General features: G+C 41.1%; 2 protein-coding genes across 7 annotated transcripts in view; one reads left to right on the forward strand and one right to left on the reverse strand.

The window, feature by feature from the left end:
* The window catches only part of AGBL4 (AGBL carboxypeptidase 4), a 922,470-nt gene extending 913,994 nt beyond the window's left edge, over positions 1–8,476 (reverse strand). Inside the window, exon 1 of the mRNA XM_065655883.1 lies at positions 8,441–8,476. Within this exon, the coding sequence (XP_065511955.1) occupies positions 8,441–8,471 (31 nt within the window). The 5' untranslated portion in view covers positions 8,472–8,476. The remainder of the gene's footprint in view (positions 1–8,440) is intronic.
* Positions 8,477–45,336: 36,860 nt separating this feature from the next.
* On the forward strand, positions 45,337–107,190 carry ELAVL4 (ELAV like RNA binding protein 4). Of its 6 annotated transcripts, none has more exons than XM_065655976.1 (7): positions 45,337–45,453; positions 67,188–67,428; positions 89,692–89,795; positions 100,353–100,506; positions 100,885–101,110; positions 102,499–102,537; positions 106,842–107,190. In XM_065655976.1, exons 1-7 carry the CDS (start codon positions 45,337–45,339, stop codon positions 107,188–107,190), a joined length of 1,230 nt encoding a protein of 409 aa, XP_065512048.1. The 6 variants fall into 6 exon arrangements, with proteins under 6 accessions (XP_065512048.1, XP_065512049.1, XP_065512053.1 ...); XM_065655977.1 differs by having other exon boundaries at positions 106,863–107,190; XM_065655978.1 differs by lacking the exon at positions 45,337–45,453 and adding an exon at positions 104,242–104,244 and having other exon boundaries at positions 67,182–67,428; positions 106,863–107,190.
* Positions 107,191–144,179: the final 36,989 nt, after the last annotated feature.

Raw genomic sequence — 144,179 nt, forward strand, 5'->3', positions numbered from 1 at the left:
TAAAATCTTCTTAACGGCTATATATTTAAAATAATTTGGGGATTTTAGTACTACTTCTGGAATAATTTGTTCCCCAGGGTTGCTGAAATCAATTACGCTATTAATTACTGCCATAATTATAATTACTCGTTGAAACAACTCCTTTGACTTCTTCATTGAGAATAGCATCTTTCCCCCTACTTTCCAAAACAGTCCTTTCAAAAAGAAATATTTTAAGTCACAGAGAATTTCTTCCACCCAAGCATTGCCTACTCACATGGCTGAATTTACTCTTACGAAACATCATTAGCATAACCTAGTATTTCATGTCAAATGATTAGATCATTGCAGTGTTTTATTTTATTAACAAAGTATAAGTACTATACAGTAAAACATTCAAACATTGTTTCAGAATTCCTATTTTCTAACTCAAAAACGTTAGCAAACTAAACTTGATCTATTAACTCTCTTGCATCAGCAACATAGCAACAGGAATTTAACTACAGAGAACAGTACTAACTAATACACCATATTCAGCAGTTTTTTTAACTAAGCAAACGTTAAGTTGATACAATATTTATAGGAATATGAAATGCATATAAAGTATTTCAAATATTCAGAACACCAGCCAAATTTCTACCTACAAGAGGGCTTACACACAGAAAGCTCTGAGATCAAGTTACTGATTATTCGTACTGCTTAGAAATAAAATAACCAGCAGATATACTGGTATTCTGTGTAGTTACAAAACATCTGTTATTCTGCAGCACTACAGACCTCAGGTCTAGGTGAGTAGCACAGAGGCAAGTTTATCTCGCAATCCTATTTTACATGGACACTTCCCCTGAAATAATGTCACTGCATTTGGATTTGTATAGGTTATTTGAGGAAATTTTCATTAATCAAGTGCAACGTACTCTCGCATCTGCATTACATATGCATGAAAACGTGATAGTCACTTGATAGGTGTTACCCAGCTCCAAAATTCACTGTAATCGCACAGTAACTCTGCTGCTTATTGCAAATGAAAACACATCAGTAGAACTGTAATGAACCCAGCTGGGCTTTCTTTGGAATGGATTCCTGCCGCTCTGCTCTGGTGATTCACGGGAACTGATGTTCCACTTGCTTTTGCGGAGATTGAAATGCAGCACATTTTTCAAGGTGGTTATGAAATAATACGCAAAAGCAAAATCTCGCCATTTTTCACTTGTAATTGGGAGATCCACTGCTAAGTACATACCTCTATGAATTAGTATGTAAATTAAATACAGTTAGATAGCTTATTTATTTAATAATAATTTAAAGCAACTACTTTCTTCTCCTGTCTCCTTTTCTACGCCTTATTTTTGCCACAATGAATCTACAAAATCAGCCAGTTAATCATACTGAGAGAACAGGGACACGTATGTATATTAGAAGGCATATGTAACAGACTATACATTCTAGTCTCTAAACTTAATACATTACTTATACTAAAATAGAACCAATAATGAAAACACTTTACTATACATATATATACATTGAACTCACTGCCAAACATCAGGGCCATGGATGTAATATTAAAGCCCACATCTCTGAATTTGCATAGCCTGTCACAAAATTAAATTGAAATCATCATTACTATTTTGGTAGAGCAGAGTTTTCCAAAGCATTCTGACATACAAATAGTAAAATTACTACCAAATACATCTATACATATCTAAGGCTTAAAAACATAGCACTTCTTAAACGACAGGCTTGGCTTCTGTGGCAATGCAAAGAAAATGATGAGTTGTGGGGACGATGTGACAGGGAAGCTGGGATATGGGACATAGATGTGTACCCATAACCAGTGCCTGATTACTTGTAAATTGGTTTACCTTTATTGCAGATTAATCGCAGACATGGCTTGAGCAACAATGCAATCTAAACATGGCAATTCTGCGTCAAGGCTCTGCATGCCAACTATTTTTGGGGCTTACTTGAGAAATCTGAGCTGGTTTCTATAGAATCATATAGTTCTGGAAAATGGCAGCACAATCAATCCTCCAGAAAGAGGAGTGATGTGGCAGGATTCATGCAGCCAGGAGGGTCCACTGGAGCCAGCCTGCATCCCGCAGCTGAGACTTTCACAGCAAATATCTGCACCAAACTCTTCTTCATGTCCTGTAGCACCTCATTTATTCAGGGTTTGGTGCTTTTTGTGATCATGGTATCCTAACCCTTTATTAAAAAAAAAAAAAGTTTAAAACATGAAAATGACTATACAGTCATTTCACTCTATTGCTTTTGTCCCTAAACAGATGTTGCTGGAGGAAAGGGGAATAGGAGGAAGGAAAATCTGTGAGTGTAGACAAATTGTCCATTTCTTCTGTGAAAGACAAGAGCTATTGCTATTAGGTGTCCCATTTGGAAAGCAGGTTTATGCTGCACATCTAAGTTAGTGGCCCCATGTGGAGAGCAAGCCAGTTACATTTTAACACAGGAATCTGACTTAAAACGCTATTTTAATGAGCATTATATCTATAAAGCTCAACTTCAAAAAATAGAAATGCTATGTAGGCCACATAAATGCATACCGGGGTTGATCTGTTTTTTTGCATGAGACTTCTGCCTACTAAATACAGTGACTGCAACACTAAAGAAACTTGCAGAAACTTGTTTTACAAATTTCAGTATAAAACCTATTAAAATTCTCCATATGTCTCATTTTACTTTTTACAAATTCAAAAAACTCCTCTCACAAGTGCTAATAATTAATAGGGTGCTTTGAACTTCACTGAAAGAAAAAAACGTTCGGAGGCTTGAGGTAAGTAACTTTCAAAAGCTTTGATTATTTGTCAAAGAAAAAACTGTTTGAAATACGGCTAGGAAATGGTAAACCATTAAGAAGTGGCAACTGGAATACCCAACACACTCCTGTTTCTTTCTTTTTCTGAAATTGTATCTTCTGGCTATATAAAGCCTTCATTAGTATTTCTCAGGTCTCCTTATATGGCAAATTATGTAATAGAAATATGATCAAAGCTCTAAGTACCAAAAATATATTAGCAGCTCTTCTTTGGTGAATTCTTCTAGTGGGGATTGTTTCCACTAGATAACTGAAGAAGATGGAAATTAGTTGAGTATCAGTCTACTGGCAACAATATAATGATAATTACAATATTTTTCTGTAGCAACTGTAGCTAATTTCTATATATCACTTCCATGAGTATTTCAACTCAAGCAGTAAAAACTGACATAGTTAATGGTCTTACAGAGTGCTTCAAATTTACCAACAAACCTTGCTCTAATATGCCCTGGACTTCAAACTGCTTAAGCTAAAACACAGCGATGCTGTCAGTAAGTTCTGGCAAATGTGTTTGTTGAACAAAACACATTTTAGATTTGTTTACAAATACATCCTGCAGCATTTGATAAACAACTGTAAATAGCTCTTTATGGTGTGTGAACATCTGCAAGTCTGGGCCCCGTACTCTCACAGTTTTCCACTGACTTTTGAAACCTCTTCATGTTGACAGGAGGATATAGTGGGCAGATCACTTTCCACATGAAGCCTAAATGCCTTTTCCCAAAGCCTGGAATTCAGCTATGTTTACAGGCTAGTAGTGTATACTAGGAAATAAGCTATATTGTTTATATACACTTGAACATTCAGAAATCTTTTACGAAAGGACAACTCGGTTGAAGAAATTATATTTGCCTGGAAGACCAGAAGTACTACCGATGAACAGTGTTATTTTGAAGACAAAGATTAAATAGTATTATTAAAGTAATTAGCTGATTTCTCCTGCTTTAAATTTCTTCATGATAATGAAGAAGTGAATGAGAAGTTCCAGTCATCAAAAAGGAAAAATCAAAAAAATTTAAAGACGAATAATTTAGGTTGTCTGATCAAGTTTGGCTTTTTATTGAATAATTAAGGCCACCTAAAAGAAAGTAGAATGCTTCTGATACTACAATGGCCATACGTGATTAAATATTTTTAAAAGAATAACTATTCTTTTCTGAAAGAATAATCAAAAGCTATATTTCAAAACAGTCCAGCTCAGCACTGCCATATTAAAATCAATCAGAAAACACTGCAGAATTTACACAGCTATTCTATCAGGCCCTCCACATGCAGGTCTCTGAAATAATGATCTCAAAACTATCTATTTCAGAAATGTTAATTACTACCCAGACTCTGAGTGGGGTTTGGCACTCAGCAGCAGTTTGAATTTCTCCTCCAGGTCAGCCAGGCCAGCCCGGCTGTGAATGTTTTTGAAAATTCAAGCCATCCTTAATATGAAATGTAACATAATATCACTCTGCAAGGTATCTGTCGTGACATGTAAATAAACATGAAAAACTACACATTCGGCTGGGAAATCTGTTTGTTCCGACAACAAGAACCTTTGGCAGACGTATTTATATCCTGTCCAGTACTGCGAGTAAAGGCCTTTTTTTTTTGCTTCCACTACGATTTCAGTGACGATGACTCAATGAAATAGCAGAAATACTAATATCCACAAAATGACTGGAAACTGTGGAATAACACATATTAGAACTGTCAATCCAGGCTAATATGCAGCTGCCTCAGATAGAAAACTATTACGGAACTCAGAGATAACCTGTACCCTTTGATCATTGAGGCCTCTGGAAGCAAGTCTTCTGAAGGTAATATAGATCCCTAGAAAAATCAGAGTAACCTCGGGAGAATGAGATAACAAGTGAAATTTTAGCTGGATCCACGTCTGAACATTAAATACTTTCATCTGGTCCATGGGTCAAAAAATTAGCAAACACAGGCATTCTGTACTCACTTTGACCTACTCCTAAACCTTCCTTAGAGAAGTTAATAAGGTTCTCTTCGCTATAGAATTGGAAAAATAACACTGATCTGGTTTTGAATAAACTTAACTGAACTGGCAGTCTTGCTGTATCCTGTATCTTCCAAAGGTTTGAGCAGAACAACTGGAAGTCAAACCAAAAGCTCCTGAAAGTAACTAACTAGTCTTAATCACTGACATTCTCCTGCAGGCTTCATTTACGAAGATTTTATTTGGTTTTAAATTGGATTCCTGGCTTGAGACATAAAGGCTTTCAGCCTGGAAACCCAAACAGGGAAGCATCCAAACTTTGGGTTTATTGCTGAAAGCTGATTTGAGCAGTTCCAAGAAATCACCCAGGACTAAAGAGCCAATTGCAATGGGAAAATGATTGGTTAATCCAGGGTAAAGCAAGCTGATTTGCAGCAGTCTGACCAAACATCAGAACACGGAAACACTTTCAATGGATTAGACCAGATGTCTGCCTAGTCCAGAGAGGATAACACCAGAATATAAACTCCGTAGTAGACAGATGTGAGATAATCTGCCTTCCATATTAAGTCTCAATCTCATTTGAAACACTTAGATTGGCTTAAATCATGATATAGAAAATAATGCTGAGCATAACAGTATCATAAGAGCTGATGGTAGTCCCTCTTCTGAAGTACACCGTGCAATTCAGAGTGTCCTAATCCCCCTCCTTGATTAAAAAAGAAAGAAAAAAAGAACAAAAAAAGTTTAAAAATTTGCAAAAACTACTACAAAACCAAAAATCTTCTACATGAAAAAGGAATGGAAATATGAAAATATTTGTATATATGGAAACAATAATTATGATTACCAGTATAAGACTAACAGACTTACTTTCCTCCCACAGAATAAGGAGATACTAATAAAACTGAAAGAAAAATTCTTAAACTGTGAAAAGGTATGTTTTCCATAAAGTATAACTAAGATATAAAACCTCTTGACACAGTATCTTCTCAAAGCTAAGAGTTTAGAGGGGTTGTACGCATCTTAGATGTATACAATTCGATACCAGATAATATTTAGGAAAAAACTTAAGTTTTAAAATCACCTTTCTGTAAGTGCACCTTATAATCTTCTGACATCTTTCCCTGACACTGACTCTTGTCAAACACAGGTCAATGTATTAAACCAGTAAAGCATGGTCCGTAACAGTAACCCATGATGCTATAAAGCATGGATAAGTTACCTTTAATTGCTCTGCAACTCAGTTTTCTCATTTGAAAATTACAAATAACAATAAATATTTCAAGATGGGAGGATAAGACTTAGTTATTGTGTTTTCTGATCCAGGAATAAAAACATAACATTGCTGTAAAAACCAACCAGCAAGTATAATATAGTCATACCGGCTAAATCAATTTATGTGGTTTGGACGATGTTCAGTCCTTCTGTAACAGCTTTATTCTCCTTGCATCCATATATAAAATTTTAATGCAGGTTCCAGAACTGGATTCCTGGTTCTCCTAAAGTCTGCTCCAGATCCGACATATTGTGAAGATATACTAAGCAGCCAGGATGCACCAAGAACGTTTCCCAGTTCCCGACAGTGCCAGTGTCATCTGGCCCTAAAGGCACAGACAGGCCAAGGATCCCTACAAGAACCTGTCTGTTCCCTTAGTGTCAGTGATGCTCAGAAACGAAAGTTTAGGGGCAAAAAGGCAAAACCAAACCACCCTACCTCTTTCTTTCCCACAGCCTACTTTCCATGTCCATCCTTAAAAATGGGCCAAGATCACAAGTTTGCTTTCCAAGCCCTATAGATCTCTGAAAGTTTTGGGTCTGTTTCCTATTTTTGTGGTTATTTGCATTTTTAATTCCTCATCTGGTTTGTCCAAAAAGGAAGGACCAGCCAATTAAAACCAGCAAAATGGCCAGACAGGTATTGCAAAACTTAAGCAGACATATCAGGAACATGCAACAAAACATGATTTCAGCACAAGCTGAAACACACTATTTATGAGAAAATCACTGATTAGTTAGCTGCAATGATTAGATGTGCAGAGGATTCTGGACAAGGTTAAAAATAAAAGGCAAATGCTGTAAGGCTGCAGATTTAAATAATATAGCAGAGAACACAATATAACAGTAAATTTATGCCCCGATCTGGAAATAGTAGGAAAGTTACATTATTTGCTAAAGAAAGTTACTGATGACACAGGCACAGGTAGATGAAATAAGCAGGAAAGGTGACGAAATCAAACAGCCCCTGGAGATTTGCTTCCTCTTTCACAGCGCAGTCAGAGCTGATCGGCTGGGTTTAGTAATGCTGCACAACACAGTGGGTGAAAATAATCATGGAAAAGTTTAATGTATAATGAACTTTACAATGTGGTTTCAGGGGTTTATAAACAGTATGGCTGAACACAGGGAATTCAAGAACTTTATGGCAAACACATTTGGATGCAGCCTTTGTAGTAAGGTTTCCAGGCCATGAGAGCATTTCACACATTTATCACTTTTTTTCACCTTAAGGGGCCCCAAAATCTAAAATCAGTTCCGTGGATAACGTATCTTCATTTGGAGCCACTTCTGAGGCTGAAAAGCACATGCACAGCAGCTAACACAGCAGGCTAGGAACATGAACTTTTGGTCCAGGAACACGAACTTTTGGTCCAGGAACACAGATAATTTATGTACAATGCTGTGGGATATTATTCAGAAAAATTGTCATCATCTTTGTTTCATCCTCCAAATGTTAGTATATGTAATTCTGAAAATTGCGGGGGGAGGGGGCTTTTGTTTTCATATGGGTTGGAAAAGACCTTAACTGTGTATTATTACCGTAGGAAAGAACCCCATACTTAGAGGATCCTTGTAATTCATGACAAAACACAAACCTTCACTTTCACTGACAAACATCTTCATATACACAGAGCCATTGTTAACATATCCTGCATAGGAAGAATAACATTTGGCACCTTCCTTAAAGCCAACCTCACAGAATAATGTATGTGACCTGACCTAAGGTGTACGGCGTGCTGCCCCTCCGCAGCCTCTGGGCTCTTCGCGCCTCCCAGGACAGGCCAAGCAGCACCTGCAGCTCACCCCCCAAGCTCTCAGCTTTGCGATGCAGTTTCAATGCCAGCCCCGTGTCTTCACGTATTTAGTTTTTCCCATTCTAAATCAAGCAGGTCGCGGTTTCTCGTGTGAGGGGAACTGCCGTGCACCAGCATTTCGCCCTGCTCTTCACCACCTCCACCTTTGCCCCCAGCGCAGGGGCCGGCGCAGTGAAGGCCGCCCCAGCATCGGCTGCCCCCCCCGCACAGCCCGGGCTCTCCCCACACTGGGGGTGCTGGGTGAGCCGGGCCCTGCCCCCACACCGGGGCAATCCCCCCCCGGACCGGGCCGGGGTGCCTGGGGGGGCTCTACCCCCTCTCCCTGCACCACCACCTCTCCCCTGGAAGCCGCTCCTCATCCCCCAAGGGAAGGTGCCTCGCCCTCCTCCACAGCTCCCCGGGCAGCCTGGGCACCGGCCTCTGCCCCGGCCCCGTCTCCACCTCAGTGCCCTCGGCGCTTCCCTCCCTCTCCCCTGAGAGAAGGGCTCGGGCCCCTGCACTCCCCTTCGACTGCCAGAAGCCCCTGGAGCAGGGGGGCTCTTCCCCTCTCCCCCCGCCCAGGCGACTGCAGCTGGCACTGACCCGTCTCTGCCGTCCTGCTCCTCTCCGCCATATTTGTTGTCATCCCCCCCACTCCCCACCCCCGCGAGCGAGACGCTGCCTGGGCGTCGCCATGGCAACACACGTCACGGCCAGGGGAGTCCCGCGCCCCCCCCACCTCCCCGCGCGCCCGCCCGCCCGCCGCCATGGCGGCGCGGGGAGGGGGAGCGGCGGGAGCGGTGACCGCGGAAAGCGTTTCCCGGCGCTCCGGGGAGCCCGGCCGGGCCCGGGATGGGGCAGGGCGGCGCGGAGCGCCCGCTCCGCCGTGGCCCAGGCCGGCGGTGCTGGCGGGCGGGGCGGCGCTCCGTGTGAGGAGCCGGCGCTGCGTGAGGGGCGGGGCGGCCGTGCGTGAGGGAGCCGCCCCGGCCGCCCCCCCGAGCCGCTGGCTGCGGGTGTTGACGAGCAGCGCTGGGCCGGGCAAGGGCGGGCTCGTTATCTCCTGCCTGGGGACTCTTTACCGCGGCAATTACAGCAACGGTGCCCCCGAGGAGGGGGCAGTAGCCGGGTACCTGAGCCCCCGCCCAGGAGTCGGGTCTGGCCCCGTGGCAGTCGCAGGGCCCCGTGGCAGTCGCAGGGCCCCGAGGAGCGGAGGCTCGTTACGGGGGTGGCGTTTTCCCCTCCGCCCGGGTCAGGGAGCAACTACAGCCCCGGACCCGGCGGGAAGCGGGGGGGTTAAGGGGCCTGTTTGGCTTAGGGGTTTCTGTCTCCCCAGGGGGAAGGGAGGGTGTCCCTCCTGCCCCAAAACCCAGCCTCATGCAGCACAGACATTATGAGGACGCACCCTTTGGGCAGAGATGGCAAATTCATGTGTACGTCACTAGTCACTGCCCCGCCCTGCCCCAAAACCCAGCAGGTGAGTCTGATCATGTGGCAGTTATGTCAACTTTCAACTTTTTTTTTTTATTATTATTATTATTATTATTTCTCAAGGCAGCCCAGTGGGGAGCTTCATTATGTGTGAGTGTTGCCCGTCTGTCTCCTTCTCCCAGCCCTAGCAGGTGAGCATGACCATATGGCAAATATAGTGATGCTTCCCGGGGACGGGAGGGTTTCTGTGCGCACGTGTTCGCAGGCCCGCTGGGTGACACTCACCATGTGGCAAATACAGCAACGAAGGCTTCGGTGCAAAGGGGCTAATTATGTGTGTGTTTCCCAAGAGACCCAGCAGGTTGGGTCTGATCATGCCTGTCTCACTAATGCGAGGCGGTGACAGAAGCTTCGTTGTATGTTCTCAACACAAACTCCATTGAAATGGTTAAACACAGAGCGCACATGCAATGCTAAGCAATGGGCAGGACTGTGTTTATGGCTATGTACACACTAATGTGTTTGCTTCCTTGTAGCTAGTAAATAAATGTAACCACTTCCTAGTGACCAACGACTAGTCAGTGAAACACTCCAAGCTTAAAAATGAAGGCGGGTGAAACTGTATCTTTCTCCATTTAAAGTTCTGGTTTTTAAACATCACTTTACCTCTTTATCTTCTTACCTGGTATGTGCCTTTTCTGCTCCAGTTCCACTCCTCACTCTGCTCCAGTTCCACAAGACTCACGTGGATAATACCTGCAGGTTCTATACGCCTAGATTTTTCTGTAGGGTCAGTTGCTTGCTTTCTCCCTGGCTTTTGCAGCCTTGTCCATTCTTCTTTCAGTTCGTAGTTCCCTAGTTATTTTTGCAGCATCTATTTTTGTAGTTTCTCATCGTTTTGCCATTTTCTTTCTTTTTCAGGGGCACTGTGGCCTCTCTCCTTCATCTACTCTTCACTCTCGGTATATTTCTTCAGTATTATATAAGCTAATTTACTATTACTTTAGCCACATTCCTGTGCCAGTGACTTGATGAAATACCTGTCTAAAGTGGTGCACCAAGGGGGCTTTGTGATGGGGTTAGAAAATGGACCCTTGCACAGAAGATTGCTGGAGAATGGATGCTGTTTGCTCAATGAGGGCCATCTAGATCTGAGGTCTGGAAAATATTTTCTAGACTATTCCCTCTGCCGTCTTCCTAAGCTGTAGGTGGTCACTAACACACTACAAAGGCTGATTTGTTTCGCTGCTGACAGTGAACTACAATAAGTACACACACACATACCCCTGCCCATCCTTTCCCTTATACTCTCTCTCCAGGCTCGCGTATCACTCAGGCCCTGTCCTCTTCCTTGTTTGTTGCTCGGCAAATGATCCTGGGACATCCCTCTTCAGAATATGCTGTATGTACTCTGATCTTTTTCTTCCATCCATTCAGATCTCATGGCCAATTGGTTATATTAATTGCTCTTGCACATCCATTGAGAAACATCCGCAGCACCAATTCAGGCTTGACATAGACAAAAACATTCTCTCCCAGAATCTCTCCACATATGTGCACTACAGTACTGCCTACCTGCCTGTCTGTCACAAAAACTAACGCGATTGTTCCTTTTCCTCTTTTACTTGTCTACCCTGTAACGAAGTCTGCCTTTCTCTTTCTCTATGAAAAGATGACCATATCTGTATCAGTAGCTAGGACACTTTTTTTGCTTCTGGCCATGTTTTGTCCCAACCTAGACCTCCTTCAAATAATTTCTCGTAATATTTACCTCTTCATTCCTCTATCTAAACTTTCCTTTTTTGTTGTTCTCTTTTTTAATAGGTCTTAGACAGTTTTGTCGAAGTCTGCATCTCTAGTCTGGTTTCTTATCATGTCCCCAAGTCCCCTTATTCCCTTTGTTCTACTTGCTATTCCAGCTTTAGAGTCCCCTCATCCATATTTCATTCCTATCTATTAATACTCATATAGCATTTTTCATCTGTAAATTTCTAAGAATTAAGTGCCTGTGGAGAAACCTTCCATATCAGTTCTTCAGATGACCTCTTTATTCACATTTCTTTGAGAGACTCATTCCTATGATGACCACAAATAGCAATCCAAAGGCCTTTTGCATCTAACTGCCATGCTATTAACTCAGATACCTGCAAGAAGGTCTATTGAAATCCAAGACATCTGGGGGAAAGCGCTTTTTCCAGTCAAATTAGCTCTTCTGAATTAACACACTTGAAAAACCTAGAAATGCCACACTTTTTTTTTTTTTTTAGGTCTGAGTTTAATGCTACGTTGTAGTCACCTCACGAAGCTGAAATGGTGTTAAATATAGATGATATGCAGTCTTTCCAAAAACAGTACAATAATTTGACAGGGGAGAACTGGAAAGTTCATACAGCAAGTTCTTTTGAAAACAGAAAGATAACTGAATGGTGTAACTTGAAGAATAAGGTCTGAGGAATGAGGGAAATAGTATTCAGGAGCAGTAGTGGCTCATTTTTATTTATGCATTTTTAGAGCACTTGAAAATATGTTAGGGTGCTCATTAGTACGAAGGCATCTTTGGCCCCTGCCTTTCCAAAGCTGATAATCTAATTTTGGACATCACAAGACAAGAAAGAATAACAGAACACCATTGTAAAGCATTGCTGCCCTGGTTCTCTTCACAGTCACTGTTTCAGCCCTATTCCTTGTTTCAGTGTATTCCTCCTTCCTTCACCATCTTAGCAAGCAAAACCTACTTCACTTTTGTGGCTCTTTACAGCTTATTCCCACCCGATCATCTTTTAATATCCTATAGAGAAATCAACAGCTTCCCCCCACACATTTCATTCAGTAATAACTCTCTACTTGTTACATTTTCAAACCAGCACCTTCGTGCTTTCCCTCGCTGCTGCTTCTCACTCCCACTCACCTCATTTTCTTCCTTCAAATCCCTCCCCAAAAAATCTCCTGTGCTGTGATGTCTACTGAAGGAATGAGAAAGAGTAGTCAGCTGGGTGTTAAGATTACTGTCTGTCATGGTGACTGGTGTTGGCTTATTCGGATCTGTCTCTTGTATCCACCTCTTGTGTCGGACTGAAGGTGCGTTGAAGCAGCCCCCTCTTTTTGCTGTATTAGTTATGGGTTCTGGACTGGGCTCTTAAAATCCATTACATAAACAAACAAAAATAAATTGAGGCAATTGAAATAAAAATGGAAATGTCGGCTAAAACCAGGAAGATTAGGCAATAATTCAGTTATGATTCATTGGCTTAGGTAAATTTACATAAAAATTAATGTGATAGACAACTCCCTTCATTAAAAATATTGAGAAAGAAATTATTTTTCTAAATATGGAATTGTGCCATTTTTCTATTTATAATCTATAAGGACTTGAGGAGTATGTTTTACTTTTTTATCTGTGCTTGTATTTGAAACATTAGATATTCCATTTTTTTGTTTGTTTATCTTTCGTTTGCAGCCCACGAGACTGTGTGGTGACTAAAGAACATGGGAAAACATAATACCACAAGAGCAAAGGCTGAAAGGAAAAAAGACTTCTGATCACTTTTTTTTTTTTTAACATGAGTATAATTCAAATATGTTGAAGATAGAATGATTTGCATTACACACTCAATACTTTTGATTCAACTAGAGGTGGCTGCTGTCAATACATATCTGTTGAAACCCCAAAGATCTTCTGAGAAAATCAATAAGAATCCAATTTTACAATCCTGATATTTTCAGAGAGTTTAAAAAATTGGCAAAGAACACCCTTTTTTATATATCACAAAAAAGCCAGTAAGGTGCATTATTGATTTTTCACAAATCATTTTTAAGTTATTATTAAGGCTGGATAAGAATGAGAAAATAGAGTATTAACACAAGTTTTGCATGTGTTTCATACACCACATACACGGTGAAGTGTATGGTATGGTTCTCCAAAGCGGGGATTTAAAAATCCAGATGTAATTGTGTAGAAATCCTATAATTACTTTTTTGTATCACTTTCCCTCTGTAGAATAAAGTAGTGCATGCATTCAAGTATACGTTCTACCGGTATTTCAACTACTGTCAGAGACAAGGCCAGGATGACATTTCTGCTACAAACAGGTCATCGGTGTTGGCTCTGCAAGCAGAGTAGGTACAATCTAAATTAAAAATAATAATAAAAAAGTCTGGTCAAAGTGTTTAGCCAGGATGTTATGGTCTGATAAAGAAAAAAAAAAAAGAGAACCAAAAGGAAAAAACAAAGCCTAGACTGAGGTAGCCAAATTGAAGTGAATTTTAAAACATGCATACATAGTGGAGGAATGCTATAATCTTATTATTGTAACCTTCATCCACTCTTTCTCCCAGCATTTATTGCTCTCATTAGTTATGTAATATCTAAAAGCACATTGTAAATTTCTTGTGTCAGGACAGTATCTTTAATGTATTCTGAACATGCCTAGTATAACTTTAGATGTTCTATACAAAAATAACATTACCTCTTGGTTTTTTCTGTATTATTTCTAAGCACAGGAAAAACTAAAATGCAGCAAGTCTGGAAAGGTCAAACTGTGTCTCCCCTCGTTCTGTGCATGACTTCAGAAATAATCAAAAAGTTAGACTGAAATAACTGATACGAAACCTGAGACACCGTAATCACAAAACTTGGATCAATTTGTGCCTATGCAGGCGAAGCGTCATCTCATTTCTCTCCTGAAAATGTGTGCTGCTTTTTTTTTTTTTAATTTTAGGTTTTATGGATATTTTGAACTGTTTGTTCCTAACGATTGTCCTCATGGATGTGCATCAATATTGTGTAATTGCACAGAGAAACTGTCAGCCTGAAGGAACCCAACCTGTATATTACCGCCATACTGAGTACGGAAGGTGAGTGATTTGTGATTCCAGGATTTTGAACGCTACCTTGCTTCTTCACTCTCCCACAAGCACTTTTGAGCTTGTAAAAGCAGGGCACTGCCAACGTGCTGGATTTTTGCAGACACATCTCCTTCCCCTTGCACTATTCCTCTAAGTACGGCAGGGCTTTGATGAGGACTTGGTTGCCAGTGTGCGCTTATACCCTGTGTTTGACTAGGAAAGGAAGTCCATAATGAATCTCGGAAGCATTTAAATTCCGCACTTTCAAAATTTTTTTTTTTTTTTTAGTTACAATTTCTCAAGGTTCCAGCAGCACAGATAAAGGAGCAGAAAATCACAGAGAGACAATCACTACATGTAGCAGCTGGGAGAGAGGAGGTAAACTGAAACTGAATGAATTTACTTTAGACTGCAATAAGCTTATGTTAGTGAACACATGGCAACTAATATACAATAAAATCCCGGTGCAGAAAGGCCTTTTTTAGTTTTCGCTTTTGTTAGCAGATCATGGTAAACAATTGGCTCACCCTAATATGCACTTGTCTTCCCTATGATTTTTTTCACATGTTAAGTGGCAAGACACCGTCTTTTTCTGCTATCATACCCAAGGCCTGTGAGTGCTCAGACAGGAATGAAATAGCTCCATGCCAATGTAAGCCACGCGGATGAACAATGTGCTTTTTATTTTTTGTTCCTGTTAAAAGAATCCAAGGAATGAATTCAGAGGCTGCACGTAGATTGCCTTTGGTACTTAAGCTCACCTGTGGGCTTGGAGTTCAATGCACTAGATGGCTGGAGACTGTCGGTCATCAAGGTCTTCATTCATCTTATGCCTTTTTTTTTCGCATTGTACTTGTGCAGGAACACTGTTGGCTTCCCAGTTATTCCACAAGCCATACAGTGCCGCAAAAAGAAGTCCTTGTAGTAAAAAATATTATCTATATCGGCCTTTAATAATAGTAAAATAAGGAAAGCTCAAGCCCATAGCAGCACTCCAAAGAGCTTAGAAAAGGGACAATAGCAAGTCAGAGCCATTCTCTGTGGAAACCTGAGTAAAGAATAAAGTACAGTATGGGACCTACCAAGGCCAACCATCTTCTCTCAAGAGTGCAGGAAATAGCGTTGTTTGGTGAATCTGGTCCTAAATACTGTCTGCTATGGCAAAATAATGTGAACTCAAGTCAAACATGTCATTATGCATCTAAGGACAACATTGTAGCTGATGAGGGTTACCGAGATGATCGGGGATTAGTGCTGCCCATTCAAACTCCAGCGTGACCATCTTTGACCATCCTGAGACAGATAGAGATCTGCCTTTAGTGTCATTAGAGAATCGTTACACCAAGACCACATTCATAATAACATTTTAAAATCACTATTTTATGTGTTTGAAGACATAAATCACACAGAATCTTTTCTTCAATTTCTCTGTATTTTGTCCAAGTAATATGAAATCCTAGGTATCCCTGAACACTTTGATTACCAAAGTTGTTTCCCTTGTTATAACTAGCAATGCTGAGAGTGGATATTCAGTAAGACATAATCACACCCAACCATCTGCCCCAAATCTTGAATATAGAGTCTGTAGAAAAAAATACATGAACTTTTTAAAGTTTGCATCTATAACATCTTCTGCATTCCACAGCTTCAAGGACCTTCAGAGCATGCAAACTTTCTAGCCCTCCCTGCAAGAGTTAGTGGTCCTACAGAAGAAAAAAAATTATTTAAATTAAGACCTTAATTAAATGAAGAGGTATATATGTGTTTGATCAGAAACTGCAGAAATCATGTAACAAAATTACTACCTAATCCATCTTGTAATCAAGGATAATTTCAACATTAAGACATTAATATGAAATTAGAATGACTCGAAGTTTGGATGAAGCAAGTACACAGCAAAAAATGTAGTTACCATGTTTATCTTCTAAACGAAGATATTTGGTGAAGCACAGATGGGCTACTGTATTTCTTAATCCTCTGACCCATAAGGATTGGCAGGGAGACAGTGTTCCCATAAATACATCTCTCCTACTTTTTTACATGGCATTGAAATATTACATTTGAGAACTCATTGACTCATTTGGGATGGCGGCTGCTGTACCAGAGAAAGGAAACTGATTTCCTTTTCATATTTTGAGCACACACAAAAGTGGTGGCAACTTAGGAACCAGCTCTTAGAAACACCACCTGGAATGCAAAAGCTCTTAAAATCTTACCTGCCAGAACGTAATATTCCATTACAGAGGAGAAAAGAAGTTCAAGTACACTGAGGGTCTGATTAAGGAATGGGCACAGCACTGTTTAGGACAGCGAACCCTGACCATTCCTGAAACTGTGCCAAAATTAGAATTGGTGGCAGAGATGCTCACAAACCAGACACAGTATCTGCAACTTCGCAATGTCTATAGAGGAGGCTTTCAAGTAAATTCCAGCTTTGCTTAAAATTCTGTAATGGGAACTGCAGGATTGGACACTACAGTGGTAACCCCATCAGCCACCTGAAGTTATACCATCCTGATGGGGTCATACATGACTTAGCATCACTTGAGGAGCCCACTGTAGAACAAGGAACTGACCTGGTTTCCCAAGTCTCAAGCTTATCCACCAGGAGCTTCTAAAGGGAGCAGCTGCCACCAGCCAGTGAACCAGAAAGTGACAGAAATGTTGGTAAAGTGTCCCAGTATAGTGCTGCACTCTCACAGAGATTTACACAATAGGCAGGATTTAAAGCAAACACAAGAATAGATGCTATTTAATTAGGACCTTCACAGAAAAAAACCATCTGGTATAATTGGTTAAGGGGAAGTCTTTACTCAGGCAACATTTATTGGGATATAAACAATGTCCAATTCTAAAAGCTAATTAAACAGCGGGGCTAAGGTAACATAGAGTTTTGCCTGCGTGATTAGGATATAAGGTTTATAATCCGTGCTGTTATGGGACAACAACAGCAAAAACAAATAATTGTGTATCCAAAAAGTCAATTATGCCCTTCTTTTAGTAATAACATGCTCCAGAGGTCAGAGAATACTTTTTTCTTTAAGTAACGTAGCCAGTCTTCTATAGAGATTGAAGCTTGATTACTGTTCAGCATGTGTTAGGAAACTGAAAGCAGCCAAACTAGCCTGATGGATATTCCACCTATTCGGTGGTACATTATTAGCCCATCACTGTGAAGGTCTAAGCACCTTCATGCCCTTTGCTTTCACGGAGCAAATTCTCTGATTTTGAGCCATCTGGCCTGTAACAGTTTCCAAGGAACTCGTCTCCTTGACCATGTATTATTTTGAAGATCCTTTTAAAGAAAGTTCATTTACAAGTAATAGGGATATTTAGAGATATATATATATATATATTGTTGAACAACTGGAAATTAAATGGCAGGTATACACACACCCATGTAGCTACAAATTCAGTGACAAATGCATCTTGTAGGGCTTCTTCAGATGTTTTGCAATGGATAGCAGCCTGGGTTTATCTACCCCTCCAGGTTGCCTCTACATCATTCATAGGAAAGTCTCAAGCTTCTGCAGCATCTCCGGCGTTCTTTCTGCTTGGCAGCACCGTACCTGCCATTACAATCCATTCAAATGCGATCTCCATAATAAAATTCTGCTTTATTGACTTTCTTCTTACTTCTTTGTACTGGTGCAATGACATATCTCTGCAAATCGCAGGGAAAATAAGAGGTTTAGAGGCCAGGTGTATGCAACGTCTTCTATGAAGAGGGATATTTTCCCTTGAATGTCGCTGTATGGACTGATATCCTCCATGGGGATTGAGAAGCACCATTTGTCATGTAATATGAACAATAATAAAGAATTTCCCAAGAAGTCCTCTTCCAAACCAATGGTGTCCATGAGAGCTTTACTGTCTTTCATGTGAATATTATTAAGACATCTTTTTTTTTTTTAATAGTTATTTTGACACAGTGTAGGCTAATGTGCGTTTGCTGTACTTTACAACTATGGCCATCCAACAACTTGAATTCCGCGAGAAGGCTGCATACATAGCAGTGGTACACAATCCTAGTTAAGAGACTTTTAAAGCGCACTTAATTTTCTCACAAACCAAATATCTGTAGCAATCCAAGTGGAAAAACTAACTTTAACAAGTTTTAATGTGTTTTAAATTCATAGCCTCTAGCAATATATTATAATGAACAGTAGGCATAAAACTATACTTGAAACCTTAAATGTTTTCACAATAATTTTTACTTTTAATAATTTAATTTACTGCATTTTAGATTCAAAAGTAGCAAGGACAATTTCAAATGAAAACTTCAAAACCAAGATACAACCAAAGACTTTTTCAGGATGAAAGAACACATATAAGGAGGATCAAGACCCTACAGTGAGATCAGCTATTAGCTAATTAAATATGTGACTAAAATTCATCATTTTAAATAGCAGCTGTATTGATGGTGAGCAATCTGGTAAGCAAACAAATGACAGTGGATTTTTTTTTCATATCTTCAGAGAGAAACATTTATCTTAATAAGATTCACTATGCCATAATACACGTGGAATAAGTCAATGTCTACTAATTAAAGGACACTGTCAACCTGATTTTCTAAACAGCTAATTAAAATATGTAGCATCTAATACAGCACTTCTTGCAAAGTATGCTCTGTTTCAAAAATACATCCCTGGAAAAGTTACTTGTTTTTCTATTCCCTTGTGTTTTCTTTTTTAATTGGTTTTTCAACAAAGGAGGATCTGCTGAACTAAGGTTCTATTTCTGTATCAAGTTCCATTAATGCACACCCCTGTACTTACGCAGAAGCCCAATGATTTGTAGGTCTAAAAGGCTATACAAGAAAACAATGACACTAATCCTAAGGGTTTGCTGTTGTTGCTTTTGCAAGGATGACAAGATTTTCTCTCTGGTTTTGGGGGGATTTTAGATAATCTGGGTGTTACTTGAAACTGTAAAATTTTCAAAAAGAAATGTGATTTTCATATTGATGAGGAGTCTTTAACCTTCCATTTTATAGATTACATTAGTTTCTCAGAATAAGCAGCCTTCTCTATTTCTTATTCTGATTTTGTATGTAGCTTTTTCAAGAGAAAGAAGTTGTTGTAGATCTGTCAGCAAGGCTCTGGGAGTAGGAGGATGTTTGGATTTCCGGCATATTGCAACGCAGTTCTTGGCCACCAGCAAAGCTATGCGTGTGAATCTCATTTTATATCTGTTGTTTGCAATACCACATATTTTAAGAGACATTCAAAATAGTCTCTGTACTCCTAATCCTAGATAAGTAATCACAAATCATTCCCTAAAAGAGGCTGAGGAGGCAAAATACTTACCTTTATGTAACTCATGTCATGAGGGACTGTGGATAAAATGATGCTGTCATAAAAATACAATAAAACCTGTTGTATCCTGAACAATTTAAGTTTGTATTCAAAGTTCTTAGTTCAAATCAGCATATTGTTTGCTATGTTTTTTCTTTCCCGATTCAGATTTAATATTATTTTCTGTGACATACTTTTTGCATTAAAACATTATTAGCCAGCTAATCTTATTAGTCAACTTTAAAATCTTTTTTAGATGCATGTTTTTGCAGTTCAGAAATCTGATACAGTAAATTTTGAACTCTGTGACTGCTAATTAGCTTTGCACCTCAAGTATATGGAGCTCATCTTCAATTCATATTTGCATTATTTTTTTTTCTCTAAAGATCACCTGAGTCACTACTCCCACTGTTTCCCCTTCTTTTCTATCCCTGACCAATACATAGAAAACATCATTTTTCCAGCCAAGGCATATGCGACACCCTTCAGAACGCATCAGAACAGATAATGCATCAGCTGGAGGAATCATTGTGTTAATAACATGAGGCCCTTCCTGCCCTGGGCAACATAAAAACAAGCTTGGGATTTCCAAACATTTTGTCTTCTCCAGCAAAGAGATAATTCTGGGATGTGTTTACTAACACATTATAAACACACCTTTTCCTTTTACATACCCGTGCCCTTTTGTAGGTAACCACCCAGCTCCTCATGAATCATAATGGAAGTTCAGTGGCTGACCAGAGGCTTTGACAATCTCTGCATAGGACAATGACTTGAAACCAATTCTCTCCCTTCTAAATAATTCCAGAATTTTTTTAAAAAATAAAAGAGTTGTGTTGACAATGACTTGTGAGGGCAAAATACTTCTTACTCTTCTATAACTGTCTGCATCCTGCAGTCTTAAGAGGAGTTAAAACTTGCTTTAGTCATTAAAGTAATCAGGTATGAATCAAAGAAACCTCGAGAGATGATGTTGTTGAGAAAGCAGATATTATTTTCACACAAACAAGCATTTTTCTCATCCTACCTTCATCTTAATGGGTATATATCTTTAATAAACAAAACCATTATTTTGAATTGTGTCAGGAAATTTCCATCTTTAATATCGTTCAAAAAAAAAGATACTAAAATGCTAAAAGCATTTTGGGGTTTTTTTATACACAAATCTAGCATTTTCATTGCCATAATGCAACACTGTAAATGCCAAAAAAGTGAAGCAGTGATCTATAATTTTTAAATGCCAGTGATTTCCCAGCTGTCACTGATCTTGGAAAATTTCCCCAGTAGCATGTGGAGATCAATAACTGTTTATAGACTATTTAGTCCCAGTTTATAGAGAGCGCATAACTACGGACTATGTCAAATCTCTTAACAGTGAAGCGAAAGACTGATTTCACACTTAAATCTACCCCAAAGCCCGTAATGCTAAACAAAGGCAAGAAGGATGATCCAGAGAACTACAAGCCAGTCAGCGTCGGCTTGTTCTCTGGGACAATAATGATGCAAGTCTGCAGGAGCCATTTCTGAAGAAGAAAGAAAGGTGATTAGAAACAGTAAGTAGCACAGATTTACCACGGTTTGCTGTGCTTGACCAAGCCTAATTACCTTCTGTGACGAAATGGCAAGATGCGCAGAGAGCAGGTGATGTTGGCTACCTTGAATTCAGCCAAGTCTTTCAGCACATCGGCCCACAGCACCCTGGTATTCAAGTTGGAACGTTATAGTGTGGATGGGTAGCCTGCTACCCTGTTTCCCCCAAAATAAGACCTACCCCAAAAATAAGCCCTAGCATGATTTTTCAGGATTTTTGAGGATGCTTGAAATATAAGCCCTACTCCAAAAATAAGCCCTGGTTACAGTTCATTAAAAAAAAGTCAATTTAAATAGTGTCCAGGCAGCTTTACATGTAATGAAGTAAGCATCTTTTGAGGCAAAAATTAATATAAGACCCTGCCTTATTTTCAGGGAAACAGGGTAGATGGGTGAAAATCTACCTTGACAGAGCACAACTTCGTCAGGGTTGCAGAAGGCACCAAACTAGGGGATGCCGTTAGCATTCTCAAGATCAGAATTGTCACTTAGAGGGACGTACACAGGCTGGAGGAACGGACTGACCGAAACCTCATGAAAGTCAAAAAGGACACGTGAAAAGCCTTGCACTTGGGACAGACATACCCCCTGCAACCCCCTGCTGAGGAGCAGCCAAGAAAGTTGAGCAGACAAGCACCAATGCGCTGGAACACTTGCTCTTTGAGAAAAGCCTGAGAGAAGAGGGCATGGAGAAGAGACAACTTCCAAACCACCTAAAAGCAACCTGCCCATACTTAAGAAAAGGTTACCAAAAAAGATGGAGCTAGGCTCTTTACTGAAGTGCAATGGGATATAAGGAAAAGAATAATTAAATACAAGGATATTTAAGCACTGGAACGGGTTGCCCAGATTGGCTGGGGAACCTCCATTCTTGCAGGTTTTCAAAACTTAATTGCACCAAGTCATGAACAAACTGATGTGATTTCACCCTGATCTGAGCAGGAGTTTGCACTAGAAAGTCTCCTAAGTTCCCTTCCAACTGAATGACTCGATGATTCTGAGTACATGGAAGAGTCTTTTCAAAGTTAGACTTTGCCAGCCCTCCTGTCCTTATGGCTGTCCTTTTACATGTGTAATTCTGGGCTGATGTCAAAAGGAAGTAAATTAACATGTCCTCCTCATCCCTCTACCTCAGAAGCAGGTTTTACATCAATATCCTGTGCAAGCTGATCCTAGATTCCACTGCAACATTCATGTATCCCATTATCAGAAAATACCTTCTATTCACTACTTTTCCTTCCTTGCACACTTACCTATGTGAAAGTGGGTAAAGAATTTCACTGTGTGATGGAACCTTTCTCTTCTGGGAATCCAGGTGGTTTTCTATTCTGTATTTTACAGAACAGGTACTGAAAAATAATTTTATCTTTGATTATGTCTCTTTACAGCATATTCATCAATGTTTTTAGTTATGCTCGATCAATTCCATTCTATGCTCATTCATTTCTCAGTCTTCTGTTCTAATTTTTTCATCAGCTGGATGTTTTCCTTGCGTAACTGAAATATGAGCTACAGTTTCACACGCATTGCTGCGTCCGTAAGTCCATGGTTCCTGAACGTTAGTTGGATAAGAAACAAAAAATTGGTAACAAAGCATGCTATATCTCAGCACTGTAAAGAAATGTGAATTTTGAAATGTTCTCATGAAAACCAAAATTTAATTACATTTCTCCATTTAGTGAAGGCAGACATACTGGAACTAGCGTCCTCTGATAACCTTAGGTTTCATCTCTTTATATTTACATTCATACTGTAAACTCCCTGGTTAGCACGTAAGACGTTGCAGGCAAACTTCACAAGGAACAATAAGACTACAGTATAGTCATTTGTTACATGATTGCACATTCTAAATGTATTTAGCAAGTAACAGAAATGTATACTGGAAATGAACCACATATTTTCTTCCTAATTCCTACAGTATGAGTGTGTAAACATATTAAATTGTGCAGTTTCATATCCGAGGTCTTATTTCCAGTATTATGAAAGATTGCCTCCAAGTATTTAAACCTTCTTTGTATTGGATCGTCATGAAGGAAAAACCCAAGTTGTAAAGAAAACTTACAAACACACAAAATTAAAGTAGCCAGTGGAATTCTTTATCTTTTGTGCAATCAAAGTGGCATAAAATGTGATTTCTAAGGTATGATAAATATACAAAATTATTAAGCATGAAAATGACTAGGAGCCCATTTTGGGGCAACTATAGCACACATGGGTGGCTTTGCCACAAGCTAAAGCCAAACACCAACTTCTTTTAATCACATGAGAAATCCAATGCTCTTCCTGAGGTGCAGTACCCTGGATATCTATACACGAAGCAGTTTAAACCTATTCAAACAAGAAAAAAAAAAATCTTAAAAGTCCAGAAAGGTAACAAACAAACAATGTGTCCTTGTTCTTTATCCTTTTCCCACTACTGGCTGTGCAAATCAGAAAAAGTAGAAAGTCGGGGTAGCAGTGAAAGACTCACCAAAACACCTTTCAAAAGGAAGGGAAGATATTTAAATTGTGTAAAAAACCCAACATTATACTGACTGTTGAAGGCGGAGTGAATATCATGTGGCTCTGAAGCCTGATCTTTTAAGCTGCTCCTAATTAAATGCAGCTTTGTTCCTACTGGATGCTAAGAGCTTTCCAGGTTACTGCCCGTATTAAATGAAAATTAGATACTTATCTGTATGAATATTGCAAAGCCGATTGAAAAAAGATAACGTGTGAAGTCTGTGTCAAAAAATAATATTGCTGATTCATTCTAATGTGCTTAGACATTCCTGAACTCCGATGGTTCGTCAGTACCTCATAGTACAGGTCATAATCCTTAGCAGATAAATGCCTAATCCAAGATAAATCGTAATAAATCCAAATGAGATTAGACCTTTACTGAAACATTCGATGAGTGGCGTAAAAACATGTTTGAATGACTATGATACATCAGTGGGAGTCACTGACTAAATTACAGACAGAACTTCGGAGAAGGTGCAATAATAGTCAAAAGAAAAGCAGAAATTTAGTGATAAGTGCCACTTGGGGGGCTGGTGGTGAGTGTTCCTTTGAACAGTGTTCTTCTGATCAGCTAAAAGACTGCCAAGAGCCGAGTGTTCATGGTTTAAATCAGTGCTCTGTCAAAGTTACCTACTTTCTGAAACAAATGTTTTATTTATCTCCTCCTCCCCACTCCTACTACTCTGAATCTGAATAAAACCTGCAGGAGCCTTAAGGCTACATCATTCAGTGGGATCCGCTGGCATTTCCATCCCCTCTGTATTTGGTAGTTTATGATATCTGGATGACTTGCTCAGTATTTATAGCAAAGCATATCTTTGCATAGTATTTTTTAAAAAAATCAAAAAGCCATATTAACTAAAATTAATAGTGCTCTGATTGAGTAAATGCATTATGGTTAGAGCTGAACCAAAAGATAAGAAAAAAACCTGCTGCTAAAATCTGAGATTGCTATGAAAGTCTAGAATTTTTACCTGGAAGAAATTTTGGCCATCTTTCCTTGTGACACAAGTATAACCTCTTAACCTGCCAACTGTAAACAAAAAGCTGCTGTCTTGATGCAGAAGGATTTCAGCTACATTTTTGAAAAGTTTCTCATTCTGTAATAATAAAACCTCCAAGAAATCCCATTCTAAAAAAACTGTGTTGCCTTACACTCAGCAATTTTTTTAAAAATCACTACCGGAAATCACTACTTAATAAATTGCAACATGAATTAAATGGAAATTCCGAATGAAGCTGCTGATGTAAGCCTGAGTTCCATCAGTATTACGGAGCATACTCAGAGCTGTGATCCTGGAACTCTGGCTTCATGGGGGTTTTGACTGTGTGAAGAATTAAAAGTTCCTATCTGATGTCCTCAAAGCCTTGGATGTGTTTACAGCTTTTACAGGTCAGTTGCAAAGATAAGCTTTGTAATGGCTTTCTACACTTACTTTCAAAAAGCACTTACACTCTCTTTTCATTGCTTAAAATACATAAACATTTACTTCTGGCAGCATTTGCTATTTATTTCAAAAACAGTGGTATGCATTAACAAGATATTGATTCAGAACGCTAGACTCTGAATACACAATTTTCTCATTGTGCTCTTAGAGCACAGTAAAGTTACCAGATTTTGTCACCATCTGACTTTAGCCAGTCCTGCTGTTCATCATACAGTACCACAAGCAGAATTCTGCATTAGGTGCTATAACCCTGAACTAGAGAAGTCACTTCTCACCGGCAAATCACGCCCCCTCAGTCCAGGTTTCTAAACTTCTGTAGATCCCGTTGCTGGTTGCTTGGATTAGACAAAGAAACGGGGCGGATTGTGGGAGGAGTAACAGGAATTAGATGCTCAGGTGGAGACAGATGCACATAGAGACAAAGCAACCCAGGTGCTTTTCTAATCCACATGTAGAATGAGCGCTCACGGCCTCTGAGGTGAGACTGCACATCACTTTCATTGCCTACAACACACGACTCGTTTTTCTGAAGGAGAAACGTAAGTTCTTATTTTAGAAGGTGTTCTTGTTGGTGGTTTTGTCATGTAACTGAGATATGAAGTAACGTGAAATGAACTAAACCTTTTACTTTGCGTAGTGTGTATCTAAATCATGCATTAGCAGGATTCAGTTGTAAGAAACACTCGCATTTTATCATATTTGAGCACATCTACCTAGAATTCTCTTTTCAGAATAACAATATCAGGCTTTAGACTTCTCCGGAGTACAGAAGACTTTCCTATGACTATTTGCTGTCATATTTTTAAACAGCAGTTAGGAACATCATCTGAATCTAAACTTGTATCATCAAGCAAACGCCACATAATGATCATTAGTTGTACAACAATGTACACCTTGTGCTACACCTGTGGAGAAATATTTGCACTGTAACCAGATCCAGCAGGAACTATACAATGGTAGATACAAGTTTTTGGAGCATTAAGTACAATTTTTTTTTCCAGAGACTTAAAAAAACTAGGCAAATAACTTAAGTACCAGGCAGTGCAGACTCAGTATACTGAAAAAAAAAAAAAAAAAAAAAAAAAAGTGTAAGAGATGTAATTTTCTTTAGGTTTCCAGGGCTTCAAAGTGAACCACTTTTAGAAAAGCTGTTGTCTAATAGGGCGATACCTTATCATTTAATGGATTGATGCCCTTTTCTTGACTGTTGTTTGGAGCTAGACTTCTCAATTTTAAAGAATATCAATACCTCTTCAAAGGAAAGTTGTAGAGGCTGTAAGTCGGGAAGGATTTCCATAATTCTGTGAAAATATACAGAAAGAAAAGATACAGGGCACCTACAAATACGGCAACGCTACTTTGGTTCGGAGAGAAGTATTTCAATATCAGTATACCTTTTAAGGATAGATGGTTTTTAATGTAAGATAAAGCACACTGAGAAAATCAAACTTGTTTTCAGGAAAAAAAAATTAACTTTGGATTTTTCACAATCGCATTTCATATTTCCACTTATTAGAATAACAATGTATTTTAGGGGATGCCTGCAAAGAGTATATCACAGGTCCTTTCTGCATGTGATAGTGTGTCTCTAAAACAAGAGAATTTTGACCAAACTAATAGACAGATGAAGCCAAACAAACAAATTGCTGCTATGCCAATTTCTGAAACAGATGGCTGTGCTCCAGTATTTGCTAGCAAATGTAATTCATTGTCAGCCTAACACAGAATCATGTATATCTTTCTGTATGTATAGCATATACGGAGAAATCTGGCTGAGGATCCTCCACCCACAGCTAAATTTATACACAAAGAACTGAAAATCAAAGTGCATAAACAAGTACAATTCTGCCGTACTTATTGGAAGTGGAGATTAGACCATTGTTTTTGAAGTTTCTGGTACAGATCTTCAAAGGACCTGCGATGCTAGGGCTATAGTCTTTTCCTCACCCTGTGGTAGAAATACCCTTGAAATTAACGCAAGTTGTACGTATGGCTTGAAGCACAAGAGTATACCAAGCAAACCACCCTACAAGCTTTTAATTTGCTAGACATATTTAAATGGCTGAGATTTTGTTAGCTTTAACCAAGCTCCCTGAAAAAACCAAAAAGACAATAAAAATGTAAACAGTTTTGCATCCAGGCTCCTGAGCAGCCCAAGCAGCTGAGACTGGGTCTAATTCAGCTTTCTGAGCCAGTCTGTCTTTGCTGTTCGTGTGTCTTCAGCTAAATTTAGCCTAATGTTAAGAATGACCTACACAGCAAGGAAATAAACCGTTTGAAAGAATATAGGACAAAGCTTGTGTTTAAGGGAAAGCTTCCCACAATGTTCTATTTGTGGCACACGATCATACATTTGTGTCACATCATCTTCTCCTTTCCTTGAGCACCGACTGAAAAAGAGGCTTTTTAACCCGCTCAAAACTCTTCTTCATACATCTTCATCGGCGAGGGTCCCAGACCTGCTGAAACACGGGGGACGCACCTCCAAAGAGGGGATCAGAACAAACCCCACCCTGCCTGCTGCACTTTTATTCTTTCACTTCCAAACCGTGAGGCACCGGGATGCGGAGCAGCCCCCCGAGGAGCGCTCCCTCCCCCGCGGGGCTCACCGACCCGCGGGGGTGCCCCCTCACCCACCCCGGCTGCCCCACGAGCTCCCCCAGCTGCCGCCCGTTTCGCAACGCGCCCGTTCGACATAAAACCCCCTTCCCCGCCAGGCTCTCTCCCCTTCCACCCGGGCGCTGCCGCCGCCAAGATGGCGCCGCCGCCTCACGCCGCTCCGTAGCGCCGCGCGCCCGCCCCCCGCCCGCCTGCGCGGGAGACCCCGTAGCCGCCACCGCCACGTGCTGCCGTCGCGCGCTGCCCGGCCGCGCGCGTCTCGTGCCTCCCCGCGCGGCGGAAGATGCGCGTCCAAGGCGCGGTGAGAAAACGTCCCCGCCCGTGTCCCCGGCCCGTCCCGCGAAGCGCTGCCGGGGGGGGGTGGCGCGGCTCACGGGAGCGAGGTCCCCGCTGCACCAGCAGCTTCGGAAAACAGGGGGGGAAACGCGATTGCGCGCCGTGGAGGGGGCGCGGGTGTCCTTGTCTCTGTGTCCCCCCCGCTCTGTACGTGTTGCCGGAGGGCGGAGGGGCGGCCGGGCGCGGCCCCCCCCCCCCCGCCGCCGGGCGGTGAACCCTCGCTCAGGGCGTCGAGTGGCGCCGGCCCCGGGGCCGGGCGCGGCGGCAGGTCGTGTATGCGCCGGGACCCGGGCGGTGTTGAGTGGTGCTGCCCGGCCGGGCTCGATAATTTTGCATGGTGTTTTTCCTAAACTCGCGGTTTTGGGAAGGAAAAGATATTCACGGGACCTTTTTACTGCTCCGAGCTCGGTAGCCTGCCCTGGCTGCTTTGCTTTTGCAAGGGCGTGCTGCGGGCAGGGGCGCAGGGGGTGCGGGCAGCAGCCCGGGGTGCAGGCAGGGGGTGCGGGCAGGGGCGCAGGGGGTGCAGGCAGGGGCGCAGAGGATGCAGGCAGCAGCCCGGGGTGCAGGCAGGGGATGCAGGCAGGGGCGCAGAGGATGCAGGCAGCAGCCCGGGGTGCAGGCAGGGGCGCAGGGGATGCAGGCAGCAGCCCGGGGTGCGGGCAGGGGCGCAGGGGATGCAGGCAGCAGCCCGGGGTGCAGGCAGGGGGTGCAGGCAGGGGCGCAGAGGATGCAGGCAGCAGCCCGGGGTGCAGGCAGGGGATGCAGGCAGGGGCGCAGAGGATGCAGGCAGCAGCCCGGGGTGCAGGCAGGGGCGCAGGGGATGCAGGCAGCAGCCCGGGGTGCGGGCAGGGGCGCAGGGGATGCAGGCAGCAGCCCGGGGTGCAGGCAGGGGCACAGGGGGTGCAGGCAGCAGCCCGGGGTGCAGGCAGGGGCGCAGGGGATGCAGGCAGCAGCCCGGGGTGCAGGCAGGGGCACAGGGGGTGCAGGCAGCAGCCCGGGGTGCAGGCAGGGGCGCAGGGGATGCAGGCAGCAGCCCGGGGCGCAGGCAGGGGCGCAGGGGATGCAGGCAGCAGCCCGGGGTGCAGGCAGGGGCGCAGGGGATGCAGGCAGCAGCCCGGGGCGCAGGCAGCAGCCCGGGGTGCAGGCAGGGGCGCAGGGGATGCAGGCAGCAGCCCGGGGCGCAGGCAGGGGCGCAGGGGATGCAGGCAGCAGCCTGGGGTGCAGGCAGCATCACGGGGGCAGCTGCACGGCGTGACGCTGCCTTTGCAGCTTAACGACCTTTAATGACTGAGTAGGTTTAGAGGCTTGATTGCATCGAATGTGTAAGAACCCGAAAGAAAAGGTTAAATTCACCGGTGTAATGAGTCTGCGCGAATGGTTTCTCTTTATTGCAGTGCGTATGTACGTGGTGGCGAATTTTAAGTGTTTCAGGCTCAATCTAGTTTACTGTGATTAGCACAATTAAGATGTTTTTAATTAAAATTTTTAGCCATGATAGTATAGTTCTATTTGCCTAATACTTGAGGTGGAAGTTAGCACGGTTTTGTGCCGGTAGCATTTTTTCCTGCAGTGGACTGAGAATATTAAGTATTCCAAGCTATTAAAAGGGTAACTCTGATATATTTGAAACTTTTGTTTGCTTGTTATTCCATGTAATATAAACATGATATTGCTTGAGTAAATGTTAGCAATGAACACGTGTTAGAACAACATATTACTCTAAATATTTTCTTTGAGAATAGGAGGTTTAGACTCATGCTGGCGCTGGAAACTTGGAAGGTGGGGCTGCCTACGGTGATAAATCATCTTTTAAATTTCACCAAAGTGGGAGTGGGATAATTCACATTGCGTTGCTCGTTCAGTTTGTTTATCGGTTCTTAAGCAGGTCTCCCACTGCCTTCCTCGGAAGGTCATTGTGCACAATGGCACCCTCAGCACCATTTAAGGCTTCTATTGTCTCTTTATACTGGTAGAAGGCCACAGAATACTATTTAACAGGTACACTGGAGGGTTAGTTTTGTGCCAACGCTTGGCCTTTTCCTGTAAAAAAGGCCAGGGAGAACAGTTGAGAGGTTTTTTAAAATAAAATTAAAGCAGTTCCCATTTATTTTTATTTAGAATCTCTGGAACAATATTGGAAACATTAAACAGGAGCCCTGTTCTAGTGGTTGAGAAGCAACATATTCGAAGTGAAAATGAAATTGATAGTCTAATTTTACTATCTGCACTGAGTGACATACAAAATAGTAAGGAAGCCTAAATGATGAAAAGTAAATTAGATTTTTAAATTAGGTAATGTTTGAAGATGTTAGAGTATTATTACATTTATTTAGTTGTTAATATTCTGAGATGTTTTAGGAAAAAGGAAAGATAAATCATACCAAAATAATTTAAATGACATTTTAAAAAAAATCAATTACAATGAAAGGCTTATTGCTATGCAGAGGAAGAAGCCTTTGCACAGAAATAAGCCTTTTCCTTTGCTCCACCTATTGAACAGAAAAATGTAGACTGGAGAAAAAGTGCATGTTTGGCTTTGGCAGTGGGGAAGCCTGGGGATGGTCTGAGGAAATGGAGACTCCTGCACCATTCCCTGCTGCTGGTGAGATGCACAGCACAGGCATGCATGTTATCTGGATTTTAAAGGGGTTTTGAAACACAGGTGACATGTTTAGCTATATACACGAAGGACTTTTAATCTATTTTTTATCTATTTTTTTAAATCTTTTTTTCCTAGAAGTTTAGAATGACTTTAAGATGTGTGCTATGGCAGTGGTTAAGGCTGCTTTATAGATTGAGGAAATCCTGGATTTGTGGAGGAAAAAAGGTGACATCTTCTAGTCGTCCTGTTCTGAAAGCTACAGGCAGGATGGCAATCCAGCGGTGGCCCCGCAGTCTTGAACTTCAAAAACGTGCATGGCAAAAACATTGCTTTGGGCAGCAATTTCTTCCTGGGTAGTTGAAGTGTTATGTTGGGCTAATATGTAGTGATATACCACAACAGAGCATCTTTTTAAAGGCCTGTCAGTTTCCATTAAATAAAGAGCGTTTTTTAAAAAAAGTAGGTTTGATTCCACGTAGCTCGAATTTCTATTAAATGTAAGAGCTTTTTTTTTAAAAAAAAAAAAATAGAACTTTGGTTCTCCATACCTGCAGAAATAACTTTCCAAAAGATGGTTTTTGTTAAGATTTTGGTAAGGAGAAGCAGTTGGTGTGTATCTCAATAGGGCATTTGTTTTCATGCCAACACTGTTTTGGGGAGAGGTGGAAATTGTTAATGGCAGATCATTTTGCTGTTTGCATTCTGGGATTGTGGGTAGCAATTCATTTTTTACCTAGTTTTTATTTTGCCTAGGTATACCTGGGGGTTATTACAGCTGAGAGTCAGCAACTTCTTATTAATTCTGTAGAAAGAGATGTGTAGCAAATAAGTTATTAAATAACTTCAGGTTGTGTCAGCATTTTTCGTTGCTTGTTTCTATCAGCATTAACTAACTGTTACTGTTCAAATCAGCACGGTAATGGTTTTGAAGAATGGCAAAAGTAATGAGAATGGATGTGTTTTCATGGAAGGGTAGTATATAAGAGGAAAAAAAGTAAAGCCTTAATATTGTCCGTTAGATTCCTATTATCTGCAACTGCTTTTTGGCCTTAAGGGAAGTTCACACCTAACAGAGAAATCTGTGTGAAATAGCAGCATATTTTTATACTGGTCTAGATGCCTGGATAAAAGAAAAAAAAGTGGAGTATAGAATTACTGATGTAGCAGTGTATCAGGATCAATTTGTACTAACTTTGGATTTGTTCAGGATGAGTAGAGGGAGTGTGTAATTATAATTCTGGCCCTATAAAAATAATACTGTCCTAGGCAGAATGGAGTGTCTCAAAACTAATGACAGAATATGCCTGTCATACGGAGTTAAATCTCTGTGGTATTTTCTTCAGTTTTGCTCAGTTTTGGAAGAATTTGGGTGGGAGAATCCCACATCCAAACAATAAATGAGTGCAGGCAAGCTGTAGGATTAAAGAGCAAGTTGAAAAATCACAACTAAACTCAGTAACAGTGACAAAATAATTGTGGTCACTTCCTATTAGCCAGTTTACCTCACAGTACCAATTCAGGCTTTTCTAATCAAGTATATAGGCTGATGGTTTTTGTAATTAGCTGTCCTTGATTTTTCTTACATATCTTAATTAAAAGGTTGGTTGTAGTTGTTAATTATAATGTACTTGTTTAGCCTTTTGTTTAGTCTTTGTTCTGTTTGTGAATGCTGCACTCGAACAGCATTGCTCTTACTCAAACATCTTGCATGGTAGTTTTCCTTGGGGGTTACGAAATGATAATCAGCCTTATGCTTGCTCTGTTTCCAGGTGCCAGTAAGAGAGAGTCTTTGGAAACGATAGCTCAACAAACAGACATTTTGTGCTCTAGCCTGACCTAGTCCAGTTTGCCAAAGATTGAATTTTAAAGCATTAAATTGCTGATCACCAGCCTGACCTGCTGGTGAGATTTTCATGTTTCCCCTCCGATTGAACTACAGAGTTCTGGTTTCAGTGGGTTTTTTGGTGTGGAAAGAGGGTTACAGTGGGGAATCTAAATGTGTGTTATGCTTCTTGCAGCCTTTTATATTTTGTCAGTTTGTTTTTTCTCCCCAGCTGTTTGCAGCCAAGTATAGCATAGAAGCACAGAAAACTCTTAACCTCTCACAAAAAGAAATAACGTCAAATACTACAGTATATTACTGGATTCAAAAAGCAATTGAGTTGTGAACCAGGCTTGGTGAACCATTTTATTCACAATGTCTTTTCATTACTTATTCAGATAATTGATGCAGTGTTTGAAGTCCTGAAGTGCACAGAAGCATCTGCAATTTCATTGACATAGTAAACTATTTTTTTAAAAAGTAACGTACTTCTTTATCTTCACAATAGAGAAAATATGCAGCCTTTGTTTCCAAAATGATTTGACGTTAATGCATGTGAGATTGGGTTTGGGATTTCCATAAGTTAAGGATTTTTCCCACCTTTCAACAGTTGGGTTTTAGTACTGAAAAACAAATGTAGTTTATATGTGGCTTTTGTACAACTTGAAGTAAAAATAAGAGTTCTGGTCCCTCCTCTGATTATAAAAAGTAATAATAATAAAAAATGGTATTATTTGTAAAATTGCACGTATTTCTCCAGTTAATACATTGAACAGATGCCTCCTACTGCTGTCCACTTCAGTATGTTTACTGGTGCTTCATACAGCCTGGGTCATATTCTTGTTTTCGTGTTTCTAAGTGCTCCTGTAGCCTCTTCCTTCTGAATGCAGTCAGCTGCTCCCTGATTTGGTTGACATGCTCTTAGTGTCTCCCTCGGGTTCTCTCCATTCACCCGTCTTTCACAACAGTCTCTGCAAGCTTTGTTAATCAGCTCATCCATTTACATTAGAAGGTTTTTTCCAGTGTAAGAAAAATGGTTTGCACCCCTCGCTGCTTGCTGTCGGTCCTTAGTTTGGAGCAAATCTGGCCCTGCTTCCTAGTTTATTATCAAATTTATCACTTGCTGTACTTCCTAGATAAAGCTACACTTTTCTGTGGGGTTTTTTTGCATGTGTGTCCATCTATGTTATCTGGCCTCTTGCCTGCTTTTATATAAAAAAAAAGCTTACTTTTTCTTCTTGATTGAGTTCTTCCACTTGGCTCCTTTCATTTTCTTCACCGACTAGTATTTTTGTCACTTCTGGGATTTCATGCACTATTTCCAACACAGTTGACTTTATTTGAACTAGTCCTCCATGCTTCCACGCAATCTATAGCTGAAGAGTCTTTGCATCCTGTTGTTTGAGTTTGCCTGCTCTTGTTTTGTTGTTACTCTTGTTCAGTCAGGAACACCGGTTTGCTATAAGATAAGCATCTATGTGCTGATGCTTGCTTATGGGTAGTACATAAACAGTGGATTTCCTAACCTTCCCAAGAAGCGTGTTTGCTGTATATCCTTTTGTATACTTTTTCTTACAAATGCATAATTTCAGATTTCTTGTAGTTAAGTGGTTTTACACCCCAATTCATGCATTTTGGCATCCTCGCCAGTTTCTTTACTTGCAGTAACCTGTATGAAGTTACCTTTGGCTAAGCTGTTGCTCATTGCTTATGCAGAACCCCAGGTTCTCTAAGGTACATAAAAATGGTTATTGTTTAATAGAGCTCCTCTCCTGCTTGTCTGTTGGTCATGTGTTCCCTGTTTAATAGCTTTCTAACCCACTGGCAAGTCTTGAATGGGCGGCAGAAGGTGGGAATTTCAAAGATGCTCAACTACGAAAAGCTTTGCAGAATCAAATTTCCAGGAAAGGCCTGAATTTGAGCTCATCTCTTTGGATAGAAAATTGCACAGCAGCAAAACTGAATGCTGAAACCTTAGAGAAGTGTTGTTTCCATGGGACGAGGTTCCCGCTAGCAGCCTTGATATGTGGGAGATTATTTCTCTCATACCCTGAGAAGAGATAAAGCACTTTGTATATACTTATTGACATCCTAGGTAGCATCTCATAATCCAGATAATTTACTTTTTGGTTTAAGTCGAGGTACTTGTTGTCTGGTGTTTGCAATACTAGCCTTTCTGTTAATGTACTCATTGCTGAATTTAAATGCTTTCGGGAAAGCATCAGCTTTAATTATGCCTTAAAGAGTCATTTGGATCCCTCTCGTGCGTCTCCTCTCGCTCAGTGCTGCTTGCTGTGGTTTGTACCTGGCTCCCTGCGGCTCTTTTCGGGCTCTCACATACACCAAGAGCTCACGGCAGCACCAGGACTGCTCTCTGCATCTGTACTTACATGTGGCAGCAGCCAGATGCAGTTGATAAATACAATAGATGGAAGTGGTCAAGGTGTCAAAGATGGAGAGATGGGTAGAGAGAAAAAGATAAAATGGCGTTCGCTGAAGCTAGGACATCAAGCAGATTGGTTTGGATAGTGTGTGTTGCTTTTTTTCCGTTCTTGGGAGTGAGCATGGTATTTGTTGACCAGAAAAAGCAGATTCTGGTGCCTTGAAAAAGAGAATAAACCCGAACTTGCAGAAAGGTGTCTTGGATGTGACTGCATGTTTCACTCGGTGCTGGGATGTATCCTCACTGTCTTGCAGTCTTTCTGGCCTCCATAAATCTGCTCTGTAGGTTGTTCCTGCAGTAGTCAGCTGAGGGGTCTCCTGAGTCCTGAGTAGGACCGATTTTTATGTAGGAAGAACCTGCAGGAATGCCCACCAGGCAGTGTAGAGTAGCTTGTCTTAGCACATGTGTGACACAGGAAGGAGCAAGAAGATCAAAAGCAACAAATACTGTATATTTGCAATGCAATACCATGTCATGCTGGGCATTTTCCAGTCCATCAAGTAACTTACACTGGCTGTGAATAATGTCAGGAGGTTTTATTCTTTCACATGATTTGTGAAGCTTCTCTTCTCCTTCCCAGTAAGTCGGAGTCCTTTGACATCTTAATGCTAACAGGGCAGCCAAATCTCCCACTTCACCGGTGGGACCTTAGGAGGAAGAGAAAAGTTGCCATTCCACATTTTCCAAAGCTAGTAATGTGACTGGAGGGGCGAGAAACTTGCTTTCCAGCCCAGATATCTTCCTCTGGCAGCAGAAAAGAAAGAAACTGATGCCAGACTTTCCTTGTCCTCTGCTGGTTTGTGGAGGAAGATGTTAAGGTCAGCCCCAGGCTCCGTGTGCTGTGACAGCGTAGGTTGTTCCCTTCACACAGATGGTCTAGCTAATGAGAGTACATTGCTGAACAGAGTTCTGAATCAGGGTTATTAACACCCAGAACTAACTACCCTTTATGGAGCCACATGGTTAAAAGAAATCCTCTGTAATAGTAGGTTGCTGCGTGTCGTACAGACATTTTTTGGATCTGTGTGCCTGTCAGTGCATCTAATGAGTCTTAGAACCATAGGATGTCCTGAGTTGGAAGGGACCCACAAGGCCCATCGAGTCAAACTCCTGCATTATCCTACAGATGTTTCTGAAGATGTCAAAAATCCCAAGCCCATACTCAAGAGGTGCATAGTCTGAGATGACAGCTGGAGGTATGCAGGCTGTTGTCCTCATTCAGTCCACTTTCTCAAGGATAAAGTAGTCTCCTTACGCAGTGAAAGGCTGGGTTGTTTTTCCCCCGGTGTGCCCTGGCACATGGACCAGGGGTGGTGGAGGCTGCAGATGGGACAGACGAGGGTGCTCAGAGCCAGGAGCACACCTGGCAGTGCCAGGGCCCCAGGTGTTCCTCCTTGCTCCTCTCCCCCAGTCTGATACTGCTCTCTGCAGATCATTCTCCTGAAAACCTGCTTGAAGTTTTACCAGCTTATGTTGCTTATGTAGCATTGAACAGTGCATTTGGGATCCTTTCGTGGTATGGGACTGTCGTGGGCCGATGTGCTGCTTTGCCTCCCTTGTGTTAACCCAGCTCTGATGCTCAGCCGTCAGGCTTTAACAAAATGGTTAGGCTGAGCTTGTGGACAGGATAGGAAGTGCTGATGGGCTAATCGGGTATGCCAGAGCATCTGGTCTGTCCATTTTAATCTGAACTTTACACGTAGTCTCTTGTGTGGAAATGGCGAAGCTGCTTCTGTTTTCTTAAACAGCTGAATAAAGTAAAGCCTTCTTTAAGCCTGATTGCAGTGGTTTTAACATGATTTCTCTCAGGGTCCTGTGGAAGCATTTAGAGCAAGATATTACTGTGTACATTTAACATTTTTTCCCAACGTTCATTTTAGGATCTGATCTTATTTTGGTTTGTGTAGATGATGTGACTGTCTGAGATGTGGGTTTTTTCCTTTCATTCATTACTTAAAAGCTTATGAAATATGCAATATGTCTAGTTTTGACAGATTTTTTTTAATAAATTGCTGTTATGATCTTATGATACAGAAGGAAAGGTTGTCCCTGCTTTCCAGCAAGTGATGAGATTCAGAGAGTCCATTACTTGAGGGAATTTTGCAGCTGTCGGCAACATGTGCAGAGCTGTGGTCTTCACCATGGAAGTCGTCATAGTCTGTGGTGTCCATGGCACAGGCCATGCAGGTGGAGGCTCTTGATGATGAAGGCTGGAGTCCTGAACTTCTTAAGGCCTGACTGATGCCAGTGGGAAGAGCAAAAGAAAAGGTTTGGTGTGCGTAATGTAATCTGGATTGATGAGGAACATTCTGTGCTAGTAGGAGTTTCCTAAGCATCAGCGTCTTGGTGCCCTAGCATGTGGCAGCTGAGAAGTGACAGAGGCAGGAGCAGATAAAGCCATGTCATTATCCACCAGCCTGGGATAGTCTCTTAACCGGCTGAAGAGAGTGGCTTCCCAGACAGATGATGGCTCCTAAATAATTGGCCTAATTCTCGGTGTTGGCCATCTTCCAGTTACCAGTGAGCTTAGTGGGAGTAATTGGTTAATAGTTTTGTTGTGTCTTAAATTTGAATAGTGCTGTTAACCTAAAAGGTCGTGAGCTGAAATTTCTGCTACAAAGCCACATCATTCTGTGATGTGCACCTATACTAGCTGATATTTTGACGGAAAGCAAAAGATCAGACAATAGAAACTGAAGGAAATAATCTGGGGAAAGAGGCAATACAAACATGCCATAGGGATTTTGCCAGTTGTTGCCAGCAGTTGAAATTTTCTTTAAATGTTCCACAGCATCACTGGTTTTCTTTTACCCAGAAGCAGGACCTCTGCCACAGCAGAATAAAATTTAATCTTGTATTTGGCACGGTTTTTAAAAGTAAATATATTCTTTGCTTGCTAGGTGTATGTTGGTCATCTATGCTCTCTGAAAACATTTTTTAAAGCTAATTTTTTTACTTCATACATGTTCATGTAGGCACTGGAGCTATGGAAAAAATGTTTAAAATAGGCCCATTTCATTTATTAGGTGAGTTTAAAGTTCCTTCATTGTTCAGTGTCAGAAGAACAATTAAGTTTTATCTGAGCAGAGCAGGGTGTCCCTAGATGCAGGTTACAACGCATCCGGTGATACTATTAAAATATCGTTTGTTGTCGCATTGGGGAATCCTTATAAAACATCAGGAAAACTGCCTGGAAGAATATAAATGTCTTCAAGCAATGGAGTGAAATACTCTTAAACTGCAGGGTGATGGCCTGTAGCAGGATAGGTTTTCAGAGCAGCTGTTTTGATGTGATTGTTGCTTTTTCTCAACAGTTATAAATTAGATGTACTGGAATGCTTTTTTTTTTTTTCTTGGGGCCTCTACTGATTGGAGTTATGGTCCAGAATCAGATAGTAATAATAAACAATAATTTGTCTAGATCCCTCTGCAGGGCCTCTCTGCCCTTGAGAGTGTCAACAGCACCTCCTGGTTCTGTGTCATTGGTGAACTTACTTTGTGTTCCCTCAAGGCCTGTGCCCAAGTCGTTTATGAAGACATTGAAGAGTGCTGGCCCTAAGATGGATCCTGTGTAACCCCACTAGTGACTGGTCACCAGCCCAACATAACCCCATTTACTATTATTATTTATTATATTACTATTATTAATATAACCTTTTGAGCCTGGCCCGACAGCCAGTTGCTCACCCACTGCATTATGTGTTTACCCAGCTGTATGCTGGACATTTTGGCCAGGAGGATACTGTGATAGACAGCACTGAAGGCTTTACTGAAATCCAAAAATACCACTTGGTCAACCATCTGAGTAGCCTTGTCACATAAAGAAATTAAGTTTGTTAAGCAGGACTTTGCCTTCGTGAGCACGTGCTGGCTGAGACCAGTGACTGTATTGTCATTCAGGTGTTTTTCAGTAACTTCCAGAATAATCTTTTCCGTGATTTTGCCAGGCACAGAAGTGAGGCCTGTAGTTGAGAGCAGGAGTAAACCCACTCTGGGGTGACAACCTGTCAACTTCTCTAGCTTAGCTGTACAGACCCCCCAAAACCCAAGTGCCAAATATGTATTGCTTGGTAATTGTAGCCAAGCTTATTTATTGGCAAGTTTAGCCTTCGAACAATTTTTATAGCTACTAACATATTTTGAATGGGTTTCTGTTTAAGAAAAGTGCTAAAAATACCCATTGTTCTTCATCTGCCTTAGTTTGTAGGGAGCTAAAAATCATCTGTTAAGAGATGTGTGATGTTTTGCAAAGAGGAGTTTAAAGAAAACCATAAATGCACATGGAAATCTGTGAAATTGGGTAGGAAAACTTCAGGGCTTTCTGACTGGAGTTGTCCAGATCCCAAGACATTAGTTCTGTGAACCACAGAGGGCAAGAAGAGGAGCTACAGATGACTTTTAGTTGCCTTTCCTTGGTTCCTTTCCTGCTTGTGTGCCAGTTTGGAGAGGTCAGAGTTAGCATTAGTCCTTTCTTAAGTATTGTGTCTGCTCTGTTTTTTCTACTTCTTACCCTTTCTGTGTATTATCTTCTTTGTTCTCCTTACCGTTAGAAAATTGCTATTTCTGTAATTAAAATTACACACTGAAGAGTTGTATGAGCTGTGTTCATGAGGTAGCTGTTTATCTGTGAGTTTTGGGGTACCCTTCAGCAGGAGTAGAGCAAAAGATGCACGTAGGAAGCTTCTCACAAGTCTTGAGACTTGCAAATGTGAGTGTAAGCTTTGGAACATGAGGCAAATTTGATTTATTTAAGCTATTTTAAATTTTCTCTTGTCCTTTTAAGGACCCTGGGTTTTGGGTTAGGTTGCATGATAGGGTTGATGCAGATGTGATTGTGAGTTGGTTTTTTTCCTGTATGAAATTGTAATACTTATTTATGTTCTGCCTACTGTTATTAAAATACTCTGTAAGAGCTAGCTGTTCTAACAAGAAGTAATTGGGACAATTAATAGCTCTTGACACTTTTTATTGTCTTTATTCTCTTCTATATCTTCCCTGGTTCTGCATCCTTTCCATGTAATTGCATGTTGCAGGAGACTACCCCAAATGCTGCTTGTTGGTCTCATTTGATTCCTGCTGTACCTCTTTTCTGATCCAGCCACTTCACCCTCTTCCCCAGACCTTTTTCTGATTGCTGTCTCAAAGCTTGGAAACATCAGCACATTAATCCCCCTTTCAGGCTTCTATCTTTATTCTTGTTATTGATATTATTTGGCCTGAGTGCACAGAGTATAACACACTGCATTACAGATCGGTTTAAACTGAATCCATCAACTTTTCTAAAATTAGGCAATGCTGGTTGAAAGACCTTGTTCACATTTTTTGAGGGGTTTTGTGCTCATACATAGGCACATTAAAAATGGCTGAACTCAGGTAAATCTCCCTGGTAAGTCTAGACTTCCTCAGTGTCTGGGCCCTTTCATTATTTACAAGTAAATACATTTCAAAAATGCAGTCATAAATCTTTGAAAACTTCTTCATTTGTGCTCAGCTGAAACTTTGCTAACTGTGTTATACAAAATCGACAGCAGTGTAGAAATGTTTTAACTCTGTCTGTAGGTAGGGTTGAATCCTGCTGGTAGTGATTAGGAAAGCAAGCTGTAGAATTTAGGATGTCTGGTCTTGAATGCCAGTGTTAATATCTGTACATTTTAAAGGAAGAAAACAAAATCAGAGGCCTGAAGGCGTTGAAATGTATATTCCTGAGCCAAAATTAAAATAACTGGGAAAGGGGAAAATAATTGCCGGTATCTTATTGCTGTATTAACACATTCACCTAGCATATAGTGCTGCAAGACTGAAAAGCAAAAGGCAGCATGACTGTGGGTTCTTTAAAATGTATTGAAAATCAGCCAGGCAAGACGTACTGTGTGACCGAGTGGATGCGGTTTTGCAAAGCGTTAGTTAGGAGCCGGGAGAGGAGCGTGCAGCCAAGGTGCCAAGGACATCGCTGGCCTTCGGACGCGCTGGGAACATGCTGAATCATCTTCTCCGAACCCTTCTTGCGTTGTAGCAGAGATGCTGGCCCACCTCACCATTGGCCTGTATTCTGACACTCACAGGAAACCTTTGAGGTTATTCACTGATGTACATGAGTGCCTGAATCTGTGTGGATGCCCAGCTTTCGGTTTTGAAAATGGGGATGTCGTTCCTGTCGCTAAGACTTCTCTCCCCATCAGAGCTATTCACATCTATTCATTTCGTTACCTCTGTGCTCTGCTCTGCCCTGGAGAGTTTTGTTCCAGTCTCCCAGCGTTCAAACATAAGTATCCACAGTGGGATATGCAAATACACAGGTCTTTGGAAAACTGGTGTGTGATACTTAAAGCAGCTATGCAGCATCCAAATTACACATCTCGTAAGGCACGAAAAAGAAAGTGGGCAAGACACATTAAATAGCATATTTGTGCAAAAGCAGCTGAAGTGTGATTTCTGTGGGAACTGTGACTACTTGCCTAAACTTAATATATCTAAATTCCTCGTTTAGGGTTGTAAGTATGTAGGAGGGCTTTTTGTCTAGGTTTACATCTAGTGTCTTTTCGTTCCGGACCTCTTTAAGGAGCTACATCTCTAACTACTCTTTGATTTATTTTTTTTCTTTCAGGGCACAGATCAAAAAGGTGATAATTTTTTCAGGTAGATCCATGGCATATTTAATCTCCCCAGCATTGGGAGGAATCTCGGTGCACCAGATAGTACATTGCATCAGCAACAGAGCTTGTAGAGCTTGTTGGTGGGGTCTAGAGCAGGGGCAGAGAGGAGGCAGGGACGGGTTCCCGTGATCCCAAGGGGATCATCAACTAGAATAAACTAATAAAAGCTCCAAACCATGTCAGTTGTCTTTTTCACCTACGATTTCCTCAAAAACTGCATGGCATTTCAGCCTTTGTGGGTAGTGTTTGAGTATCATGACTGTTATGTATTTTGTAGTGAAACCTTAAATTTGCCTCTTCCTTAACTAGATGAATTCAATAACCTTAAAGAGCAGTTGCCTGAAGAACATTTTCAGTGTCATGCAATGTCACAGTCTTGATCACCCACTCCTGCTGGATTTCCACAGGGCAGTTGGTAGGGTGTTTTATTTTGCTGGTTGTTTTTTAAACTATTCAGTAGCTAAACAAAGTGTGGTGGTGTTTATGTATACACTTGCTTGTAAGCTGTTTAAATAACAGTGGGAAGAAACCTTACCATATAGGTAAACAACCTGTTGAGGTTGTTTTTTTTTCCCCTCTATCCCCCAGTCCATCCCATCTCCTGCACACATGTACAGAGAAGGGCAGTTTGTTTAACTCGAATGGTGTGGGGGTTTTTTGGTTTGTTTCTGGTCTGTTTCCTGAAGTCTGATTTTTTTGGTTAGGTGCTGTGGACAGTTTGGCCTGAGATGACTTTCAGCATCACTGAATTGCATGTTTAGCTTTTCACATTTTCTTGTCATTTCGTGGATGGTTTTAAGAGTTCATTTTTGCTCTCTGTGTACATTTGTGAGGGATTTGCACCCCTTTGTGTTCCCTTTTTCTTCTATTGCCCTTTTTTTAATTAGTCATGCGGTAAATTTGCCAGTGGTATAAGTGGTGGAGGATATCTTAAATTATTATGAGATTTGCTGCTGAAAAGGCTATGTGTGAGCTCAGTGTTGTTGAAGATAGCGTTGATGTGATATGTTGAACTGGAGATTGTTTCTGCAGAGGTTCTTCCTTTACTGTGTAGGGCAAACTCTAGTGCTGGTGTTGTGTAATGTCCTTTCCCAGCCCATTGTCTTCTATTAAATCATTCTGTAGTTCAAATCTGTCTCTTAACTATTGCGTGCATCTCCTTTGTTCCTCATCCACCTGCACCCTCCCATCTGTCAAACAGAATACTCTTTGATCAGAATTAAATATTAACTTTATGATAGGAATGTCTTGGAAAAGAATAACACAGTTCTAGGTGTAAATGTTTAGCCCTCTGGAAGGGTGGAAAATGAGGTGATGGAAAATGCCAGGTTGCAGTTTGCAGGCAGCAGCATTTAAATGGTTTGCTCTAATCATATTAGGATAGAATTAAACTGAATTCTTTATTTTGTACTGCAGTGAGATAGGGCTGTTACTGACCACTTTCTCCGCCCTCTTGCTTCGATGATCAGCGTGAAAACTCAAGCAGAAGAAAAATACAGGAGTTCTGCAGCAGTGCAGGGAGGAGCTGGTGTGAGGGGGTCTGAGTTGGAGTTTTGTGTCCTTGCACATGAGAGCTCTGGTGTTTCCCTAATAGGCTGCAAACGAGACCACGGCTGCTTTGTAAGAGGTCTGTTCCAGCCACATTGCTCTACAGCTTGGCAGATGGTGGCATGTGGATGGTTTCATATTGATTGGATGGATTTGCCTCAGGGTAAGAGGAGTGCGGGTCCTTAAAGATGCACTTCCAGTTTTTTTAATCTCTTTTCATTTGGAAAAAAAAGTATATTTATAAAACACTTCTCTTTAAAGCAGAGGAGAGTGTGGTAATCAAAGCACTGAAGTTACCTGGAAATAAAAAGTCTTTAAATAGATTACCACAAAGACCAAAAAGCCAAGAATACTTATTTACTAGATGATTACTTTTTTTTACATTAGAAGAAAGTGACACTTTTAATTAGTGTTCAAGGCATATGGTGAATGAGAAAATAAGCTTATTTCATGCAAACAGAAATCAATGCAAATAACCTTTCTCCTCATATAAAAAGGGATGACTTGAAACTCAATACATATTCAAGAAGGTTAAGTCATTACTGCATCACTTTAATATTAGTTAAAGGCCAACAAAGAAAATCACTACTCCGCATATACTTAGTCAGCAAGGATTGCTCTAAATGAAAGAATTAGGTAATGGTACTTTGTAGGTGATAAATCTGCAGAAGCCCTTGTCCATATAACGCGTTTATTCTTTAACCTCAGTAAAGAACCGTTTGGGTTCTGCCTTAGCACAGGTAGTTGCTAGAGATGCCTTAATTCTCCGGTGATTATCATCCCAGCTGGTAAAGACTTGTGATGCTCTTTGTTTATTGTTCTTGTTGATTTATATGCTCCTTGTTTATTGTTCTTTCTCACACCTCGGTCTTGTGCCGTAGTCTTCTAAATATTGTTTCTCAATCCTTTGGCATGAAATGACTTTTGAAATGTGTTTGTACAGCACCTAACACAAAGATCCTGATCTCATTCAAGCCTCTGGGTGTTGCTGTAGAGCATTGAGTGAATTAATTTTTTTTTTGATAGTAATGGAAGTATTCCTTGGTGTTTGACCTTAAAGCAGAAAAAAACCCCAAACTTGCAGACACACAGGAATGGGGACATTTTGTTAACCTGGGAGACTTGGGTGCTGTTGAAAACTGGATCCTTTCCATGTATTTCAGTCTAGTGCTCTGATGCGTGCAACAGTGACTTTGTAAATGAATTTATGCCAAAATACGTCATAGCAGTATCTTACCAAGTTGTCTTCAAATCTGCTGGAAGGTATAGTTCATATTTTCCAGCAGACTCTACCCACATGTGAATTATTTACATGGTGGATTTTGTGTTCCCATGAGAGATCTGTTGTGCTGAACTTTAAGGTGATTTTGTTTCTTCTGCAGTGCAGACCATTTTTATGGGCGTGCTTTTCCTTTTAATTGCACTTTGTTCCCAGAACTGGCTGGATTTTATCATTTAGTCCATTTTTGCGGGATGAAATGCTCCTGTGTAAATTTTAAGGTCCCTTTAAAAAAAAAGAACAGTAGAAGTTAAGTGGTTTTAGGGCTTTTGCGTGTGGGCTTGCTTCTGCGGAGGAAAGGGCATTAAACAGTGCAAATTTTCTTTTTTTTTTTTGTCTGGCTTGATAAGTGTAGGGGGGATTTATGCTGTATATCACAACCAGCAGCTATTCCAAGAAAAATCTTTAAGATGGTTACTTGAATCTGTGTACACTGCCCACCTGGTGGTTATGGAGTGAACTGTTACTTTAAAGAATAGTTTAAACAACAGCCATGTTTGGGGCAGGCTAATCTTGCAAAGAGAGCAGTACATATAACAGGAGTCTACAGTGTGATAAGGGGAAAATTCAGCTCACTGACTAGATGTTTTAATGTGCGAACTCTAGGGAAATAACATATTGACTATTCTGTTGTGCGCAAGAAAATTGAAGAACCCTTTGCAGACAGAGGGCTTGCAAAGGATTCTTTCTGTTTCTCTTAACCAAAATCTGTGGCAAGATGTTTGAAATCAGCAGGACGCTTAATGCTGCTTTGTTAAATAATGAGGTAATATTTTGTCACTTTTTCTGGGCAGCATCTGTTTTTTCTCCTTTTTCATATGTTTGTGAAGGATTCAGTTTAATCTTATGGAAGTAGGAGATCTGGGGGAAAAAAAAAATCATTCTTCAATTATTTTTTTTTTTTCCTTTTGATGCTTTTGGAGAATTGGGTTGTCTTTTATTTGCGGTTTCAATCGGCTGCTGTTGCCTAGGACATTATGCCACGTAAGGCTTCTAAACTGCACAGAGTAGGTAGTTATTAACGCTGAATTGGCTTCTGGTATAGTCCATCTGGGCTCTGTATGAGAGAGCTTGCTAGCGGCTACTGATGCTAAGATACCCGCAACCTTTGGGATGTATGCGTGGTGGAGAGGGGCTCAGTGATATGAGATCACTTCTTTTAAGGGAAACTGTCATTAATGAGTCAAGAAACTGCTCATTTATGGTAAGGAGAGGGGAGGGGGGGGGGGAGCTGGGGAACAACCCTGTGATTTCATTTTGATATTGGATTAGCTGTTTAAGACAAGTTTCTTTTTGTGAGGATGGAAGATTGCATTAAAAAATATGCTTTGCTCAGGGGCTTGCTGGCTGGTGCTGGAGAGACCGTGTTGAGAATCTGGTGCTTTACAAATGTATCACAACCGTGATGGGGTGGTCAGTCCCTTACCCTGAAAGATAAATTGGTACTATTGGAAACACGAGAATAAGGTTGACTTTTTCAACAATAGGATTCTGCCTTTGTCTTTACGGAGGGAGGCCTCTGAGGACGTTTGAGCGGTTGTTTTAGTGTCCCTCGGAAAGGCTGCGTGTGTAGGGTGCTGTTTGGGAAAGCGGTCAGTGTGCAGAGCACCTGGGTTTGTAGATGGATAAAACAGCTAATTTTCCAGAGGAGCAGTGTGCAATTATTGTTTCAGAAAAATGGCTGAATCTTTTGATATGCATAACGAATTTCTAGTGACAAAGTAGGCTGAAGTTGAAAAGACTTACAAATAATTTCTAGATGCTTTTCTCGGTGTTATTAACCCCTAAAGAGACCTGAAGTAAAAATTTGCATTACAAATTTAACTTTAATATTTGACGTATATTTGCACGAGAATGTATGGTAACGTACAACAAGCTCTGTAGCATTTTGATGCCTGTGTGTTCAGTCTAAGAGGTCACTTAATATTTGAGTTAGGATGCCTTGTCTTATGAGCCAGTTTAATCTTTACTAGTTTCTACCAAGCTACAAATGTGCTCAAAAAGATGCATGGTGAGAGAAATCCTCTGCAGCCTTTTACATTGTTCATATTTTAATTGAATTCAGTGCTCATTCCCCAAATACATTGTATGATGTCTTTTAAATGTGATTTTTCTCCTTGCTCGGTCTGTTTGTAGCTAGATTTTTATAAGCTTACTGTGTTTCATGTGTTTTATTGGTATGTTTGTGTGTGTGTTTGAGTTTGTCTATGGTTTAAAGAAATTTAAAATGTACAGAATGTCAGTTCAGAGCTTAGCAGTTTGGAGGGCATATTTATGCTTCAAAAAAAAAATAAGACTTATAGAACAATGATCATCTGATTCCATATTTTAGAAAATGGTTTTGGTGGTTTGTAGCCAGATTTCATTATCCAGGAAAGAGCTAAGTGAGCTTATAACATGGCCCATCCCAGCTTTCTCCGTTTTGAGCTCTTAGGTTTAAAAACGCTTGCAATGATACTGAATTTTTAAAAAACGTGTTTGGCTGTTGCGTGTGTGAATGGTAAAATTAAACAATTCCTACGTGTGTTAATAGAGTAACGCTCGGTTGCTTTAGCGGAGATGAACGTACATTCAAGGTTAGTTGCAATTACAGGATACCATGCCTTGTTACTTGGGTCAAAACAAGCTTTAGGAAAATAACTCCAAGTAATAGAAAGAAATGAATGTTTCCTAACTTGTGAGAATTTTTAATAAGCTTGCCGTGGTTGGGAGAGGGTAAAATATTGCTGTTTGGAAGTGAAGTTTTGTTAGTTTGTCAGTGGCAGCGAGCGGAGGATTAATGAGTGTGCATTGTTAAGTTAAGCACGTTTCTATCTGAGCCTGGAAAAAAAAAAATCTTTTAAATGCCCAAAGTTCGTGATTGTTTTATTTCCTGTAGAGCTGAAGAATAATGAAATGAGGTGGTGAAATAATTCTGAAATACAACTGTTGTTCAGGGGGAGCGCTCTGATAAATAGGTGTCTGCTGTGCCTTTGACAGCATCAAGTGACAGAAATATAAAATCCACTTCTAAAAATATGTATTTAAAAAAAACCCCAAAAAACCCTTGCAGGGCTGAAGGAGGAGAGGTGGGTTGATAATTAAAATCAATAGTACCTGAAAATAAACGCAGCTTTAAATGCGTGTCAAAGTGCTTTTGTTGTGCCTTTAAGCCTAGAGGCAGATCATTAAATATGCATTTCTCCGGAAAGCAACTGTCGAAAAAGATAAGGTGGTTAAAATACACCGGACCTGGGAGCTGGGCGTGCAGGAGGTAAGGAGATGTAGGCACTGAAGCATGGCCGAGGTACCACATCGCCGCGGCCGAGGGCTGCTGTGCCAGTGGGGTGGGAACAGGGCGGGGGGGGGGAAATAATAAATAAAATAAATAAAATAAAAAATACAGGGATGCATGTTGTTTCTTCAACCGGGCCTTAATTACTAGACACAAGCAGCAGTTCAGAAATCTGGTCTCTGTTGTTGTAGAGGTCACCAAATCATTAACATTGTCAATCTGGCAGCGGCTAATTTCAATAGCACCTGATGTCGCAACGCCCCCCCCCCCCCCCGCGCCGCGGCGGCCAATCAGCGCCCGCCCGCCGCTGACAGATGGGCCCATAAATGGAGGGAAAGGGGCGACGCCGGCAGCCAGTGCCAGCAGGGCCGCGCGCCGCTCCGCCCGCCGCCGGCGCCGCCGCACCGGGACCGCGGGACCCGCTGCCGACACACCACAACAACCCCCCCCCCAAAAAAAAAAATATTTTTTATTTATTATAATTAATATTCTCGCTGCACAAACGTCTAGCACTGTGCTTTGTGGATCTTTTTTTTAAAAAAAAAAAAAATTATAATAAAAATAATTCCCTGAAAAACCTTTAGCAAATCTGTAGAAGAGTTGAAGCCTTTCAAGACCCAATATTTGCCATTAAGAATGGTTATGGTAGGTATTAGTAGATTTAAAATCTGATCGTAGCGGGTTTATATAGAGGTAGATATAGAAGCTAACATATAGATTTTCCCCGAATCTGCATCATTCTCAGTCTGTGTTTTCACATGAATTTAGTTTTCTGCTACTGATTTGTTTGTACGTGATCTCTCCCTTTTTCCCCCCTTCCTCTCTCTTTCTCTCTCCCTCCCCCCCCGCTCTCTCTTTCATATTTAATGTGTGCATATCCTTTAATAAAGGATGTACTTTGTCATTTTAAGGTAATTGCGATTTCTCTCAGAATAAAGGAAAAAGCTCATTTCTAATGCAAGGCTGGTATGTGGCTAACTGAAATGCAAAAGGAAGAGGCTTTTTTTTTTTTAAGTGGCGGGGGGGGGAGTTAATTTCCACAGTGACATTTTGGAGATACAAATGCAGAGCAAAATCCTAGGGAAGGGGGGTGGTGGTTGGTGGGGGGGGGGAAAAAAGCCTCGAGATTGGTAATTTTCTTTGGGTGGACTGCGCAATAGGTATGGTAATTTTAAAAGAGGGTGATTTATATGAGCTTCAGTAAATGCTGCATATTGTATTTCAAAGAGTTTCCTGTCATGACCTCATAAAAAGAGGAGGAGGCTTGTATGTGTTGCAGCGCCTAGTATATGTCGATTTTGTTGCATCGTTGGGCAGCAGCGCTGTAAGAAGGAATGTCAGCTTTTACATAACGCTCTTTTTGCTTTTGACTCTGTGAGGGGCTGTAAGGGTCCATCTTTGTGATCACAGATGGAGTGGAATGGCTTGAAAATGGTAAGTGAACGGGGAGAGCCTGCTCGTGGGGTTTTGTCTTGCTTCTCGCGTGCCTCGCGAATTTCTTTTGTTCGGGGCGGCGGATCGTGAGTCATAAAATAAAATTAGGGAGCCTTGCTTATATATCTATATATAATTTTTTTTTTTTTGCGGGATATGTCTGCCTGCGTGTGTGTGTATATCTATATATCTGTTTAACGTATGTAACTGTGATGGCACTTCACGGCGTTTCCATCGAACGTTGCATTTGAGTGGGGCGAGGATGGGCTCTGCTGACAGCCGGGTGTCATTGTACCGCGTGTGCCTGGCGGAGCGGGCAGCCCGTGATGCCTTTTAATCCCCGTTTGTGTTACACCAGCCTTAAATCCAAACCTAATAATCGCCTCTGAAATTCAGGTATTGCGTTTGCTATGGAGCCGGTGCTGTAGAGGTTGGATGGATGGAAGGGTGTGTGGGGTTTTTTGTGTGTGTGCGTGTCGGGGTGGGGGCTGGGGGTGGGAAGCCGCGTTGTTTTGTGCTTTTTTAAAATGCTGGGGAGAAGTCAAAGCCATTTATGCGGAAAAAAAAAAAAAATAGTATTTCTATTTTTAGACCGTATTCTCCTGGCAGAGGAGCCCGAACGCGCTCGACTCGTCCCCTCTTTTGTGCTTTTTTTTTTTTTTTTCTTACAGATTGTGCAAAATGGCATGATCAAATACAACTGCCGGGGACTTCGGGCTGCGCCGAGCGGGGCGACCCGGGGTGGGGGCTGGGACCCGCACAATACCCGGCCCTGCCGCCACCCCCCCGGCATGCTGGGGCTTGGGGGTCCCGTCCCCCCCTTGCCCCCCTCCCGGCTCTCCCCTTAATTTAACGTTTTGCAGACTTTAGCCGCGGATATTTATTATAACCGGGGAAACAAAGCGACGGTCTTTTCCCATTCTTACAGGATTGTCTTTGTCTAGCTGCTTGTTTTGATGGGTGTAAAACAAATAAGATTAGACTGAGCAGCCGAACTGAAAGCGATAGCTGGGAGGAAAAGCCAATGAAAGGTTGCCGGGGAAACGAGCATAGGGGAAGCTGAGTGGGGGAGCAGGTGGCAATCATGTGGGAATACTGCAAACAGTGTAAAAAAAAAAAAAAAAAAATCTAAAAAAAAAAAAGGCAGGGGCTACCTCGATTATCTCTGCTGTTCTTTGTGGCAGTCACAACTTTAATTATTCTTTATAAATAGGTGTTAATTACATTTCTGGCTCAGGCTTACAGTGATTTCTAGAAATCTGGTTTTAAGCATCTGTTCTTTCTCCTCTGCAAAAGAGGGTTATCTTTTTTTTTTTCCTTCCCCCTCCCTGCTGTGAAATTCTACGTGCAAAAAATTGCAAGGAATCCTGTGAGGCAGTATTTAAAAAAAAAAAAATGTAAATTATATTGAATGAAGTTGACAGAGGTATAATAGTGAACTCCCACAGCTGATAGCTTCTGCAAATCATTTCTTAGAATTTTCCAGCAAATGTCCCTATGAGAACAGTAGGTAGAATGAATTTACCCTAAGCAGTGATTTTGTGTTAAGTGATATTGGTATTTTTACGAAATCAGATGGTTATATGGCAGAATAATCAGTTCAGGGGAGTTCACCATATCCTAGGGTTTATGTGCTGAGTGGAATTTATGAAAATAATGAGGGTATTCTCCTCTTCGTCTCCAGCCCCACCTTTAGCCACAGTCTATTTTATCTGCTGGAGCAATATCCACTTCTAATGTGAGGCTCCTTGTGGCAACTTTACTTTTTAAACTGCGGCTGAATATTCTGCTAATTGTGATGGTCTCTTATTGTAGAGGCAAAATAGCAGAAGTGCATCTTTAAACAAGGCTATTGGTGCTAGAAGTGTTAAAAAAGCATAGTAGGCTAGTAAGTGATAGACAGGAGCGTAAAAGATACAAAAATGTGGTTGCCCAGAAAATGCTCCTCTATCACACATCAGGAGGCACGAGAGAAGCAAAGCCAGAATATAGAACACGCCTTTCTTTCTGTCTTCAGATTTTCAGATATTTTTACTTTCTTCCTTCCTCTGGTGCAGGATTACTTGGAATGCAAATTCAAGCATGACTGGTAGTGTTTAGTTTAAATACAAATAAATTAAATGGTCATTTTAATTTGCTTTGTTTTAAGTATCGCTTCTGCTGCAATCCTTTCTGTGAATAACTAATTGAATGGCCCTCTGTAAACTGCACTGCTTTACAATGTAGAGGAGGGGAAAAATCTTGAGGGTGTGTGTGCATGTGTAAAATCCTGTATTTTACGGTCTGTGCATGTGCAGAGATGTATTCTGAGATGTATTGTGGTTGTACGTGAGAGTAAAATAATTTTTCTTCTGTCCAAAACAGAGATACTGTGTTCTAAATCTGCTAACTTGGTCATGACAATAAATAAGGGTGCCTTTTATTATACACAGCTGCATTGTTTGTTTTAAGAGTCAGCAGCTAGTAGTTACATTTTCGTTTTCTGTTCAATTTGGTGTTTCGACGAAGATTTAAAAATAATGTAATCCTTGTTTTATGGCGCACGTGTTCCTGCCCCGATCTTCCTCTTCTCTTTGTTTTGAGATTATATTAATGAATACAGCCTGCATGTACATAATGACATTTTCTTTTTGCATATTAAAGATTGCATTGTACATCCTCATATAGAAAAATAGCTATTAAGTTAGTAAAATTTAATTCAGACTGCTACAGATAGTAAAGAAAGATTAAAATGTTAAAACCTCTTTCTGTTCAGACAAAAAGGTAGAGAAAATGTACTTGTCTTTAGACATACCAATTTTTTTTAAAAATGTGGTCTCAGTGAGCAGAAAGTCAGAAAGGATGAAATTTTACAACTGGGTATTGATGCAAGGTGAACACCAGCCATCAATTTAAAATCCTATCCCCAGGTACTCTTCTAATCAGGTTCCCATGTTAGATGCAGGGATGCCTCTCCTCTGACTGTCTTGGTTGCCTCCTTTGCTTTCTTCGTCTTTATTAATTTTACCTTTTTGAGCTCTCTCAAAGTGAGCCCGAGCTGTTGTGACAAAGGATGGTTACAATGAGCTAGAAGGGGTATACTTAAAAATCCCATTTGAATGGGTTTGGAATAGTCTTCATCATCTTTATTTGGTCCTGTTAAATATTGTGACTATTGAATGAAAATCCAGTTGTGTTAATCTTACATATATTTAATGTGTTTTTTTTAAAATAATATCTTCTAGGTTACAGTGAATTTTTTTTTTCTTCAACCTTCCTACTTGGTATGCTGGGAGTGTACTAATTAAATGCAGGTTATTTTCTATGTGTAATTGTTGTACTGTTGGTACATAACTGGGAGCCGCTCCTGCATCCTGAGGTTTTTCAGAAGAAATAAAGTGTGATTGCATCCCATATTCTGGCAGGGGAATTTGCTTTCTGTGGGAACTTGCACTTTGAAAATAATTTCAGCAAACACCCCAGGCAAGAAATGGGCAGTGGCAGAGAATATTATAGTGAGAGGGAGAGAGATGCAGATAACTTGACAAATGCACTTGTCTGCTTTGGCAATCTGTGTCCACTAGACAACTCATTTACATGCCTGGACACATTAAAATGTACATTTGTTTGTCTGTGGGACAGCTGACTGGATACACTCAGATGCACTGGCAAATGCTGCAATGCAGTATTTTTTTCAATGTCATTGGGGTTTTGGGGGAGAAGTGGGCGCAAACAGTCTTTTTGCAAGTGAGGCGATGTTAAAAACCGTGGTACGTCTGGAAAGGGTAGGCCAGAATTTGCAAAATTTGCTAATCTGATGGAAAGTCACCCCTCCCCCATTGCCTTCCTCTCCCTCTCTTGCTCTTTTTTTTTCTTTCCAAGTAGGATGGAGGAGGAGATGGGTATGCATGTATTTTTTTATATATGTGTTCATGCATGTGTGTCTTCCCTTCTCATTTGGGTAGATGTTAAGGAAAATGCTGGGATTTGTAAGAGAAAGGAAGGGGCATTCGCGTAATGTACTACTTTCCAACTGTTTGCGTAAATGTCCAGTTACCAGCAGCGTAGGACTTCCAAGGAACTTTAAAAGCAAGGCACATTTCTCATTTTCTAAAGAATTTTGCGAAGAGGAGGGTAACTTTTCGATTCAACAAGTACAATATATTTAATTCTGATAAAAAGTGTTTAATGGGAACCTGTACCTTGCCTTAGCCTTTGCATTTGAGTACGTTTAACCATTTGAGATAACGTAAAGTGAAGATGTTGGAGAAACAAATATTCAAAGACTCTCTACTTGCCTTTTTTTTTTTTTTTTCCCCTTAAATGACCAGTCTTTACTTTCTAAAATACCAGAATATTTTAGGTGCAAGGGGCTTTTGTAGGTCACTAGCATTACAGGGAGGAGGAGAAGTGAGGGAGAAAAGGTCTTGATGTGTCACAGTCAGTAATTGTCTGAAATTAGCCATCTAGAAAAGGCAGGAAAGGCTTGGAGGAAAGAGGAGGAGGCACAAACATGTGAAACAGCGCTGTGTTAGTCGAGGAGATAAGGAGTGATAAATTTGAACCGGTGCAGTGGTGTGATGCCCATTAATTTCTCAGAACCTTGACTTTGCAGGTTTGTTACTTTGTTGTTCACACCTTTAATTATAACCAGTTTTGGATGATAGCTTGGGGGGCTGAAGATAGGACCTTGTGTTCACTTAAGTATTCAGTTTGCAATAGCATTGGAACGTCAGTGTTAGAAATGAAATACTTTCGGATGAGATTATAAGAATGCAATTAATTTTTGCAACTATCTAATGTCTTATTTGTAGCATTTACATTGCTTGCATAAATTCATTAAAAGTTAGCTCAGTAGAGCTGGTGTTAGATTATCATTACATAAAATAAAGATAACCTATGTTTTCCCCTAGGCATTTTGGAGCTTCTAATGCATTGCCACTACTTTAGGGCCCCAAAAAGTAGAATCTGTCTTAGCTATTGTTCTACCTTTGATTGTGTCTTATGTGAGGACTTTCACCTCACAGAGAGAGAAAATCTGTAAAAATCAGGAAATGCTGTGAACCAGTTAAGAAGCTTAATTAAAACAGGATAAAAAGAGAACATTAAGAAAAATATAGCTAAACCTTTGCGCCTCTTTTCTGGGAATGGTTTATTTGTGCAGTAAAATACAAGCTTGGCTTTGACAATATTTAGAGTCATGATGTATATAAAATTCTGTAGTACGCCTTTGTTGCTAAGGCACACGCAATTCCATCAGCGATGCTGTTGTGATGGGAAATTGTCCTTGAATTCTAAAAAAAAAAATTAAGCACTTAGTTTCATTTATTTAATTATTTTAATATTAAACTCCTTTTTATTGCTGCAAAAGCTCTTATACATTATGGTTGGTATTTTTCCCAGTCTGGAGCTGTACGCCCGTATTTTTGAGAATCGGGGTGGTGTGGTATATTTGGCTTTTGAGGATCCTGAAGTCTTGGAGATGTTGATGTTGATAATAATGTTTGTTTCAAAACAGACGCAAATGACTATGGGAGGTGGTTCTGTCACTTGCGGTGCTTCAAGAAGGTTCCACGCGTAATGCGTCTCTGTCCACATAAGCGATTTTCGGTGTTGGCAGAGGGCAGCGATGCCCCTGGAGCCTTTCCAGTAGCGTTGAGTCCTTCAGATCCAGCCGCTCCGCTGCGCGCCCGGGTGCATTCGCCCAGCCCTGGAAGGAAAACCAAACCGCTCCCTCTGGTCTTTGCTTCGTGAGGGATGCTTGGGGAGAACATCCCATCTGGCCCTCCACGTAGAGACCAAAAGATTCCTGCTGGAGCAGGTAACTGCACTGCGCTCCGGCCCAATGTGTTGGCCTGTCACTGCGTGTGTGCTCGTTTGGGGTAGTTCATCGTTTTTCTGAGCACTGGGTAGTAGTTATTCCCAGGTTGGGTGCTGTTGAAAAGCTTTTGTAGGGACATCAGGGATGAAGGAAGCTTGTCCTTATTTTCTTCCCCTTATGAAACTCTCAGGCTTGCATACTAAAAAAAACTAGCAAAGACAGCAATACTCACAATTTATAATTTACGGTAGATCTGACTCATCTTGTAATATTATGTCTTAATTGCCCAGTGAGGACGTGGAGTTCCAGGAACCAATTTTGTCCCCTTGCATCTCCTGGTACAGATCAGGACAGCTGCCAGAAGTCCACATTGCTCTTCTGCTATTAAAAGCAAAAGTGATATTTGTGACTTTGAGAATTACTATTGCTAGACTAAACTTCCTTGGAAAATTTCATATTGGACTTTTTCTTTGTTTAATCTGTGGGTTAATTTAAACTCTCGATGTCTGTATGTGCTTAAGGTGTGGGGAAGTCAACCGGTCTCGTAGTTCTGATTTGAGAGGGTTGTAGAAAACCACGTGAGCAAAAATAGTAATGAATCTTTTGACTGAGTGAAATGCTAATCTGGGGAGGAGGCCATGCTTTTCTTTGGTCCTTGTCAGCTGACATGTGGAATCCCAGAGCCATCAGAAAATTTGTTGGATAATACGAAATTCACAACTCAACAGCCTGAAACAAGCCATGTTTAAGCCATTACACCATGGTGAAGTGTTAACGTGTTAACATTTGGGATCAGAGATACTTGGAGATGTTTGTGGGGTTTTTTTTACTTGATTGCAGGGTTTATAAATGTGACTGTTAATTGCTGTCCTTGTATTCATCGTCTACTGGTCATCCTCGATCTTCGAATGGTGGTCAGTGACTTTTTGCTTTACTATGTGCAGAAGAACTTGCAGGCAAAGGCTCATCCTGATATTTCTGTAGAGTAGAAGGGACAGTCGTGACACCATAGAAGTAATAATGCGTGTAAACAAATGCTCTCTAAATAAAAATAGTTCCAATACCGTTCCCTGTATATCTTTGTTCCAAATGAAGTTACTGGCAGTAGATGAGTAGGGGGAAGTTGATTTTTAGCAGAAAGCGTGAATGCTGGAAATTCATCCTAATATGCGTGTGCCAGCTATACTGTGGCAGTGTTGCTGTCGGTTCCCTTCCTGTGAGAGCAGCTGTTCAGGGAATTAATCTCTTTGCTTGATGCAGAGGGTCCTGAAAAATTCAATGCGCAGCTACGGTGGTGACTGTGGCCATTTTTAGTGTGGCTGCTGATGGGAACTGACTCCATGATCTAGCACAGTAGCATATTGTTCTTTAGAATAACTGGGCCAGGACAAAATTATCATTTTCTGTATTTTGTGTGTTCTGAGAGATTCCAGAGTGCACTTCAGAATTTGACATCGCGTTTGATAATTTATAGAGCACAGTTTATATTTAACTGTAGACACACTAATCCGGGGAAAAAGAGTAGTATATTTTTAGAATCCCTTTTTTATTGTCTGTGCTTGTCATTATCCAGCCGCTGAAGGAAGTGTTCACAAATGTAGTTGCTCACTGGGGTAGAAAATGTTGGGTTTAAGTTCCACCGTTAGTCCTTGCTGTATGCAAAAATGCATGTTATCTGTGTGATGCTCTTTTGTGGTTATCAAGAAGCTTTGCAGCCACACGTAGCTGTGGTGGCCGCTGCGGGAGCTGTGTTCTCCTCCAGTATTTTGACACCAGGCTGGACCAGGATACCTGGGCTGAGTGCCTCAGCATGCAGGGATGCTTAGGTGATAATATTCATTTTAATAATGACACAGTGTTGCTTCTGTCACTGAGTTCTCCTTGGATATGAAACAGTGAAACTCAGAGCTGGATACACTCTAAAGAATCTACCTGTGACTGCGGAGTATGTAGAGGGAAAGCTAGCCAACAGAAAGGACAGCAACTGCGTTGTTGTGGCTTTAGGAATGTCCAAATAAGCTGCACTTACATATTTAGACTACTAGGACGTTTCTGCCTGGTAATCTCTAATAGTGCTGATGTTTCTCCAGTTGCCTCTTGGCCTCTGAGCCAAATGTCATGTACGGGTTCAGAGTTGGGACAGCGGGGTGGCCCGAGTCCCACCTGTGGGCAGGGCAGAGGCCGGCAGGGCTCCCGCTGGTGCCTCAGCAGAATTGCCTTCTCGTCAGGAGGATGATATCCACAAATCTGCCCTTTTTTTGGTTTCTTTTTTTTTTTTTAAGAGGAGTCAATTTCTTGGTGTTATGTTTGTTTTTTCGAATAAGAATTCGATGAATTTGAATACTATTTAATTTGGACATTTTAGGAGGCATCTTAGTAATTAGAATAAGGGTGTTTGATTTGCCCTGTGGCGCATTTCTCTTAGTACTGAGATTAATAGAGTTTATGTCCAGGATAAACCTTAAGGATCTCTTAGCCTGACCTGGGACAGATACATGTGTATGTACTTGATATTTTGTCCTTTATTGATTAATAATATATTATTAATCTATGATAATGGGGTTTTTAGCTTAGCATAGATGCTTTTATGCATGAGGTCATTTGAATTTAAATATTAGTGAGGTATTTATCCCATACAGTACATTAAAACTTACTCTCGTTTAAGCCATTGTGTAGATACTCCTTTTGTGAGACAGTCAGAGGAAACAGCTGCCTCTGTATACTAGAAGGTCATGTCTGATCACTTTTCCACCAGAATTTTTTTGTCTTCAACTTCTGTTGTCTGTTCATGACCTTTAGGATGACGATTGCCTTATTACTCTGGAGTAATTCATGGCAATTTTGTCTGCTGTGGGTATGTTACAGAAGCAAGAATAGCTATATTTCATGAAAATATTATTTCCATAAGCAATATTAATGTGGTACAGGGCTGTAGGCTTACAGGTGATCTGTGGGAAAGCTGTAAACTTTATTACTAATCTAGTTCAGTTTCCAGAGAAATACACTGTTGCTTTGCAGTAAGTTAACATTTCTAATTATGGAGATGGAAACCTCTGATGTTCAGCTAAGTCCTATTCAGGGGTCCATCTCTCTTAGACCTGCAAGCAGCAGTATCCATAGAGATGTTGTTGCCAGCAGTTGAGATGTACACATGTTGATTAGTGTTGCCTAATTGCATTTACCAGTGTGTCTTCATTAAGATTTTGTTGAGGACAGAGCCTTAAAATATCTTGGTTGTGGCGTCTGTTTTGCTAAGCCATCCATTCCTGCCTAACATAAGCCTGCCTTTGCATGAAAAATGTAGGGGCAACATTTTCAGAAGAACAACTTACGGCTTAGGAGCTGAAATCCAATTGCAGTGAGCATTAATGACTCTTAAATTGCTTAAGGGCCTCTGAAAATTGTAACTTTTGTTTCTAGAACTTCAGTAGAAATAACAGCAGTGGGGGGTTGGATGTCCCTGGGCTTCACAGAGAGCCTGCTCTGTCCTTGCTTTGCTTTGCCTTCTGGTAAGTAGATGTTTTTAGGTTTCAGTATGGCTTGTAATGCAGCTTTCACCGTCTAAAATCTCGGGTTGCAAATGATTCTAGATTATTTTCTTAAAGGGAAAAACATGAAGTGGAATTGTGACAGGTCTACAGCAGCTGAGGACTTGCAGCTGTCTGCCTCTTACAGGAACATGTACGTACCCGTGGGAATCTGTGCGTCAGTACACGGTGCAGCACGCATATTTCCAAGTCGGTGATATAATTTGGTTATAGATTAGTAATATATAACTCGGTAATATAGTCAGTAAACGAAACAGATAGTGATTAGGAAACAAAACTCTGAACTAAAAATAAAATTCAGGAAGTAATCAAACATATAAAAATACTTTCTCAATTTCTTTTGCTTTCATTTCAGTGTATTTTCAGGCTGTATGTCCTTTAAACTGAGGATCTGTCTTAGATGTTAGTCTCTACTGCACTCTTATATTATTATTATCTAGTATCCAGGCTTTTGAGAAACCATCTCCAATCTTGAAGGGTTTGTGTCATATACTTAATATTTTCGGTGGTGTTTCTTTTTTTAATCACCATTCTAGCACAGATTTTAACTATGGTTTTTGTTAGTCACCATCTCTTTCAAGAGGGACAAGGCAGTCACTAGGAGACCTCTTGCTTTTGTGTTATCTGCTTAATAAAATGCAATCCATGGAGAAAAAGAGGATGTTATCATCAAATTTTGGCTTGGAGTCTCAATCACAGAAACATCTCGTCTTATTGTTGAGATTGCTTTTTCAGACTCCTTTGGCCTTCGTATGAGTCTTGAAAGAAAATAGCAGATGCAGATGAGAAGGCAGGAGGAAATAAGGAGCAATCCAGAATGATGGAATAAAATTTTATAAGGGTTTTAGTTAGGTACAGAGTTGCCTGGTGCAGATTTGGCAGCAGGGTGATTGGAGAGGAAGACAGATGTTCCTTCAGAAGGCAGAGCCTGACTGCATTGCCTTTATTTGGGTTTAAAAACCGTACAGACCTCTGAGCAGAGGTGGCCAGTGACCCCCGGGGGGTGGGTGTGCAGGAGCCATTGGTGGCCACGTCCTGGCACAGAAATGGGACACCTTCCCGCTACCGCCCTTTGTTATGTGGGACACAAGGGATTGTAAGGGGTTTTAACCGGAGCTAGTTGTGTGACCCTTCTAAAAGACCAGGGATGCATCTTTTTTTTTTTTTTTAATTTGGGGGTTTTTGTGGTGACTTCATCCAAAGCCGCCTTCCAGAGTGGTGGTTGAGTGCTGTGAAATCAAGGCTGTATTCTCCCTTATCTTCATACGTAAATTACATTTAATGACAGAAATGATGGCAAGCAAATTCTGGTGAAACCAACCGACTTAAAGAAGGGATAGCTGGCTGGCTTTCTAGAAGTAAGTTTGTCTTGGTGAAAAGGTTGACCCTGATACAGGGGTAGTGAGAAACCTCTGTAACCATCACCTATTATACACGTTTTCCTCACTTACTGTTTAACTTGTGCTGTTGAGCACGTTTGCTGTAGACTTCCGTAAGATGCTTGGAGGACACTGAAGAATAGAGCCAAACGCCTCTGAGGTTTCAAACACGCGTAGTTTCCCTGTAGTCATCGCAAGAGGCGAAGAAGCTGGGAACAGCAACTGAAAGATGAAGCCAAGTAGAAGTTTATAAAGAACCTCAAATACTGTGAGTTGAGGTAGTACACATGGCAGACCTGTAGCTATATTCTGCTTCTGGAATAATGTTTTTGTCCTTACGGGTGTGCGGTGCAGCGCTTGCGCCGTGCTCACGGGTGCCTGTCTGTGCATCTTCTCCCCAGTCCTGCGTGTTTCTTCTGGGCTTTGGGGAGTGCTGAGCTGTACGTATGCTAATTGTAGTTCTCCTCCTCTGATTTCTTACCCCCAGAGTACCTGCAGGAAGAGTAAGAGACCATATGAAGTGTGTGATACGGTGCCTTTGTTCCTGTCTTGTGGGTGGTTATCAGACGTGTAGTTCTGAGCGTGATTTACTGATACCTTAGTTATTGATGGTGGAATGGTTGTGGCTCCTTTATTTCCCACTCATTCCATTTTATCCTTGAAATCAAATGCAAAAAGGTAGAGTCTGTACGGCATGGGAACAGAAGACATTTAAGTGAAGCTTTCTCAAAAAAGGCAATTTGGTGCTTCATAATGCTGTTTAGCTTTTTCGGGAAGTTGTTAGGAGTGGTGACCTTGTCACAGGGCCAGGTCTGAGGAGATGGTGGTGTTATAGAGCTGTCACAGATCACTGTGTAACTCCGGCAGTTTGCCTAGGTGCTTTCCTCCAGTTTGTTCCCTTCTGCAAAACTTGGAATAAAAATACCAGGTTTTGCCTTTCTGGTTTTTTGTCAGTGTTGGTACAGCAGCAGTCCCTGTCCTTAGCACCCATTTGCACAGCATCTAGCACAACTTGGTGCTGGTATCAGTTACACCCTTCAGGCACTGCTCTGTGATAACAAATAATATTGCCAATAAACTTCGCATTCATTTCACTGCAGACTGGGGACAGAATATTTTGCTTTAGAATATTCACGCAAAAGACTATAATGGATAACTTTAGCTATTAAAGAGAATAATGTTATCTCTTTATTTGAACTGAAGCTTGCCTCTTAAAATGAATGCATTTGTTGTCTTCTCCATTTGGATCGTTTGTGTGCTCTGTACAATTATTGTGGCGCCCATAAATGTGAACTTGCTGAAAATGTTTCAGCGCCATTTCAACCTGAGTGCAGTGCGCTCTGAAGCTGAGATTCTCGTAAGACTCTGTCCCTGCCATGAAAGCCAGAGACCGCTAGTTGTGTGAGCTGAGACTTTGAGCTGTATCTGTATTTAAAATATTTAATATGTCTCTTAGTTGAAGGAGGGTAAAGATAAAGCATGTAAAAGTGCACAAGAGTGGGGAGCATGTTCAAAATATACGGAGGGTTAGATAATGATTTGTTTCTGGGATATTGGATTTGCCCCCAGGCAGATTTACTCAAAAGCTTCATTTTATTCCTTTATTTCATGTTCATGATGTATTTATTAGGTAAATAATAGCAGAGTCTAGTTGTACAGTACGTAAGCTTTAATAAAAATGTAATTGACAGTGAAATTTGACAGTTGAGTTACAGAGAAGAAAATCTGTGCTGGAGCTGCATGCAGAACATTGATTGCCTCTGCTAAGGTCACTTCAGAAAGAAACCAGTGTAATGCCTACGCAAGGTTCAGGTGCACCTGCTTCTTTCTCTGACTGGAGTTGTGGTTTTGAACCAATAAATACTTAAAATCACAGGTTTTTTTAAATGCTCCTGTGGGAAGACATGGTCTGCCGTGAAGGTTTTATGATCCAGTGCGTTGTTCTGCAAAAATGCAGATATGTGTTTAATTCCCCCAAAGTGAGTAGCAGCAGCTGCCTCTGAATGTGGGCTGGGGGTCCAGGGCTGAGGGACGGGGTCTTGGATGTATCTGTATGTCCCACTCCGTACCTACGGACTGAGCGTCTGGCTCTGGAGTGGCTGTTGCGTACAGATCAGCGGTTGATGGATTGGTCAGGCAGCTCCTCTAAGTTGGGTTTTTCTCACCTGCAGGAAAGTTCTTGTGGGACCAAAGACTTGTGCTGGGCTGGCTTCCGTTCAAAAAGCAGATACGGTTGGAGTTAAAGCCTGTTTCTCATTACAGAAGGAAAAACCTTGTGGGGCTACGTTTATTTTCTTTGAGAGGTTTTGTTTGTTTCTCCTTTTGTCGTCGTCGTTCAGGAGATGGCTATGGGACCTCTGCCATGGCACCGTTTGTTTTCGCTTGTCAGAGCAAACAACTTGCAATGCTAATTGAAGAGCTTTTTCAGATAAAGTGAGAGCTTTGCATTATTTATCGTACATCTTTTTCTTTTTTAGTGGGAGCATGTTCTGAGTTTGTTCATTAATGAACACTTAAAAATAATATAAAATTAGACCTCATGAATTCTTCATGAGGTGTAATCTACCATGATCATTTTTCTTGGCATTTAGGTGCTGCAAACAGTTCATTATTCATAGATAACTTTTTTGACTTCTTGAGTCCTCAAAATGGGTATGTCTGTGTGAATTCTGTAGTCTTTAGAATTTTCTTCAGATTTTAAATTTAGGAGAAGATTGCTTGTGGTGTGTTTAAAAACACTTCCCTTTAGTGCCTATAAATAACACTTAATTGTTACTGGTTTTTTTCCTGTACCTATTAAATTGATTTCTCTTTATTGTGGAAAATGGGCAGTGGAGTATATGTAATTCAGATAACAAGAACGGGTGCTAATTATTTGCTGAATACAAGCTCCTTTCAGAGTACGTGTGACAGTCTTTCAGTTCCACATGCGGACCTTCTTTTAGACTGCTGAGAACAAATTTTGTGAATATAAAGCATGTATATTTACATTTATCAAGCCATTGGCTATTGTTTATGCATGCAATAGGGAGATAAGACTGTCTTAATCAGTCTGTGGGTAGTTTCCTAAATGATTCATTAACTGTGCTTTGTAATGGTAGATGGATGTCATATATTTATTCTAATAACTGAAGATTAATGTCAGTTACTCTGGCTTGTTTAAGCATTGTAATAGTTGTATTTATACATGCAGGTATTCTTTGCATTATTGTTGGAGCTAATATTTCGGCAGGAATAGATTGAAGGTAATTGAATTAATTGTAAAAAAAAAAAAAAAACACACCACACATGAACATATGACAGATGTACTTCTGAAACATTAATGTAGAGTTGCTATAATGGATATTTGTTGCTGATATTTTGTAGGAGGGGTTATACCAAGCCTTATGGTAAGCAGTGTTTTGCAAAACACTGGCAAAGCTGATGCTGTCTTCCCAAGCAGAAAGCATTTCTTTGTGGAATCTGTCAAACTAAAATACCTTGTACTTTGCTGATACATTACCATACTGAGAAAAACAGTACACCAAGAAGTCATTTTTAAAAGCAGCAGTCTGATGAAATACATCCAGAATTTGAAATATGGGCTGCCTTTAGCTTAGCAAATTGCAGTCCTGAAATTCTGTCACAGATAGCATTTTTCAGTGTTATAAAGATAGAATATTCAAATTATTGGTGGCTAAATTATCAGTGTCTATCAACAGTAACTGCAATTTATTCTTCTTCAAAGATGCTGTTATTCTGTAAATAGAACATGGTGTTGGCAGTATTGGGAGTCTGGCAAGTTGTTGACAAAAAAAGGCATTTTGGTATTGTGGGGTTTTTTTACCAGTAGCATGTGAATGTCATCACACGACATTTGCACTGTGGTGTTTCAAGACCGGTAGTAGCTGCCTAAATTAGGTCAGAGAAGGTCTACAAAAGCGTGGAGATGCTGTTAATTTTAAGTGGCATATATAGAGGTGTAATACTAATCTTCAAGGGGTAAGAGTATGTATATATATGTGGTGGGTTTTTTTAATTAACATGGGGGTGAAGTCATTGTTGGATTTTTCCACATTTATTTTGGCCATATCCAGATGAGCCCTCATAGCCTCCTTTAATATCTTTGTAAAATTGAATTACAGCCCAAGACTTTGTTAAAACAAGTTATTACCAGTAATTAAGACAAAATGAAATTTAACTGCGTGCCCAGGAAACTAGAGCTATCTGTTTCAAAAATGTTCACATTGTGATACAGGTATTGAATTAAAAATCTAAATCTTAGTGTTGTGGATAGAGGAAGCAGCACATGAAATGTTAAAGTCTGTTCTTTGAATAAATATTTTTTCATGTGATGTACTGACTGATGTGGGATCAACAGCTTCTTACTGTTGATTACTTTTTTTTTAAATACTAAATGTCTCAGTGCACACACACTCAATTCTTAAGTGTTTGAGTTTCAGACATGTTGTGGAGAGGACAATGTTTAGAAAGGAGAGCTAGGGCTTACCTTTTTGTTACCTTTAATTTAAGTCTTTACTAATTACGTGAATCATTATGTGTATCTAAAATAACTATTATTCCTTTGTGCCCATAAGAGCTTTGAATGCAAGCTCTGGTACATAGCTGCTTTTGCAGAGAAATCACTCTGTAAATGGAGACTTAAAATTATGCAGAAAAAAAATGGCATCGGAAATACTACTTCATCAGAAACATTTTTAATAATGCTTCAGCATTTCTCTCTATCCATGTTCGTTTTTTTTTTTTATAAAGCAGATCGATTTTCAGTAGCCTACAACTTGGCAATAATTTGAAGGGCAAATAAGTGCCTTGATTTTTCCTTCCTACTATTGAAGAATCAGGAAAACCTAATTGGAGTTGAGTGAGGAAGAAAACCTGGCACCTGGTGCAACATTAGTTTATGCCAAGATATTTTGATGAAATATTACATGAGAGAATCCGCTTGTTCAAGAACAGACTTTTACAGAGCAGCTTACTCTTAATTTTCTGAATGTGTTAAGTATCTGAGTTGAATTCTGTTTATTTGCTTGATGTGGAAGGTAAGCATGCTGAAAATGTAACTAAAAAGAGTTCAGAAAATGCGTAAGTAGGACACCAGCCAGTTTCAAATTTTGTTTTCTTTCACAGATTTTAAAAGATCTGGGGTTATTGTTTATCATGGGGAACTATAGATAGCTTTTGTGTCTGCTGCTAATAATAGATGCTGTACCTTCCTCAGTGCTTTGTGCTGAAGTCCTGCTTCCGTAACCGAAACCCGTGTGCGGTGTTCATCTTGGCTTTAGAAGGGCAAGATCAGTCCTTTAAAATTGCAATTTACCTTGTGGGTTTTTAATGTTGGGAAGGATACAGTCAGATGACTGAGATGCACAGGGAAAGCTGCAGTTAACTGTCTCGGCTGCTTCGCATCCTCTGATTCAGAACTGGAATTTCCCCCCTGATTTTCACCCCGTTGATGCGGATACAGCAGATACGAGCACAGGGTGCTCAGGTGAAGTGTGTTCGCCTGGGGGTGTGAACCCCCGGCCCCACAGGGGGTGTGAGCAGAGCTTGGGGCTGGCCTGCGTGTTGCTGGGGCCACGGGTACCAAAGGATGATCTTCCAACTGGACTCCCGAGCTAAGCAGATGTAGCAGCATCTGAAGCATTTAGGAGTGTGAGTAAATACATTTATGAAATCAGATTGAAGAGGAGGAAAAAAAAAAGGAAGCGTGGCTGATACACCCGGTAAAAGGGAAAGTCCCAAAGGAGGGGTGTTTGGGGCTAGTGGGGGGATTCTGGTTTGGATGTGCTGATTTTCTTTCAAGAAGTTACTATTTTTGCGGAGTTCGTTTTCAAAATGATTCTGCTGTGTGGTTGGAGCACAGTGTGGCAAGGTTGCTCCGTATTTAAAAATTGCAAAACCAAGTAGCCGTTCCTGGGCCTGATAATAAAAAATAATGGTAATTCAAAACTTATTTCCATTGATTAAAAAGAGGGTTATTTCCTGAATGAGACATCAGACTAACACTTAAGCATTTTAATTGAGGAAGAAAATAGAATTGACCACAATATAACCTGAGCCACCCTCACGCGGTTAATTTTAGAATAGACACCCATTTTCTGCTGTCTCCCCCATTCTTCTGAATTACAGACCTAATTTGTGACAACATGTACCTCCCTGGATTTTGGAAAAAAAAAAAAAGGCGAATTAAGTCTCGAGTAATTATAATAATTACAGGATGGGATGAACAGGAGGTTCAGAGTGTGTGGTATCTTGGCCCTCGGCTCCCCCGTGCCTGTCCCTGGGCACGGGAGCCCCTTGCCCCAGGCAGCGGTTTCATCCTTGGCTCAAGGCTTTGCTGGAGGAGGCTGAGCCCATCCGAGGGATGCTCTTTAAGAGATTCCAGGGAAGCTGCAGATGTCACAGTAGGCAGCAAAAGCTACCATTGGCATTGCTTTAATTGGTCCAGATTTGAGACTAAGTTGATGTCCTTCCCTTGTCAGCACTGGTGACAGTGAGGATGTGTTGGAAGCTGTAGTAGAGGCAGATACCTATATAGAACAGCCCTGAAGATCCCAGGTTTTTCTGGTTCCTTTGTTTGCCTGTGCAGTTTTGAGATGAAAACTTGCATTCTTCAGTCCTCAGCCTGCAGATAAACATGCAGGCAGCTTTACTCATGTGACCGGTGGCACTGGTGACAATGGGGCTACTGTCCTGCATGCACTTTGCTGGGCTGGGTTCTTATTTGTCATTTTTTGGAAAGGTCTGTTTGAGTTTTTTCTGTGAAAAATAGTGGTTTACATTTCAAGATAGAAGGACTTGTTAAAATTCCAGCTTCCACCTGTGCCTCATAAGCCTTACTCTGATTAAACCTTCCTGATTCCAGTAAATATCCAAAGACTGTTTTATCTCTGAAGATTGTAAATCCAGGGCTTTATTATTTAAAGAGGTGTCAGTTCGTTAGTGAAAAATATAACCGGAGAATATAGGTCATCACTAGAACCAGTAAATGGTATGTCTTGGGACACTAAGTTTATTAATTGAAGGCAGTCTGACGACACGTTGCAGATAGACTGTGCCTGGTTAATGTTGTTGTCATTGCACTCTGTGATACAGTTATTAAATAGGTAAAATATTTTACCTTTTTGTATAGAGCCATGCACTTACTTCATCTGATTTAATGGAACTATAATTTTAATTATGATTATTACCTTAAATTATAATTAAATTTATGTGGTTTGAATTTACGTTTGTGAAAATGGCTGTGTGATGAAAGCAGAAATCAGCTTTGCATTAACAAAAAATGTAGGTTTTTTTAACTGCATCTTAACTGCTCACAGCCAAAGACTAGCATGACCTACTTTGCAACAATAACAGAGGAATCAAGCCGGGTTTTTTTGTTGAAGTATCTAAATTGGCCATGAATGCTACCTACTCATTCGTTTGTAAGTATCTTTAAAAATAGCTATTGTATCTATGAAACTTAAGGGTTTTTTTCCCCTTTCTCCTCTTATTTTGATGCAGATAATTAGCACCATGGAGCCTCAGGTGTCAAATGGCCCTACTTCCAATACAACCAATGGACCCTCCAGCAACAGTAGAAACTGCCCTTCCCCCATGCAGACGGGGGCTGCTACAGATGACAGCAAAACCAACCTCATAGTCAACTATTTACCCCAGAACATGACCCAGGAGGAGTTCAGGAGTCTCTTTGGGAGCATTGGTGAAATCGAATCCTGCAAGCTCGTGAGAGACAAAATTACAGGTAAGCACTTTGCGGCGTTGGCTTTACGCGCATCAAGGTCAGCTTACATTTGGGTCGCCAAAACCTGGGTGCTTATATTGCAGGTCTCTAGCAGAGGGAATACTGCAGATACCGTGGTAAACCTTTAGTTATCAGTGATGCACACTGGATCTAGAACATCTGCAGGAGAAGCCCTTTGTCTTTCAGCCTCCGTACAGATCTGAGCGGAAGAAAACCTTGCCAGTCTGCATGTGTGTAACACCACCAGCCTCTTGCAGCGGAGCTCAGATGATGGTGTTACTATCCCGATCATTCTGGGTTTTATTTTAACTTTGGCTTAAGTTGTAGGAAGGTAGTTTAAATGGCTTGAGCCAACTGACCATTCTTAATTCTTACTATTTCTTTCGAAACTCACCATACCTTCATAAATTTGGTTTTTTATTTTAACACCAGTGTAAAGTCAAGATGGTTCTGTGTGCTTGTCACAGCTTATTTACAATGGTGTTCTTGTAGAGCGGTGGTTTGTAATTGGGAGCTACTGCTCTGGATTTCGTTCAGACCTTTGTGGGTACTGGTTAATGAACGTAATTTTTTTCCCTGAAGACATTTTAATCCGCTATGATCCTTTTTGGCATAAAGCGGCACCCATTGGTAGCTGCATTCAGAGTAAGAAAAGCCTCCCATGACAGATATTGCCTCAAAAAGCAGAGAGATGTCTGCACCATCACTAGAGGTGTGGATGTGTGCAGATGCACCTCACTTAGGCTGTGTCCTTGCTGCTGCAGCCGGGAGCCCACTATCATGCACAAGAAGACGGTGGGATGAACCATCAGCTTTTATGGACTGCTTTATAGGTTAGTTTTATAGGTTGTGTGTCTACTCGTGCCATAGGTAGGGAGCGGCTGAAATTTCACTGTTCCTCAGTGCATCACCAGTGCTGGTATGTTTAGCACGGAGAGCAGCAGCCTTGGGAAGAAGTTCCAGAACAGGAGATGTCCGCTCTCCTGTGCGCTCCTGGCAACTGGGGTGTGCGCTCTCTGGAAAGAATGAGGAATTAAAATACAAATCTTCATACCTACTTCTGTAATAGCCTGGCAGCCGTTGTATTGGCAGCATTAAGATGATTTGCTTAGTGTTTTTAAACACGCAATGCTTCTTTTTTATTTACTTCCTGACATACAGCAATGTCCTGGTTCAACGCAAGACACATAACAAATGGCAGTAGCTGCAGGGCAGCTCACGTCCTCGGAAGCGTAGTCCGGCAGAGCTTGCTTTAGCAAGTTGACCATGATGTATCTGCCTCAATATATCTTCTGATTGGGACGCAGCTCCAGGGGTATTAAGAGGAAGAAGACTGAAAAATTGAATTGACTTTTAATTCTTTACCTTTTTTCTACTTAAAGGAAAACAAATTGCTTATCTCCTACGCCAAAAATTTCCATGCAAGTAGCTGAAGCTGCTTTTATAAGCGTAGTTGGCCCAGAATCCCATTGTTGCATATCACCCTTGATGTCGTCCACCAGACCAGTTTATCTCCAGACTATTTTTCTCTTTAGTGTGGAAAGAATCTGAGAAATTGAATTGCCGATTACTTCAGTTATTTCAGACAGAAGTGAATACCTAACCCTCATCTGCAGGACTTTAATGTGCCTGGCTTGAATTTTGATCATGGCAGGTCCTGTGTTTCGTGAGGGTTTTTTTGCTTCCCATACCCCTCAAATTCATGGTGATTTCCTTGTGATATAACTTCAGTACGGTAGATATTCAGTGTTGTTTTCATAGACAATTGGTTGTCTTTGGACAGAGAGCCATTACTTCATTGCCTCGGAACAGTATTCTTTTTGTTTCATTCCATTTCCAGGCTTTTGTCTCTGCATTTGAAGATGTGAGAAATTTGCTATATGATCTTCTGACATATTCCTGACTAGTTTTTTTGCCTGTGATTTTTCTTTCTATACAAAGTGCATTAGATCTATATGATCAGTAAAATACTTTAAAGGGACCCTTCTTTAAAAAAAAACCTTACACAGATGCTTTGAGGACATCACCCCTAAGTGACTGAGGAAGCCTACATGTTGTTTTAAAAAGCAATCCCAGTACAAAAGAACCAAATTCATAAAAAATTGTCCTTCAAAAGTCCCTGTGCCATTTTTGAAGGCAGAATTTAATCTGCCAAGGTTTTCAGTTCTGTTTATCAAGGTATTGTGTAGCATTACTGAATTTTAGGATACGTGTTCATTCCTCACATTGAATTCAGAGTTAGTAAATCGAATGTAGTCTTCAGCCAGAAGCACTCCATGTTTTTAAAGGTTCTTAGTACATTGAGAGTAGCAAAATGGAAATGCGCTGAGGTCATAGCATCTCATCTTTCTGGATTGTCATTTAAGTGTGTTCTTCTTTAGGCTTTCTGGGTTTTTACTTTTTTTTTGGAGGGCTGTTACAGGAATGACTGGCTTTTCAGAGGTTCTCTGAGGTTTTTTTTTAATATAAAAAAATCAATGTAGATATTTTTGACAGTGAAAGCTGTATTGCAGAAGAAACAGCAGATTCTTAAGCTATCCTCACTGAGCTGGCGAAGGTCTGAAGCAATTTAGTCTGCTTTTGGGTTTTTCATTGTTACTGTTCAAAATTCTGTGGTTTTAATAAATCTCAGCTAAGTGTGCACTGCCTCTGAACAGATGTTGGAGGTCTTCCTGTTAAAAATACGGGTAATCTTCATAGATAGTAAGTTTTTTCTCCTTCCCGCTAAGGAAAGTCACAATAAAAAGTTAGCTGCAGAGAGAGATTGTTGAAAGAAGAAAGAAAAGGTCATAAACCAAATCATCATCATTAGTTACTCTGGTAAAACCATATTAGAAAACCTCGAATGTATTTCTGAGGCTAGATAGGATTGAATTGGTTCATGCAAAAGATTTGATTTCCCCTGTCCTGTTAAGGAATTGCATAGATCTTGTAAAATAACATTTAGGCTCCCAAAATACTTTTTTCAAGGAGTTCAAAGCTAAACAGTCTAACCATACAGGATCCCTTTGAGAGAGTTTATGATCTGAACTCGTCTAATAATTTTTAAATGGATTAAACAGTATATGTCGGGAATCTGTCTTTTTGCATTCTTAGGGCAGTAGTAGGGTTTAAGAAAACTGATTCGTGATGTTGCCCCTCGCTTTGGAAAGACACATGTTTAAACAAGCATATTCCTTTACTAAAAAAAAGCTAATTCTGTAGTACACCGTACTGAGTTGAATAGGAATGACAGCTTCCAAGACAGCCTTTAATTTGGTATTCAAAACCAAAATTGTAAACTTCGGTTTTGTTTGGTAGCTGCTCAGAACAGGCAGGATATACAGTAGCATTTTTAAAAGATGCTAATGACTTGGAGATGGAAGTCAGGCATACATTTTAATTATGGGGGAGGGGTTGCAATAGGAAAAAAAGATGGTGTGGGTTTTTTTTCAATACAGAGATTTTAAGAGAATGAGACAAGGAGAAACAGACTGAAGATAGTTGCCTTCATTTGGCAGGGATGTTTAATAAAAGCAGAACTTGTGGTTGTAAAGTGTGCTTATTAAATTCTTCATTTACACTACCTAATTAATTCTAGCATTTTAAATTAACAGTGAAACTGGTCCCTGCTGTACCATTTCATAGCTACAGCATATTTCGTCCAACAACCCAGTTGCTCAGGTTTAATCAGCTGCTCTCAAAAAATGAGAAAGAACTTGAGCTAAAAAAAAAATGGCATAAATATTTTACAGCAGCGTTAGATGAAGGGAGGTGACTTCACGGAGGAAGACTATGGCTTCAGATGGATGTGAGGCTCAGCGCTTACAAGTGATGTGAAGCCACGTAGCTTTGCAGATGATCCTTTTTCTTATTTTGTCCAAAGAAAGCCAATGATAAGTATCTTCCTGACCTGCGGAAGCGCGAGGGTTTGAATTAATCAGAAAATTTTGAGTGAAGAAATGCTGGACTTGTTTTGTCCTGTGTTTGAAAACAATAGATCCAGTCAACGTAGTGTCCGTCGGACGCTGTAGTTGCTGCTGGCCAAGAGAGTTGTCCTTGTTGATGGAGTTTGTATGTGGGAGAAGGGGGATGTTTGTTATTAATTTAATTGATTTGGTGACCTTAGCTGAACTCTTAAGAATCATATTTTTGTTCCTCAGTAATCTACACAGGAATTTACATCTCCAAGTCTTTAAATGGTCGGTATCTAAAAATCTTTGGATCTCAGATAATATTTCATATCTTACAACGATCCAAGCGCACTGTAAAGCAGAGTATTTATTGATACAGGATTTCTGTGCATCACTTAACTTATGACAGAGTTTGCATATTCCTGCTGTGTGGTACAATTTGATGTTCTTTGCATGCATAATCAGGAACTCTATTGCTTCTCTGCCCAAAAAGCAACTCCGTTTTTTAAATTACTCCTTTTGAATTTGCAATTCCTTCAAGATTATGCACAAAGATCTTTAATTTTAATTTCAGGTATTTATAATAAGACTGCAGACTTAAATTAAAACTGCAGTTCGGAAATAATTGTGGCATTATAAGCATAATATAATTATTGATGATCCCAGTGAAAATGCAGGACAGACAAGCTGTTGACTCAAAGCAGTAGCACCTGTATGTTATGTGTGAGGAGAGTAAGAAATACTGTTTTACCTATGGATTTATCTGGAAGTTACGGATTGTCCATTCCTCACTCTTAAGATGTTCAGCCATGTGATCCAAGAACCAGAAGCTAACGAAATGGTAGAGTCAGGAATAATGCAGCATTATGAGAGAGTACAGGAAAAAGTCTTCTGTGTAAGCACTGTTCAATGCTCATTTCTCCGTAGAAAGCAATAAATTCCTAATGTGGGGAAGATGCCCTGCCTGTGCTCTGAGAAAGCCACCATGAACCGCTTCTGCTCCAGAAGTATGTCCACACTATAAGTTGGTATTGTCAGCCCTCTATAAAAAATATTTCTTCCTATCTCCCTGTATAGTGACCAGCTCAGCAGCACGTACTGAAAAGGTGCTGCTGTAAAAAGTAAAGACCCGGATTTTATTAAACCAGGAGCGTTTGGTGGATGATGGCACTGAGCTGGTGTTTCTGTCTGGAGTGTGCCGTTCAGAGGCTGCACGCTTGGCGTTCCCTGAAATTTGGGGCCTAATTAAGCAGCCTTAACTTCAGCATCAGGAATCAGTAAGTGCTCTGAAAGCAGTGGCTGGAGAAGGTCTTTGTGCTCAGGAGCAGAAGCCATTAATTGCACACGGGAGGGGTGACCGAGGAGACAGGAATGGTTGTGTTCCCCAGCAGCATTCATCTCCAGGAGGGAAGCTCTTGAACCTGACGGCAAGCGTGCAGTAGCAGGAAAAAACTCATTCAGCTTCCTTTAGTAAACCCACCTCTTCTCCCAGCAATTGCAGCAGGCGGCTGCTAAACTTTCTGTATTTTAGTGGGGGATTTTAATGCCCGATAGAGTAGATGAGTGAGACATCATGGTGTCCATCTTAGGACTGAGAGGGTACTCAAAGCGCATCGTAATAGAAAGACACAAAGCAAACACAGGATTAATGGTTAAGTTTAATTATAGGAAAGAGTCCTTAAGTTCATGATGGTAGATAGCCATTGCACGGTGAAGTCTGCATTTGAAAGACTCAGGCTGGAAACTGCAGAGATATTAAAGTTGTGCTGCTTTGTCATGGGGGAAAATTGTATTTTTATTCAAAGGAAATAGTTTGCAGCTATAGATAGAATGTGTATTCACTGAAAATTTCACATACAAAGACTACTGGTGTTTTATGTTTTCTTCAGGAATTTTGTACGAGGATGTACCAAAAGTATTTCTTATCGAAAGAAGAAAATATGACCCATATGCAGATAAATATAGCTTACTGTGAAACCCAGCATTAAGTCACCTGATCCTAAATGACTGAAAGCCTAATCTAGGCATAAACTACTTTAACATTTGATGTCCAATTCACTGATTGTACTTTGAAAGTGCCTTCCATTTTGAGAGATTACTAGATCCAGCGGTTTTCTCCACCTAAAATACATTAGACTGATAGGATTATAGAATGTAGGGATTATGTTAGATAAGACTTATAAACTGTTTAGAAAGCATGTAAACATACCTCATGGCATAAGCCCACCTAATAATATGGTTTAGGAGAAAAATACCTTGTAGAGGTAGTTTATTCCCTTGTTGACTTGCAAGGTTTTTTTTTTAGTAATTCTCTGTGAAGCAGTGGTCTCTGATCTCTGATCACTTATTTGCTATAGATCTTGTTAGCCTGGACTGTTAGCACCAGTTGTTTTGCTCCAGTAGTAGATGAGAATTAACACAATCCTTCAGAACAGGGGGAAAAAGAAAAGTACTGTCGTGCTCACCATTTACAAAGCGAATATAACTCTTGTTGTTTGGCTTGATTGCATTTAAAAGCCATACTTAGTAGTACCCTTCAAAGTGGCTGTATAGGGAGTCTCTGTAAGAAGCATTTCAGTTTTCTGTATTTGGCTTCCTTGAAAGCAAAAGGCTTAGTATTTGCTGAAATAGGAAAAATATTTATGCAGCAGAGTACTCTGCTAGAGTTCTTTTGTCTGAAAAATAATACCAAATTAAGTGAATTACCTTAGGTATTTCAGGAAGTGACCTGTAGATTAGCCTTGCTGTATTTTGGTAGGTACAGGAGACTTGCATGGGAGTTATTTCTTTGTGTTGAGTGCATGGTCAAAATGCCATGAGGAAGGGGTGGCTGGGTAGAGTAATGTAACTGCAGCTGGGAGTCAAGCGCCCAGAAAAGCCAGAATTGTAAAATAATGTGTTCCAGAGCTGAAAAAAGAAAATTCTTTGTGAATCGGATGGAATAGAGAGCATGCCTCAGTTTCTGCTTATAATTTTTGGTAGATCCAGTTGCATGCAGAGAATAAAATATTAGAAGACATGAAAAAGACGCATTTTTCAGAGTATTTTAAAATGTAAAATCTAGAGCTGTTTTTTAGAAGACTAAATATATGGCTCTAAATGTCATTAAAGACCTTTGATAATTTGATCTGAATTTGCTTGCCTAATTTATTTTTATAGCTTCTTATTTCCTGAAATGTATTTTGTTCTTGAGCAGAGATAAACCTAATTTCAGTGTTGCATATCCTATTCTAAGGGCTGCAGAGTCAAGACAATCCCCAAATATTGATTATCTAAATGAATATTTACATTTAGTATCTGAACTAAATTCATTAGCGCTGTGGGGAAGGGAACACAGAAATAGTAGTGAGCATCTTAGTGCTGGGTTTCTAAAATGTGTTTGGTACTGTTCGTCTGTTCTGAACGCTGAGGAAAATGTTCAAATTTGCATCCGTCATTTTCTTTATAGCCTCTCTGCAGTCATCTGGTGCATACTCTGGGCTAGCGAACAAAAGAATTTTTATTTCTTGATTATTGGAAAAAAGCAATTGAAATGAGTGGGGCAAATAGGCAGAAAGCAGGTTGGCATGACCCTTGTGCTATGAAAGAGCTTTCTAATTAACTTCAGCGGTTTCAGTCCTGAGCTTGTTCTGAAGCTTATTAAATGCCTTTAATGCATATTTAGTTCACTCAAACCAAGCAGTTAAAAGTGTAAAGAATAAAATAACATCACCTTCCTGTCCAGTCTGAGGAAGGATTAGCAGAGTGGTTTTCCACAACAGCACGAGCACACTTACACCTCCAAAATTTTGACCTCTAAATATAAGGTTATTTATGAAGCTTTCCGGTGTGTCTGCTCACCTTCTAGCCTGAGACTTTTTTTCCATTCTTATCATCTACAGCTGTGTACCAGGGAACAGCCAGGTGAAATGGTGCTGTCGGTGGAACCTCTGTTTGACAGGTCACCGTTAACCTCCGGTGTCCTTTTTCCTTTTTCCTTTTTCTGTCCTTTTTCCTTTGCTCTGCCCTTCCATCTGGAAGCACAGACCCTGTGCCTCAGCACTCCTGCACAGCTTCTGTCCCTAACCCTTTTCTTTCCTTTTAGCGCGAAGAGAAAGGGGAGGAAAGGAACTGGGGAGTTCTGGGAAAGCTCTGGGAGATTGGCAATGATGTCTGCTGATGATCTTCCAGCTGAGGCAGGGTCTTTTTGGGGCAGCAGTACACAGGCCAACAAGAGAGACCTGTCAGGGCTCCGAGGCTGACGTTCCCATCATCTCTCCGTTCGTTGCTGCTCAAGACCTTCTGCCTTTCAGCCATACGGACGAGCAGTGTGGCCGTGCTCTGACTCTCACCTCTGCCCACCTCCCCAGCGCTCTTGCTGGACAGCTTGTTCCAGAGCAAAAGTGACCTGTGTAGAATCAGTCTAAATGGTTTTGAAAGTGTGTTACCTCCTGCTCTCCCTCTCCACAACACTGCTTTTTACCCACGCTGCATTAGGAGTTTCTTCTTGGGTTTAGGATGGTGTTTAGTATACTTACAATTATTTGACCTGCCCGCACTAGCTATTTCTTAGATTCAGTGAGCCAGGGAGTTATTGCCCCTTCTCTGTCACAGACTCGATCCATCATCACTTGACTGCCTAGCGTGCAGGCGCTTTTCTCTACAGCCAGAAGAGCCCTGCAAGATCATCTCCACCTTGGCTGCTGGGAATGGTCAACCTGAGACCTTCAAATGAGTATCGGGATCTGCCCCCCACGGGAGTGTACATCCTCAGTGCTCCTGTCTTTTTGCTCTCTGCGTTTTCTGCCAGCTCAGTCTGTGCGGTTCTTCTACTGATGAAACAAAATACCTCTTCAGACTGCATCCACTCAGACCCCATCCTTCAGATGTTCTTTTCCTTTTAGGATTATTCTAATGTGACTTGAGCAAGGACCCATTTACATGGTCAAGTCAACCTGTCCACTATCTATTTGTGAAGTGAGATGCTGACTTTTTAAACCATTTGTGGTAACAGCCTGAGGCTTGTTCAGGCCCTTCTGCATCTCTGCCAGCCTCTTCAGACAGGTTTTGCCCAGGTGCCATGTTCCCCATGTGTATGATGCCACAGTCTTGTGGTTCCTCTCATCCCTCCGAGATGTTCATTCTAAAAAGGGTAAAGAAGGAGGGGAAGATGTCACCGAAGTCCAAGTCCATTTCTCTGGCTTTGCTCACCGGCTCTGTTGGCCGACTCCCTGCTGGGGTTTGGACATAGCTCTTCTTGAGCAGGATCAGGCACTGACTCTGCAGATGTTCCTGCTTGCCCTGCTAGGAATTTCGATGCCAGTGACTGGCATGCAGGTGCTGCTGGAGACAGGCTATTGGACTGGGCACACCTCTGCTCCAACCCAGTACTGCTGCTCTTAACGATTCTCGCAGCACCTGTTTAATCAGTGGAATATATCAGCTTGCGGGGGGGGAAGAATACTTTTTTATATTTATTCACAAGAGCATAGAATGTGGGTGTGTTGTTTTTTGTTGTGGGTTTTTTTTTCAGTTAGGTGGTTTTTAAGGGGTGTTGCAGAAGCAGATGGACAAATAGCTGCGTCATGCTCACCTGCAAGCAAACAAATGGCAGCTTCACCGGTATGATTAATTATTGCTGTACTAGAGGGGCTGCTGTTTCTGCGGTAAAAGGTCTAATGTGCTCGGTGCCCTGTATGGATAATTACCTGTGCTCATGTGCATTTTAAAGCACCTTAAATTAGATACCCACAGGTTTCTTCTTGCTACAGGGTTCCAGGACCCACCAAATGAGGCCGCCTTCCTCTTCTTTGGGATGCTGTTGGTTGGATGTAGGGGGTGTTTTGATTTTCCCTGTTGTGAGGGCGGTAGGTAGGGCATGATAAGACAGGACATGTTACAAGGAAGAAGTATTCTCCAGCAATTCCCTTTTTAGACTCCTCTGTTCTCCTACATGCTGTATCTGTGTCATTTCTACTTACCTATGTATCTCTTTCTCCCATTTCTCTACCTTTAAATATTTTCAGCTCTGGAAGCCACTTCATCTTAAATTGAAAAAAAACAAAAACCCAAGCTTGGAAGTTTGACTCAACATTTTTTTTCCCTTATGCTTTCCACTACATTGGAATAGCTGCTTTGTTACCCTGAATTTGTTTATTGGTAGGATTGTGGTACTTATTTGCTCCAGGTTAAGTACTTTGCCAAACTAGAAACAAAAGGAAAAATATTTATATTTTCCCTCTTTTCTGTTTACCACCTACATATTTAATGTTGTGAAAAGCCTTTTTAGAAGAGTTGTGTATCATAAACCCTGCACTGTGTTTGGTGGTCAGCCTGTACTCATGATATCCATGCATGGTATATCCAGTGCCATACATGTGGATCGTGTCATAGGAAGAGGATTTAGCTGATATAGAGGAAATCTGCTCCCTTTAAAAGGAAAATATTTCCTTTTCAGTCTGGAGAAAATTCATCGAGGAGCACATTCATGCTAATATTATTTTCAACAAAATTATCAAGAAATTTAAGTGGTAGAACTAAGTAGCATGTGCACACAAAGTTATAATATTTTGTCCGTGAAACAGTTTTCATTACTTCTGCTTCCTGCAAGTACCTAAAAGGCATCTTATAAACATCTGAAACACGCTTAAATTCCTGCTCTTGTTTTAAAGATCTGTCTTAAAGCCAAGGCCAATTTGTTAGGCTCAATGCAGTCTTAAGTATTGATGGATAGCAACATTTTTATAGGTAGCACATTTTAGAATATGTAAAGTGCCTTTACTTTTCTCAGCATCTTTCCAGATGCTGTGTAAAGTAATCTACGTAAATCTATTACAGATTAACTTTCTTAGCTGTCAGGTTGCGGCTTTTATTTGTTTTTGCTGATCAGATTAAAAATGCTGCAGACACAGGTTGTGTTGTTAATATTAAATTTTGTCTTCCGGTCTCTAATAAATGACTTTCCTCTGTGCATTGGAAAAACTGGTTAGCAGACCTCAAAGAGTTTAATTAGCAGGCTGTTTATGAGACAGAGTAGGTATTCTGAGTCATTGTTCAGAATTACTGTGAAATTTCTTAGTGTTGTGGCTGCTTTTGTTTTTTGTTGTTTGACAGAGGCTGAGGTACAAAACCCTGAATGTTGCTGAATTAAATCATTTAATGACAAAATTACCAGGGCTTTTTGAATTTGCAGTCAACCAGGTTTCAGATATTGTTGCTGCAGTATATTGTTATGTCCTACTTAATATTCTTGTTTTGCAAAACAAACTCTTGTTTTTCTCCAGTTTTATGTGCCTTTGCCATTTCCTTTAGACTGGAAGCATTACTGCCACCGTTCCAAGGAAAAGGCTTCCAAGTTTGAGGATGCACTGGATTTTCAGATCTTAGCCATGCATTTCCCTTCCCAATTCCTCTGCTTATGGAGTTCCTCTTACTGAGAGAACATGTTCTTGGCCTTTTAATGAAAATCTCTCTTATAAACCAAGTTACTTTGTTAAGCTGCAACTGACTTTGCGCTCTGCCCATGAGTTCTCTGACCCTTCACAAAAGTGGGAACCTTGATCTGCACAGGCTCATTCGTGGTTCTGTCCTGCTGCCTTTCTTCTTGTCACTCTGCCACTCGCTACCGTCATCTTCTAAAATAATGGATTTTCTCATAAGCTTTGACTCTGGATGCCCGACATGGCTTTTTTTGTGCAAACATTGGGTACATTTGCACCAAAATTGTGCACCTGGTGAAGTACGGGATCACTGTAATCTGAACTTACTCTCCCTTTGGTTGAAGCCTGACCAGTGAGGGGGGAAAAAAAATCACTTTGTTTCTCTTCATTTGCTTTCAGTTTCTGCTCCATTTTTCAGTGGTCTTTTTTTTTTTTAGTTGCCTTCCACTTTCATCTGAATTTCAGCAATACCAGCGTTTGGGATGGGATGCAGGAAGGGAGGATGTCTGCTGTAATGGAGTGTGTATCTCTTCCATGATCTACTGGTTCACACTGTTGGAGAGCCTTTTCTTTTTGGTTTCAGACCATGTAACTTTTTTATACTCTTTTAATTTCATCTTCTCTCATGAGTAACGGTGCTACATAGCACACTAGTATTTCATCTCTGTTCACGGTGTGGATGCATTTGGGATATTTATAGGGGTTCGCATCTCCTTTTAGTCACAGTTTAATTGATGGATAGCATATCTTAATGTTTTAACACTGGACACTTCTAATTTTCTATCTTAATTTGCTCTCAAGCCTGAGATCATCCTTTATTTAAAAACCTGGTGGTTGCTGAAATTTGCCTTCAGTTTGCTTTCCTTATCTCCAGTAGGTACATTTCTTGTTCCAGTTGAGTGCAGTCATTCTTTATGTACCACTGGTCCAGCGATGCTGTATCCCCTCTCCATGATGTGACATCGCTTATTTGGGATGTGAAAGGCTTCCCACCACATCTTGGGTGCTTTATGTAACACAGTGACTTTTTTAAATTCCTGTTGCAAATTTCTTTCCACGCTGCTGTTTACCATTTTGTATGTGCTGCTGTGTCTTTCATGGGTTTTTTTTCTGGGTCCATTTTCACCTTTTCTTACTGAATATTGTTGTAACTTAGTCTGTTTCTAATGTCTGCATTCTTGCATTTAATTTGTCTCTTCTTCAGCATTGAATTTACTGTTTGCGATAGACAAGTCATGGCTGTTTCTTGTCCATTCATGCCTGTCCCCAGAACACTGGATTTTTATAGTACAGTCCCTGTTCTGTTCTGGGACAAAGCGGGGAGGAGTGCAGCCTTGCTCTTCTCAGAACAGCTGCTAATTCAGAGGCTGTGTGCTCCTTGAAGGAAGGGGGAGGAGAAGATGAAGAGAAGAGAAGCAAGGGATGTCAACTGGGGAGGGAGGAATCCAAATATTTGTTTGCAAGTGGAACTCTGTCCTACGTATGTCAGGAACAGTAGCTTCTGAAAACATGCTTAATCGGATACTTGCAGCATCCATCCTTAAAATCCAGTTTTACATCTAAAGAAACATGATAAAAGCAGAAAAACAAAAAAAGCCTAAGGAGGATAATATATTCCACAGCATGAAATGTACGTGTTGTTTACAAGATATCTCCAGCCCAGCACAACTCACAGTGGTCTGATAATGAGGTTACTGTCTTACAGTGGGGGAGATGCAGTTTCAGATCCTTGTTCTAGTGACTGTCTTATTCTGTCCAAGTTCACTCTGAAAATCTCAATGCCTTTCAGGTTTTGGTCTCCAATATAGGAATAAAAGTGCTTTCCTCAGTGATGTTTGTGAGGAAAGGTGCCTTACCGAGATAAAATGCTTCCATGTTGTGGTAATGGGAACCATATAAGACTCCAGCCAAGTCAGCAGCATCTGTCTCAAACTGCCACTTAAGCTTTGCATGCAGATTAGTCCGTGTCCTCAAGTACAGTAATTACACAGCTGACTTTGTTAAAACTCTGTGTACTATGCAGGTAAGAGCAAAGTCTTGTGTCAGGTGAGATGGAGAATATCTGAAATGCTAGAAGGCTTTAAGAGACTGTAAGGCACTATTTGCAAGAGTAGGGATGTTTTATATTGTTGGTTTGGTCGAGGTTAAAATGGAGTAATTGCATGTTTTTGGAAGTCCTCTCGAGATTTCTGTGGGAGTAGGATTTTTGAAAGGATGCAGTGGTGCTGGGCGGCTGTCAAAGCGTGCTCCACCTCAGCCTGTTTGCAGGATGGGTGTGTGGGGCTACTCCAGAATGAGAAGCATTACTGTGTCTAGTTTTGAGGGGCAGCCACTACTGTCAACTGGTATTTAATTTACATGAGAACTGCTACTGCTTCAGCATCTCTGAAAAAATCAAGACATTAAATTATACCATCTTGCATTAAGGGATTTGTCAAAACTATGGACGAGGACAAAACTGGGGTAGTCTCCTCTGGCACTGCCTGTTGAAGTTGAGCTTTCTAACTGCTGTTCGGATCACCTTGCTTTGTTTTTGAGGTCACTGTGTTCAGGTCCTGGTGGTTCTGTTCCAAACAGACACGGGGCTCTGGGGTCACAGGTACCTCACTAGCGCAAATCATTCGATTGCATTAGCTACATTTATAGGATTTGTTTCACATTTTGGGAAACACTTTTTTTTTTTCGTTTCCCTTTTATTTTTGTAGACTCGTTGTCATGGTATCTGGCACTTCCCATTCGGATATTAAAATTGAGTGAGTGGTGTCTGTATGTCTGGTTCATTTTCCCTTTCTCATCCTGTCCCTGAGGGAGAGTTTTATGTGGGATGTAGCACGCTGTTTGCAAGGGCTTCCTTTGGGGGATTTTTTAAAAATCATGTAGCAGCGTCTCTGTTGGAGAAGGGCTGGTATGAAGAAGCCCCTTCCACTTGGACTGGGGAATATTAAATTGTAGATGCATAGAGCTCCTGTGGGAGGGCTCACTGTGCAGCTTGTGGCTCTCCCCGAGCCCCCCAAAAAGGCCGATCTCCTGTGCAAATAAGCTTTTATCAGCGTCGTTGGCGTTACCGGGATTAAAACAGTGACAGGAATTTTCTCCCTGCAGATTTCTTGTGGGGAAGGCCCAGAATTTGCGATTTGGAGATCAGGGCTCTGGTGCCTTAGGGGAAGAGTTTGCTTAAGGAATCTTGTCCCATCTGAGCAGGTTTGTGTTGATGTCCTTTAGCTAGAGCTAGGCTTCAGCCTTGGGAACATAGAGGGATTTTCCCTGAGGTTTGGGTTTAGGTTTGCTTATTTGTTACAAAACTACAAATACGGTTTTTAGGAGGAGTTCTATTGTAAGAGTATCCCAGTGTGAGTCTGGAACCTGACTTTCCCATCTGGTAGGATCTTAAGAAGGAACTTCTACTGACACTCAGATTTTGCTGATGGCTGTTTTTAACCAGGAATAAGTTGTGCTCCTTAATTGCAGGTGCACTGTAGCATCGAAGCATATCTGGGGGTTTAGATTGGATTGCACTTAAATACAGCTGACTTACCTTAATTTAGAAAGGGGATCATCTCAAAAGAACTAACAAGGGTGCCTGAAATACAGTAGTTGAAGGAAGGTTTCCAAACAAAACTTGTGCCCAGTCACCTTCCTGCAAAAGTCAAAACCCAAGCTATTTATTCCTCATCCTTCTCTCCTTTTTGCTTTGAGAAAGACGAGACATTTTTCCCTAACTTCTTGCAAAGGTGATACTTACATTGTAATAGGAGAAGGATGCTTTCTTGCTATTCATGGGCAATCTGAGTCTGTACAAATATAAAGAGTCTGTATTCTAAATAAGCAGCGGACTAAATGGATGCTGTGATATAGGTGCACTAAGCACAGGTTCCCTTCGTAGCTGGATTACGGTGAATCGTGACAGTGGCAGCCTTGGCTTCATTGCTTGGTCCCGGGAGCCCCGTGCACAGGAGCTGCTCCCCTCCTGGGTTGCTTCTCCTGTGCCTGTGGTGTGCATTGCGGGGCTGGCAGCAGGTGCTTCTCCTTGATAACGGGCATGGAGGATGAATGAGAGTGCTACTGGTATAAAAACAGCACCAGGCAAGGAGAGGGGATTGAACTGGTCTCATGATCACATCTCATTTTCCCTTGATGTGAGTCTTCTCTCCACAGCTTTTTTTTTTTTTTTGTAAACAGCTCTATTTGTTGGTAACTGTCATAGAAACAAAAATAGGAAGCAGGCAATTCACTTGACCTTCTTGGTGCATTTTGAATGTATCTTCTCAAGGGTATTTATGTAACCTTCTCCAAAAGCCCCTGCTTCATACAGCTTTTCATAAGTTACAGTCATTCTTTGTCATTCCAGGAATGTGTTTTAAAACACTTCTGGAACAGTTGGGAGGCTCACGGGGTTGTGCTCTGAAATGGGATTACCAGCTGGAGTGGGGCTTACCTTGAATATCAGTAAATCTCACCTGTTACTGTTATGTAGAAGATGGAAAGCATGACACAGTCTCTTTCTTGACCATCTCTCTTGCTGCTTTCCTTGCCAGCCATCTGTAGGTGGTATTAGGAACGTCCCACATTTATGAGAATTGTTGGGGAAGGTTGAAGAGCACGTGCAGGTCTGCTTGGGAGAGTCACAGGTGGACAGCAAGTTGAGCTCTGCTGTTCTGACACAGAGATGCTCAGCCTGGCACCACTTTCTTCCCTGAAGGTTCACCGAGGTTGGAAAAGGCAAAAATTGGGGGCTCGGATAATTCGTGGCGAGTGTTGTTTGATCTCTTGGTCCCAAACCTGGAGTGACTGAAGGCCGTTAGCGTCTGACGGCTTCCGCCTGGCTAATAGGAGATGAGCTGTCAGCGTGGCCTACTTCTGAAGGAGGGGATTGTGTCGGAGAGAAGCATCCGCGCTCAGCGGCGTTTGTGTTACGGCTGTCAGGCGGGCAGCTTTAATTAGCTTTTACATTTGGGCAGGAGACAACAAAACCACGATTTAAGGCAGTTTGCATTGTCGCTGTCCCATTCTGCACTTGTTTTTGTGAGTGATTGGGGGTTTTTTTTGTGGGGACCATAGTCCTTTAATGTAACTGCATTCCAGAGGAATTTATTTTCAAGAAAAAGGGATATTTTTAAAACTTATCTGGTCACAGGTGAGCAATTCAAAGTTATGTTCTTCCATACATTGCTTTTAGAATAGTTTCCAGCAATAGGAAGGCTTTAAACTTGTCTGAGAAAGAAGTTTGCTTCTACTTTCCATGTGGGAATGATTGCAGTAGGAGCTATATGGAGAAAAACCAGCAGGAACAGTGTATTTTATAGAGCTTCAGGGTAGGAGAGACTATTGAGCACTTAACACATCTCACCAACACCTTGCTTGAGCTAGAGCATGCCCACGGAATCAGAATTTCCAGTGGTAGAAGAGCTGATGAAATGGTTGGTAGGTAGTTAAAATAATCTGTTACCTTCAATGTCAAAACCAGAACAAATGTCTTCCTCAGGAAAACAGCATGTGTTTCGTTGGTTCTGGTCTGATTCCTGTTGTTTCAACTGCTGAGCAATGGGTCTCGGGATAATAATTCCCTGTTTTATCTGCTGGACAGACATTATTTAAAAAAAAAAAAAAACTAATACTCATGTGAAGTAGAGATCGGTGTAGTACCGTTAAGGTTGGACTTCACCTTTTTTTGATCAGGTGGAGAGATTGACCTCCGTCTTTTATTGAAAGAGCTTTTCAGTCCTACAGTCTATTCCCACGGCACCACCACCAAGGCACGGGTGTCTGCCTGGAAGCACGTGCGCCGGGACCGGGCACGGCGCTTGGCAGCGAAGGACGCGGCCAGGTCAGAAGCAGCGACTCTTCTTTCCCTTTTCGAATACGTGGCTTTTATGCCGACAAGAATCGTTGTAACCCTTTTGGCAGCGTTGAAGATTTGATGTGGTTATCCCTCACCCTTTATTCGAGTCCTTCACTTCCTATTTGGAAAGTACACCACAATTCTTGGTTTGCTGCATTATAACCTTGGGTTTGTGCTATCTAAATGTATGTATTTGTGGTTTACTGAGGAGTTTAATTGGTTTGCACCTTTGCTGCGTCCTCTTTGTTCTTATCCTCTCATCCTGTCTTTCTGCAGTCAATGATCTTCAGGAGCACGGAGTTTGGTTTTTTCCACTCATCAATGGAAATAAACAGTTTAGGGCCAGGATCTGTTTCCTGAGAGAGACCTGCAGGAAAACATCTTTCTGATGATTTCCTCTTCACAATTCCCACTTAGAGATCTGGTGGCCGATTATGGGTTTTTTTTAATCCATTTAATGTGTACCATGTTAATTTTGTTTTAGTCAATTAATAAGCAGTACCAAATCAAGTGCTTTATGGAAGACGAAGTATATCAATGCTATTAAATTGACATTCTTAAAATTTAAGTCAAACTTGTAATCTAATAAAGAAGGATGTCAGTTTAGTTTGACAGAATCTATTTTCCATAGACCTAATTTGATTGACATTGATTTTATTACCCCTCTCTAATTTTTTATTATTAGAGTCCACTATTGAAAATTCTGTGGTTTTGCCTTGCGCAGCATTAGACTGATAGACCTGTAATTACTTGGGTCATCCAGTCCTTCCTTTTTGAATTTCAGTGCAAAACTTTCTCCAGGCTCTTGGAATTTTTGCAGTGCTGTAAAAATTACTGAAAATCACAAGAGAACCATTTGCCTCTTTTTTGGGCCTATTCTGTGCAAGTAGTCCAGATAATCTCATTTAAACATGTATTATTTCAGGAGCTCCTGTTTAACATCTACCTGGGTTGCTAGTTATACTTCATATAGCTTCTTCAGGTGTACATAATGCATCTGCTTTCTCTGTACTGTTACTATCTGCTGATGAGTCAGTGTGAGTGTTAAGGGATCTTCTTACTGTAGTCTTTAAAAAAACCTTTTGTTATTCTGACACTTACTAGCCAGAGATCTTTTTGGTTTGTTTCCTGTGATTTTTTTTTTTTTTTTTTTTTTTTTTCTGTTCTTAATGTCTGTTTTCCTTTTTTTGTCTTAAATATGGAATTGGCCTAAGCAGACTGGCTTACAAAGGAAGTAAAGGCAGGTGCAGGTTTCTGGCTGCCACTGCCTTTTTCATAGTTACAGGGGTTTGGGCGTATGTTGTATACGGGATATATTGATGTTTTTCCATATTATTTTTCATGGTTTGTTTTAATCTTGGTGATTTTTCAGCTCTGTGAAATGCAGCCTTCTAAAATAACCAGTGTGTGCGTTGCCAGCTTGGGCTTGGCTTTGCATGTGGGTTTAAGACTGTCAAGTCCTTGATCATTCTTAACCCTGTTATTCCTCACTTTTAGACCCATTCTTTGCCATATCGCAGAAGGTCCACTGTGCATTTTCTTCAAGCTAGATAAAACATTCAGAAAGAGCAATGGTAATAGTGATATAACGAGGTGTTCTTTTAAGATCATCTAGAAATATCTCTTGCGTGCCCTAGTGAATCACAGCATGCGATGAACTTACTGGATTCCAAACCACAGAAAATATTTACTATTTACGGTGCTGTTCCTGGGAAGTGTGGCATGGGAATGAACCTCAGTGTCTGTGTGGGATCCCACTGAGGGGTCCAGCTGCTTGCTTGATGCTGCCAGATTGCGTCCAAAGAAATGTTACCCTTTCTGAGTACATGCAATAAGAGTTACATGATGGGGAAGAAGTTCATACTGCTTCACTGCATTCTGGAACAAATCCTTTTCTTCTTTCTCTACCAGTAATGATTTTTAGTTTTTTCCTTCTTGTCTGTGTTTTATCTAACATAAGGTGTATTGCTCTTGAGAGTAATTTGAAAATAATATTTTTAGCTGGATATTTTTTGCCTTTTTAGCTGTAAATGTTTAGTATGCTAAAACTTTGTCTGCCAGCAGTCATAAAGCTTCTTGCAAAGTAATTTTTTTTAAAATTTCATTTCAGTTTTTTGACATACTAGGGGGGAGGATACCTATCTTCATTAAATGATGGTGTTTAAGGGAGATGCTTGAAAATAAAAAAATAAACCAATCAAAATTTACTGCTAAAGTAGCTCTTACTAGAAAGATTTTTCTCCCTTCAGCATTACTAGTACAAAGTGAGGCAGAAAGCAGCAACTGGAATTTGCTGATTGAAACAACTGAACCCAGGTCTCAGTGGGCTTCAAAGGGTGTGAGGTTTGAGGCTTTTTAAGATAAAAGGGTTGGGGTTTTCTTTCTTGAATTAACAGAAATTAAGTGCTTGGAATGCTGAGTAGACTCACCCCCCCTTTTTTTTTTTTGGTAAGAATACAGCAATTAATATTTGATAAAAAAATCACAACCAATAGCATATAACAGGCCTTAAATTCTATTACAAGCTTTATATATTTAATGATATTCAGGAATATATACTAACAAGAAGAAATCATGTTTCCGTGTACCCATTATTCTAAGAAAAACTTTGACGGTGTAGTTGTTTTCCTTAAGCCAGGTTATTAATGCTCATGGACAGGTCTGCATTGGGACTCCTTGTCCTTAACCTTGGAGAAAGTATGTGTTTGTTTCCAGATCAGAGATGACGATATCTAAACCTGAATGATGTTACTGGAGGGCTACAAGGAAGGAAGCAAATGCAATTTTCGTATCATTCTTTTCTTGTATTGCCGTAGTTTCCCTTCCCTACAGCTTGCATTGTCTCGGGATTGGTTATCCATGGTCTCTTCCTTGCAGAACTACTGACAGAAGTGAGAATGTTCCCGTGAGAGATGAAGAAAAGTCATTGTATATATTGTAGGGGTTGGTCAGTCCATGTGCCTTGAGAATAACAGTGGCTGGACATGGAAGCCCATGTTCAGACTGACAGAAATCCCAGGGCCTTGCATCTGCTGCTCCTCATATCCACATCTCACATCAGCCGGTGGTTACGGGGAAAAGTAGTGACACAAACTCACGTTATCCAAGCCCTGATCCCTTGAGTCCCCCTTTTTCTATAAAAAGAGGTTTGTTTCCTAGAGAATGGCTTGCTTCTGCCTAGGACAGTTTAGGATTAAATATATTAAGGTTAGGATTAAATATATTAAGGATTTGACGTGTTCAGAGGCACAGGGATTGGGGCTGTATAAAATATCTCAAGCAGACAAGAAGAGGAAGGCATAGCCTGGAAAGTATCTTCACAGTACTCCCGCTCCAGGCTTCGTGCTCACATTTCGGCTCGTTCTTGGTTAATGTTGTGTAACTTGCATAAGAATATTTTTTTTTAATTTAATTCAGCTCTCCAGGAAGACTGGATATGTTTTTATACTTTTTTATTAAGTTAAATTGATTGGACGGAATTGCTCCCTGGATATATTGTAGGTTAAAACAGCCGTTTCTTATCCTTACGCCTGCAGGTGGGCATTTTAGGCGTGAACTGCGATGTTTCCATGGATTTTTAAGGTCTTCCATCGCATAGTTAGCAGCTTTTAGTGCTTTGATCTGATTTCGTGAGACAGAAGCGGTCCCTGTATTTGTGTTACAGCAAATGCTGTATTTTTTTTTGGTGGCGTCTGACTTTGAGAAACACACAGATGCTTTTTTGTAGTCCAGGAGACAAAGAAACAAAGCTTTGTGCTTGGGAGGCAGGATCTGTGCCTCCAGGGTACATCAAGGCACTGGGTGCGCAGCTGCTCTCCCGACCTCCCCTTTCTCCTGGTGAGCCAGAGCTGGGTTGCACTTTGCTGCTCCCAAGCATAGAAAAATCTTCCCCAAGTGCTGCCCTTCTCCTTGGGAGGGATTTTCACAGTTGTGTGGGTTTTTTTCTTGCTGCCTGTGGGTAGGAGCACTTAGATCCCCGGAGCCAGGTCATCTCTTGGCTTGCTGTTCTCCAGATATACCAAAGGAGCGTGTCTGAAACACAGGACCACTGCCCAGCTTCCTTGGGCTCGCTTATTCTTGACATCTGATTTTCTATATTTTTAAGACTGTATGCCTTAACTAAAAAAAAAAAAAAAATCTGTTTTCCAAATGTGCAAAATAACTTCAGTAGGAGGCTTGAGGAGGAAGGGATGTGGAAGTGGCTGTCTATCACATTGCACTAATAGAATCGATGCTGCAAAATTCGTACTTGGGAATTGGGAAAAGGTACCTCTTAGGTACTGGTTCCCACAGCCCTGTTGCCGACCAAGCTCCGTCCCTGCACTGTGTGAACGAATATCAGTATTGCTGACAGCTCAGCTACTCCAGCTCTGTGTCACTTATCCCAGCTATTAACCAGGGCTTCTCTTCCTCCTGCAAACGCAGACACAGATCTCGCTAGTGAAACAGAAGCTGTTGAAATGATTTTTGCCTGCTATAGTGGGCTCCTGCCTTCCCATGCACAGCAGCAGTTGTCCTCTTTTGGGTTTGCTGTCCTCTCTTATACACAGAGGAAAAGCTTTACTGCATTTTCTTATCCTGCTGCAATTTGATCTGTCCTTCCTATTTACCGGATGCTCACTGAGCAATAAAATGAGATGTAAAGGTTGCTGTCTATTTCTCAGCTGCTTCAAGGTTAGTGTTGAAACAGCTTCCTAGTTTTTGCATTTTAAACACTTAAAAACGTGTTTATAAACAGTAGCAAAATCTTGTGTGTGTGGTTTATCTCTTTTTAAGAGATGGCCTCATTACTGCTCCGGCAGGTCAGCCAGTTATATTTATTAGGAACTCGATACAAAACTATTACACAAATACTCTGTCAAGCCTTATACACAGTAGACTTCTGGCAAAAGCAGGATGCTTTTCGTTTTTAAAGTAGGGTCTTCAGATAAGTTATTTTAAATTTTCGTTAGCTTCCACTGTATTAAGAAAATAATGAAATGAAGAACTGCATAGAGGAAAGCAGGGATGAAGTGAATGGTATAAGAAAATTATGGTCCCCCTCTTAGAAGTTGTTCCTGTGCTTAAAAAAAAAAATACTGAGTCCTTTTTTCTTTTTCTTGTGTTTCAACAGGGCAGAGTTTAGGGTATGGATTCGTTAACTATATTGATCCAAAGGATGCAGAGAAAGCCATTAACACTTTAAACGGACTCAGACTCCAGACCAAAACCATAAAGGTAAGACAACATAAAACACTTTTTGCTCAGTTCAGGAAGTGGAGAAAGTAGTTTAAACGGTTTCTGGCAATTTCATCCCTATTTTAATCTCTGTAAGGGGCATTTGGCTAACAAGCTTCTCCTTGGAACAATGGGAGGAATGCAGAAGGTGAACTCTCTCTTCTCTGAAATTGCTGTTATTATTGTGCAGGGGAAATAATAAGAAGCTCCTTAAAGCATTGCAGTGAGGCTTAAATGCAGAATAAAACAGCTGTAGTGATACTGTTATCCATAAACACAGGTGAAGTACATGGCGGTGTGTTCATAAGTTAAACATTTTCCTGTGTTTTAATGGGAAATACCTTGACATGGAGCTCTCTAAGTAACTCTGGTGCAATTATCAGGTGTTGGAAGTATATTTCTCTCAAGTTAGAATATATGTCATTCTCAAAGAAATACATTGGTTTTTTTCCTCAATTTCCCCACCCTTAGTTTGATTTATTCTTTTAAAAACTGGAGGGATTAGAGATCGCACTGAAGTATCTCATCTCACTGTTGTAATAGACCATTAGTTATTCAACGACCTTCTTTAGTGCTCTCACAAGAAAAGCAAATTTCTACACTGTCATGTGTTTTGCTGCATGGCTGATAAAGCTTTTTTGAAACAGCTTACGGAAGATTTCCACAACTTGAATTCTGACAAATAATACAGCTTAAGGAATGCGAATCAGAAAATCGAAGGGTAACAAACAGATCTGATTCACAGAATCGCAGAATGTTAGGGATTCGAAGGGACCTCAAAAGATCATCTAGTCCAATCCTCCTGCCAGAGCAGGAACACCTAGATGAGGTTACAAATGATCTGAAACTGCTTTGATCATATTTGAATGCTGGCTTTTGATTTGTACCATTTTCTTAATTTTTCTTCTGTACTTAATTTGTATTTCAAAGCCAAAAATATTAAAGAATAGAAAAATAGGATTTTTGCTTTTGAAAATATTGGTACAAATAATGTCAGTGATTTTGTATCTTGCCAAAAAGATACTGTATGGTCAATACTTTTAGTTCTACCAAAGAGTTTCAGTTGGACAAAGTGGTATTCCCTCAAGCAAAAATTTGTTAGATTCCTGTGCATCTCTAAAGATTGTTTCGACCAAGTTTTCCCCTGGTCTGTTTAATTAGTGAATAGTGGAAGTCCTGAGCAGAGGGTTATGAAAGTGGTAGAGTAGCTGCACAGATTACATAGAGAAGGCTACCTGCAAACCTCCCTTAGACCAACCAGGTTCCATCCCATAGATACGTATGTGGGCCATACATCCAAAAAGCTCACAGCATGGTTTTGTAGAATTAAATAGAAAAATTTATAGGAATATGTAAGGCTAAGTAGCAAAATCTACTGTCTTATCTACTGCTGCAGGTAGAAATAAATGCTCTGACTCAGCAGTTTATGGTTACAGTGAAAAGTTGAGCAGTAAGTCACTCTCCAAATTGCTTTTAAAGGCATGTTATCAGGAAAAAAATACAATATTTTGAAAGTACTAACCTATCTTCTAAATACTCTATTAAAAACTCAGTAGAACTTGAAAAATCTAGATCAGTTTTCTGTGCAGCACTTTAATATCTTGAACATTATTCAGTGTTCGCTAAGGTGCTACATTTCTTGTCCTAAGTACCTATGTTGCTTTGCTTTTCTTCTTGATTTTGAGAGCCAGAGCAATGCTATTGTAGTCATAATATTCCAAGGTTACAGGAAACACAAGCTACAAAAAGGCCTCCAAAAACTTCAGCCCACCCTATTATTACTTTACATTTCTCTAGCACACTAAATTAAACCATTATGCCTTCATTTTATCATGTATAGTAAGATTTCTGTTATCCAGGAACTTCCCATGCTCGAACATCTTTCTGGAATGCTTTTTCTTCAATTTTTTTTTCAATTCAGTGTGAATTCTATGCATGCAAGTGGTTTGTTAGGTTTGGGTTTTTCATGCTTATTAATAGCTAGTAGACTTCTGCAGAATACATGATATTTTGTTGGGCTCTTGAAAGCTGTTAAAACGTAATAGCAAGCAAAAAGATTGACCTAACCTACATGCACAGGAGCTGCATAATTTCTTCGGTGTTTGGGAAGATGTGTGTAGCCTTTCTTTTAGTAAACTTGTGTTCAAGTAAGTGTTTATACAGTTACTAAAAACCAACCCAAGGGAGCCTTCTGTTGAAAGAGCCAGCTTTGGGACACATGGACATGTAATTGGCACCTTCCAACCCAATTTTTAACTGTAGAATCACCTTACCCCTTCGGGTTTTTTAATATTTTTAATTATGTTTTGCTCTTAGAAATTTAACAAGTTAGGTCTGCTTCCCTGGTACTGTGTGGTGGGGATGGAGGTTTCCTGATGTTCATGTTAAGTGGTGAATCATGTGTTTTTATCGCTCCTGGCCATGTCTCTGTTGCTGGAGACATCCCTTGTTTCCAAAGGGTTGCAAAGCAGTGAGAAATGGTACCTGGTGCTGCCCAAGTCCCCTGGTTTGCCTCTTGCACCCACACACCCCTTGCCAGCATCTGACTGTGATTCATTATAAGGCCGAAGTATTTTGATTTGTGGAATTACTGTATTTAATTATCGAAGGCGATTACTTTAGTCTAGCTAGATACCCTTTACAGTTATTAAAAATATGCTCTCAGTGCGTTTAAAAAAGCCTGTCTCAAAAGAACGCATAGAAAGGGATTTGGTAGCACATAGTTTTGTAGGCTAAAAAATATTTAATTACATACTAGAATAACATTGAGCTGGAAAAGTACTGAGCGTTACTTTTATTCTGTTTTCTTCATGTGCGGTTGGCTTTTGATGCCCCAGAATGAACGTGTGATGTCCTGTCGATGGACAGGCTGAACCTTGGGCTTCTGCCCCTGTTCGCTGGGTAGCCACAGCCCTTCAGGTAGCATTTCTCCGGCCACCTTTTGTTTGGAAGGTGTCTTGGTGGAAAGTTGAAGTGAATAATCTGAGAACACTTTCACAGGGGCAAATTGCTTCTGCTTGCCAAGGTCACCTTGGTCCTGCCAGCTGCGTCCATCTCCCTGCTCAGTGAGTCGCGGGCTCTGCTGTCCCTTGCACCAGACCCAACAGGAGCTGGCTCTGGGGGTCATATTTGCACTCATTTTTTGACCCCACAAGGCTTAATTCCCATTTTAAAAAAAATTACATATTTCCTGCATGTGTCCCCAGATCCTGTCCTCTTCGTTTCTGTAACGTTTTTGCGGCAGCTTAATGTTCTCTGTCTCCTGGTGCCTTGCAGAACAGCCGTGCGGTCGCAGGAGGAGCTGGTTTTATAGCAGGATCAGCAAAACAGCTAGGCACAGTCTGCTCTCGGATGTGCCGACTAAAATAACTGAAGAAATGTTCTTATTTCATTGTTACAGTAAATAATCCCTTTTCACTGTAGCAGCTAAAATATTTATGTGCATTTTATTTAAGTCAATGATGCTCTTTCAAGTTGAAGTCGAGAGGTGACTATTTACAGAATATCTGTTTGGGGAGAGCATTGGAGGAAGTGCTGTGTGTTTGGTAATAGGTTGTACATGTTATGCACTACGATCAGCTGAGGAGGAACATATCTTATTTACGCCATTTCAGAGCATCATCATATTGTGAGGGAGAAGGGCCTCGCTTTATTTTTACAGTTAAAGCTTGACATTATTCCCCAAAACAGCTTAGAGTGTGAGGGAAGATACAGCGTGTTGAAATAAATATATATTCCAGAAATTGAATCTATATTTAGAAATTAAATTTGCCCATCCATAAAAGCATATGAAAGGTCACTGCTGCTGTTGAAGATTGCCTGGCAATTCAGTTGCATCAAATATCAGAAAGAAAATAAGATGTGTGGTGCACAGGGTACAGATTGTTTAAACTGTGCTGCTTTGCCCTGAAAAAAAAAGGACAGTGTCTGAAAGGATGCAAAGGAAGTGTTTTATGATTTACATGGGGATTCAGGTGACCTGGCTTCATGTTGGGGGACACTGGAACAAGGGCAGAACAGAGTTTTGAAAGGAAGTTTGAAATCTAAAAAGAGCCAATGACCCCCTGAAGTGCAATCTTGTCCCCTTCTCCTTCCTTTTTCTCTCTTGCCCGAGAAATAGGTTTGTTTCTTTTTCTTCCCTCGCCGGAGCAGGTCACACGCTGTGACACTGCGGGAGCAGGGACACGTCTCGAGTGAGGGGAGCGGGAATCTGGGTTCTCTGAGCCCCCGGTGCCTTCCAGTCTTTAAACCCATCAAATCTATCAGATGATGAAATACCAATCAGATCGTTCCTCTGTGGTCAGAGGCTTTTTCTCTATGTTAATTTTCCATTAAATCAGTGAATAACATATAATATAGCTACTGCTATTTCGACAGTCCTATTGTTAGTTCAGGGGGTTTTTTCTGCTTTACTCTGTTTTGATCAATAGGACTGGATGGTCCTAGTTTAAAATAAAGTAAGAGAAAGTATTCCTGTGCTTTCTGGAAATAAATTAGGAACGTTACTGCTCAAAAAATCTTGCTGTTTATCTTGGTTTCTGTGGCATTTTTCAAAATGCCAGGTATTTCTACAAAGTTCAGGCTCTAAATCTGTCCATGCTAATTCTTGTAGTTGTCTGCAAAACTACAAACCATCCTGTCACTGTAGGGTAAACAAATAACAGAAATCTCAGACTTCTGTGTCCTACAGAGTCATTTATCAAAAAGATGGCCTTCAGGCTGTGCTGGCGGTGAGGCACGAGGGGGAGGAAGGCTGCGGCAGCGAGCGATGGGGAAGAGCTGCATCCTCTGCACCCTGTCCCAAAACACGTAGGGGGTGCGCGAGGGGGGTCAAACCCAACAGTTTGAGGTACAGCCAGAAAGCACTGCCTTGCCGACTGTTACATTAGCAGATTTCTGGTGTTGGCGCAGTACTCTGCCCAGAAACCTGCGTTTTCAACCAGCGTTCTCCCATAACCTCCCTGGGGGCAACCTGCCACCGAGCTGGCTGGCCACCACCTGCAGCCGCTTCTCCCGGTGAAGGAATGGGGTGTTGTGTGGGGCTGGGTGGTAACGGGACGGTGGACAGAGATTTGGGGAGACTTCGATTTGTGGGGGAGCTGGGGAAAACAAAGAGAGAGAGAAAGGCACAGAGAGGGCTCAGGTGCTCTGTGACGGGGAGGAGATGGGTGGAAGATTTTTGGGAGGAGATGAGCATGTTGGACCGTGGCAGAGGGGCTTGTGTTTTTAAGTCTCCTGTGCGTGCAGTTGCATTGGGTCCGCCTTGCCCAGGGGAGGCAGGGTGCATGATCTGCTGGCTCGTCAGCCTTCACGTGGGCTTGGCCGGGTCCCCATCCGAGCTCCAGCAAAGCTTTGTCAGGGGGCAGAGGTGTAAAAGAGCGTGTGCTCCTTTCCTTCCCTGAAAATTCAGATTACAGGCATTTGCATGCTGCGGATTAGGGATGTGGTTTTCTGTATTTCCTTTTACAATTAAGGTAATTGGTGGTTCTGTTTTGTGGTAGCTCAGTTTGTCATAAGACGGGTCATCTGCTGTGACTGCTGCACGTCAGGACAAAGCCATGGACAAAACACTTTAAAGATGCCACAGACTGGGAAAGCCACAACCAAGTTTACTTCGGCTTTGCTCTTCAGGAGCCTCTGTCTGCATAACCTTTTGGTCTTCCTAGTGCTTGTTAACAGATCCTTCTCCACCCTTTGTGCCCGCAGTGACGCTGCAGCTCAAAGGACCTCTCAGTGCTGCATTTGAAGGCTCAGACTTGGCTCGGCTGCTGTTAGCAGGCACCAGAGAGTCTTTACCTGTTAGTTTTCTGCATCTTCTCTTAACAGATATTTCTTTTTAACTGCTTCAGTTTTGCCGGTGAGTCTTTTTCATTCCACAGAGCCGGAGCAATTATTTCTTAGCCCTGCTCTTGATACGGCTGGAGTACTTCTAGGTTATTATCTATGGATGTCTTTCCTGAAATGATGGGATAGACCTCTATCTTAACTGCAATCATAATTAATCCCAGTAAAATGGCATTGAATTGCTCAATAGTGAAGTGCATTGTCACTCCCCTCCATCCCCCAGCCAAGGGCTTGGAGAAGAGAAAGGACAAAGCAGTGCAAGCAGCAGATGTGAAAAAATTCCAGATTCTGGTCTTCAGCCTCTGGACCAGGGCTCTTTTGCGTGTGATAGTTCTGATAAAGCACCTAGCTTTTACAGAGTGGGTTTCTTAAGTCCTCGTTTTTGCACAAAATTAGAGCATGGATGAGGTCCTGGAAGTGGCTGTGGGGAGAGCTCTCTTCTGGCCATAGCCCATCCTGTGCTGTTAAGCAGGTTTTACTTCTAGTTTTGTGTGTTCGTGAAACAAGTGTGCTTATTTACACGTGTGGAGCCCTGTGAGCATTTGCATTAAAGCACTTGTGGTGTGTATCAGTGGAATGAGAGGCAGCAAGTGAAGGAAAGGTGGTTCTCCTTTTACACGTTTGGACCTTGGGCAGAAAAAAAGCGCAGTGACTCACCCTGAAAGTCACGCAAGACATCCTGCATCTCGGAGTGTGTCACGCAAAGAGACAAAGCAAAGTCTTTCAGAATGATTAAGGTCACCAAGACGTTGAGTATTCTTGAATGTTACACGGATATTTTTTTTCGAAGTTGTCCAGGGAGTCACTTGACACTGACTGCACCTTATCTGCTCACGGCTGGAGAAATGTCCCAGGGGTTGCAGGTGCCATCAGTGGGTGGTTTTGGTGGCCTGTGGATGCCCGTGCTGCCATGCACCACTCTCAGGTTCAAAGCTTCTGCCTAGTCTTGTGTTCCACAGCTGAGTAACGTAGATGCAGAGCATCTCCCTGCGGAAGTTTGGGGTTTGAAGGACACGAGCCGGTAAGTTGCTCATCAGCGGATTTTTGACCAGGGCAGGGTGGCTCCTCTGGCAGAGCACGTCGTTTTGGGGGAGGACGATCCTGTTCCTCTTTGGAGCAGACAGGAGCTGAGAAGTTACTGACTCGCTCCACAAAAAAAAAAAAAAAAAAAAAAATTTTGGGAAGACTTCTTTAGAAAGGGACTTAATGTTTGAGAAGGCCAGGGTTAGCATGTGAGCTGAGGACTTCTGTTCCGAGCAGCAGTGAAGGGGTTAAGCGTCAGCGGTTGCTGTTGCATGTCCAGCACCTCGCCTGTGTCTGTAAGACAAATGGGATGCGTTCATGCCTCTGGGCGCTTTGCTGTGGGCTCCGACTTGGAAAGACCAGACTGCTTCAATTTACCTTCTGAAGAGTCTTGAGGTTAGAAATATTTCAAGAAGTTTTCTATGTGGGCAAATGGCTAGGAAATCAATAGGGAAGATAATTTCTTTCACTTGGAGATGTTTTCTGTGTTCCTGAACAAAAATGTGCATTACCATGGAAGGTACGAAATGCTGGACCTGATGACTCTGCAATGATGTTTGCAGACAGGGCTGCAGACTCCTAAGAGATGGCTGTTTATACCAAAGAGAGGCTCTTACACAGTCTAATGTTCAATGTCAAATGAGAAATACCCTAGCAAATGTTTTTCCGCAGTTAGCATATATATTTATAGAAACTAACATCGGAGGTCAGCAAGCCATAAAATGAATTGTACAATATTTTATCTTCCTTGTGAATTTGACCGAAGAACTCCTAAATGATCTTATGCAGTGAAATTTAACACCATCATTTGACCTCCAGCCATCATACAATGGACAAACATTTTAATGCTGAGAAATGCCTGGGTCAAACAATGGTTTGGTGTTCTCCAGCTCATTTATTTGAATTTCTTGAGGTGGCTAGGATTTCCTTATTCTTTTGTTTTTCAACACGCTATTTCATTATAGGGCACTAACGCTGCTGTAAGAGGGAAAAAAAAAATGGTAAGTGTAAACATATAGAATTAATGCAGCGTCCTCACCTAGTGATTTGTGATTTTGAGTGATAAAATGGGAGCTGGTTTTGGCTCCCATCTGAACTTCCACAGCACAGGGACCTTCTGGTCTAACGGAGGGTCAGGCTGGGTGTTTTCTTCCTCTGATAGCTAATACATGGGAAGGCATCCCATCCTCAGTACTAGCTGAATAATGCTTGAAAGCAGGATGGCACCGTCTAACCGATCGATTTGTCATTGGCTGACCTGAGAGGGAAGATGAAAAAGATTCAAAAGCAGATAAATAATTGACATTACTAGCCTTGAGTCCATTCAGCTTGCAACCTTTTCTCCTTGATGTTAAAGATGGCCGAGTTCCTTTTGGCAGCTGCTTTCTTTGGCCCAGGCTCCCCCGCGGCCTGAATGTTTTATTGCAGAGGGGAATAAAAATTAAACCTGGGTGGTTGGTAGGTGTTTACATGTGCTGCAAGTAGATGGATTTGTGTGTGCAGTCTCTCCTTCCACTGCCTGTCTGCATGGCCCACAAGAGCACAGCATCTTCTGTATGTAGATATATATATAAAAAATATATATATTATATATATAATGTCAGACACTTGGAGCTCAGGGAAGTAGCGGGTTTTACATATTCCAGTACTTTCCATCTCCCCTGTAATGTGGCATTTGGTTAATGAATGTGCCAGAGTGAGAGAACCCAAAGGAAACTCCTGGCTGTTTTCCCAGGTACTTTTATTAATTTTGCAGCTCTGTTTTGAGGAATGGGTAAGGTCCCTCCCCCAGGGAGGCTCTGAGGTGTTTTTTAAACTGTTATTCCTAAAGTAGGTTGAACTGTGGGTGTCTGAACCCTTACAGCACCCTCTCAAGGTAAGGCATCTGCAGGGTCCGAGAGAGAGATTCTGCTTTCCCGAAAGTATGAATGAGAATATGAATGAGAAGCTACTGACATGAGACCACCAAACCAAGCATGGTCAAAACCAGTGATTTTTGGCATGGCTTCTGTAGGAGAAAGCACGGTATGGTTATCCCTGTTTTCCCCAAGCACCTGCCTTGACCTTAGTTACATAAAGCCAAGCGATGCTGTGTTCTGGTCCCGGAGCATCACAGGGGTGTTTGGAACCAGTGGCTGAGCAACTTAAATGCTGCACCCCATCGGGAGCTCATGGGCTGTGATGTCCTAAATTGATGAGGTGCAAATGGTTTCCACCCCAGGGTCCTTCTCCCTTCCAGCACCTGAAGGTTTCTCTGCTCTTCTCGTCTGCTTCTGCCTCTGTGCTGTGCCTGAGCTTGCCTGGGTTGATGCAAATGTTTTATCTAACCTCCTTTTCACATTTCTTTTCCTAAATTTTTCCACCTCCTCTCTCTAGCCTTCTCTGTAAATGTTAGATTTAAAAGGTTATGTACAAATGTGTAAGTTATAAAGAAGTTGCCAAAAACCTTACAATCTAGAATCTTTAAAGTTTGTCTGCTATTATGCAGAGAAGATTGTGGAAGCAAATATTAGTCATTCACATCATTTTCTGTGAGTCAACATCTATTTTTAGGTGTGGAGCACATAAAGACAACTCTTTGACACATAGACCACATAAAGACATCCATTTGACATCATTTGTGTTTGGGCTAAGGCTTGGGAAGAGAAGACGACAATTGCTGAATGTATTGTATTTGTGATGGGATCCCCCCCCCACCCTGGTTTCTTTCCAAGACACACTTTAAAACAAAATGCAGGAGCGTACTGATCTGTTTATACTTAAATAAGTCAAGATGAAGTGCAAAATATGCAGGTTTGGATCCAATGCTATTTCAGATGTGCTGCAAAGTAATTCCTCATGATCTGTCCTGAACACTTGCCGTTAGGTTTTATCCAGGAAGTATTATTATTATGTTAAATGTGTGTGTTCTAAAAGTATATATTATTTTTAAAGCACAGAAGGCTTTTTATGCACACATCGTAATTATAAACCTGATTCACAGGTAGAAGAGCAGTTGAGAGACTTGATTTAATAATTTTCCAATGGCATACATGCAGTGCCTCAGCTAGTTTTTTCCTGTTTGGCCATAATATTTTATGGTCTGCTTCTGGGCTTTTAGTGCAGGAAAACTTCTCATGATAAATTGCAGACGTGACACTGAGTGTTAGTGTACAGTTCCCTGAGCAGATGTTCCTTTAGTCTAATTTCACCAGGACTTTACTGTTCATCCAGAACAGATCTTGCCAGCTCGGGATGAAAACACAAAGAGAATAGCACAAAAGATAACTCTGCAAATAACCCGATCTGCTTCAGACACCTAGGGGGGGGTGTTGAAATTAAAACATGCTCGAACTTCAGAGTTCTATGTATGTGCTGAGGTTAATACATGTTGGATACAGTAAATCATGCATACACCCACAACCCATAGGGGTAAGTTTACAAAACCGTGCATAGGAAGTTGCATGTTAATCTACCTGTGAACAATAGTTATTTTATGCCTGCACTTAAAGAACCCTTGTGTTTGTTTTTATGGTCTCTCTAGCTCTGCCTTTGTTCTTCCAGCTGTTCTGGGCTTTGTTGGTTTTGCAGAACAGGTAGTGTCTGAACTTGAGGATTATTGCTTGTGAAAGAAAGAAAAATCTATGTGTTTAAAATGCTAAGGGTTGGTTCTATCTTACTAATACACCTTTCTTTTTCTTCAATCCACAGGTGTCGTATGCCCGTCCAAGTTCAGCATCGATCAGAGATGCGAACTTGTATGTCAGCGGCCTTCCGAAAACAATGACCCAGAAAGAATTAGAGCAGTTATTCTCACAATATGGGCGCATCATCACCTCACGGATTCTGGTTGATCAAGTCACAGGTTAAAAGAAAACTTTTCTTGATAGGTGCATGTTTTTCTGGAAATGGCAAAATTGTAAACGCTTTCTGGCAGCAGGGTTTTAAAACAATACGACTTTTAGTTTAAAATGCAATACCTGGTTATTTATAAGCGTAACTGTTTGGAGGCATAACTGCTGCCTCTTTAATGAGGGAGGTCAAAATGCAGAATGTTTACTTTGAATCATTGTATTAAATATGGTAGTGGCTGATATTGGGGAAGGACATTTTTCTTTATAGGACTTTGTTTCATTTGCAAGCTCTATATTCGGCGAAGTCGAAACCAACATACGGTTTATTCGTTACATAGATGAGGCTGTTCCTACAAATATTCATCTGTTCACATGTTTTTACTTCCCAGGTGTTTCTCGAGGTGTGGGATTTATCCGTTTTGATAAGAGAATAGAGGCAGAAGAAGCCATAAAGGGACTAAATGGCCAGAAGCCTAGTGGTGCTACAGAACCAATTACTGTGAAGTTTGCCAATAACCCCAGCCAGAAAACAAGCCAGGCACTCCTTTCACAGCTGTATCAGTCTCCCAACAGACGCTACCCTGGACCACTTCACCACCAGGCTCAGAGATTCAGGTAATTACCTGGAAAAGAACTGAAGTTCCACCAGCAACAGCAGTGTGGGGCAGGTGCTGCGCAGGAAAATATGCTTTAGTTGCATAGGCTGACCTGATTTTCTTTGTAAAATTAAATATTCTTTCCTGGAGAATGAGGAGGAAAATCTGCTGACAGCAATAGTCATGTTGTATTTACTAAAACAGCTGAAGTACTGTACAATCAGATCTCATGAAGGCTCATAGAAAAAGGAGGGAAAGAATAGAGTTACACTGATAATCAAATGAGCAGTGACTATCCTGTTCTTTCTCATTTTTTTTGTAATGCTTTTATTTTCTGCTATATTATTACAGTTTTGATGCAGCTTAGACTTTGATGTTAATGACGGTGGATTGGTAGCAGGAAAAAAGCTGAGTCTGTTCCAGTCAGCAGCAGTATCATTAAATTTATTAGACTGAGATATCTGCTCTTAAGTATAAAGAGATCTTGTATTAGTCTTTGTGATTCTTCAGATACTTTCAGGGATGTTTTATGCTTTGCATTCTGAATATACTGTTTCCATCTGATACATAAGCCAGAGTTAGCAATACATGATGTTCTTATATTACTTTTATGTTTGATAACTTTCAGGCAACCTAGAACTCAGGTAAAAAGTCTGCCTTCAAAAAAAGTCTTGAGCATATTAGCGTAACCAAGTTGCATACTGGCTTTAGAGAATTATTCAAAAGTAATTTTAGTTTTTCAGTGATGAAGAGTGCTAATGAATTAAAGATCATTTTAAAAAGTCATTAGATACATTAAATTTACACCTGGGTTTGTGTCTTTGGCACACAACTCCATTGAGGTTATCACTGAACCATTCCATGGATAGAAGGACTTTATTGTGCTCCCATGGAAAGCAGAATATTAAATTGTGCAAAATCTGGTGGTCATTTAGGTGAACCTATCGTGGAGGATTGATATTAAATATATGTAATACGGCGGGGAGAATGTGTTCTGTTAAAGCAGTTAAAACCAAGCATTTTCCAGTTCCATCAGTTTTGGACTATAGCATTTTATTTCCAAGTTAACTGTAAATATAAGGTGAACAGTTGAATTATTTGAAAAAATTCGTACTAATATTGTCTAAAAAAGAGAAATCACAAGTGGATTTTTAAAAACCAAACCCTGGAAAGTAAGTTTTTTTCTAAGACTATAGACAGTTGAAAAATTACTTTAAATGCTGTGGTGGAAATCTAAGCACAACTTCAGATGTAACAAAGCAGGCCAGGAGTTGTTAGGCTCCTTAGATGTGTGGGAAACTTGTTGAACATTTCTTCTTAGAAAATGGAACACTATTAATAATAGTTCCATTGAGCGATCTTGCCATCTGTGAGACATTAACCCAAAGACCCTCCTTCTCTTTTCAGGCTGGACAATTTGCTTAATATGGCCTATGGCGTAAAGAGGTAATTAGAATTCCACAGATTGCCAGATGTCTGTGTTGGCACAGATTGGTGCTACAATTTTTTTTTTTAATTCACTAACTTTATCTTTTTTTTTAAATTCCTTTTTTTCTTCCACCAGCATGTCAAATTCTTTTAAGTTTGGACTTCAGTTGGTTTTGTTACTTTAAAGGCCACACACGCAAATTCTGTGGGGTTTTTTCAACCTTTTTTATTTACAGGTGGGCTACTGAAATGGTTTAGGTGCCACAGCTACAAGCATTCAAATTGCAATTGTCCTGCTAAATGGCACTTTTTCCGGAATCAGAACTATTAAGTTTTTAACTAATCTCCAATCTGATAATGGAAAACTAAACAGTCAAAACCAAAATTATGCTGCTGTTGTCTAAGTCTCACAGTTAAGACCTTTCTACTACATGTGGCTTCACAAGTTTGACTTGAAAATACAGCTGTGTGCACCTGAATCAGCCCTAAGTTTCTTTTGTTACAGGTTTAATACTTTGACATTTTCTCAGTTGATATTTGTTTTTTGTTTAAAATAGCTGTGTTTGTGTGTGTGTGCACGCATGTGTGATAAAGCTCAGCTGATTTGTGAACACTTATGCTGTTTCATAGTGTGTTCAATGTTTGATCTGATAGCTGGAATGAGTTGACGTGTTGTTAGTGTTTCTTCTAATGGCACACATCAACGCAAGCAAACTTTACAGCAAAATAAAGGTGTAGTCTTATTCCTGATGTTACCGTAAGATGTCCAGCCATCCCCCACAATTAAGATGAGAAAATACCTCTTAATCTTCTGCAATGGTCTCCTCACCACACTTGAAAATTATGTGAGCTTTTTTTGAAGCTTACTCTGTAAAACGGTTTGGTAAGTATCTCTGTACACTAGCTAGTAGTGGACGGTAACACGGGTTTTAACTACTGCCACAGTAACTATCGTACAAATCACAAAACTTAAGGCTATTTACACCACCTCTGTTTTTACTATTACTTTTGTATCTTCCCAGAAGCACTGCTTGTGGTGTTCATTAGTGCATTTGTTACATTTGCAATATCCTTAGTGGTGATGGTGATATGATGAATCAGAACTTAACCCCTGATTTTATCAAACACGGCTTGTTTCTTGATGCGCTGCCAAAAACATGGCAAAACTCTCAGCCTCAAGTATCTGTCAGGTACAAGTGTGTGTCAGAAGGATGGGTTTGTTCCAGGAGTTCTCCCTGAGTTTGCTGCTTTCCCTGGAACTGGACTGGTGTGTGGTGCAGGGCAAACTGGGCTTAGTCTGAACTAGTGAGAGTCTGAATTCTGATTTTTGTATGACCTACAGAGGTCATATTCCAGGTTGTACATCTGCTTGCTTTAATGTTAAGTCTGCAATGTTAGTCTTAAATCACAACAGTTTAAATTGTTTTGTAGGCATCTTAAATTAGTTGTTGTCTCCTCCCAGCAAATCTTGAAAACTTGTACTTGCACTGGCAAACCCTCTATTTACAGGTGTAGAGTCACACAAAAGACACTGTATTGATAATTTCTGAAACTGCCTCTGAAACTTCCATAGCATAGTGTTCCTGGATTTTAGGGCTTGGTTTGTTCTTTCCCTATGTTAATTACATGATACTGTTGGAAAATTAGATGTGCTGATGTGGAAAAAAGGTTTTATTGACACTAGTTTCAGATAACTTGCTAGTAGTAAAGCTACTTATGCAGTAGGTTATCTCGTATTTGTGTCAATACGCTTGCACTAGTTTCTTAGATTTGCAGCAGTTCCTGTGCTTGTGGTACATAAGTAGTTGAAAGCTGTGTAGTTCCTCAAGGTTTCCAGGGAACAGTGTTCTCCAGTGAACTGTATGAAACTTCAACCCTTTGCACCAGTGCAGAATTCCTTAAAAATGCAAAACCTCATAACATACTGTGTGACATGCACAGCTTTGCATTGCACAGGTTTTACAATAACATCACTTACAGGGTAGTGTATACACTGGTGTTGTACTTCATGTTAAATTTAAACATTGCAGAAGAGGAGCGTTTGCTGGCCTAAGTATGTTACTAGCACAGTTGGCACTTGTCAGCAATGGGCTTCTTTTGAAATTTAGAAGATGAGACTTGAAGCTCTTGGCTTGTACAAGCGCTCAGTCCTGGCTGCACTATTTGCAATTCCACGTACAGCAGAAGAGGCAGTAAGAATTGGCCTTGTCTGGCCAACTTTGTTTCCAGCAGCTGGGGAAATAGGAGGGATTAGAGCCATGCTGAACCATTGTGATAATGTTACTGGTTTCAGTATGCGGGAGAGAAACTAAAAGATGTTGAGAGTAGGATTTGCAAAAGTGAAGTTCAGTTGGAAAATCGCCACATATTTTTAATAAACTGCAAACTGGTCTGTATGTCTGACGATCCAGTGCTATGAGCATTTGTGAACTGCTCATTTATAGCACAGCTACACCGCAGTGATGTTCCTCGGCTTAAGATTTATATTCTTTTTTCCTTGAATATACATACGAAGTGCCATCAGAAGCCAACAGAATGGTGAGCAGCCATCAAGCCTGTAATTTCTTTTCTGGTTATTTAATATACACTGCGTAATATCATGCACATTGTTAAATGTGTGTGGAAGTACTACAGGTGTAAAAGGAGAAGTTCTCAGAGCTCAGGAGTTCACTTAGCAACACCGAGTTCCCCCTTTCACTCCCTCAGTCATCACAGAAAATCCTGAGGAACTGTTATTCAGTTCTGGTCTGAAAACTCATCATATGGAAGGTACATGTGAAACCGGATTTTTATCAAGACATTTCTGCTGTGCAGTTGTTATATTCTAAAACATATCCCAAAGTGTAGCTTGAGAAAGCATGGTGGTTTGTTTTTTTTTTCAAACTGATGAAAGGAAAATTGTTGATCCTGAGGGCTGATGCTGTTTAACATCTTCATTAATAGCCTGGGTCATGGGCTGTGATGTGCCCTCCTTGCATTAACAGGTGACACTAAATTGGTGAGGGAGCAGGGACAGTCACTGTGTTCTTGACCATGGCTGCCACTGGGGAGACCTTGACAAGCTGGAGCAACGTGGCAAAATTTGGGAAAGGCAAATGCTCAGCCCCTGACTGCTGTCTTCAGCTACCTACGAGGGGCGTTAGAAAGAAGATGAAGCCGAGCTCTTCTCAAGAGGTCAACTGTGAAAGGACAAGAGTCAACAGTAACAGGTTGCTGCTGGGGAAACCCAACTGAGTATCAGAGTAAATCCTTCACGGTGCGGCTGGTCAAGCCCTGGAGCAGGGGCCGCAGGAGTAGAGTTCCCATCCTTGGGGATCTTCGAAACTTTCCTGTGCAAGGTCATAAGTGACAGATCTAATTTGAGAAGTTGGCCTCGCTTCGAGGAGGAGGTTGGTCGGGTGACCTCCGTACATCCTGCCCAGCCTGTGTTACTCTGTGATGGTTCTGTGTTCTTAAACGCACTACCTGGCTGTAGCTTCCCAATTCAGATGGGAAAGTTAAAGGGGAAAGGTCCCAGACAACAGTGAAGGAGGGAAAGGTTAGGGTGCTGCCTTGGATTTCTAGGAGCTTGTCTCTTTGCCTTGACTATCCAAAGAACCTAAGAGCCTGTTGTGGACATGACCTTCTCACAGTATGAAGGTTTTGGTTGCCATGCTCATTAATTACGTTTATGCACTGTTGTACTTTACAATTGCTGCATAAATCTTTAATACGTTGCCAGCTTTAGGGCTTTTTCGTTAACTGGATTTTTTTCTCAGTGTATGTCAGTTAAGGACTATGTTAGGAGGAGAATTAAAATCTACCACTTACAGAATCTCTCTAAACCTAACAGTATTTTTTAGCCAAAGAGGCTACTGTTATAGCTGAATCCTGACAATGGCGTTTCATCTTAATTTTTAAGTTTTGAAGTTTGGGGTTTTCTTTCACTGCAACCTAGTAAGAAGTAAAGCATTATCTCTCCTCTGCCCTGAAACTATAGTCTTCTAGTGATGGGAATAAGTGGCGAATTCCTACAGGCCTTTTGAAATGAACTTGTGTTTATAGCAGCATGCACAGGCCCTTTTTTGACTTAGATTGTCCTTAAGCATTTATTTTATTAGGTCTTTGTGTACATCTAAGTAGGGCTTATCCTTGAAGGGAGATGCATTTATGCCCAGATTTGGTCAGATTTAGTACAGCTCCCCTCCACTTAAATAAGGCTTAGAGAGCGAGGGTGGCTATGTAGTCATCTTCCAAGGATAGGATCAAGAACCTTCATTATATTGGCTTATTTTAAAGTCTTGGATCCATGTGGCTTGTGCCAAGAGATATATTTAGAATAGACCCCTCTTTTTACTCGGTAGGTTTTCTCCGATCACAATTGATGGTATGACGAGCCTTGTCGGAATGAATATCCCTGGTCACACTGGGACTGGATGGTGCATCTTCGTCTACAACTTGTCTCCCGACTCGGATGAGAGCGTGCTGTGGCAGTTGTTCGGTCCCTTTGGAGCGGTCAATAACGTCAAGGTGATCCGTGATTTCAACACCAACAAGTGCAAGGGATTTGGCTTTGTCACCATGACCAACTACGACGAAGCTGCCATGGCGATTGCCAGCCTTAATGGATACCGTTTAGGAGACAGAGTATTGCAAGTTTCCTTTAAAACCAATAAAACCCACAAATCCTGAATTTCATATCCTTACTTACTAAAATATATATATATAAATATATATACGAACAAAACAAAACAAAAAAAAAACCTCTTCAAGGCTTATATTCAACCATGGACTTTATAAGCCAGTGTTGCCTAAGTATTAAAACATTGGATATCCTGTGAGGAACAGGAAAGGATTTTATAATGCTTAGAAAAAAACCTTTGATGCATTGAATGTTCTTTCATAGCTGTCGTTGTTGAATATAATATACATAGATAACAATGTGCAGGGATTTTTACCCAGCCAGCTAGTTTTACTACCTTCCTTGAAGGTGGGTCTTTTTAAGATGACCATTCACTCATTTGAAAAAATAATAAAACAAAAACAATTTTTACAAACTAATGGGATTAAAAGCGAGAAAAAAAGATTTTTGTTTTCTTTTCTGTTTTTCAAAACATTGATTGAATCAGATTGGTAAACCCCCCACGTAAATTAAAGAGGAATAATAAAAATTGCAAAAAGAAGAACATAATTTTGCAACTTTTTTTATTTTTCCTTTTTTCTTTTGTATCATGTGAACTAAACAGTCTTCTGTTAGGGAATGGGGTTACAGGGGGATACCTGATGACATAACAATTTAAATAACATTAACAATGTTGCCAAAGAGGTGGTCTCTTTGCTGAAAATGGGTTTCAAGAAAAATCTATTTTTATAAAATATAAAGAATTTTTACAAGAGAATCTGGATTTGAGAAAAAAATATTTTGACTGGCTAATTTAGGGGAAATTGACAACTTTGTCATGTTCATACTGCACTGGTAACTTTTTAGAGATCAAGATGTGTGTTTTAAACTGGATTAGTAGATTGTTTTTTGAAGGATGGGCTACAAACAGATGATCTTCGTATCTTTTCATAGCATGTAATAAAAATATTAAATACAGTACGGGAGAGTGTTCTTCCCAGGCACGCAGTTACCCACAGTCAAAACCCAAAAGCAAGGAGATGAGTTGCAAGACGGTTTTTCTTTAAGTCATCAGTATGGGATATCAGCAGAACAAAAGTTAAAAAAATTAATTTTTTGATCAAAAACTTCCTTGGTTTGAGCGGTAGGTGCTACAAAATTATTTACATATCTTAGTATCATAGTTAAATGTAATGTGTTTAGAAAAAATACATTTGCTTTAAATTTGTTAAGAATTTTCAAATTCACTTTATAGCCCAAGCTAATATAATTGGGCTGTGTTGGCACATTTGGAACACTGTTTATGTTGCTTGAAACACTTATTTATTTAATTGCCGATGTGATGCATATGGCCAAAATCAAATATAGCTAGTTTGGCTAGTCTACTTATTTGTTTACTTAAACTATGGGAAGAAGCATATTATTGTGTCATTTTGTTGTGTGTGTATGTGTATATATAATATAAATATATATATATAAAGTTATTTTTTCTTTTGGTTAATTTATTATAAGTTGTAACACTTTGCTAGTTTTGTTTGTATATGTCTTAAAATGTTTTCTTATGATACTTAAGTGACAGAGGTATCAAGGTAACTTGTGTAGAAATATTGTTTGATATATTGTCATGTTTGTTGTGAATATTTTTTCTTACTGCACAGTAGAAAAGAAAACAACTGGGTCTTTATTTTAATGTAATTCAGATTGGGGAAAACAGAGCTAAGGGAACAAAATGACTGAGGGGGTGCTCTCCCATGTCCAGTGCACTGATCATTTTAGTATGTTTGTGCTTTGTACGGTTATATATTTAAAACAAAAAAGGGTCATGCTCTTCCCTGAGTACTAGAAACAGTTACTCGCTATGCATAATCTAGTTGATAGTTAAATTTGCTATTGCTTTTCTTGTCTTGTTATATAAAATCTTTTCAATACAAGTTTAGTCTTAATGGTAATAAAACGTTATGGTTATTTATAACTTGTGCTTATTTTGTGCATTTTTTCCATGCTATACCCACTAACTGCATGTAGACTAAGTATTGTTTTTTCACACTGAAGAGGCAAACTTTTGTAGTAGACAAATAACTAAAAGCAAAGGCTGCATCATAATTTTATCAGTTTTTTACTTTAACAATGTTAGATTTTAGTTTAAAGGAACACTCATTCAATGTTCAGGGAAACCTTTATACATCATCTGCTATGAATGAGCGCAGTTTGCTGGGAAAGTTTTGATGCATTTGCTAAGCATTAGTGGGGAAGGCATGTCAGAATCTTTTCTCTACGATGTGTTTTACTATCTGAATAATAATAATTTAAAAAATCTTTCTTAGGACCAGGCAGTTGTATACTTTAGTTATAATGAATGACTTCATGTTAACCTTGCTAGTTTAGATCATTTCTGAGGGAAAGTATTGTAAATGTTTTTTTCATAACCTTGTTGTGTTTGAATTATTTGTACTTTAATTGTCCAGACAATAAATGAAAGTGTGTAGAATGGCTATGGACTTTCCACCTTTTTAACCGTGTTCAGATGTTTTTAGTAATTCCAATTGCACCTCAAAAGAGAGATGTTAGAGTTTGACTTGGCAAGCGAAGGTCTTCAAGAGAGAAACGTACTAGTCAAACCAGACTGAGCATATTCTTTTTTTTTTTCCTTCTGAAGGTTAGAAAGAATCGGCCATTTATTGAACACCAAATACCAAACTGTAACTGTAACTTTATTTGAATGTGGAAGATACTGAAGGATTTCTACTATATACAGTATTTTTACACAATGAAAATATTAACTTGGTCAATATCAACACTTAAAAGTAGCAAGCAAATTTCAGAGTTAATATGGTTTTTAAGCCATCATTTAGTTTGACTTTTCTATGAATATGCTATGAATGTCATGCAATATGAAACGGTGTACGTATCTGCTGTACAACAGTATATATGGTCACATTCCAAATTTGATTCTTTTCACCATGTGTTACAACTAGAGTTGATACTACTTTCAGTTGCCTTGTTTGAATCCCATTAATACAAATATTCACTTCATGTTTATGTTCTGTAACATTCACTAATTGAGAAAATGTACCTTGTAAAACTGCAGCATTGAATTTCGTAACCGAGATTAGGAAAACTATATCAGAGGGCTGGATGGACTGTGTGGTTCTTCAGCTCCTTCACCTATTAATAAACTCGTGTTTTTGTGAGATTAAGTTACCATGTTGGTTATAATAATTTCAGGCCACAGAATGTTGTTTGTTAAACTTACGGCTTGCTTAATTCATCCTTAAATCAACCATTCCACAGAAACATGCAAAGTTATTAATTTGCCCTGTTTAAAGACTTGGTTCTGACAAGCATCATCCATCCATCGTACATATATGTATATACACACACTTTTGATGATATACATATATACATACACTTCACAACATAGTGTAATGTGCACCAGCCCACTTTAAAAAAAAAAAGACTGCACTGCCCAATTAAGAAATGGTAAATAGTGTTTGTTAGTAGCTACGCTAGAGCATTTGATAGGTTCATTGCCCCTTTTTTATTTCCTGTCCTTTGTTCTGTGTACCTCACGATGTCAGGAAGATGGTGAGATGAAAATCACTGTACAATTTAGATGTTCTTAAGACAGAAACATCACTGTACATGCTGGCATTTTGCTGTTGACTTCAGAGAGGCCAGTTTTAATCCAGATTATTTCCCCGCTTCCCTTTAAAGGTTGGCTGCTGGTCTTATACATCTTGGTCACAGAAGGTCCCTACTTCTCCAATCTCTACAGCTCACATCAGTGAGCTCACAGGAGCTGCGTGAAAGCTCACGTGCACCTGTAACACCAGAGAATGGACTTGGCCAGGTTTAAGATTCTGGTGAATCAAGTTCAGTCCCTGTTTGGGAGTATCACAAATGTACGCTGCATAAACATGGTCACAGATGGGCTCTTGGTTCACTACACTGATCCTATCCTATGCGAGTGTTTTTGGAAAGTGTTACTGAAATGTGATTTCTGCCCGGCTGGGATCAGAACCAAATTTCACTAACACTCATTCAAAGTAATCAAGTTTTATATTTCTTTCCTGAAAGGCTAATCACTCTTTCTGCAATTAGCAAGCCTGCTGCATAAATGGAAAATCACCTGGGGGAGGGCGTTTTGAATGTGTTCACTTCATATTCCACTTTAGCCTGCCTTGGGCTCAGTGATGGGCTTTGAATGAAGGGAGAGGGGAGCGTATGTTGAAAATGGTGGCTGGCATTTTTAAGATACCTTAAATACTCCCAGCTTTTTACTGCGGGAAGTCAGCTTATCTGCTGACCCTGAATTTATAGCAATGAAACAGACAAATATTCTGGTGCCATTATTGGTTTCCAATGGGATGGCTGGGCAGGGGCCCTGGATCCTCCACACTTGGTGCCTGGGACCTTGAATTGGCCTCAGGATAATTAATGGGGAGGGACGCACCCAGAAGGTGCCCCGGGGACCCCGTTTCTCCAGTAGCAGGAGCCAGGCAAGGCTCTTCACCTACACGTCTCACTTCCTCGGCCCCAGATAGGTGAGGTAAAGCCAGGTCAGCATGTGATGACAGAAAGGATTTGCTCCCTGCCCTGAAGATCTTACAGACTGAGCTCGCTGCACAGAAGTAATTCATTGTACATACAGAGCAAAATGAAAGGAGATCAAATCCAGCATAACTGTATGAAAGCTCCAACATCTCAGACTAATCCGGTGTCTCTCTTCTAAAAATAACTGACTTAAACCCAGGGGCTGTGATGGAGCAAATCCAACTGAGCTTCAGTAACCCAGAAGGGGGCAAATCACTTGGGGACAAACCGAAACTTCTGCAGGAAGGAAACAAAAAGTGACAACCAGACACACAGACACACGTACCCCCACCCTGGGGGATGCTCCTCCTGGCATTGCTGCAGTGCAGCCCCAGCCCTGTGCTAAGGAAACCGCTTCCATCCCAGGTATACTGGGCTGGGACCTTCCACAACCAGGAGAACTTTACAAAAAGATTCCCTGAGCTTAAATTGATTTTATTCCCAAAAGCCAAGTTTTTAAAAAGGCCTGTTGCCTGTAAATGTACCAGGGAGGAGCATTAGAACGGGCTGCCCAAAGGAAAGTGCCCGAAAGGAGGGGTCATATAAAGGCAAAATCATTTAGCTCGCTCGCAATTGAATACAGGAAATCAGACTGGTTCTTTCAGACAATGAGATTAGCAATTTGCTGAAATAGTCTCTGAGTAGAAATAACGGGGAAGATGGGGGCATGGACAGACACACACACAAAATTAAACGGCTGTCTTTCAGACAAGATTTGAAGTTTTGCCTACCACGCCCCTGAGGTAGCACTTAGATTTTTAAACACCAGCGTATTTTAAGGGACTTAAAATATTTCATCTTGAATTTCGTTCAGAATGTAAATGTTATGGGGCTTCAAATTACTTCATGTGCAGCGGCAAAAAATAAAAATCCTAAAAATCTCTACCCCATCCATTCTACAATAAACCTCCAGGTTTATGGTAGTGGAGTTTGTAGCTGCCAGTAATCATGACCCAACTACTGCTACTTACTCACAGGCAAACACAACTCAAGGCTGGTTCTTTATTCTTTCGCCCCCAGATACAAAGCAAACCAACGCGATAAGTGGAACACTGGTGGGCCACTGCGCGGAATCCCCCGGCGTTGCACGTCGCTTTGGGGTGGAAGTGAGGGCAGACCCTGCCGCTTTGTCTCCAAAACCGGTGTCTTGTCCCCAAACACTTCAGCCGCCAGCCCTGAGGTCCCTGGTGCCACCGCGCGCCCCCGCTGCACGTGGCATCCTCCCCGTGGCGGCTCCACGATGGCTCCTGGCCGGCCGTGGGGGCCACGGGTGCTGCAGCCCACCCAGCCGCGTCTGAAAGGAAAGGGAACGGGTGTTGTTCTTTGTTAACACCCCCGATGGCACAGGGGACACGCACTGGGGACCCTCCATCCAGGCCATTGTCTTTACCTGTCCCGTGTGGCGCACAGCACCCCCCCTGCAGCAATCCTTTACTTAAAGGAACCACATTTCCTACGTTATTCCTGATCAAACAGCCTCTGTCTCGCAGCAGCCCAGTAGCCATCACTTGGGCAGGAGGAGCAGCAAAGTAACTCCCCGCCCTTATTTTATCCATCCTGACCAGCTGCGTAACACCACAGCCATTAAGGCCCTGGGTTCCCCCCACTCCAAGGACACCGATGTGGATCCCATCCTCGTTTTCCTGTGTCACACGAGGCTGCCGGAGCAGTCGGTGACATAGGGCTGGTGCGTCTGAAGTGCCTGATCCCCGCTGAGATCCTCCACTCAGCTTCATGTTTTCCCTTTCTCCCAGACCCGGTGGCTGCACAGACAAAGCACAGGTGCAAACCAGCACTAAAGCCTTTCATGAAGACATGAGACTCTAGCAAATTAGGAGGAAACAAAAATAAAAATCCCCTAAACTTCGCAAACTAATGTTGCGTTCATGAGGTTCTCACAGACGTGATTTAAGTGATAGCGTTGGGTTAACAGTTGGGTCTTTTCCAACCACAATGGTTCTATAAGAGACGGCATTGAAAGCGCAATCATTTACAATTAAATCCCTGGTAAGGAAAGAAACCCACCAAAGGAAAAGGGGCTTAAATCACAGTCCTTGTCTGTGCCACATGTCACTGAGTGTGGCTGAACCCCCCCCAGCAACCTTCTTCACAGCAACATCTGGGGAACCTGACACCAAGGCCCAACATACTTTATTTAAGTGACTTTTAAGCACTCGAGATCATTAGCCCTTCAGTCTGCACGTCAGGACTGACTAGAGCTGCCACAATCCATTTGCTTTGAAGCAGCTCTTTGACTTCTCTTCCATTACATTTTGTTGGAATTGCACAGGTCCCAACAAAATGATATGCAAGAATTAGCTTTCTACAAACAATACAATTCTGATTTTAAATCAGCACATGAGATACTTAATTAATTTTGTAGAATAAGGAATCTGTTGCAAATATACAGCAGTACACCCACACATCACCATCTGCTGTGGAGAATTAAATGTACAACTCACAAATGAAATCCTGCAAAGTTGGTGCAAAAAGGTCCTTGCTTGAATTTAAACAAGGCTGTGGAAACCTGCAAACACATTGCAAAAGATCATGAAAACAATAACAAATTTGTCCATCTGTGAGTCAGTTCTAGCAGGGTTGGGGTGGTTTTTTGTTTGTTGTTTTTGTTGCTGGTTGTGGGGGTTTTGTTTGTTTGGGTTGGGTTTTTTTGTTTTGGTTTGGGTTTTTTTTTTTTTAATATGGGTGTATTTGCAATAATTGTTGCAGCTCACAATGCAAATTGTGTAAAGTGCATTTGAACTCTTCTGGCCAGAACAAAGCCACTCATGGAGGTGCTCCCAACAGGCTCCATCATGTTACACCTGGTCTTCTATATCCAGGGAGCAAGAAGACCAAAAAAAATAAAAAGAAATTCCTTTTCTAAAATATTCAATTTAGCCACAGTTTTGGAAAAAAAAAAAAATGGCAAATCTGGCAATTGTTTTGGATGTTTTATTATTAGAATTATTAACAAACACTGTTCTACTGAAGCAAGGAAAAATAAATATCAACAACTACTGCTGCCATGAAAAAACTCTAACAAACACTAATATCTGTATCCCTTTGACTCCCCTGAAGCCAAGAATTCATTTTCTAATTTTGCCTCCTCATTTCTTTTTCAAACACACTGATTTAAAATGTGCTCTTAATTTTACACCAGGTAGATCTACACAATCCTAAGCCCATCCTAAACATGGTGACATTTTCTCCAGTTACTATTTCATTTTCTCAATACAAGAGCTATAAACACGCTGTCTCGAAGCAGACAGGTATGATGCTAACAAGCCCATCAGCATCTGGAATTCTACCAGAGCATCCCCAAAACCATGAGGGTGTGTAGGGAATGCAAGACATAGCATTCCTCTGCCCCAGCCAAAAATTGCTCTGGGTTGGTGTTATGGATTTGAGCACTTTTTTTGGAAAGTGAAGTGGTTTCCTAAAGCTTTTCTGAGATGCGTGTGCTTTTTTAACATCTATTTATCCCCTCACGCACCTGGGAGTGCTCTCAGTACACACACCCCGCCCCAGTATGATTTATGCTAAGGGGCCTGGTACATGTTTAACTCAGATAAAGCCTATCTGTAATCAAGAGATGCAGCATCAGAGGCACGGCATGCATGCAAATCTGCAGAAAGGATTCTATCAGCTGAGCGAATGCTGCTAAAACTATTTTAAACCACGGCCTAATCAGAAAACTACGCGTATATGTATTTATATCAATATCACAAAACCCTTTGACATCCTCAGCACTGCTAACACTCTGCCTAGAAGCCAACTTAACACAGCTGCCTTGGGCACACTTGCATGCATAAAAAATTAAGTGACTTGATTAATCAGTTAAAGTTGCTGAATCATGGGCTTGCAGCCTGCGCAGCCTTGGCTATCGACGGGAAACCGTCAGCATGGGATGGAGATGAATTTCTGTCAACTGGCCCTCAGACCTGTATGGCCCTTATCTTTGCCAGCATTTTTATGAGAAGCAGAAGCTCTGGCCTGAAAAATGAGCCTTGTCAAAGGGGTGGAGGCGTGTGTACGAGGAGGGAGTCCGGAGGTAAGTGTCAAAAGAGACATGAATCTTAGAAAAGGTAGGAAAACTGTGAGCGAGAAAATCCTCCAACAATCCTCCAAGGCACCTCCAACAAACACAGCCTGAGCCCCAGGCTGCCTGGCCGGGCTGAGCAGCAGCTGAAGATCGATTCCCAGCTTGAGCAAACTGTGTCTGAACTTTAGCAGCATCACCAAGAAAAGAAAACGAGGAATATGTCATGTGTCTGGGATGGAAAGTAAAAGCAGCCAGGCAGTCTATCCAACAGAAAGTTGCAGTCTCAAAGTCGCTGGAGCACCAGTTCAGCCACACCAGGAGAATGGGAGCAGTTCTGGGTCTCCAGGACATGCACTGCCTGGCTATCAGTTCTCAAAAGACAGAGGTACTGGGAAAAAAAAAATAAATGCTTTTCCTTAACACACAAAGACCAGTTTGTCCTTAAAAAAAAAAAAAAATATTCTAAGGGATATGTTTTATTTGACACTCACTGTGGAGGCTCTTTGCATGGATTGTCCTGCCCAGTGTCCTGCAAGTTCCACCTCTTCTCAGGAGGACTGCAGGCTTTGGGAGAAGGAGCTTCCTTCCTGTGTCAGCCTGCGTCTGGAGAAAAGAAAAACCTCAGAAACAGCTCAGTGAGCCCTGCAGGGACCCCCTGCAGCAGCCCTGCTGTCTGGCTGTGTGCGCCCGGCGGGACGGGGCTTTTTGTCATTGAGTTCAGACCCTCCCATCCCAAGATGTTATCCGTCTGTTGGGTCTTTGGGGGAGATAAACAGCTACTGCTCCTCTGCAGGACACAGACCCAGCTGCTTTCTGCTAGGAAACCAAGAAACATTTGGTTAAAGAAACAAACAAACAAACAAACAAATCAGATGAAGCCCTGGTGAGAACTGGAGAGCCAGAGCCTGTAGCTGCTGCCTTCTCCACCGCCTTTGTCCCACCTGCCCGGCAGCCCGAGGATGGACCGGGGAGGAAAGGCCATAGGGAACCAGTTCAGGCAGGAGAGGGGTCCCTGAAGGAGACTGTTCCCCAGTTGCTGGTGCCTTCTTGCCCTGCAGACCATAATAGAGAGAGAACCATGAGGACGCATTTGCCAAATCCTTCCTGCCAGGCAGCTGGTCAAAGCGTTTGCTTTGCTTTTTCAGAGCGTGAGCAAAGTGTCCTTGAATGAGTGTCTAGAATAAAAGGAAAAGGAGGGCAAGCAGCCTTTGTGCCGAACCTCTTACGTTTCCTCCTCAGTGCGACTCTGCTGCACTTGTGAATGATCATATTAACATATATTAGAGGAGTTCATGTGCCAGTAATGGAAGAGATTGTCAAACCACAGTATCCTATCTATTAAAATAGCCAGAGTAATAATATCATGTCAGTGAAATTAAAAAGAAGATGCTGCACAGGTTGTTTTCACTGCCTGAAACCAGTATATCTGTGGCTGTGCACATATATATTTCAATATGAACTGACTGTGTGTGTATTTTCAATATTAAAAGATAAAATATTGTTCCATGCCATGTTATAAACTAAGTTTGTGCAATGGAACAGATTTTTACAGCTAAGTTAAAACCTCTTGAGAATAAGAGGTTTATAATGGAAATGCTGACAGACTCTTAACTATAGCACTGGGATCTCTCTCGCTATTATGACCAGATAAACCAACAAGGTAATTCAATGTAGTGTTCCAGCGCCGAGACACTAACACACTCCTTCTGGTCCCAAGTGCTGAGGGAAAGTTAAATATAAAACTTAATGAAACTGTGGTGACTGACTACAGGGCTGGACGGTTGCCCCTGCACCAGGGAAAGGTGAATTTCTCTCCCGGGAAGGTGTCAGACAGGCAGGCGGTGACCGGCTGGTTCAAGTGCAAGCGATAGCTGGCGCTTTCTGAAATCTCCCTCAGCTAAAGTCAAATGGTTGGGTAACAATGCTGGCTGGCTGCGGGCCGTAAGCATCGAACCCAGTCGCCGCACGTGTATCGGAGCAGGAGATGACAGAAAGGCAGAGCAGTTCCAGCACACCCACCGCACCTCCCGACGGCTGCTCGCGGGGGCTGGGGGCACAGACCTGCCATTCCTCCCCCAAAATTGCCCCAGACATCTTCAGTTTAGCAACTCAAGTCCTGGGCAATCCAGCTCCACTCAGAAAGCGATCAGGTGTAGGTGGACGTTCAGTCCTTGCTCAGTTTCCAGAGCCTTTCCCTGGGCTCACAGGTGGGGGGTAGCAGCAGGGTTGGGCTAAGCCAGCATGGTGGTTCTCCAGCTTGTGTCCAAACACATGGCAAAGCTGCCGGCAGCAGAAGTGCAGTTCATGCCCTGCTTTAACACCCAGAAAACTTTGCTACTGCTTTTTGTGACATAGAAAATTACTAGGACTACTAGTAGGTGCACGCACTGCCTCTACCTACACATAAAATCCTGAGCAAACTTCCTGAGCTCGGTGGGCTGGTAGCACTGCCTGTTGTCAAGACCGTCTGACATTCCCAATTATAGGACTCTACTTTCAGCTGCTTATAACTGTCATATTTTGACCAGTAACTTGTCATTTTCCATCCTGGGCATCTGCCTCAGGCTGAATTTTTTTGGAAAGCTTCAGTCAAAACAATATAGCTATTCCCAAGGGTAAGGCTGGGGAACAATGCGCTGTTTTGTAGTGGTAAAAGAGAAAAAGAACTGACATCTTCTTCTTTAAGATGCACCACGGCTCCTCACGGTTTGGATAGGGGAGTAGAAATTTAGTCGACTTGTGACCTTTGTATTAAGGATGCGCCTTTTCATTGCTGCCATGAAAATCTATGCAAGTGTGGCCAAGTGAAAGCGTTTGAAAGAAAAAAATCCAATCCGACTTCCTCAGCAAAGACTTTTTTCAGTGAGAATCCTAAAAACTCTGAGGATCCTGTCTTGCTGGGCTCATCTTGCCCTGGAACTTGTCCAGAACGGAGTAGCCCCATCCCACCCGACCCCAGCATGGAGCAGCTAAATCCCTTCGCAGCACTCGCCACCCCCCGCCACGCCACGGATGTGTTAACACCTGGTTAAAGGATCAGAGCAAGGTACCGCCTGCGGTCACGGCTCCTCATCGCTGAGCTGTGGGTGCGAAGATCACTTGTTTTCTGGCATTTAGACCACACGGGGAACAAATCCAACCATGCCAGCACAGGAGAAAGGAGGCTCGGGCCAGGATCCTGGAGGAGCTGCACCCGTAAGGAGAGGTAGGGACATTTAGATAATTCTGATGGGCTGGGACTGAGCAGGAGTGCAGGTGTGGGAAGCCTGATGCTGAACGGAGAGGGGGACTGAGCCTCAGGAAATGAACCCAAGCAGGGAGGAGTGGGACTAGCCAGGCAAAGAGTGAGAAAAGGCAGAACTGAAGCAAGGATGAGAGGGAGAGGAATGGGCAGAGCGAGTTGCACCCACCAGAGCTGCCGGCTGCCCAGGACTGGGAATGGGATCCAGGATCCTATGTGTCACCATCAGGAGGCTGCTAGAAAGAGCTGTGAGATCCTGCTGTGCCAGGTGGGGACGGCAGTTTTACAGCTCCTACCTTGATGTGGGTCTTCCCGGGTTCACCAGCAGCTGCAGCTGGAAGTGCTCAGCCCTCTGCACATCAGAGGCCAAAACAAAGAGCATACATTTAGCAACCCCTTGGAAAACATCTGGGTTTAAAGGACCTCCCCAGGCTCACAGAGCTTTTGGCAAAGCCCAGATCTGCAGGGCAACCATTCAGATAGCTGAACCAGGACCGTGTCCCACGTCCAGCCGCATTCAGCTCAGCCCTCTCAGCTTTCACAGCAAATGAAGCAGGGACCTACAGAAAGCAGCATCCCTTACAACCTCTACCCCAAATTCATCCCGAGCACCAGCCTTTCCCGTAGCGAGTGTGGCAGAAAGAACGTGCGACACTAAAACTGCAGCATGATAAATACGCACAAGTGGTGCAGGCAGCTTCTGTCCAGGGATTCCCTAAATTTTCAGTATAGGAATTTACAATCCTTCATTATGTCCTTTGAACACAGAAATCCAGGAGAGAGAAAATGGAGGGTGTTTTCCTTCTCGAAACTTGTCTTTGAATGCACCATCCTGCCTTTACAGAAAGCTGATGCTTACTACCGGAATACATTTATTTTGAAACTCAGTTCATCTGCTGTAAGAAATTACTCAGACCATTAATTTTGGAAGCCAATGCTGAGAGATCACGAACGTTAAGAATTCTAATTATGTTGGGTCTGGGAAATTTAATGAATAAAAGAGACTTTTCATAAGCATCTCAAGCCATAATATTTTAATGCTATTGGCATTAATTAAAATATTTGGAACTTTTAAAGGAACACTGTCCTTCTCCCTTTAAGATTTTTTTACTTCTACCACTAGAACAGAAGCATCATTTTGCTAAAGCCACGAAAAATTATGTTCTTTGTGGCTGATCATCTCATTTATAATGGTGTCATGGCAGGAACAACCTTTTGCTGAAATTTTGTTTATGCTTCAAAAATTTCCACCTAATAACTCCTTCCCCGCCCCGCTTCCCAAGCACTAGCAGGCCTGGATTTGTCTTCTGCGCGGGGCTGGGAAGATAAAAGTCCAGATGATCTGGTGCCATACACGGGACTGAACTCTCAGTGTCTGATTAATGATACTACCCATTCCAGATGGTAGTGGTTCCCTCCTTTAGATCTCAGGCGAGAAAATAGACTAACCTTTGAATTCATACTTCATCACCTTCAGCTGACGTTTGTGGCTTTCGGTGGGACACGGGGGCTGCAGCTCCGGGCAGTCTCGGGGACTCGGTGGCACCACCAGGGCTGCCTTATCCCCACACCAACCCACACAGCGAGTGCTCCAGGAAAGAAGGGGACACCGGCTCTTCTGCAGGCTGCTCTGGAGGCAAGCTGGGGTCACACGGAGTCGGTGCCACGTCCTGTGTCCCTGACAAAAGCACTAGTTTTTCTAGGGGACATCATTGCCCTGTGGGGCGGGCAGGTGGTGACTGTCTGGGTCTCTGCTGCTCCTGCTGTGACCAGTGGTGGCAACGCTGAATGCAAAGGCTGGAGGTGGCTTTGCGACGGCACTGAGGTTGTGTGAAGTGGACTCATTCCCCGACTCGAGAGTTCAAATGGGGTCCGAAAGATAAAAGACTCTTTTTGTCTCTGATCTTAAGCTCACATGTTTTTATGTGGATTTGGGTTTTTTTTAAGTATCTAAATATACAGTCACTTGCTGGTTATTAATAGTGGGACCTCACCTTATTTGATGCTGTTCTCGCTTCTTAGAGTGTCTAATTAAAGCAGGGACACAGGAACTGCCATGTGCTGCTCAGCCACTGGGCTCGGTTGAGAAAATGGCACCAGTGGGTTTTCCAGCTGCTGAAAGTGCCAGAAACTGCCTCAGATGGAACCAACACTGTGCCATCACCTGGTCAGGTCAGGTCAGGTCAGGTGCAATGAAACATCAGGAGCAGTGAAGAAGCTGCTGTGCCTTCAGAGGCACTTAAACAGGTACCTTCTCTTGAAAAGGCCAAAATTATAGCTGCCTGAAAAGTGAAAACAGCACTTTGCGGTGGATCAGGAGAAGCAGAGTTTGCTTTTTATTTCCGCCAAATTGGGCACAGTCTCTTCTGTCTCAGAGGTGCCTGGCACGAAACAAAGCTGCTCCTGTTGGGATGCTGCACACCGGTGCATTGCAGAAAAGAGGCAGGTCACTGCTTCCTGGCTGTATTTTCTCCTCGACAGCAAATGTGCCGATTCAGCAGGCTGCCAAGCTTGCTTGTGCTTATTTCTGTGCTGGGCACAGCCAGGTGTCACACAGGTGAGGTTGCACACAGACATACAGGAGGCCCAGAGGGCTTTTATCTATTTTCTCCATGTGGCTGAGAGAGCACTCAAAGGCGCCTGCTGATTCTGTATGTTCGGTGCCGCGGAGAAGAAAATCGATGTGGGAACTACAGATGGCTTTGGTGTTACAAGGTAATCTAGGCTGCTTTCCGATGGAAACCGAACTGATTTACTCTTAATGGCTTAACTTTACTGGCCATTATATTTTTGTTTCATTATCCAAAGGCAAACGCTGAAGAAGCATTTTGAGAATATGCCCGATTCTTTCAGGTGGAAGGAGGTAAGAACCATTTGTACATCATTTCAGACACTTGGTTTGGTGACTTCACGCAGTTTCAAAAAGCTTTTCTTCTCTCTAATATTAAGCTGCCTTTAGCAGGTCTCTTGTTTTTCATTATGCCTTGGGATCCAGTATCATTTCCTTGTTTATTCTGCGCTGCGGTGCTATCAGCCGTCCTCAAGTGTTTGTCTCATCACCTTCGAGACTGCACCCCTACCCAGGAAAACAGCGAGGGACAAACTTTCTGCTCCTTGCAGGTTTTTCTCCCAAAAAGCAGGAAAATAATGTTTGCTTGGCTCATATTCTTCGCTAGCTACAGACTCCTCACCGAGATCCCCTGCCCTGTCTATTGCTGACAAATAGCGCCTGCACTAAAAGTTATCCGAACTGGGGAGTTCCTCAGCAGAAGGAGCCATTAAAACAGATCATGCTCCTGCTCCATTTCGGTACTTTATCCTTTGGGCGCTCGCACCCAGTGCTCTGCAGACTCGCCCTGGAGCGTCCCCTCGGCCGGGCTGCAAGGCTCATGCCTGCAGCAAAGGGCCAGGCGAAATTCCAGCCAGCGAGGTCTGTGCACCGAGGGACCCGGCTGCCAGGTGAGGTTACAGGCAGGCTGGCCCAGGAAGCAGCTGCGATTTTCTTTTTTAGCTTTCTTATCCTTGGCACACAGGAGGCAAAGCAGCGCTGTATTTGCGTGGATTGAGCCTTCCTTTGAGACTTCAAGGGGAACAAACCCCTACAGTATTCAGACCCAAGAGGAAAAAAAGAAAATGTATATTAGTGATGTCCTGGAGTTAATTCAGCCTCAAAACTCAGTGTCTGGCTGGCATCAAGAAAGATCTCAACCTAGAGCGAGGAGCAGGATTTCTGCAGGCCATTGGAACAAGTCTTTGGTGTTTATATACCTTCCCCTGCCAGCAACTTGGTTACAGGCCTTCATGTCTGTCCTGGCCAGGAGGCCAGTCCCTGTGGGCTTGGTTGCCCCTTTTGGAGACCCCATCTCCGGCTCAGCTCCTTGCTTCCAACACCGATTTTCTGGAGATGCCATGTCCCTGTCCCTCTACCAGCTACGCCAGCTGTGGACTCTGTGGTGACATCTGTTGCTCCAACCACTTGGCCTGACTGCCGTTTCACCCCGGGAGGTGCCCATATCTTTCCAAGGGAAGCTACCTGTGCTCTTCAGTGCCCCAGCGTGCCCAAGTGTGTCTCTGGGAGTCGTTGTTCTCGGACACAGAAAGCCAGTCTGGCTGCAGGGATCATAACCCTCCTTCCAACCTGTTGTATGGAATGCCATGTGTACATCCCTTGTAACATCTATGAGCTTAACGCAGCCACCTCCAGCTGAGCTATGGTCTCTGCTAATAGCGCTGTGCCAGAAAGGGACTGCAGCCGACTCAAACTGGAGGATGAGGGATACTGCTAAGACAGAGTTCCCTTGGTGGGACAGTGAATCAGCCACCCCTTCTGCTCTGGACAGCACTGTTAACGCCACGTGGCCAGACCTTGCAAGGCTCCCTCTCACCACTTTGGTTAATTGTGTGACATTAAAGTTCCTGCCTAAGCCAGTAGGACAGGCATATGCAAAATATACCTATTTACCTTGCAGGGTTTTAAACCTACCGAATTCAAATAGGTTATGTAAAGCAGCAAAATCTACACAATTTAAATTGGCCTGACTTCTGAGAGCTGCAGGTTCCAGCACCTGAAAGAAAGCCCACAGCTAGACTGAGTATCCAAGGGAGGTCCTTTTGGCATACAAAGATCAAGCACTAACTGAAATTCAAACGTACCTTTACGCCTAGTTTTTATCTAATTTCAGTTTCACGCAAAATGTTGCCCTAGAAATAAAATTTCCCCATATGTCTGCCGCAGCTCTACAATGCCCACTTAGTGGAGCAGTAAAGCAAAGCGCCAGGTACTTGACAGCTCTCTTTGTGTCAGTCGCAACATGCCCTCTAATTCTAGAGGGCTACCGCTGCCATGTACTCCAACAGGGTTTCTTTGCTTTCCCAAAGCAGTTACATGACTTAAGAGTTTGGTCATCTTTTCTGCTAATAGGAATTGTATATAGGAACAGGACACAAGTAGAAAGCACTGCGCATTAAAATCTAGCCAGCTCAGGACACCAGTGATATGATCTACGCAGCTCTACAAAATGAATTTTTATGATTTCCCCAGCTTAACATGGTAGCGTTAATATTTCATTACTAGATTTCACTATGATTTTGGTCCTGTTACTGTCTCAACCAATTTATTGCTTGAGAAGGTTATTTTTAATCTTCAGCAGTAACAGAGAATATACCCTCAGAAAACCTTTCCCAATGTGGAATTTCTTTGCTGTTTCATTATAACTGAAGTGATGCTGTATCCAACAGCTCTTTATGAGAACAAAATATATACACCCATTTTAAGAGGGGAAGGAAGCTTATCTTTCAGTTTCAAAAGACTGTGTTCTCCGCTTGTCTTAATTTTTAATTATAGGATTTCAGACATTAAGAATGGGGAGAATGAGTTAAAAAGATGTGATCTCATGCAGAAAGGCTGGGTTTAGCACTGAGCACTCAGTCCAGCTGGCCTCTGGGGTACTACAGCACTGGTGCTCCAGCAATTTGCCTTTGAAAAATGAAGGTGTTTATTTGGGCTCTGCTTCGAGCAGCGTCGAGGGTATAAAGGCACAGGCAGCTTTAGGCCAGATTTGTTCCTCTCTGGCGTGTGATTTAGGGCCCTGTGTCTCACAGCCAGTCCTGGCAGCCAGAGAATGAGAAAGGGCCACAGACTGCACAGAGAGTTTGGTCTTAACCCCATCTCCCACCAGCCTCACTCAGGCACCAGAACAGGGTTTAGCACACGGGATGTTCACTAACTACAACAGGAAAAAGAAAAAACCTCCCTAAAAGAAGCCTCTCAAAATCTGTTTCACAGCTATAAAACATTTTTCAATGTCAACCGTAAGTAACTACTGTTAATTATTTATCATCTTACCAATGTGGAAAAACACGCTCACTCCCCAGTTCCAGTTCCCTCCAGCCAGGTACAGGCAGTGATGTTACATTTCCCCTTCATTCGAGCCTGAAGGATGCAGAACAGGACGTGGCATTTTGGTCCCTTATTCTATGCTCTGGAGTTTGCTCTCTTGACATTGCTTTGTGGACAACTTCCTTGTCCTCTCTAAGTGCAGGGTTATTTTCCTGGCTGTCATGGGGATATACAAAATGGGAGAAGGGTGCAGGTAATTCTCCACTGACCATGGATGTGAAGCACAACTGCCCCTTCACCATCTAGGCAACCCGGGCTGTTCCCAAAGTTACAGAGAGAGGCACAGGGCTGCCGGTCCGGTTCCATGACAAGCAGTTGATTTTGCCCATTTTTCCCCTTGGATATAAAGCCAAAATGTTCCCCTGTGTGTTGGCAGGTCTCCAGAGAGACTCTTCCTTCCTGAGCTGCCAATACTCTTCCCTGACTTTTCCCTGGAGCAGCACCATTGTGCACCATCCTTTGTATACACCAAAATACCGTATCTAAGCCCATGCAGGGGTTCCCCTGGGTTGCCTTGTACCTCTCCAAAATGTATCCTTAGCAGTTCCATCAAAGGAAAAACCTGGTATTGATACACGAACCGTAGCTGTGCAGCCTGACATGGCATTAACACTCCTAGACACTTTTTTGTGATGCAAACTCAACATAACTTGTTTCAATATCTCACTGGTCTCTCTGTACACTACCTGGTCTTATTCCCCTTCCAGGCTCTGTGTGAGCCCAGCGGATGGTCCTGTTTCTCCACCTTTATCAGTTTATCTGGAAAATACCTGCTCTTCCCTTGTCATGTCACCACAGCTGTAATCACAACAGCACCCTAACACGAAGACATCCTGAAAGGATCACTGGGGTACATGTTACCAAACAAGCCTGACGTTCCAGCGCAGTGTATTTAATGATAGTCACACACGTCAACAGCGCTCCGTCAGACCTTGGTACACTTAAGGTACCTGCATTTTGAGGGTTTTTACTCTTGAAGTGCTTCTTCTAAAACCCTTTCTGTGGTAATCACAGCTCTTCTAATTTGGGGACATAAAACCAATTCAAAGGACACACATTTTTCACTCTGACGTTTCATGTTTCTCAAACATCTCCCAGCCTGCTGGTGAGTGGCCCCAAACAGAATAGACACAAATGAGTGCATCACTGTTCGTAAAATTATGTTTTGGGAAGAAACCAGGAGGTGTGCTCATACTTATCCCTTTAACAGACTCCAGAAATTACGTTAATCCAAATCAAATGGTCTGGCTTAGACACTTACAATATCAAAAAACTCATAAAAGCCCTCCTAGATTCTAAATATTGGGTATAGTCTTCACAGGAAAGATGAGCAGCAGAGCAGATTTTCCAGTGAAAACGTTTTTTCCTGTAATCTTTCCTGATCTGAGCATTGTAACGAGTGCATGGAAATTACAAGCTGCTACAAAAATTACAGAGACTAAAACTACCATTTTATCCTGCATTAGAACAATTTTAACATTGTTAGAGGAATACATCTCTGCAATTTTAAAATTATTTGAGTCATGACAAAAGACTCACAACTGCAATATTTATCTTTCAGATTCATCTTAGGATATTCCTGAAGACTTGTGAGATGTCACATTACATAGCATTTTGTGGGGACCAGAGAAAGTCACTTTGACAAGTAACGCATGTAAATTGGAGCCATTGATTATGGAGGATTTAATTTTATCTATTCTGTATTCATGCTACAATAAATAAAAAAGACTTCAGTGGTCACTGTAGGACTGCAACAGATCTACAGAGATGCAATTTGTAGTTGCATATTTTTAACAGCAAGCTTTGGCACACATTTGATTAAATTCTGCTTTCCAGTGCACTTAATGAGAATTCTAATTCTCTAGAGATTTCTGTAGGCATGCCAGGTAAAGAGGAGTCTATCAAGTTATAGCTGTGGTTGTTAGTACAAGGAGCTGGCTACTTTGAAGAGAAATAGAATTCATAAGCATGCATGCATATAAATTAATACTGCCAAGATGCATATTGGCAGAGCAGTAAATAGTCAGAAGATTTATTACCCATTCTATGTCCCAAAATACAGAAATGCAAGTGATACTGTGAGGTATAATGTCTTTCAGGAATATGTTTGAACTGAGTGGCTCGAGCAAACCTTATTTATTTTGGGTTCCCAGAGAATTTGAGGTTGATTCATTCTCTAACTTGCAACAAGTTACCCCATTGCTTTCCATGCCTGCCTGATGGGAAAGGCGAAGGACTTCCTTTAAGGGACCCAAAGTTGTCTCCTGACTGGAGGCCACCCACTTCTTTAAATAAACCAGGTAAAAAAGCAAAATAACTTTTCCTTATCTGCTACTTTTTGGTATCTTTTTGCTTCAGCTCTCAGATTACAATCATTTTCACAAGGACAGTCTCACTACCACTGTCGTCTTCTTACAGGAGCTTGGAAAATAAGTTTCATCCTTCCTGGTAGGAATTTTGGGGCTGTCCAGTGAGGACAACTCCTTCCTATACAAATCTGCAGCCACAACCCTACCTCAGGTAAAAGGAACCTCATCAAATTCTACAAGAGATGGTTTAGTTTCAGCAAGCGTTTTATCCTTGGCTGCAGCGCTGGGAGAAGGGCAAAACCTGTCACCACACAACCCACCAGGGGAAACTCCTTGGAGATGATAAAACCCAGCTCTAATAACGTCAAAGGTGGAGCATTTGGCAAAGAAGGGTATCTCTACACTGCGACCGAGCGCACAAAGCAGTTCACATGGGCAGACCTGAGCTACCCTGTGTTCACGCTGAACACAATGGCAAGTTTGTCCTGTTCCAGTCTGCCTTAGTCTAGCCTGGATATTGGAAAGTATGAGTGAAATCCTGGACACATCCACCTCAGCGGCAAAACTCCATCCATACGAACGGGACCAGGTTTTCTCCCTTGCAGCTCTAGGAGTATCTGCCAGTTTATGCCAAATGCTCTTCTCCAAACTGGATCTGGTTTCTGGGAGCTACAGAGTCTATTGTTTACTGGGGGTTTAAGTCAATTTTTGGTGTGAAAGTATGAACAAGAATATCTAGTCATAGAACACTTTTAATCTGCAGATTTCAAATTAACTTAGGAGTTCCGTATGTTTGCACCTACCTTCCTGAAGGGGTTGCAGAAACATGCAGGCTAGAGATTTTCTATTCAAGGCAGCAGAAGGGGACACTGGGAAGACTGGGGTAGAGCATGGAGGTTTGAACCTGTAACCCAAAACTCAGTCATCAGGTCACATCACCTCATGTGAGTACCCTTTTCTTGTGTTGTTACTATTAGCGCTGGAGTTAAACTAGAATCAGTCTTCCCTTAGAGAATGTAAATGAACATAATAAACCTTAGTTTTTATCATTTCATTTGTCACTATCTGAACCTGTGGGGTTTTTTAAATAATGACCATTGCTCATTTTCTAATTCTTACTTCTTACACTGGAATTAAAAACAAAACAAAACATATTATAAAAAAAAAGGCACATGAAAAGAACAGATTAAATATAGCTTGTGCTTATGCTGATTTTCAGAAATAGGTTAATAAACACTGCTTAGATGAAAGGAGCCTCAAGCGTTAAAGAAAGAAATCAGAAGGTCTCACTTAAGTGATTTTTTGGCAGGAATCAAATTAACAAATATAATATGGATTGCTGACAAGGTGCTTGATCATTCTCTGCAGTAAGGGTTTTCTAATGTATATATTATATTTATTTATATATATATGCATGAGTTTGTGTGTGAGTTGATTCCATTAACACTTCATTTGATAATGATAAATGGCATTTTTATTTAAAAGGAAAATATTAGGAAGTCCTGCTTTGCAAGAGCGAGTTTCAATATGTGACATTATTATGTCCTACTGCATTTTCTTCTCCTTTAAAAAATAAAAGCCTTCAATGAAGGATTTTGCTAGTAGAAAAGAATGCAAACATTTTTTTTAGTCCATAGACAATTTTCCTCTAACTTAATCTGCAAATAACACAAAGTTTTTGGTTTTTTTTTTTTTTTTTGTGAGAGGCTGGAGGATAAAATAAAAAGGAAGACATAAAAGAGACTTAATGAGATCACAGAACTCTTTCTTAAGCAGTACAGCATCTTAATTTCTGGTAAATTCGAGCAACCTCCATCTGGGGGTTGATTCTGTCAGTCTGTATCTACGTCTGTCTGCCTTTATCCATCTCTCTGGGCATTCATCGCTGTGGCCTCCCAGCTCCACTGAAGGAGACGGGAGCTCTGCATGCAGCGGGGCTGCAGAATCCAGCCCCAGTTTGACAGTGATTGGGGCTGACACTGACAAGCACTCACACCCCATTCTCCGGCTCTTTTTGTTTGGCCTTAGCTACACGTGTCGTCTGGCGAAAGTTAAAAATAAAACATTTAGCGCTGCGCCGTGGTCAGTTTTCCTGCGCCTCCGCAGTGCGAGGGGGAGGAAGGGGAGGGCGGAGGCAGCCGCGTCTCCGCGTTCTGCACCACTCGCGTCAAGGTCAGAGAGAACGGCTGCGAGAGCAAAGCCGGTGCCACCCCCAGCATGTGGCTGGCTAGAAAAGATGTTTTCCTCTTAGAAGTAATCATCCGAAAGTCCGGAGGGTCTAAGAGATGCTCAGGCGTTGCCCCCACGGATTCAGGCGGCAGATTTAGTTGGCCCCGATGCAACCAGCTCCTGAGCCTCAGGGCTCTTCGAAAATTTTCCATCAAAACTTAAATGGGAAGTATCTGATTCCCTTGAAAATGTCAGCATGTTTTTATTTCATTCTGCTAGACAAATTAAATATGGAAAATGGAAAATGTATTAGCAGAAACCCTAATGGCGTGGAGAGGGGACAGTATTCATTTCGTCAATGAGAAGCGGAGATTTTCAGCTGAACATTTGGGATTAAAATAATGATGATCTGACTGGGCAAAAGAATAACTGGAGAAATTCACCTCTTATTTATGAGCAGTTCTATTTCAGATCTTTATCCAGTAAATTGGACTGCTTCCCCCCATTTCTCCGTGCCATGGTGGTGGATATAGGCAAAACATTTCTCCCCACTGCAGTTTCCTAAAGCTGGAGAACCTCCTTGGCACCCCTGTCTGCCAAAGCTGCAGAAGGGTCATAAACCTGCTCTGGATCAGTGGTGCTGGGGGCTCATCTGAGGGGATTTCAGAGTTAAAAGCTGAATGTGGGTCGAGAATAGATGAGAACAGGGTGATGGGACAGAGTTCACTGGTCGCAGAGCCCAGGTTGCTGCTGCAACCTGCAGACGTGCCGCGGAATCCGTCGGACATGTGCCCATCTCCATCACAGAATTAGTTACAGCGGTTCTTCCCACTGCCACTCCGGAAGGCTTTTCCAGAAACTCATCTCTCTCATTAGAAACCCCCTTTTAAAATATAGGCTAACTTACTGATGACTACTTTACAGTTATTCCTTTATGTAACAATACTGTCAAAGCTTAAAAAGATCCTCTTCACGCCTGTTATGTTTATGGATTATTATTTGCAGCCTTTGGTATGCTAAGGCACAATCCCTGTTCCCCCGTCAAACTATTCACCTTTCTCTGCTCCTGCCCTAGGTTGACTTTCTTTCTTTCCAACACAAGCGGCTCCAATTGTTCACCACATTCCTGAAAAAGTCTTACCAAAGCCTCCTAAAGCGCATTAATTTTTTCCTGTCTCAACTGGAAATGCTTTTTTTGATATAGTGCCAAATATATGCTCAATTCTTCTGTATCAGTCCAATCGACAAGCCTTACCTCACATTAGAAATTGTCGTTAGTTCCCAGCTACCTGACCTTGCTACTTGAACTGTTCAATGTAATCTCATTTATATCTCCCCAGCCCCTGATGATATTCTGGTTTTCTGTATGCTGTGAGCCTCCTTGCTATTGACAATCCCTCCCACCTCTAGCCATCAGCACATTTCTCTAGCAGGTTCTTATTCTTTTTGTGCCTAGTTGATTAATGAAAATATGAAGTGATATTGGTCCCCAGACTGTGCCTTCAGAAACTCCACTTTTAGCTCTCTCTAACCTGGTATTTCCTCTTTCGGCATCATCTGTTATTATCTCCTTTAGCCAGTTTCTACTTATTTTACAGTTCTGGGTCTAATCCTTATCTTTTCCAGTCAAATAATTCTCCATTGCTCTGTGTCAGATGCTTCTCTCATAGTGTATATACATCACATCCGTTGCCATTTTCTTTGTCTAAAAAGATCAGGATAATCTAAAGAAAGATTATCAAGTTAATCTGGTAAATCTGCTTTCGGTAAACCTATTCTGTGTGTTATCCTACTTCTTCCATTTGCTATGCTCGCTATTATTCTTCTTTCCAAAAGCACTCCAATACCTTGCATGCTACTGATGTCACACTAATATGCCTACATTTAACTAGATCACAGTTTTTTCCTATCTTAAATATAGGAATCATGTCTGAAATTTCTCATACAACTCCTACTTTAACATCACCCTAAATATCCTTCAAGTAGAAATGTGGTTTCAAATGCCAATTCCTTCAGACTACTGTGACGCAGATCCCTTGCAACAGCACTTCTTTAATTTTACTTCTACCTCAAAAGGCATAATTTTCATCCTTCCAAATTCACTCCCATACAGCCAGTTCTCTCCCATTCAAGGTGAGACCCATTGTCTAAATCGAACACTGAGGCACAAAATAATCTAATTTATGGAAAGCATCTATGCCACCCTTAAGCCCATCCTCCCTCAAGGCAATCTAACTGTTATTTCCCTGGCTGTCATCTAATTTTTATAGCTAAAAAACCCCACTGTTTGTTTTAACTTCTTTTGCAAGTTCTAAGTTGGCTTCAATTCTCATTTTACCTCTGTGGTTTTGTATCTTAGGCTTCCTGTTGATCACTCCGTTTCCATTCCTGGAAGACTTTACCATTTCGAAATTTCAGAATTTCGTCTCGGTAAAAATACCTGCAATGGAACAATATCAGAAGAACATTTATTCTAAAGCATTGCCAAAATGTATTATTATCCTTTATACAGTATAACACAATTTCTTTATATTTATTTACTTCAATAGTGTCTTATATTTGAAAAGCATTGCTTCACAGACTCAGTACAGCAGATTTACTGAAGCCTAACGTGCATGTCTGATCAGAAAGCAAACTCCTAACCCTGTAAACAGTTGATATGGTGGGTTCTATATGGCCCACCCACTATGCATATTGATTGGGTTAAAACGTAACCGTGCAAAGAGTAGCTGCAGCTGGAAATGTCCCTCAGTCACAACGAAACTCCTGGATCTGGATTTAATCTGACTCAATATCAAGTTTGCAAGTCAAAAGAGGGTTTCTCTAATCGTCACCTTTGAAAGCCCACTTTCAGGACCCACTGCAAAGCCCAAAGTGTGAGTTCATTTGATGATCAGGCCTTTTTATTGAAACTGCAGAAGGGATATGGCAGTCCATCCCCTTCTCCATACTAATTTTGGCTTTGTAGGGCTCTGAGCTTAAAAGTATATTGTGGGGTTTAATGGGGTTTTTGTTGACAGAAGGAAAACCAACTCTCTAGAATATACACTTGTCAAACATTCAAGTTAAACCATGAGGCTCCACATTTGCATAGCCCTTTCTTGGAACATAATCATCCCTAGAAAGGTGCAAAGTTCTGGAGCTTTACAGGTTTTTGGGGTAGAAATGCCTATGGAATGCACAAAGAGCCACCTTCTTGTTCCTGCCGTACGGTTAACCCCCAAAGTAACCCCATGAATTCCCAGCTTATTTATATCAAAACAACAGTTAGACTAAGAAGTTTTAAGTGGTCTCAGGCACAGTAGAGATCTTGTTTCATAGAAAAACAGATACATTTCCAAGATATCTCTTCGTAATGTCAACCCAGTCTATTCCTACTATCGAGTATCTTAGATATGCTCTGGGATGATGTATCTTTTGCCACTTCTGGACAATGTAGGAAAAAACACCCTATTGCAGCTGTACTAGAAGGTAAAGCAATTGTCAGAAGCCTATGCTTAAATGCATATCTACCACTGAAATCTATCATATATTAACCCCACAATTAAATGATGTAACAAAGCAAGGTCTAAACCTCCGAAGTGCTATGTGAAAGGTAAGATCATGCCTGCACAGCAAAACTGGCACGGCTGTTGTGGGCAGTGGTGTTACAGACTATGTTGGACAGCTGTCGAGATTATTTCCTCCAGTAGATTCTATATGAGTACTGACATCAGAATAAAGGTACAGTTGGGTACAACTAAATGATTCTGGTGTAGAATTTTCATGTTTGTGTTCATATAGTATACTGGAAAACCTGTTTCTTACACATAGATGATTGTAACTGTTAGTACCTTACAGAAGACAAGCATCACACTCAAGTTTCATACATAGGAATTGAAACCTACAGGATCAATGATTTATATTATGACGGGATCAAGATATAGCTGCCAAGTCCAAACTGAATTCACCATTTCAGCCACACGCACATGGTCAGCTCACTTCAATATGATATATTTCTGTAACTCATTTTAAAACTAACTGAAGTCCTACTCTGCTTGGTAGTTCAGATTATAGTTTCTCTGTGCATTATAAATTAACTTATTAAACATCGCTCTAGTCTTAATTTTAAGTATCTTTCTATCAGCACACAGCTATATCCCAGGTTTGGTACCATTGAAAAGGCTATTCTTGTCTTAACATCTAGAAAATATTAATGTCCTGTATTCCTGGTCCTGTGGTATTCATTTGCTATCTCAAGTTAACATGCATATGTTACTAAGGTAAGTGACTTATTTCTATCCCTTTATTTAATTGTCTGAAAATTATCTTATTCCCATTAACAAGATGGCAAAAAATAATACAGTATCTCATGCTTTGACATTTCAAGTAAACCTTCCTGGTTTTGTTATTGGCACAGAAAGAAGAACCAGATAACCACAAGGCCACATATAATAAATGGATAATATTCTTAAACTACAAAATAATGCTTAGATAATGTGACTCCTAGCAGTAACTTTTTTCTACCATGAATTTTGCTTTGATTCTTGTCTTCTGTTTCATTTAGAATTCCCAGCCCTTCATTATTAAATTATAGCCTACAGACTATTAAAATTTACCAATTAGAACTGACAGATACTTTTTCAAAGTGAAGAGTTAAGTGTTGATTTATTAAAAAAAGTATTCACATCCCTACCCTTCACACGTAGCCAGCATCTGCCCAGCTTACTCAGCGTAGCTGCTGAATTTTCCAGCCCATGCTCCCCCATGACTGCGGATAATGTGAGGTGCCAGTGTAATGCACTTGTCAAAAAGACAAATGCAACTTTAGGATGTCTCCAAGAAGGTATTTCCAAATGTAAAGAACTTACACCACTGCACAAGGAACTCATATCACCTCCTCTGAAGCAGTCTGAATAATTCTGCTCCTTCAGATTCAAGAACGAAAAACTCAAACAGGTGCAAAGAAGGACAAGTGAGACAGGAGGGAAGAGGAGTGAAAGCCAGATGAAGAGGGAAAACGACTGCAGTCAATGAACAGTTTAACACGGGGAACACCTTAGAGAGAAAAAAAAAATCTGTACTACAGGTAATTGCTGGCACTAAAGCAAAAAGTATAAATAGGATAAATTTAGGCTAGAAATTAGAAGGTTTCTAATGATAAGAGCAAAGATGCTCTAGAATGGGCTTTCAGTAAGAGTAGTGTGCAAAAATAATCCAATTGCCTGTAAGATAGAGCTTCATGTAAATGTACAGGATTGTATGATTTGAGCACTGGCAACAACAGGGGATTGGACTTCCTGTTTGTTTCCATTGTGAATTAACAATGCAACAATCAGACTTTTACTTGAACTGTATTATCAATAACAATGTGTAATTTTACGTGGTTTGTGTATCGCTGGAGCTGAGGGCCTCTTCCAAACTCCCCAAAGTAAACGCAAGGAATACAAAAGCAGCTAACAAGCTGGTGAGCTTTAAAATGTGGTTGAAGTGGAATTTGTGGCAGAGGAATGAGGTGCAAAGTGACTGAGTCACAGCTCGGTCCCAGTCCAAGCTACAGCAGGTCCAGGCTGGTCTGGGAAAGCAAAGGATGTCAACCATGGCAAAGCAAAATTTTGAGATGGCTCCTGATTTAAAGAGAGCAAGGAAAACTGCCTTCATGCATAATCCAGAGGAAGGCAGAGAGCCTTCCGGAGTAACTGTCACAGAACTGGGCTGTGGAAGAGTGAGGTCCCTGGTCACCAAACACCCGTCTGCAGGTGGAGCCCACTAGTGAAGTCAGGTACCTGAGAGGAAGAAAGTGAGATAAAGGAATTGTGAAATCAGGTTTGCTACTCCAAATGAGTACAGGTTTGCAGTCTGAGGGAGGATGGAAGCAAGACGTTTAACATCCAGATCATGACTTGTACCTCTGTGTGGTGGCTGTGTATCTTGGGTAACAGTGCTGCCACCTGAACACCGGTGTGGCTTTGTAGAATAAGCGTGTGATAACTCTGAAAAGGAATCAGTACCTGTATTTATCTTCTAAATTTACAGCGGAATATTCTGAAATCCTGAGACTGACCCATAAAGACCCTTCTAGTTCTAGCCTTATTTCTATAAGATTATTTTAAAATGTTCTCAAACCTAGTAGCAAGTAATTAAAGATATTTCAAAACAATTTAACACTTGGTTGCATTCATCAACATTCCCAACTGTAGTATAATTATTATATTAAATAATAATTTATTAATACTTTTTAAATCACCATTTCTAAGCAAAAGGTGACCCAAATCAATATTCTTTTCAGTGTGACACAGAAGGCTACAACTACCTAAATACTACGTTCAAAACAGAGATGGAAAAGGCACCGCCTCTCTCATTGTACAGGTTTGGAAAATGAGAAATTTTCTCACTGAGATCATGTATTTCAGCCATTCTAATTGCGATAGCAGGATAGTTAGTAGGGTTGTAGTAGTGCAATAACCTCATGGTAGTGATCAGCATCAGTTGCCACTGTCAATCACAACAAGAAGTTGAAAGTGCATTAGAGCTTCTGGCTCCTTATTCCTGTGATCAAGCTTCGTCTCCATCCTGGTATCAAATTAAAGGAGCCAGTCTGTTTGTAGGTCTTTCACATACCCATGGCATATTTTGCCTAGAAAATTCTTTCTGTTGTCAGCCACTGTGTTTAGTGTAAACAGAAAAGCCATTTTCTAGAGGAGGGTCACTTCTGCAGCCATTTCCATGCAGGGGATAAAAGCTTCCTCTGGTTTCAGATGGGTATTACAACCCACCACAATGCCCAGCTACAATCACAGCAGCCTTCTAGGTCAGCCAAATCTTGGCAAAGCTGTCAGCTATAAGCTTGCTGTTAATGAATTACTTTGAGAAAAGCCATTAGGACAAAAGAAAATCCATATATAAAATCTACTTCTTATGCCAGTCATGAGGTTTGTAACTAAAACTGGCAATCCTCATACTTCACAAAATGTGCACAGAAGTAATAAATCCAGTATTAAATAATAAGTTCACTATGCCTTTGGCTATACAATGGTTTCAGCTAGCTTTCTTTCCCACATTATAACCGGTCACTGATACGTATTCTTTAGATCCATAATGATGGCAGGGAGTTAAATTTAGGAAATAAAAGAAGTTGTTCTTCAAGATACTTTTTCTTTACCAGAAAAACACCGTAAGGGAACTTAACTTGCATTTCATTGTGACAATGTTCTCCTATCATTTCACTCGAATTATCATTCATGTACAGTATTTATTTTTAATTTAAAATTAAAACACTGAATAATTAAGTACCATAGAGAATACTAATGTGTGGAACAAAGTGGGACAAATAGACTCTGTCTACAGGATTTCTATGATCCTCTCTCCATTAACATAAGCATGAGTTCTATTGGGTATTTACATATTAGATTTGGCAAGCAATAATACAATGAGAAGCAATTTCTGCATTAATACTTTTTCTTTCAAATAAGACAAGTTCCTGAACTTGTCAAACATAAATGCAAAATTATGAAAAACAATCTTAAGAAAAAAGTCTTGTTATTAAAATGCATGGCAACTAATTATTGATCTGATGCTATTCTGCATAAAGAAGACATGCTTGACTAAACAGAAATATTTTAAAATCATTAATATACATGTGTTTATTTTACTGAGTCTAAATTGGAAGTGGTAGATTATTCTTATTGTCTAACGAATTAGGAAGTGTGACAATACCGCTGTACAGTGCTGATGTATGATATCTTTCTCCTTATTAATTTCTGTCAAATTAAAACTAAAACACTACTAGAAACCTCGAACAGCCGTAATATGAAAATCAAATGTGAATTGCTATTAGGAAAGCCATAGTACCTTAGATTGCTCCAGGCAAACACACAGAGATACAATACTAAACACTGTCTTTGTATAAGAAAGGAGAAGGGAAAGTCTCTTCTGGGACGTGCTGCCAGTTGAAGCTGAAGCCCTGTCAAAACTGCAGCTCTTCTGTGGGAACATGGTGAAATCGAAAATCTTTGTGCAGCTGGGGTTTCTCTTCTTTCAGTTTTCCACTTAAAACAAAAACCTAAGTGAAATTCAGTTCGCTGCAGATTTTCCAATGCATCATTTCACTCTAAGGACAGATTAATGATTTCTGAACTTATTTCAACTAAATTTCATGGCCAAGATATTCTGTAATTTTACATCTCCCCACAATGACCTTTATACTGTACTTATTTTACAAAATATCACTGGTAACATTTTTTCCATTCCAACAAGCTTCAGGATACATAGATCTTGATATTACTTTGGAATTACTATGGTGTGGAGTGCTCCGTAAATAATCAATGACATGTAGCTCATTCACTGTAAAATTCTGAACAGCATAGTACTGAAGACTGTTCATTTTTAAGGCATTTTGTACAAGTCAAAGTTAACCTTTATGGAAGGTACAAGCTCATTTTGATTAATCCCTAAATCAGCCATACTCATCTAACTTTGGATAATCACAAATATATATCGTAACGATAGCAACGTACCTGCCGCACAGTGTGACTTCCCCACAGAAAGTGCTGTGACACAACTCACCTCTAGAGCCTGAACACCCAAAAGTTCCTTGGTAATTTCTCTAAAAGCAGACTCTGACACCCCTGCTCACAGCATCCTTTGCATGGTTCTTCTCAGTTTTGCAAAGCAGCAAATGTTGCTTTCACAGTTGGAAGTTTTCGTAAGTTTATACCCACTGCCAGAACACACAACGCACCAGAATGATATGTGATCCACCCAGAGGCATCAATCAAGTAGTTAAACAAATTCCCCAAAAGTCCTTTCTTCCAGAGAATATTAACACACTGAAAAATTGCCTGCATATAGGTATTATATCTGAAATTGCGTTATTACATTGCTGACAAATTTCAGCATTCAGACTCCTGTACACCACTGGTGTCAGGAAGAACCGGTTACCACCTGGGAGCTTTTGTTGTCTAACATTGCTGGAGACAATTAGGAAAGTTAGGACCAATAGTTCTTCTAGAAGGCAAAATATATTCTTAGTCATGCTGGTGATTCAGGGGCCAGATAAGTCAAGTAACATCTTCTGTCTCCATGGGCACTCGCCTTCCAAGCCTTCCCTTTGCCAGCATATAGTGCTGCTCTGGAGAACATCAGCAACAAGAACCCTAAAGAAAAAGTAGTTTATATGACCCATTAACTCTTGTTTAAACATCTCTTGTGGCAAGGTATTTATAGTTCAAGGCTCGGCCCATCTTTGCAAATCAGGCCTTTGACCACACGCTGTGTCCTGTTCTCTGGTGCTTTGTGCTCTGTCGGTGTTGGGTGTGTGATATTGTGCCTCTGTGATCTGCTGCTCCTCACCGAGTCTCCTACTGCCATAGGCTCTCCTGGCAGGGGCAAACCGTGCTTGAATTGCACTTGCTGTTCTTCTACTGAGGTGTGTTATTGCTTTTGTAGATATTGATCTGCTTTTGGAGCTGTTGGAACCAAACATCTCTTTCCATGAAAATGTCCAAGAGAGGAATTTCTGCAGGAATGAAAAACTCCAAACCAGTTCTCCGACAAGCTTCCCCCAAGCCATGCTTTGCACAAGCAAAGGAATGATTCATATGGAACATGCTACCAATAAAGACTGAAAGAAGCAATAGTTGCTCACTATAAAACCGTATGAAAAGGGATATTCAGAGGTCTAAACCAATAACTTTACAGCCTGGAGCCTCTAGGCTATCTCTGGGACCAGTATCTCCCATCTGCTCTCCAATAGCAAAGGTCTGTTAGAGCACAGGTGAGACAGGCAGTAGAGTGATTTTGTTATTTTGGTGAAGTCACTTTGCCATGTCAAGCATAAAATGAAATTTCCCTGAGAACTGCTCGCTAGATCTAAGCACTATTTTCTTTCTTTTTATTTTAGCAAGAGGCTCGGTGCAGTAGGAAACACCAACCGTCTTGAAGGGAAATGTTTCATTTCATTTACCCAACAGGACTATATTAAGATTTTCCCCTGTTTACTCAGTAGAATATACTTTTTCTTTTGCAAAATACAGCTAATTCAAACTACATCAAAACTCCCTTACAAATAAGAATAATACCAAGTAATCAACAAAGTAGGGCTGATGCAAACACACCGCCCCAGGCCTCAGGATTTGGGTAAAAAATTGTCCAAACTCTTTCTGTTTCCCTTCTCCCCTGTACAGTTATTCTTTCATCTTTATTTCCTGCCGCTGCTAGATGAGAAAAGCAAGTATTTTATTTGTGTTGTGGTAGTACATAAGAGCTCATCTCATAAATGGACCCCACTGTGCTATGTGTTATATAAACCTCGCAGTAACACAACATTATTTCTACCAATGAACACAGTTAAAATTTTAACAATTGGTCTCACATTGATCTGCTCCTTCATCTCAACCTTTCCCATCACTGAAGATTGACTAGGATATAAACATGCAAAAGCAGAAATAAAGATTTTTAATAGGTCAGATCTCTATGAATTAGTGTAGCTTGGAGGAGGTCAATAGAGCTGTAGTGATTTACAACAGCTGGATATGCATCTCCCATGGCATACTGGCCCCATATGTATATTTGGGAAGAAAACTACTACAAAAAAAACCAGCAATACTCTTATAATGTTTTACATGAATCCCCAATAGCAGCAGCTCAATAAATATTTTGAACCTCTACTGTAAGAATATAATGAATTGTGGGAATTACGGTGTTCTTTTGATGTAGTAAGTTGAGAGTTCTTAGTGAATCAACTTTATAATGAATTCTTTCAGATATTGATGAAAACGGTTCTCTTACTAAGGAACTTAGCTTGATTTTGAAATTAATGTGGTAATTTAAAACTACTTTGGTAAAAAAGGTTTAATGACAGCTGAAACCTGAAAAGGATAAAAGATGGAGGCTCAATGAATAAAGCATTTGCTGCTTCTGCTCTCCAGGTTTAGCTGATGGCTAACATGAGTGCTGTTTTCCAGGACTGTTAGTTATTATCGCATAACAAATTGTTCAAGTCCAGCTCCTCATATGGTGGAGAGACACTACGTGAAAACTCCCAAGTAAACTCTGGCTGCATTGAAACTGGTGGCAGAGCTCCATTATTTCCTACAGTCTCAGCTTGCTGCTAACCTTCAGAAACTAACTTTAATGACAAAAATCGAGCAACAGAAATTGCCATAAACTGTGGACCAGCAGTTCTCTGTCATCTTATATCATGGAGTCGCACAAAACTGCAGTATTCACACTTGATGCCTAAAATTATCATCATTTGGGGCACATTCATGATATGATGTAAGAGATGAGGACAAGCAAAGGATTATTTTCGGAGGTGTGGATCTGATCATCAGAGAAAAACTGTTCACATGCCCAACAACAGTCTAATCTTATTTTCTCAACGCATTAGGAAATGATTCATTATCTAATCTTATTTACATCATGGCCATCCAAGTCAGTCTCTTACTCTTTTTTTAATCCTTAAATCCCAGCTAAATGGATTACGCCAGTACAATTTGTGTTTGGAAATCCTACCTCAGATTGCCTTCTGGGCAAAAATAAATACCATCGTATGTATTCAGTCTAAATACTGGAGACAAGTCCTCGTCTGGGGTAAATGGGCACTGCCTGTTCAGATGTACATTGAGTTTCATCCATTTTTTGAGTTTACATTTGTTGAAATATTGGCTAATATTTTAGGCAGAGATAATTTCAGGACTTCTCAGGAATTTTCTAGCTTGAATGTGGTTAAGTATCATGTTGCATCAGTTGGTCCATAACTATTAAATATCTGTAACTATTAAATATACATCGAGAATGCTCTCGATGACACTATGTTGGTACGCAGGTCCAAATATATAAAACCAGTATGTACAGTCCGAACACCATAAATGAGCAGAGGAAGAACTTAGGTGGACAGTACAAGACTTTACAGGTGCATCTTTCCTACTTTTTTAAGTGACCAAATTATCCAAACAACCTGGAACATTTCAAGCCAAAAGGCATATTTTTTCCTGAAAACCTTAGTAGTAGTTTTGTTCTCAAAGGAGAGGGGATATTTTTCAGGATACGGTGTCTAGTTGCAATATAAATCTGGAAACTCTGGCCCACAATTTTAGCCTTTGTCAATCCTCTTTGTACCATTCTGACTGTACTTGTTTCCAAAGCTTCCTGAGAAATCTGGATGTCATATTTTCCTTACTGATAGCTGCAGAAGGTAAACTAGTTTAATGACGTGTGGCTGCTCCAGAGACCACCTCTGTCCTTCCCTCCAGCATATTTAAAACCAGTCAGAGCTAATGACCAAATTCCAGGATTTGGTCATTAATAACTTAAGTTTAGTTGCCACAAAAGGTAACTGCTCCTGCTTCTGGTAAAATGGGATTAAGACGGGCTTGTCATTTGAGACCTTTATTTTGTTAGATGGTCTCTGTGACCGTGGTATCCAGAGTGTTCAGCATTTACAGAGAACCTGTCATCAATGAGAAACTGAGGCAAAGATAAATTACGTGACTTGGCCTGAAACTGAACTCAGTTGAACTCAAACTGAACTCAAATTTCCCAAGTCCCAACCTGACACCCTAACTACTGGAATCATCTGTCACTAAAATAATAGGAAATCTAGAAGAAAATGATATGCTATATTCGTCCTGCCCTATATTTATCTAGTATGATATTTGATTCTGTTGCTTTACTCTGTTATTAAAAATGTACAAGACACTGATCCGAAGTGTCTTGATTTATGATAAGGTTCATAATTCTCAATCTGTCTAAATATAAGGTTGCATGAAATCCTAGGAAGATTATATGACGAAATATTTGAGGGGAAAAAAAATCTTAGCCTTTTCCAGAAAAAACAGGATCATCCACATACTCATGGATTGGTGGTTTGGGAGGTAGTGGTTTGTTTGTTTGTTATGGGAGTATTTTCTTTCTTCTTTTTTTTTTTTTTCAGGAAAAAGATGAGTTTGTATCTCTGAGAATATCAGAGCAGCAATTTAGTCAGGATTTGTAACATTCACACATTCACTATATCTCTACTGTGCCGTTCTCAGACTGTCTCTTTTAAGATTTTTCTCTATATTTATTAAATAACACAAATGACCTTAAAATAGGTCAGATCATTGAAACTCTGAAGGATACAGGTGTTTATAGAATAGTTTTGGTAGCACCAATGGAAATTTGAAAGAAATATTAAACACAAAGCAGAAAAGGACAAATTCCAACAAAATTATCCAGGTTTTCAAGAAAATGTCACTGATTAGTGCCAGTATCTTCATATTGCAATGTCCTCCTGTTCTTTCCTCTTCACAGAAAACTAGTATACATGCAATTAAAAATACTGATATTAATAAAGAAATGCACTAAAGCTAAAAATAGATGAGCTGGTAATGAAGCAGTTAACATGAGAGAGGAAAAAGCCCTGGGTGTATTTGACTGATCCAGCTCCCGCACTCAGTTCAACAGGCAGCAGCAGCGAAGGTGGTTACTAAGATGCTCGTATACATTAAGAAAGAGGTATATCTGTAACAAAGCCAATAAAATTACATTTTTACTTTATACGACCCTGTGGTGGTAGACCAAATTTAGAATATAATGTCCAATTTTGGTCATAAGAGTGGAAGACAGATGTAGATAAAATGGAGAAAGTACAGCAGAGGGCAACCAAAATGATTAATGCACTGGAGAAGCCTAACGCAGTAGCTGAGAGAATGATGAAATGGGAATTATTTAGCCTCAAGGAAAGGTGATTAGGAGGTGAACTGACTGAAATATTTAAACTACCTGTGGGTTATTACAAAATTAAGCTTGAAGATCAATTTGAAGTTTCTTGACAGACCAGAAATAAGGGATGCAGGATTAGATACACTATTCTCACAGGTCACTCTGGTACACAAGCTAGCTGTGTGAGATACCTGCATTTGGAAACTGCAATAGAGTCTTTGTGCTACAACATATAGGTACACAGAGTCCGAATAACCTGACATAACTGGTGGGAGCTGGAGGTACCTTTTTGGCAACCATTTCCACGATGCCTCTGAGTTACGAGGTGAATACCAGAGTCTGTGAGCACAGAGGAAAAAAAAGGAAACTACAGAGAAATGGGGGTCAGATTTTAGACCAAGTAGATGGCATTGAAGACAAGATTTAAGTGCCCAGGGTAAAGTGAGAGAGATGATGAGGAAAGGTAAAGAGTTCAAGCTCACTCATAGTCATTCAGGAATCTGGGAGTTAAGCAAAAATTTTTGATGAACAAACAGTTCAGTTTGTCACTGATGGATGAAGGCTCTGAATCTGCATTGAGAGAGTCTTGACATGGTACTTAAACAATGCAGACTAAGAAAAATAAACTCTATCTGAACAAAGAAAGGAAGAGGATACGGTGGCTATTAAGAGTGAAATATGATGTTGTTAATTAGCAAATGCTAATTGTAGGACTGAATATATAGTGGAATGGAAACATCGAATCTCAGGTGAAAGTAGGTGATAGCAAAATACTATTAATCTGAAAAGGTATAATGAGGAAAACAAAGAGAAAATGGAAAGGCTGATTGTTCCTTCCAGCAAGAAAATGTTATTATCAATTAAAAAAAATTAAGTAGGGCCTATTTTTTTTCAACCAAAACAAATTTTATACAGTATGTATACTGCTTGAATTATATTTTTTGCATTAAGAGGCCTAATAATGAACAATATTAACTTTCAAAAATAATATAGACTTGAGTAAACCATGGAACTCCAGTAAAGTAGGAAAAAACCTGTAGAAAAGTGATAGATTGCACAGCAATGACATAAGCAGGATGGAAAAGGGGAAGTGGAACATGGAAGGAAAGAACTAGAGAGTTATA

This window comes from Caloenas nicobarica, chromosome Z (genome assembly GCF_036013445.1).
Source record: "Caloenas nicobarica isolate bCalNic1 chromosome Z, bCalNic1.hap1, whole genome shotgun sequence".
Taxonomy (NCBI): Eukaryota; Metazoa; Chordata; class Aves; order Columbiformes; family Columbidae; genus Caloenas; species Caloenas nicobarica.

Bases quoted from the DNA above. Each gene is read 5' to 3' on its own strand.
- ELAVL4 (XM_065655976.1), top strand. From the start codon at position 45,337: ATGCTAAGATACCCGCAACCTTTGGGATGTATGCGTGGTGGAGAGGGG. The intron at 45,454-67,187 runs GTAAGGAGAGGG...ATTTTGATGCAG, and splicing joins CAAGAAACTGCTCATTTATG to ATAATTAGCACCATGGAGCC. The intron at 101,111-102,498 runs GTAATTACCTGG...TTCTCTTTTCAG, and splicing joins CACCAGGCTCAGAGATTCAG to GCTGGACAATTTGCTTAATA.